Source organism: Carassius auratus, chromosome 49 (assembly GCF_003368295.1).
Source record: "Carassius auratus strain Wakin chromosome 49, ASM336829v1, whole genome shotgun sequence".
Lineage (NCBI taxonomy): Eukaryota > Metazoa > Chordata > Actinopteri > Cypriniformes > Cyprinidae > Carassius > Carassius auratus.
The window spans coordinates 1052275-1196453 of record NC_039291.1 but is presented as its reverse complement, the minus strand read 5'-3'; the positions used below and the strand labels follow the sequence as shown (position 1 = coordinate 1196453).

The 144179-nt window shown below is 37.5% G+C and overlaps 2 protein-coding genes and 1 long non-coding RNA gene across 3 annotated transcripts; 2 read left to right on the top strand and 1 right to left on the bottom strand.

The window, feature by feature from the left end:
• Window positions 1-23439: 23439 nt before the first annotated feature.
• LOC113065892 (dipeptidyl aminopeptidase-like protein 6) lies at window positions 23440-121914 on the top strand. Its single transcript, XM_026237444.1, has 26 exons — window positions 23440-23466; window positions 23561-23675; window positions 31313-31411; window positions 55161-55255; window positions 58578-58652; window positions 62781-62833; window positions 64901-64982; window positions 72998-73118; window positions 91722-91876; window positions 91956-92053; window positions 93003-93126; window positions 93465-93503; window positions 94026-94133; window positions 96636-96727; window positions 98856-98903; window positions 99011-99129; window positions 100826-100873; window positions 104092-104190; window positions 104282-104351; window positions 108447-108641; window positions 108876-108930; window positions 110016-110115; window positions 112193-112251; window positions 112333-112405; window positions 112488-112561; window positions 119774-121914. Exons 1-26 carry the CDS (start codon window positions 23440-23442, stop codon window positions 119921-119923), a joined length of 2373 nt encoding a protein of 790 aa, XP_026093229.1. The 3' UTR covers window positions 119924-121914.
• Window positions 82247-84898, bottom strand: LOC113066002 (uncharacterized). Its single transcript, XR_003279107.1, has 4 exons — window positions 84689-84898; window positions 83797-83858; window positions 83396-83453; window positions 82247-82604 (listed from the first exon to the last, which is right to left on the bottom strand). It is a non-coding gene; the product is annotated as an uncharacterized LOC113066002 (long non-coding RNA).
• A 9342-nt stretch (window positions 121915-131256) lies between the features above and the next one.
• On the top strand, window positions 131257-140479 carry prtfdc1a (phosphoribosyl transferase domain containing 1a). The gene is made up of 9 exons (XM_026237549.1): window positions 131257-131313; window positions 131483-131589; window positions 132050-132233; window positions 134714-134779; window positions 135908-135925; window positions 138360-138442; window positions 138615-138661; window positions 138815-138891; window positions 140267-140479. Exons 1-9 carry the CDS (start codon window positions 131278-131280, stop codon window positions 140312-140314), a joined length of 666 nt encoding a protein of 221 aa, XP_026093334.1. The 5' UTR covers window positions 131257-131277; the 3' UTR covers window positions 140315-140479.
• The last annotated feature ends 3700 nt before the right edge of the window (window positions 140480-144179 follow it).

Below are 144179 nucleotides of genomic sequence, written 5' to 3'. Positions count from 1 at the left end.
CATGTATGTCCCACCAGTGAACACTCATACATTGCTCATCGACAAAGACCTGCTAGAACACTTTGACCCTTTTCTGAACTTCAAACAGCTAAAAGACTTTGCTCAAGTGCGAGAACCTCTTTCTCTCCAGCCACACAGGTTGCTAGAGCCAGACTGTCAGGTCGCAGAGGTCACGGGAACTCCCACAGAGCCAGACGGTCAGGTCACAGAGGTCACGGGAACCCCAGCAGCCAGCCATGAGTACAACGCCCTAACAACAGGCCCAAGTTCAAGCCTTTGTACCTTAGTCAACAAACAGGGTACGGTGGTACCAGCTTACACCAAAGGGGTCGCTGTTCGACTCAACCTGCAAGGTGGTCAAACCTTACACCACACGCTGGGTTTTCTTCCAATCCTCACCTGAATGTGTGGAACTCGGACTCACACTTGCAAACAAGCATGTCAAACACCAACACCTGTTCCAGCAATGTGATAACATCACAAAAACACACAATGTGATCGTGTACTGGAAGAAGGAAAAAGGACACTCAAAGTTACCAAGTCTAGACGAGGACTTTAAAGATCACACTGACACCCTTGCCAAAACTGGCACACTAAACAACATTCTGTGGTCACTCCCAACCCACCCACCCACATTCAAGGTTGAAGTGATTACACACAGCACAAGAACTTTACTAGCTAAACTGCCTACCTCAGAATCGCTTACGCAGGCTCCGTTGTCTACACAGACCAACATAGCGGACATGCAGGCTTCTGAAACCTTGATAATGACTTTGTTTTACCACCTCTCAGACCCCTCCATCCACCCTGGCAACCAGTCAACAGTCACTGACAACCAAAACCCCAGACCACTGCATGATACACAAACCATGCTGCGTGCACAGAACAATATTGTGGGTTGTGCACCGTCTGACATCACAATGCCAGGGCGTGTAATGCCACGGAGCAAAAGGGGGATACTGCCAATATATTTCCATGACGCAGCATGTGCTGCACCACGCAGCACCAGAGCCACTGACACAACACTGAGGCAAGCGTCATGCCAGCAGCAAGATGTGGCAAAACATGGGCGAGGGCGAGCTAAACCCAGTCGCCGCCCACGAAGCAAAGAGACTGTCCTGTCCAACCAAAGACAGGCCTTGTTTGTTTCTTTCTCCCCTTTCTCTCTCTCTCTCCCTATTATCTGTACCAGGATGCTGCTGTGGTTTGCCGTGCTGTGCTGTCAGCCAAAGAGAGGACAGCTGCCACCGAGAAAACCGCTGAGACTCCTGACTACCGATGACAGGGCACACTACCCCAGCACTGTAACCGAATACAGCTGTACAAGGTTCCGATGGAGAGAGGACTCCCTCACTCACACTGAGGCCGATGTCAAACACCTGTTCAGCCAACATGAGAAAGTGACGGTTACACAAATGGAGTTAGGTGGACACCACCACCGCTCCAAACAGTTCCCGGGAGCTTTGCTTAGAGCCGCTGCTGCCGCCAGAATGTTTAACATTGTTATGTCCAGTGTCAATGCAGCGAACCAGACTGTAAACTCCTTGAAACCACTGTTTACTGTCTTCCAGAAGAACTTTACCCAGACTCAGCTGCTTACAGCGTTAACAACAGACATGCTGTGGGAGGTTAGCTCCTCCAATGACAGCCTAACCACGAGTAAAACCCCACCCATACATGATACCCTTAAGCCTCGTGTTAACTGTGTTGTCTTACACCATCACCATGCCAGCTGACCTGCTACGAATGCACCTGGCCAACTCTCTGAATAGCGCCTTCCTACGGCACGTAAACCCCAAACAGAGAGAAGTGAACGTGCTCCTGAACCAACTCATCAGCGAGTCAAGCCAAGTCTACAGACCTAAAGACATTGTCAGTGTCAGGATGTGGAAGAGCAACACCCACACCAAAACACACATTCCAAATGTGGTGGCCTACCACGACAGCAACACACAGCTGTACCTGGCCCCAAACATGCACATGTGTACTTTAACCAAAGACATTCATTATCTCTGCCTTAGCAAACCCTTCCTCAGACACAACTCTGAAGGAATCTGCGAGCTGCAACCCTGGGTCAGCGATACGCGCTGCCCTGCCGAAGCCAAGCCTCGTACACAAGTCACAGAAACGCAAGCAGAGATTGTGGGTAACAGATGGCTCGTCAACACTCCTGTGCGCTCAGCTATGCTGACCTACGACCAGCATGACACCGCCACCCGTGCCTACCTGCTGGACCAAGTACTGAAAGGTACCACCCAACACATTGACATTACTCCTGTCGACACAGCCCTCCAAGCACAGCCTCGACAGCCCGTTCTGAACCAGTCATCTGCGGTCCTAGCCTGGACTGCTGCCGACACTGCACGGGGCATCTCCACTGTCATTGGTCCCGCCCTGACTCTTGGCGTAACCTTCATCCTATACAGGGTACTCAACGAGATGCAAACCTCTACAGCCAAACTCACGACAACTGTGGCTGGAGGTCCCCGATGGAATCCCCGGAAAGGGGGTGCCAAGTCAAAGACAACACCGAACCTCATCAAGGGGAGTCCTCAGCTTCAGGAACCACCTGCCATCATGACCCACCTGCTACATGACCATCACGATTCACCTTTCATCTGCCCATCCTGATGATTGCCGTCCGATGATGTCCACACAGGGACTTCATCTGACGAAAGGGGGAGATGTAACAGATATGCAGGTCAGCGATTCATGGGTTAAATTCTGTTTTATAAATTCAGACTGTTGGTACTAAATGCCAGCCTGGCTGGACTTAAACTATTTACGATGCCCATGCGAGCTTCAAAGAAGAAACGAAAACCCCCAACCCAAATTCTTCCAACACTGGAGACAAAGGAACTTTTCGTATAAGTTCCTTACTTTCATTTTATTATTAATATGTATTTTAATTATGTTTATGGATTGCATAAAATGGTTAATCCTTGTTATGTGAAGAGTATAAGTTGCAAGCTTATACTTTAGGAAATGTCTTTCCTCACTTTAACTTTCTCAAAAGGAAATGTTCTGCAACCCCCACACTCTTTGGTAGCTCGTAAAATTTTACGACTACACAGGACAGGAGAGAAGCCAAGTCACTGGCTTCTTTTGAACAATGCATTCTATGGAATGTATTCATTAACTTTCTGTTTTCATGTTTTATAAATGTATTACGTATTCCCTTTTGGTACATTTAGATGTTTCCCAACATCTGCAGTGTTATCATGTGTTAAACAAATCTTTTAATGTGTAATTCGATCTAAAAATTAGATCTTTGGTCATATATATATTATGTCTAGTCTTGTTCTAATCGTCATGCTTTGACAGACCCATTTATCTAGAGCAAAGTAATGAAAAATGTATTTAATCTGGAATAATGAACTTGCTTTAATATTCCTGATGAAATCGGACAGGCCCTAAATCATCAGGGGGTTGTCTCAACCGAGACAAAGGAACTTTCCCTCCGCTTCAGATCGCGGACATTCATTGGATGCTCCCTCGAAAATGGGCGTGAACTATTTCAAGCTATAAGAATTGACCAAACAAGGTCCACCTTCTCTTCTTGCGCTCTTCTTGCTCTTCTTCCCGTTCTCCGTTCTCGGACACGTCGCTCCGCGCGGCCTCGGGCCGCGCTCAGTTCTCCTCCCCCCTCAGCACACGGACTGAGGAGAGGAAAGCCATTTTAATGGCTCCTTTGGAAGCTTTCGTTTCGTTCGTTTTCTTTTCTTTTCTTTACTAAGTTTATTAAACTATTCGCCTCTCCACGCAAGGAAGACGAATTCTGGAACAATGTTTGTTGAACCTTTCAAATACCGCGCGAGGACAGAACAAAGGACCACGTGCTCCACGCTCACGCCAAGCGCAGCGTGCACGCGCGTCACATGGCCTCCGTTTCATGGCACATGGCTGTTTCAACGCGCAAAGATCACAAGCTCGACGCCGATCTCACGCCACACTCACATGGGACACTTCTGCAAGTATCACTTTCTCTATGGAGATTTAAATGCTGGTTTAAAGTGTTGTTATGATCTGATTTGTTGTTGGTTCCACTAAGGTTTACTGACTGATTTTCATACCTGAGCTCATTCTGTGATCTCTCTCGCTTTCTCCACTTCTCCCTCTCTCTCTCTCTCTCTCTCTCTCTCTCTCTCTCTCTCTCTCTCTCTCTCTCTCTCTTTTATTTGGATTCCGTTATGTCTTGTAAATGTTTATTGTCTGTATTTTCGTACGCATATTTACTCTGTGTGATTTGTAGTTTGATGTATTACTAGTTGAATTATTAAAAACCCATATATAAAATGATTGGCTTTGGACTCCACCCCACTCACATTACGAGTCACTGAGATGTGTCTGATCTTTAGCTACAAGCTCTAAATTTAGAAACTAAATTTATCATAAGGATAGGATAATATTTTCATGGCCAGAGAATACTTTTCCTTGAATTATAAGGCGTGATAACTTTATTGAAAATTGATAGGTCTACAGTGGTGTGCTGGACATACCACGGTTTGATCTGCAGTAATTTACAGTAAGAGATCACAATAATTGATATGAAGAATGTAATATTGACATATTAATGAGTAAATTACAGTGCCCTGTGATTAGTATTAGTATTGGCAATTGAGCTATTTTTCATAATCAATAAAATTAAATGTAACTGTCATCTGAGATATATATTAATCAAATTCTTGATTAATTATTCAAATTCCCTATATATCATTTGAGTTAATTACTATGTAAAACTCATTGTTGTTACACAACCTATAGTTTTTCTGCTTCTCAGTAGTGATCTAATCCAATGCTGGAGAGTAACCAACTAAAGTAAATGACTAAATTAACTACACATTTTAGGATCATGACAGACACTTACTTTCTATCCCCCCAAAATGTTGCTTTTCCAGTAACAAGCTTCTCCTATCATAGTTTTGCCCTTTTGACAAACATTTACTTTGGCTCCACTGCGCATCTGTGTCTATCATGCGTGTGCGTTTATGGTGGGCAAAGGATGTAGTGGGATGTTTTGTGGAAATCCACCTGATCTCCCTTACTGATTCTCTGATAACCTTTAGCTGTGCAGGTCTGTGTCTCGCTGAGATGACAGCATCGCTTGAGGGACAAAACAAGGGTCGTCTGCGAAAGCCTCGGCTTATTTCTAATAAAAAAGAAAGACACAAGCCTTGCAGCAAAGCCCAAAAGGATGCTTTCTTTTCTGCGTGTGTTGCTTATTGGCACATGTGTTTGAGAAGACAGAGGCCTTGAGGTTTTGTCTTAAATTCCACTTCAGGTTCTCTTAAAGATACGGTTTCTTCCTCACAGATGTAAAAACTTCCTAGCAAGAGTGTATTTTTCTCTGTCTTCTGACCAGAGCTCATTAGCTCTCTTTTCCCTGTCTTATCCCTCTTGTGTGCAGGCCTACCTCTCCATCCATCACAGCGGCACACAGCCACCACTATATTCCACCCAATTCCATTCTTTATAAATGCCAACGTCAAGTTGACACAATTTCCACAGTATACATTTTTCAAGTCTCTACAACTTTCTGAAAACAGGCAGCAGGATTCCATCACTCTGCTCCGTGAATATTTTTTGTATTTTTATTTTCCCGCAGCTCACTAAATCCTCATAAAGTGGAATCAACCTTTACGTGTGTCAGAGAAACCGAACGAATGGGGATTTGTAGATGGTGGGTAGATTCTCACAGCGGCCGTCTGTCATCAGTAGTCCTGTTTTTTAGAGAAGACTCCATCAGCCGCCCCTTCTCGGGCTGTGCCATCACTGTGACTAATACCTCCTAGCGCTGTCCGTGACTCACAGACCCATTTTTAAGGCTTTGTTTATTATAGTTGCCTCAATTTCGGTGCTAGGTTTCATTCTCTCCCATGCATCCAATCATCCAGCCTGTTGTTTTGCAGCTTGGCTGATCCTAAAATACATTTCTGGAACCAAAAACTAACCCCATGTCACGGCTGATTTCATTGGTCAACTTACAGAGTCTGTTACCTTTTAAGAAAAGTTAGTAAAAAAATAAAATAAAAATAATAATAATAATAATAATAATAATAATAATAATAATAATAATAATAATAATAATAATAATAATCATGATTTTTATATTGTGAATTTGCTATTATTATTATTATTATTATTATTATTATTATTACTATTACTATTACCAGTTGTCACTTTTTTCATAATTAAAGTCTGTTAAAAACATATTTCAATCCTGACAACTCTCAATATTTTTAGAATGCTGATGCAGAGCAATTGTGACTTGCTACTGTCAAAAGATATGATATTGTGAGCATGCAAGAAACCCTGCTGCTGAATTGTCATACACAAATCCTGTAGTAGATCTAGATAGGTGGAGCTGGGGAAGATGGAGGGCTTCAGATGAACTCAGGTTCTGGCAATCTCATTGACTACAGAATGACCAGAGCCAATCCTGCGCCATCTGGAGTTTCATGACTAAACTTGGTATATATTACTCCAACCAGGGCTGACAGCTGTCTTCTGCTGCTGTGTAGATTCTGAGGTGTTTGTGTGATGATTTATCGATAAATCAACCACTGGTTTATTCGTGTACATTCTGATTTCGTAATGTGCATTAGCGAGAAGTATGATGGTCCTGAGAGGATATATTGCATGATTAATGCATATAAAGTGGATAAAGCAAGTGGCTGAGAGCAATACAATGAAATTTAGCAAACAAAACAAATTAACGCAAAAGGATACATGAAATGGAAAATAGGTGTTTTTGTGTGTAAGACTGTTTTCTGCTCTCCCTTCAAGCACAGGACAGCTACAAGAGTGCTTTTAAGAATGAGATCTTGGAATGTATCATGGCCATGAGCATCATCACCAGAAATGGCAGGGGATCGATAAAACATCATAAAAGCCATGGTGCCTCATTTTTATTTGGAGCCTGTGCTTTGAGTTGTTTGGCTTGGTTTGGTTTTATGGGGCATGTTAATAAAAGACTCAAGCTATTGTTAAATTATAACACCTAAAACATTTGGTCTGCAAGGTCACCATCACTTGGTTGGGTGGCATTAAAGGATTCATGACCTCCTTATTTATTTAGTAAGGCCCAAGAGCAATCATTAAAGAAATTGCTAACCCAAAAATTACATATCTATCATTATTTATGTTGTACAAAACCTGAATGATGTTCTTTTTTTCTGTGGAACACATAAGGAGAAGTTTTCAGTCTGTTCATACAAATATACCATGTGGCTTTATAAGACTCGTTATGTAGCTGTATGTAGTTGTATGGACCACTTTTTGATACTTATGTTTCTTATGTTTATGTTTTTTTTTTTTCTGAAGCTGGACTGTCCCATTTCCTATTCTATGCCACTGCTTGAAAAACATTGATTCTTATAAGTATATGGGTATAGAATGGCAGAATACTTAAATAATGAAGAAAAAAAAAAGGCACAAAATGTGACAAACAACAAATAATGGGTGATTTTTTTACTGTAAATTTACTGTATGACAAAGCAAGGATAATTCTACCAATTAAATTCTGTAATTTTACATAATTTCAAATGCATTATAACGCATAATAATGGGTCAAAGGATAATAAAGGGTGTAATTAAATTTAATTAAATGTAATTGGAGCCAATGAATAAAAAAAAAAAAAAATATATATATATATATATATATATATATATATATATATATATATATATATATATATATATATTATTATTATTAATATTAATATTAATAGCTCCACTATTTTTAAGTCTATGTGTGGGAAACACTGGCTTCTAAACTGCAGCCTCTGAGCTTTTCCATTTCTAAAGAAGACCACGCTGTTGACTTGATTGTATTGTTTCCATGGTAGCCATTTATTTCTCATATGCAATGGCAATCATACAGTTGTGAAAAGAGGAATCTTTTGATATATAACACCAATAGAAAATATACTTAATTCTTAATGTTCCTTGGAGATTAAGCAGCCCAGCATAAATAGCAATAGCATGGTGATTCTTGATTTGCACCTCAGTTGGCTTTATAGAAAGTTATATGTTATAATGTATAATGTTATATAATGTTATATAATGTTAACCAACTTTTGGTTCTACCAAAAAGACTCATAGTGAAGGTGAGTGTTTACATGGTATTTATTCAATAAGATCTAAAAAAATTAAACTATTGCCTAGGATAAAAAGCTAAAATAATCTGTTTTGTTCACTTTATTGCTCTTATGAATATCCTCACGTTCTTATGAATGAATATGCTCTCACCATGTTGAGTCTTTCTATGCCAAGGCATTAAAGGTAACTCTTTACTTTTATAGTGCACTTTAGACATTCTACAAACTACAAAGAACTTTGCAATTAAATGTCAACTGGCAGTAGTTTGAGTATTAATCGACTTTCTGCTTAATATCTCCTATTTTGACGGTGCCCCAAAAACTACTTTGCTAATACATGTCAACTTTTTTTCCTAACCCTAATAGTCTAATAATACTCAAATGAGAGTTACTTGACATGTAATTGCAAATAAATGATCGTTAGTTGATGTAGCTGCACAGTTTTTGGATTGAGCCTTTGAGAAAATTGAATTGCTGGCGATAAATAGTAGTTTGTAGTTTGGCGGTAATATAACACATCAGTAAATAAAGCGTGTTTTTTTAAAGAGTCATCTGAATGGTGTTAACTCACATGATATAAAGACTGTACTCAATAATAGTTTTCTACAAAAAGTGTTAATCGTGTATGGTGCAAGTCACCCTTTTCAGTGTATTTTTAAAGTTAAAATGACGTGGCCACTAAATATTGGAGAGAATCCTCACACTCTTTGGCTGCCACCTCTGTAGATATGTATTTTAGATGTGAAAATGAGTCAGTGGAACACTTATTTGTGTATCTTAGCTGCGCAGATAATGGGAAAATATGTACCTCTATAGGTCTGAATCCAAAGACAGAAAGAATGACAGACAAAATTGATTGTGAACTCGGTACAGCTTATACAGGGTGGAAAGATTTGATGAAGATTTGACACCTTAAACCCATGTTATTTAAACATTTCTGAGGTGATTCATTCAATGTGATTGGTTCTCATACTTGTTGATGGCAAAACACATTTTAATAAGAAAGCTTGTGAAAGCTAGCAACAGTAAGCAACAGGGTGTCACTTAGTGAAGGGTCAGTTCTTCCATTCTTCCCATGTGTAATAAAAGACAGATGTTCGTGCGTATGTGGGTGCCTGGAGGTCACCCTGTCATAGACATGTTATTTACCCGATTTCAGACAGAGTTCAAGCTACTATAGTCTGTCTTCTCTATTGGAGCAGAAACATTTCCATAACAGTTCAGCCAATCCATGCAGAATAAAAGTATGGCAAGAATGATTTAGTGTGTGTGTCATGGACAGATTCTTTTATGCTTATTTTCCTTTTCTTTTTTTTTGAAAACAGACTGTGTTTAGAATCTTTTTTTATTTTTTCTGCTTCTGCTTCTGCTTCCATCGCAGATGCAGAACATGTTTGTTTAGCAGTAAAACCCTACTCAATTTCACCTTAGCTGGAAAACACTAGAGACACGGCAGGCATATTAAGAGAAGAATGAATAAGAAATTTGCATATTAGTCTCTTATCCAGCTTAGTGAAACATGAGCATGTACGCGGTTTGCTAATCAGATCTCAGAAGTGTGTGGCATCAAAAGTGCCATATCTAAACTTGGACCCTCAATCAAACACCTGCAGTCCTAAAAATCCATCCATCCATTTTCCAAACCGCTTATCCTATATAGGGTTGTGGGGATAATGGGGCTGAGATCGAAGGGATAACACACACAGACATACAGTAAACATAAATACTCACACTAACACCTACACACACACTCACTCCTGCAATTTACAGCCTTAAATGTAGCAGTCTCCAGCATCACTTCTCATTAATGAAAATCTGGCTTAGAGTGCACAGCTGACTGCAACATCTGTATGGTCTTGTAAAGCTCTTTATTATCTCCAGAGACTGTCTGTCTTACACACACATTATCCATACCACCTCCATTTAACGCTTCATCACTCTATCCCACACAAAAACAAATCTCATAACCTCCACTATATGCTTTTGATCTCCCAGTCTGTGTTCATGATATTTTTTATTTCATTTACGGGACATTCAATCTCATCTTCTACACACCAGCTAAGCACTATGAAGTATTTCCAGTGGCTAGAGATGAAATAATTGTATAAGTGTTTGAGTGTGTGAATAATAAAAACGTGTAGCAAGTCATATAGACTGTATTATGGTGCTTTTTCACCATTTATAATAGACCCAGTATTGTAGTACTCAAGATTTATATGGTCTTGGTCTTGACATGAACTTGGGGGCATTTGGACTTGGTCTTCAAATTCAAACTCCATAACTAAATAACCAATACCAAAGCCATATAGGTCTATGCAAACTTGCATATATGATCTGGTTTGTGTAGCTGAGTTTCTGGATTGACGTACACTGTGAGTTCACTGCAGAGTTTTTGCGTGAAATCATATTTACACTGTCCTAATTGTTCAGGCCCTCTGTCTCGGATTCCACTGAGGTCACATCCTGGATTTACTAACATGAGCTGGTCTCGACTACAACGCTGCTTGAGAGACCCTGTACATTGTGTGATCACTATACTGAAGTTAACACCTTAAACATTCTGCTTATTCTGACTCTTTTTATGTTCAATAGAAGAATGAAAGTCATATACACCTTCCCCAGCCGTCCCCAGCCCCTCCTTGCAATATTCTTCGATCTATACAACTTTGTATTTCAAGTAGATGCCTTTTTGAATTTAGCTCCAGCCATAGATGTTGAGGTCACTACAGTACTGTATGTCTATGATGTGGGTCACAGGTTCAGAGGTTTCCTGCTGGAGGTGGTGGACTGTCCCTGTATGAATGCAGGCGGGATGCTCTTTTAGACCTCTGCTGTGATCTCTTTGCCCCAGGACTCAACATTTGGTTGTCACCCCAAGCACCCAGCTCTTGCCTGGGGCTCTGTATTGGTCTTTCAATTGAGAACTGAAACCCTGTAACCCTACAGGGCCCTGAAAGGACGGTGGGCTTAGCCTCATGACTTATTCACAAAGACACATATCAGGACATGTTGATCCTTTGGTTCAGGAACTGCAAAGCCAAGTATGTAATACATACTCAGTCCTGACAATACCAGCCTTAACTATTTGAAATTGCAAAGTAGTTGTAATACAATGTAACTATTATTATAATAATTTAACACCAGATGTGGATTTGCACTGCAAGTCGCCAACAGTTAATGAATGTCCCATTCTATTTCTGATGCACCACGTGCATTTGTGTTACTTCCTTGTAACAAAACTAAAGGATTTGGAACATTCTCATGAGATGGAAGCTCTTGTTGTGCAGCCAGGCACAATGTGAAATGCCAGCAGATGCAAAGACATAGTGTAATACTTAAGATGGACATTTCCAAACTCTGCTCTAAGCGCACTTTTCATGATACATACAGGTATTATCCCCCATAATCATGTAGAATATATGAAAAAATTCCAAATGAGACTAGTTATCGTTTAAATTACCAAACGTGGTTGAAGACATGTTTTTGTCCTCAGATAATCAGAGATTACCATTCCCTCATCCTTTATTCGAAATCATGATCTTTTTTGATCATTCTTCATTATCTGAAGCTTTATATTGATTCCTTGTTGGATATCAATCTTGTGTTGTTCATTATATTCTTTGGGATTCTTTCCTAGATTGAACTTGCCACGCCTTACTTATGCTTTGGGCATTATTTTTGTCTGCATTCATTGACCCCTCGGAGCTCAGGTAATTCTCCTTATCATGATTATGATTGTAGATCATAGGGAACCAAAGGTTCTCTCTACTCTTAGTGATGGGTGGAGATGAATGATAAGATATGTTATTTCTTGTCTACTCCTGGGTCTCAGTCAGCTGGAGAAAATTGAGAAGGGCTTGATGAACTGGCTCCCCGCTGTGCATTGATCAATAATGGCATGTTACACTAGCGTTGCTCAGCTCTTTTCATTCAATACTCACTGACGAGGTGGCTGTGTTGCAGGTAATGAGGCTCACTTATGGATTGTCACATTCTCCCCTATCGAACAGAAAGCCTTCATTTCAAAGCCTTGGTCTGCTGGAGAACATGAATATATTGCAATTTGCAACATTAACAACAACCGGTAACAAAGATGGAGGAAAGATGGAGAGTGCTTAATCTCTGTATTAGGGGAGATCGATTTAACTAAAATCTTGTAGCAGTCAATTAATGATATTACTGATTTAAATAAAAAATGTATTTAGCAACATAATACACTACATTACACATTTTAGGTAATACATTGATTTAAATAAGATAATCATATATATATATATATATATATATATATATATATATATATATATATATATATATATATATATATATATATATATATATATTGTCACAGTGTCTGGTCTGTGTATCCCTGGGTGTCCACTAGAGGTCTCACTTCCCCTTATCGTCTTTTTTCATTGTTTTCAGCTGTTTTCACTTACATCGTTTGCACCTGTCTTTAAATACCTGCTTTGTTTCTGTCCTTGTTACGGAGTCCTTGTTTAATGTCTGAGCGTTACATGTCCGTCAACTCTTGTCTTGTCTTGTCTTGTCTTGTCTTGTCTTGTCTTGTCTTGTCTTGTCTTGCCTTGCCTTGCCCTGCCCTGTGTTCGTGTCCTGTTTATGTTCTGTTTTGGATTTACTGGTTTTGACCCTGCTTGGCTTGATTACCCGATTGGATTACCCTTATACTTCATACCTGCATTTGGTTCTCTCGCCTCGTTCCTGCAACGCCGAACATGACAGAAGGTCTCCGTCACACAGAGATCCAGCGGTATGTCGTTTTTCCGTTTCCCAGCCAAGATGGCGGAGAGGCGAGCCAAATATCTGAGGTTAACCGCCCTCCGCCAAGAGGGCATTGAAGTGGGTGCCCTGGCTCAGGTGTTCTGGTCCCATGCAGAGGTCATGGGGTACAACGATATGGCCCTTAAAGATTATTTTAATGGCGGTCTGGATGATCCAGTTTCTCTGGAGGAGATGGTGCAGGTAGAGACACTGGAATTCTGGGAATTCGTGCGCTACTTGCAGCATCGATGTCGGTGGGATGCCCCAGCCACTCCTGTCTCTTCCGGCGGGGTGGTCGTCAGCCCAGCACCACTGCACAAGATGGCCGCCAGCCCAGCGCGACAACACAAGATGGCCGCCAGCCCAGCGCCACAACACAAAATGGACGCCAGCCCAGCGCCACAGCACACGATGGCCGCCAGCTTAGAGCCACATACCAAGATGGTCGCCAGCTTAGAGCCACAGCACAAGATGGCCGACTCAAAGTCTGAGTCGCCAGTCAAGGTGCCCCCGACTCGCCATCGTAGAGGGCGGAGGAAGAGGGGACAGGCTTCTGCCATTCCTCAAAGCCTGGAGAACGTTCCCTTGCGGGCTGCTGCCGTCCAGGAGGACGTTCCCGAGTGGGCCGCTGCCGTCCAGGAGGACGTTTCCGAACGGAGCGCTGCCGTCCCCGAGGCGGTGCCTGAGGTGGTACCCGAGGCTATTCCGGAGGCCGAGGTGGTGCCCGATGCCGAGGCGGTACCCAATGCTGTTCCAGAAGTCGAGGTGGTGCCCGATGCGGTGCCCAATGCTGTTCTGGAGGCCGAGACGGTGAACGATGCTGTTCCAGAGGTCGAGGCAGTGCCCAATGCTGTTCCGGAGGACGAGGAGGTGCTCGATGCTGTTCCAGAGGTCGAGGTGGGGGCCGATGCTGTTTCAGAGACCGAGGTGGTGCCCGATGCCGAGGCGGTGCCCGATGCTGTTCCTGTGATTGAGGCGATGCCCGATGCTGTTCCAGAGGCTGAGGCGGTGCCCGATGCTGTTCCGGAGGTCGAGGCGATGCCCGATGCTCTTCCAGAGGTCAAGGCAGTGCCCGATGCTGTTCTGGAGGTCGAGGTGGTGCCCGAGGCCGAGGCGGTTCCTGAGGGCGTTCCCGATGCAGTGTCCAAGGCCGCTCTTGATGCCTTGACCGAGGCGGTGCCCGAGACCATTCCAGAGACAGTGCCCGAAGCCAAGGCACCTCAGGTCTTCACAGACAGTCCAGAGTCTAGTCCTTTTCCTGTGAACTCTCCAGAGTCAAGTCAGATTCCCTTGGACACTCTGGAGTCGGGTCAGGTTCCGATGGACTCTCCGGAGTCGAGTCAGGTTCCGGTGGAATTTCAGGAGTCGAGTCAGGTGTTTGTGGACCCTCCAGAGCCAGGACCAGTCACCGATGACCCTCCAGAGCCAGTCACCGATTACCCTCCAAAGCCAAGTCAAGTCACTGGGTGGTCTGCTGCTCCATTCTGGGGGACTCCAGCCTCAACCACGGGGGCTTGTTGGTCATCTGCTCCGCCCTGGGGGACTCCGACATTGACCACGAGGACGTGGTGGTCATCTGCTCCGCCCTGGGGGACTCTGACGTTGACCACGAGGACATGGTGGTGGTCGTCCACTCCGCCCTAGAGGACTCTGGCGGCGACCACGTGGACGTGGTGGTCTTCCGCTCCGCCCTGAAGGGCTCTGGCTTTGACCACAAGGCCGTGGTGGTCTTCCACCCTGGAGGGCTCTGGCCTTAACCACGACGATTTGGTGGTCATCTGCTCCGCCCTCGGGGACTCCGACGTTGACCACGAGGACGTGGTGGTCTTCTGCTCCGCCCTGGGGGGCTTCCGCCCTGACCACACAGTTGTGGTGGTCTTCCGCTCCACCCTGGAGGGCTCTGGCTTTGACCAAATGGCTGTGGGGGTCGTCTGCTCCATCCTGGGGGGCTTCCGCCCCGACCACACGGCTGTGGTGGTCCTCTGCTCCGCCCTGGTGGAGTCAACATGCCCTTCATGGACTTCGGTTTGATGTTTTGGTTTCTGTCTGTTCCCCTCAGTTAGTCTGGCCCTCCATCCCTCCCCCTGAACCTCCTCCGGTCCTCTCCCTCCTGGTCTTCCTGTTTTGTGTTTCCACTTCTGGTGTCTGTTCCCCTAGTTTTCTTTTCCGGCCCTCCGTCCCTCCCCCTGTACCTCCTCCAGTCCTCCTCCATCCTGGTCTTTTTTGTCTGTTGGTGTGTCTGAGGAGCATCTGGTAGCTGCTCCTTAGAGGGGGGGTAATGTCACAGTGTCTGGTCTGTGTATCGCTGGGTGTCCACTAGAGGTCTCACTTCCCCTTATCGTCACTGTTTATTGTTTTCAGCTGTTTTCACTTACATCGTTTGCACCTGTCTTTAAATACCTGGGTTGTTTCTGTCCTTGTTACGGAGTCCTTGTTTAATGTCTGAGCGATACATGTCCATCAACTCTTGCCTTGTCTTGCCTTGCCCTGTGTTCGTGTCCTGTTTATGTTCTGTTTTGGATTTACTGGTTTTGACCCTGCTTGGCTTGATTACCCGATTGGATTACCCTTATTAAATTTACTTCATACCTGCATTTGGTTCTCTCGCCTCGTTCCTGCAACGCCGAATGTGACACACACACACACACACACACACACACACACACACACACACACACACACACACACACACACATATATATATATATATATATATATATATATATATTCCATTCATCGCTGATGAAGTGCATTAAATGTAACGTTACATTTTACCAAGGTTTCCAAACTGGGGTTTGTGAAGCAACTGCAGGGGCTTTGTGAGTTTAATGAAAATGTATTAAATCATTAAAAATACGTATATTATTTACATTAAATTGTTAAATACATTTTTAAACAACCACAATCAAAATAAAACACATTTAAAAAGATGAAGTAATAATATTTTTTTTTTTACATCATGTGAACATTAACCAACATTATAGATCATAAAATTGACATTTCGATATTGTTGTGGTCAAATGCTGTTTGGCCTCTCCATAGTATGTGTAATTATATTAATTTGTAATTAATATATTAATAATGTATCAGGCAGAGATGTTAGCTGGTAGAGTAGTAGGGATACTGAACTCTGGCTACGTTTACATACATCATTTTTGAACTGAATTTATTTCGATTGATGAATCTGACTGTAGTGTTTACGTTAAAATTAAATAAACTGATTGGATTGATGTGGGCATTTATATGTCTTAGCTTCAAAACAGAATGATGGTGTTTTTTTTTTTTTTTTACATACTACCAAATATAGAGTTTCTCACTGTTTGCATATAATAAACTCTCTCCTACATGGTTATGGATACATATATATATTGCTATGGACACTGCTCATGTGTATTATAGGGAAAAAAGCCCCTCCCCACGCCCAAAATCAGTTGCCTGTAGATGAGTATCCAAAACAAGGTTGTCCTGCTCCACTTCACAGTTGCCGAGTGAAAGGAGACATACTTTTATACAACACTTTATTCAAAAGGAAGAGACACTCGTTCTGCATGTCATACGTCATTACGTTATTTCTGCATCATTACACATGCCCAGTCCTTTCAGTTTCATGGTTCAGTCCGGTGGAGTGTTTACATGCACTCTCAATCGTATTAGAAGATGAATAAACCACCTCCTTCAATCCAATCAAAATGTCATTCCGATAGAACTCAATCATATCAATTAAGGTGTTTATATTAAGGCTTTTCAGTCAGATTGAGCCATCAATCTGATTACGAACAGATTATTTGGTTGCGTGTAAATGTAGCCACTGTGTTTTACTGTTTGATTGTGCATTTCATTTAACATGCCATCACAGGGCTTCCCACCTTTACTGTTAATCTTCCTTTTAGACCAGCTCCCCAGTTACACATTCTTAACAAGTCCTGCCATTTTCACCTTTAAGGTCATTTGAGAATCATAAAATGTCTTTCAGCTGGCTAAGAAAGAAATAACAGGGAGAGCCCTTAGGCCAATGAGAGGTGAGAGTGGCTGCGTTGAAATTCCTCTTCTTTATATTTGAGATGTGTAATAAGGCATGGATTCTGTCTTTAATGGCACATAAATAGAACCAGGATCTTATTTTCCATTTTAAAGAATAAATGTGTGTTTTTTGAGTCAGACGCAGCAATGATTTTTTTTTAGCAAAGGGTTTCTGATGCCCTCCCAGCCTCCTCCATAAGGTATTGCCAGGCAATTACAACCTGCAGACATCTCTGAACAATGCTTTGAGAGCTAAGAGAGCACAGCAGGAATGCATTTAGAGTTGTGCAGGCTGGGGAATTGGGGCTTCTTCTCTCCTCCTCGTTTTCTTTCTCTCTTTTTTCATTTCTCTTTCTTTTTCTTACTCGCTCTCTGTCGGTCGATGATGAATTCCAAATCAGCCTCTGTGAAGTGTGAAATTTCAGTATTATGTTTCACATACATGGACAATCAAAGCTTGTTTTGTCTGATGCAAGCAACAGCCAGTGTGAAAACCCATTGCTATCACATACAGAAAGACTATCATCTGGCATGTACAGTACATGTCCAAAATAAATAAATAAATAAATAAATCTATCTTCTCAAATGGTTGACAGTGTCTCCATAAAAGCAAATAGCTCATGTTAAATTAATAATTAAATCCTTATTATACTAACTAGGGCTGTCAAAATGACTGAACAAATAAATTTTCTACTTAAATATTATCAAAATTTTAATTATATTCAAATTTAAAAGGCCATTTTAAACCGTAATAATATAACACGACTATCTTTGAAAAAAAAAGTTGCTAATGTTTAAAACGATGTTATAAGCCATATCTAATTAATAAAGTTTCTTAAAAAATTCTAAAAAAAAAAATGCACCATGCATGTAAGGGCCGAAAACCAATCACAAAGTGTAGGCTTTGTTCATTTAAAAACATGAGATACAGTGGGATGGGGGAAAACTGACATAAAGTCTTGAGATATGTTTTTTTAAAGCTGAACTTACATTAATTTTGCATGGTGTTCTAAAACATGGCACTCTCTTGTGCGAAATGCTGATAGATGATGTCATAAATATGCATTCTTTGTTAACAGCTTGGTTTCAGTTTTGACGTAAACAACATCTTCTCCACACTGATTCTCTTGTTTTCCGCAATATGTTGAATGGACAACGTACTGTAGCAGTGCTGCATCTGACGGCAATGGAATTCAATGGCACTTCCATCGTCGTCATATTTCGTGCTTACGCAGACCTTAAAATTCGAATGCGACGTTTTTGCATTCGAACGTGGATTTATTTTCTTGCTTTTTTAACGAATATTTGAAAATCTATTTATTTATTTATATAGTTTTGACAGCCCTAATACTGATGCTAAGTGAATGTAAAAGTTGCCAATATTTGTAAAGCTGATCTGACCCTGCTATACCTTATTCATTCCGACTGCTGTCTCGAACCCGTGACCTTGTTGTTGCTAGCACACTTCTCTACTATTTGAGCTGTTATTTTAATGTAAGAGAATCATCATTTAAAACCCTATTATCCAGTCTAACTCAAGTAATCTCCTATACTTAGAGATTTTCCATCATTCAGAATGTCTCACCGGTGATTCTGCTGTGAGTTATTGTTGACAAAGGCTGTGGAAAAGCCTGATACTGCAGTACCATCAAAGTCATTTGTCTTTCAGAGCAGGTAACCGCAGGAAGTGTTCGACTCAGAGTTAGTCCTGCTGATGAGATTCTTCCAAGTGGAGTAAAAGGTAGAGAAGCATGGGCAGTCTCACATGTACGCCCTCCTTTCACTCAGTGTGATGGAAGAACACTTACCACTGTGCTGTGCTCTCTGCTCTTATGGAGACAAGTACTGTAGAGCCTTTGTGCTTTAAAAATACAAGTGCTTAGTGGGTGTCATACTTCAGGAGTGATAATATCCCACTTAGAAATGTATTATTGCTCTGTGCTATGCCATGTTCTTGTGTATCATGTGACGGCATTAATTGATTCGGTGAAAGGGCTCAGGAATCCACCTTCTGTTGTTTAGACATTTCACAAATGTCACTTCCACTTCCACTGTAGTGTCGAAGCAATCCTTATTAACTGGAAAGATTCACCTCTAAAGTCATGTCTAATTTGACAAACCATGTCGAAAGCTATATAGTATATGAATTGACCAGAGTTGCTTTGATAGACATGTAGCTTGGCAGTTTTTGACAGTTAGATCAATGGACTGTATTACTTAGCATAGACTATTAATTTTTCTTTAGATATTATTCTTTAGATACCAATACCACAATGGTATTTATTTACCTTTAAACATAAATTAATTAATAGTCAACAAAAAATAGTCAACATGGGAGTCACTGTTCAGGATTCTCTGTCTTCAGATATCTCCACCTTCTGTTGTGCCTTACCGATGTTTACAATCGTTTTTTGTCTTTGTCTTCTGCTTTTCTGCTTCTTCGCAGATTATCCCATTGTCTCAGTTGGTAGAGCACAATAGTGTGTGTTCCGTTGCCTAACTTTCACTCTTCACATCACCAGACAACACTACACTACTAGCATATCCATAAGACAGTAGCTAATGAGCGTCTGGAATTTTCCAGAGGATTATGTTATATCAGGGTGGCAAAATACAAAGTATATATATGTGTGTGTGTGTGTGTGTGTGTGTGTGTGTGTGTTTAGTTCAGTGCGTGCCACAAATAAGCAAACAATTTTAATATTGTACATTCAAATCCTTCAGTTCCTGTGTTTTTAAGGCATTGCCAGTTCCCTTGTGCCAATGATAATGTCAAGTTATTGTCACATTTTATGCTCCAGTGACATGTTTATTTATATATGCAAATCTTTTTCATTTATTTCAACCTCCAGGTGTTTAGATACTAGAACTCAAGTATTGGCAAAGTAGTGGTGCAGTATTCACATGTGTAATTCAGGCCACACATTCTGTATCTGTAAAGTAATTTACTAGTGCTATATGTCAAAGACAGAAATGCAGAAATGCAGCTTGTTACATTGAAGTTGTTTTCTTTTCTTTTTTTTTTTTCTTTTTTTTTTTTTTTTTTTTTTTACTTTGTAAGCTGTATTCTCCCCCAATCGGGGAATTAAAGCTGGAGTACTGCGCTCTCTCTGTTGTTATCAACAGATCTGTATTCATTTCACACCTGCCAAAACACTTTCTCTTTTTTTCTCTTTCTCTTTGTGCACACAACATGGCATCTACTGTGTGCGTGTGTGTGTGTGTGTTGTACTTATGAAACATGCTGTAGTTATCATAATTTTTTTATTTATTTTTGTTATTGTTTTGAGTGGCTGGTAAAAAAAAAATAAAACAAACATGATGGTGTTCTGGACTCCGGCCATTATAAAGTATAATAGCTCTCCTGGCAGGACAGTGTGCAGTGGTTTAATGGAAGGCAGAGGGCTTGTCATAAACAGGTTTGTGGTGTGTTCACTAAGCAGCAGCTCTAATGGCGCTGTCATTATGATAATGGCCCAGGATGGATGTCATAGATCTGGGTTGTCCCTTCGTCATTGTTTTTGTCTCATGAGAGGGCAGGTGTGGGCCATTGCTGGACTGTATTGCAATTCTCACACAACCGATTTCTTTGGGCCACACACAGCATTCAGTGAAATAAGAATGGAGAAAATAGTTTTATTTTGCATGTTTTTCTGAAACAGCCAACAAAAAGGGACAATTTAATCAAGTCAAAAAGTGCACAAAAAGTGAACACTATTTTATGTTTTATCATATTTGAAAGTGCAGTTTATTCATGTGACCGGAAAGCTGAGTTTTCAGTAGTTATTACTCCAGTCTTCAGTGACACATGATTTGTCAGAAATCATTCTATTTTGCAGATTTGGTGCTCAGGAAAAAATATTCTTATTATCAGTGTTGTAAAGTTGTGTTGCTTCATAGTTTTGAGTAAACTGATACTCTTTTTTAAAAAAAAATAATCTCTGATATCCATACAGAAGGTAAATCCACAAGAGGAAGGTTTAGCACACGGGAGGACTCATGCTGTGTTCGAAATGCCATGCTATCATACAACTCTTACTAGTTCTGCAGTACCCAGTATGTATGCTGTGCATAGTGTGCAGATTTTCTGTATGCATCAAATACCCGGATAACCTACTATATTTACCAGAATCTGCTAAAAATAACTCAAGTACATTGAAATCAGTACAGAAGCTGTGTTTGCAATGGCAGACTACCATACAACTCCTACTACATTGCAGTATGCTGGTAATCCACACACATCTAATCTCTCTCTTGTGGGTAAACAGCTGTTATTGTCATTCAGAGTGCACATGTGGGGCAGGACAGGGTTAAAGGCTCCACTGGTGGTTAGCCCTGTAATGCTGTGTCAGGTTCAGCAGCTTGGTCTGTATGCAGGAGAGGAATAGAGAAACAGAACAGAGAGAGAGAGAGAGAGAGAGAGAGAGAGAGACAGAGAGAGAGACAGAGAAAGGGACTTTAATGAGTCTCTGTAATGTGTGTCCCAGTAAACAGGCTCTGGCTACTGTTATCTCCAGGCTAATGATGTCTGCCGCACTATTCAATTAGGACATGAACAAGGTCACTAACAGCTCAGGCCTTAAAGAGTTTAATGCCACCCTCACCACAAGACTTCCACTCCATTAGTCTGAGTTGAGTCCAATAAAGACGTCACCTGCGAGAACAGGGCACAGCCACATGCTAATTTCAACTCTATTTGCATGCATTCTGATTTAAGTTCAAATGCTTTGTGTCTACTGGCCGTCTGCTTGTTGTGATTCCTATATTTTGGCAGCATCTGTATGAACAGGAGATGTTCTCTGCTCTGGTTTATTGAGTTTATTGTGGCGTGTTTACACTAAAGATGCCCTGAAACTGCTGAAATGGTTTGCCACATCCTAACATGTCTCTACGGTGGATTTATTAAAGCACACTTTATATATTTCTCTCAACTTGTAGTGCAAAGCATAAGTGCATCAGAAACACGGCATCCATTTACTTTAGCGTTCGCTGTCAGTTACTGAACGACTGATTATAGCTCGATCTGTGTGCTTTTACACATCGTGTTGCACCATTTGTGCCCGTGTTCGATGCTAGTTTACACCAATACTACACCTTCTAGAATAGATAGTGTATCGTTTCCATTGCAGTGACTCTTTACATAAGAGTTCGCTCAGCTTTCTGTAGTGCCGCTGCCGAACTTTTCGTGAAAACAACAGCAAGCGTTTGACACAATGGAGCATGAGATGCTTTTTCTTGTTTAGAATTTTTTTTATTAATGCTTTTTGTTTGCTGGATGGCTGTGGTTGATTTAAATGCCAAATTTCAGAACAGCTTAGGCTATTTAGCGCTCATAAATAAAGCCAAAATTATATTCACATGGCTTTGTTTGCTCCTTAGGAAACTAATGATAATGATATTTCTAGTCCAGTCAAATCGAATATGTAATGGATTTCATGTGGTTTAGAAAAAAATCTCTTCTGCTCGGTAAGGTTGAATATTAGTATTATTATTTAGGGTGGCCATATGCGCCACTCATACGGGACATGGCCAGGATTTTAATATTGCCTAAAACATCCAGAGCAGTTTGACCAATAACATGCAGGTATTGTACATAATCGACCAATCGTGGGGCTGTGTGTAAGAAGGTGAGATCTAGAGGGAACGATCAAAGCGATGCAAATATGCACTTGTGTTTGTCCGTTCGATTGTCTTGAACTTGGCTTGTGCCACAATGCTTCAAATCAAACGAACGAACAAACACGTGAAAGCGATTCGAAAGCATAAGGAGCCGTCTGCTCTGCTCTTTATAGCTCTCATGAATGTTACACAACGATCATCCTGCACAGTTCAAATAGCCAAAACCTGGATATTTTAGGCATTATTAAAATCCTGGCTGGGACGTGTCCCGTATGAACGGCGCATATGGTCACCCGATTATTATTATTATTCATTACTTTTTTCATTTCCCCTAAAAAAGATTGAGAACCACTACTCAACATAGTTTTTGCAACACATGGACCAAATACAAATGATGTATGCATTTTCTGGCCTTTCGAAATTAAAATGCCCTCAGGCTTTGCAGAGCCTTATACTTTTTTTTAAACAAATAAATCTTCCAGAAATGCTGAAAAAAAAAAATGCTGAAAAAAAGAAAGAAAGAAAGAAAGAAAAAACAACACAACCAAAATTTGGGATCAGTAAAATTGTTTTTATTATACTGAAATAAATTAATACTTTTCTTTGGCAAGGATGCATTAAATTGTTTAAAAGTGTAAGTAAAGAAATTTGAAATAAATGCTGTTCTTTTGAGCTTTTTATTCATCAAATAATCCTAAAAAACAACAGCAAAACAACCTTCAACATTGATAATAAAAAGAACAGATTCTTGAGAAATCAACATGTAAAAATATTTCTGAAGGATAATGTGACACTAAAGGCTGGAGTAATAGCTGGTAAAAACAGCTTTTGATTATATTTATTTATGTATTTTTTAAAGGATATTAAAATTTGTAATAATATTTTACATGTAGTTCATATCAAATAAATGCAGCGAGATATGGTTGCAGAAATTGTTTCCCATGAGGTGTTGCTCACTGCCACACGACTGTCCTTGACTAACCTCCCATTTGCATTCATCGATTCATGTTTTCTCTCTCTTTGTCCATCTCTTTCTTTAGGAGCTGGTGGGAAGTAACCCTCCGCAGAGGAACTGGAAGGGAATAGCGATTGCACTGCTTGTTATTCTGGTCATCTGCTCTCTGATCGTCACCTCTGTCATTCTGCTGACTCCAGGTACACAGCCTGCGAGCAAAGGGCCCGGGGCCATGAGCCTCTGGCCACACACACACACACACACGTATAATGCTGTAAACAAACCAGCACGTTTCAAGTGTCACATACAGGTGCACAATCCTTTACAGACACAGCCTCTCATGTCGCCACATCCTGCCAGAACACCTTGAATGATTTCCAGAACATCTTGTCTTGTACTTAGAAATTTCAATTGGTGACACAACCACACAAACAAAATGAACACTTAGAAGGGTTCTAGTGAAGTGTAATAACAGACTTCAAACTGCAACTAAATTGTTTGCAAATGTAACAAAAAATAAATATGTCCCATGTCACTTCAATTTTTTTTTTTTTTTTTTTGAAAACAAAACAATTATTTTTAAATAACAATTACAAAATTATTAATATACTGTTAGTATCAGGCATCCAGTTGCTTGTAATTATGCATAATTTACTGTTTATCTTTATAGTAAATACATGTAACATGCAAAAAAAATAAAAATACGCTGTAAAGTGTTACCAAAATTGCTTCTTAGTTCCACAGCCAAAAATCAGCTAGTTATATTGTGTTTTTTTTCTCTCTCTGCCATCAAAACAGCAGCAAAAGAAGCAATCAGTCTGTGTATAGAACGGGATTCTCTAGAGGAGGATCTAGCATGTTTAACTGCAGTGTGTACGTGGCCAATGAAGCCTGCTACTGGGCAGTATAAATCTCTGTTTTCCCTAGCTCTCTTAAAGCCATTAAAATCTCCCAGCCATGCTTTAATTCATGTGCTGTGAACGCTGGTTTGCCTCCATTAAGCTAGCAAGTTCAGTCTTTGAGAAACTAATTGAGAAGTTTTGTCTGTTTCCATAAATGTAAATGTTTCTCTAATAATAAGCTTAGTGTAAGGTCTTCTAATGGGAGACAGATATTGAGATGTGACACCCTGTTTGATTTGTTTTCTGTCTTCGAGCTTGAGAGCATGTGTGTGTGTGTGTGTGTGTGTGTGTGTGTGTGTAGTTACATCATCTTCTGTCCGTTTCGGGTTGAAAGAGGAAGAGAGAATGAGCACAGGTCATACAGACTGAGCAGGTGGTGTCTCTAGCTTGAGTCCTGACACTTTTCCAAAACTACGGGACAAGGGACAGCATCTGAAACATCTCTGCAGACCTGTAAAACAGGTCACTTATATAAGGGCACCTGATTTACCCAGGAAAGGCATATTGCAAATAATCCTATTCTTGAAGTCAACATGATGTATCATTCGCAATACATTTTACTTCTACAGTGTGACATTTGATAGTGAAACAGGATGTTTAATGAGAAAACATATATGGTGGGATTTATTCAGGACTATTCCTCCTAAAAAATAGCACAAAATAATTTGCCACGTAAAAAGAAATAAGGTAATTATATGTTCATACAGGCAATGATGCAGAGTGGTGCTCTGACACAAATGTGGTACCCTAAAATTCACGGTTATGTACAGTACACACTGAGACAACTCACGCATTACCTGTAAAAAATAAATAAATAAATAAAAAAAAACACAAAAACACTGTAATACTCACATCTTGTCCCACTACATAACGATGTTCATTATATATATTTCAAATAAAAGCAGTGCTTCAAAGTTTCTGTTCATCAAAAGAACCTGAAGGAAAATAAATAAATTCCATACTTCATACTTCCATACTTAAAGTAACACAACCATTTTCCACTTATGATAATAAGAAAGGAATGTAGCAAATCAGCATATCAGAATGATCTCTGAAGCATCAATTGACACTGAAGACTGGCGTATTGGCTACTGAAAATTCAGCTTTGCATCACAGGAATAATATCCTATTTGGAAATATTTTAAAACTACAATTATAAAAAAAACCTGTTGTTTTCAACTGTAATAATATTTCACAATATTGCTTGAAATTTCAATCAAATAAATGCAGCCTTAGTAAGCAAAAGACATTAAAAATATTACAGACAATATTAATGCAATTATTAATTTAGAATATTTATATTTTTAATGTACTTGTTATATAATTATGTATTTATTCTTTTTTATGTTGTGAAAAAAAAACTGCAATTATTACAATTTATAGGCCCTATTCTTTTCAAAAAATAATTTCAACTTCTTGCAAGTCCCAAGAGAAGGTCATAGTAAAAGCACCCATGTCAGTTCACCATCCTCCCTGCTGGCCCACTGATGAAGAGTTCAGCATTATCCACATTGTCAGATACAAAATGCCCCTGACACCCTGTACCACACTCCATCATTGATGTTACTCTACATTCCTTTAGCCCGAGTGTTTTTTTCTCAGTCTCCGCTGTTGGCTCGCTGTGGCATGTCCTCTTATTCATGTAATGGATAGGTTGATATGATCGGGTGCGATTAGTGCTTTGACTGGAAAACTGGGTCAGGTCTTCTTTTATCCCAGCTTTATTATTATGTTTTTTACAGGAAGCATTTCCCACTGAAAACTGACGCTGGACTGACACAATGACAGCTAATTGGACATGTCAGAGGAGCTCATTTTGTGTTTGTGATGGAAAACCCTTTTTCTCTTATTTTGTGAATCTCTTAGGAACCGTTGCACATCACGGCACCATAGCGGGGGGTATGTCAGATAACCTTCCAAACAGTTATTTCCACTTCTCTGTCCTGTTGTTAGAGAAATTGCACTTTCCTTGTGCGCAGAGATCAGCCAAGTCACCGTCGTTCTCTCCAGGAAATTTTCAAAGCAGCTGCCATGGAAAAGAAAGAAGAAGAAGAAAAAGAAAAAAAAAACTTATTTTAAACGCCTTTTAAATATTTTTTCTGATATCTAAGCTGACAGCAGTGAATGGGGTCAGTTATGCCAGACTCTCTCAGGAATACTAACACTGTCAGAGTACATAGACAATCCTGTGTGTACATGTTTTAAAGCACAAGATTCAATGAAAACATTGTCAAGGCATCAAAAACACAGATGGCCTTTAATTATTTTTTCTCCCTTAGCATTCACGTTGCATTTTCACATTGGCAAATGAAAATAGCACTTCTGCTCCACATCAACGAAGCGCCATCTATTAAGAATAATAATGAGTCATTCACCATACTGGAAGGTTTTCATTTCCTCTTAATCGTTTTATTAACTTTGGGCCAAAGGGCTGACTAGTAGGATCCACATGTCTGTCAAACAAAGAGAAGTGCATATGAAATCTTATAGATAATCTTATAGTCTTATAGATAACACTGATCTTCTTAACCTACAAAACTTCCAAAAGACTCTTTGAAATAGAGAGCATCTCACATTTCTGCTGCTTATGAAAGTTCTTGCTGTTCTTTAATTAATGCCTGGGATTGTCCTCATTTTATGCGTTCAGGTTTTCTTGGCAGTGGATATCTGGCAGAGGTTCTTCACCACTCTAATATAACACAAAGACATCCATATGGGAATTTTCACCCATTAACAGCTCATTACACACAAATCTAAAAACATACCATCGACAATGCAGGATGTATGCAAAACAAAAAATGTTTTACACACATGCTATTGCTGCACTACATACCATACATTCACAGTATGCAGGTTTTCTGTATGCATGGAAGTAGTGACAAATATGTGCAGCATAACATGGATTTAAGTCAAATCTGCTTGGTTTTGGGAGAAAGAAAAAAAAAAGGTAACACATTATTATAGGGTCCAATTCACACTAATACGTAGTTGCTTATTAGCATGTCTATTATTAACATATTAGCTGTTTATTAGTGCTTATAAAGTACATATAATGCATGGCATCCATAATCCTACCCAATACCCTCAACTTAACAACTACCTTATAAACTATTAATAAGCAGCAAATAAGGAGTTAATTGAGGCAAAAGTCATAGTTAATTAGAGAACTGGACCCTAAAATAAAGTGTGACCAAAAAAAATTTGCTCAGACAGTCAGAAAATAGGACATTTTTTAACTGATTTAACATCCAATTCGTGTTTTATTTTTTTTTATAAACTTAAAATGCATTTATTTCTAAATGAATTCAAGTATGTACACTAACATTTTTGGGTCTTTTAGTTTTTCTATGTTTTTGAAAGAAGTCTCATGTCTATCAAAAGTGCTTTTAGTTGGTCAAAATACTGTACAGTACAGTACAGTACAGTAAAAAAGTAATGTGAAATATTTATTTATTTATTTATTTTTTTAAGTAATTGATTCCTGTAATGGAAGTTTTGCCAATTTTCAGTTTCACGTGATTCTTCACAAATCATTCTGCTATGTTGAATTGGTGCTTGAACCATTTCTGATTATGTTGAAAACATATATATGATACAGAAATACTATGAATACAGAAATACTCATAACGTTTTTTGAAACTTTGGCCATGTTTAGCATGAGAATCCAACTCTTTAACAGTGTAAATAACTCAACATGCATGAAATAGCATTAGACCTTTCCTTTCAGTCAACAACCTGCATCCCAGTCTGCAGTATTTATGCTATATAGCAAGTATTGTTCCTGTGAGTGCCTTCAAAATCATAGTGTGATGAAAAACAGAGTGGCAGAAATGCTTGAATGTGAAACAGGAAGATTTTAGGCTTCTATTACTCAAAACCCATAAAGGAAGAGTGGGAGTTTCCGGCAACGATTTCATTCATTTCCACTTGCTGGAGTGCTTAATTGTTTTTCTATAATAATAAAGGCCTATTACTGATTTTTGCGCCCTAAATGCTTGCAATTCACTTTGGAAATGGCTGTTTACAGTGAAAATATTAATCTAGCTGCAATGGTGGGCAGCTCAGCTTTAATAGTGCACAGTCCAGGCATCCCAAAGACTCTGTGTATAGCAGGCAGCCAGGCGGAGAAGCTTCCAGCTGGGTTAATTTCTCTTCTTTGCTCCATGCAAGAAAATCAGCCCTCAGCTGTCAGCTCTAACATAGACACAACAGCGAGGCAAAAGACTTGAATACGCTTCCTAGACATTTCTTTTGTTTAAACTCTTTGAAATTCACTTGACTGAGCTCATTGGCAAGGATTATATTATATCTTGTTTGCCTAATGGCTGAATGCTCATGTAATGTGTTGGTTTACCAACTATTCTTTTCTGCTCGCATTTAAATGTTTCCTAGTATGAGTCTCAGGCAGCATTCCCACAGAGCGTTCATAGGCCACCTGATGCATATTACACACAAAAATGGTGGCTGACATCACATGCTACTATCAGACTGCCTAGATTTTGTACAATGTCTGATGCAGTTTTTAACCGCCCACCCATTTATTTTATTTTTTTTCTCCATTATATTAAATGAGACAATGTAGGACCAGTACGAAATTGCAGGGATGGATAATTGGGGCAGGAAATGATTCAATATGAGTCAATGACAAATAAGATACAGAATAGAACACAGGAAAAGAAAACAAATTGTGTTGAGTTCTTTGAGATGTACTCTTTGTAATCTGGCTGATTTCAAATGGTTTTGAAAAACCTTTACACGTTTTACTATGTAAGCTGACAATATCATGAACTAATGATTTAGTTTAAGTTACTGTATTCTCATAATGTTTATGCCAAATGACACATGCCTTATCCTTATCTGGTATTAAAAAACAATCCATGGAAATTTCAATAGTTGAACTGTTGGTCATGTGGAGCCCTGTTAGTAATAAATACAGTAAATGAGAGATACTTGTTCACAACTATGTAATCTGTTCTTAGTTATGTTCAAATGTACATTTATCAATCCCTATATATCATAAATAAAAATATACTGCGGTTGGTAATTTAACATCAGCCCAGACAGCCCTTTATCCAGATTACCTGAAGAATGGACCAGACTGTGGTCCACTAGCCATTGTAAGACTAAATGCTTCTTTATTTTGTCTCAAAAGGTTTTTCTGAGGGTTTCTGATGTTTGCTCTTTTGCAGTCTTCCCATTAAGGCCATACAAAACTGCCCATCCTGACAGCAAAGTGAAACAAATCAGATATTGCTTTTTCTGCATCTTCCAATGCATAAAAAATGAGTTATATGCGAGACGAAAGCACACTGTGATCATATCTGATGTGCAGAATTATGACTTAATAAATCAGGTTAGTGCTGGCACCAGATGTAATGCACAAAGTCCATTTTAATAATGAAACATTCAATTCGTCTAAAGCAGTGCCTGGAGGGATGCCTGATTGTGTTTATCTTCATGTCCTGGCTTTTTGTTTCCTTTTTTTCCGCTCCTCTGCGGCACTGTAGAATTGCACCCGGCCCACGCATGAACCTCGCACATGTACACGAGTCAAAGTGACAGCGTAATATAAGTCGGGCGCGTGAGTTGATAGATTCTTCCCTGCTTTCTCTGTCAAGCACACTGAATACATTCTGGTGTTCATTCTCACCTTACAGGGCTGTCATTTAATGCAAAGCCCTGCCGCCGCCGCATTCCTTCTCATTGCTTGTGATTTAAAATGGTTTTCCTCTACGCCACGTGTTCGGTCTCTCTAGGTATTGATGTGGTGGTGAGTTTGTGCACATGCTGAATGAATGAGTGCTAATGTCAAACAGAATTTGCCTGATGGAGGGGTTCTTTGGGCCCTGAGCACAGCGGTACAGCTGAGATAATGAGCCCAGGCGCTGCTGGAAGCTAGAACAGTCAGAACTTTCCACCACAGCATTAAGAGAGCACTATGCCTTTCACATAAAGCCCGGGAACTGCAGTGGCCATTACCGAAGAGACTATCACTTCTTTTGGAGGAAAAATCTCCAGGCTGGCCTCTAAGAAGAGCCTGTCAGCCAATTTTAGCTCAATGCAGATGCAGTTTGCCTCCCGTGAACCAGAAAAGCTGAAAGTTTTTGACATGCTCTAAAAAGAGGATGGAGGCATGAAGATTTACTCCATGTAAACTTGGCGGTCTCAGTGCTAAAACTAATGATGGAAATTTTTTACGACGTTTTTGTGAAGTTTCAAAACCTTTGCGATTTACTCATTCTGAATCTGATTCAGAGCACTTTTCAAACCGTGAAAGTCACGTGATTTCGGTAAATGAGGCTTTCTAACATCAAATGCAATTTTGAACTACTTTTGTTTCAGAATAAAGGAAACAAAATTGTATATTTGGTTCTAACAGTTAACTATGGAACCGTAACGAGAAGAAAGTTTGCCAAGAACAAACTAATTAACCTAGAAATATTGCAATTAACTAAATTAATCAGGAAATGCTTGGTGGCACATTCACACAGAACATTTTTGCTTTGAAAAACGCAAGGCGCGAGGAATGGAATGGGGTAAAACGCGTTTTACGTCTAGAGATGCATTTTACAATTTTTAGAACGCCGTGTCATGCGTAAGATGCTGCAAAAGACTGCAAGACTCGAGCGCAACAGGTACACGCGTCTATCTAGCACTTGTTTACATAGAAAAACCAATTTAATAGTAAAGTTTCAATAAAACAGTTGCAATTGGTTTGCAATAGGTTTTTGATGCATGGTTGAGCTGAGTTTACATTGCATTTACACCATTCTCACCAGCAGGCTTCACGAGTGTGTGGCTTCTTTTGGATTTGGAGCGAGAGAAACAGTGAATCATTTTGTGAAGAAATTGGTCCAATTAGTTCAAAGTTTCAAAAGCTTTGTTTCTTCCATCACTAGCTAAAAGTGTTTTCTGTTTTGCATTTCTCCCTATAGGTGAGGACGATAGCCTGGCCTTTAAGGGGAAAGTGACAGTGGAAGAAATCTTCAAGAAAGACTTTAAGGTTCACGACCCAAATGCTAAGTGGATCAGCAGTAAGTGCTCTCATCAGCAGACATTTGATTTCTTCTAGTGTGGATCTTCCATTAGCTGCTCAGTATCTGATACGATTGCAGAGATTATCTCAGCATTGAAAACACACTATAATTCTCATTGTGCACATAATCAATTCAGATTAAGTGAAATGAAGGCTTGTGCATTGCTCATTTCCTCTTCATGGTATAACCAAAGTATTGATTACATTTTTTAATTTATTTTTTTCAAACTCATTAATTTCAAATATTTGAGAATCATGATCTTCCTAAAACTTAAGTAAAACCCCAATGACCAAATAGAGAAGTTTCCAATTTTATTTGAAGAAAGCATAAGGATACTTTTCAAACAAAACACTGAAGAAATAGGATTGAAATTATAGATATAGCTTTTAAAATTAGACAAAAATATTGTGACACTTTGTATATATATATATTTCTAACAAAATGGCCATTCAAAGTTGTTTAAGTGGGTCTTAAGGTTCCAAATTTTTATTTATTTTTATTTTACTTTTTTTGGAGCAACTCTACAACGCTGACTTTCTTTGAATCTTTGTGGACACGTGTCTGGATTGTGATGTCTTTTCCTCATGCAGAAGGATGACTTGTGAATGTGAACAGAGGGAGGCGTTTATCAGTGGGTACATTTGTGGGAAGTCGTGGCCAAATGGTTAGAGGGTTGGACTCCCAATCGAAGGGTTGTGGGTTCTAGTCTCGGGCCGGACGGAATTGTGGGTGGGGGGAGTGCATGTACAGTTCTGTCTCCACCTTCAATACCACGACTTAGGTGCCCTTGAGCAAGGCATCGAACCCCCAACTGCTCCCCGGGCGCCGCACCATAAATGGCTGCCCACTGCTCCGGGTGTGTGCTCACAGTGTGTGTGTGTGTGTGTGTTCACTGCTCTGTGTGTGTGCATTTCGGATTGGTTAAATGCAGAGCACAAATTCTGAGTATGGGTCACCATACCTGGCTGAATGTCACTTCACTTAATTAAGCAGTCTGATTTGGTTTGAACTTTATTGAGCTGTCTCCTCTAATCAGCTGCTTTAGGCTGTGGTGATAGGGAAGCTCTCTTCATGCTCTAGTCTCAGCCACAAACGCTTCAGGGACAATCAAATGCATACTGCACACAAACATGGCTAAAAGCTCACTGAAGTTATTTATTTATTAATATTGATTAATTAATCCTTGCTTATTATTGCAGTTTTATCAATTTCAGATTCACTTACCCTTATAGACAGCATGAAATGAAACGAAACTTCACCGTCTAATTTCTAAATGCATGTTATTGATCTTATTGTGAACATTTCATCCATGCATAGGGTATTGATTTTTAATATTTAACATAATGGCATAGTTCACCCCAAAATTAGAATTGTTGTAATTTGTTGTACCAAAACTGCATGGCTTTATTTATTCTGTTTTCATGCCTTTGCCATGCATTTACAATGAACAGGGATTGACAGCTTAATTTATTAATAGGAAGACTATTGTTTACCCACACTGAATCACTGTCACATACGTTCTGCATGAAATATGTTATATGTATATATTTTTATGAGCAAGGGAGAGGTTTTCAATTGTATTTGTGGGTCCACTTTATATTAGGTGTATATTAGTTGTCTTTCACAACTATAGAGAATTTTGACTGAAATGTACAAATCAAATAGCTGATAGACTGATCGTGATGTTGAATTTGTTCTTCACTGTTAAAATAAAATATCTATACTAATATGTTTTAGTTTTTTTTTTTACTTTGATGTTTAAATTATGTATTAGTATGCATAGAATTTACCATTTTTTAAATGGTATAAAATTATTTTCCATTATAGTTCTTGTGCAGACATTGGCATTGTTTTTATTTTATTTAATTTTTTATGCTACCAGTTAAATAGAAACAGGTATAAAAGTAACTGAGGCATAACGGTGTACATTCAACGAGTACCACATTAACCATAAAAAAAAATAAAAAATTGTAAAGCAGAAAAGCAAACATGGAAATAAGAAAGAACAAATTACTGAAGCAGAGAGGTTTCTCATCACCTTTCAGTTCATTCCTTTCTGGCAGATCTGTTTACCTTTACTGGACTGACATGAACGATAACCAGCTAAAATGATGGTGTGAAAAATGGGCAGAGCATCAATCAATAGGAGAGCAGAGACATTGTGCCATAATTTCCAGCTAAATTACTCCACCCGCTTGAACTGCGCTTTGTTATGATATGAATCAAAGCCAGATGAGATGAATGACTGTGAGCGCTGAGTTAATGTTCCTGTGTGAGAGTGATGAGGGTCCGCTGATGCCTCCATATAGCTGCAATGCAGAAATGTGAACAAAATTGTAATGAACCAAATTATCATCACTGTGGTTTAAATGTGTCAAAACATCTACAGAACTTAGCGACATAGCTTTTGTGGACTTAGCAGATTTTGTGAACAGAACATGATTATCCTGCAGCCAATGTTATGCCTGAAGATGATTGTGTCATCATTACGATTCCTAAATGCAAGATTTTGAGTTTGTAGTAATGTAAATTTTGGTTTTAAACGGATGGATGACTTTAAATTGCTGCATTTATGTTTTTTTTTTTTTTTTTTTTTTTTTTTTTTTTTCTGAGATACTTTAATGCTTAATTAATAAATTAAGCTGTTGAATGCAGACTGTGTGGAGAGAACAAACACTTCAGAATAGCACTTAAAATACAAAAAACACCTGCGGCAACATTCTAGAAGAAGAGTCTCTGTCAGCTAACAGAGTAAAAAAAAATAAAAATAAAATGCCTAACATGTTTCTGTATAAAAAAAGCAGTGGTATCATCAAAGGATAAACATGAATGTCTTAATAATGAAGCAGGAAGTCTTTATTGTAAAAAAACGATGAGGTATAAACACCTATATTATTTTTAAACACAAATGCTAGTCTTGCGCTAGCTCAACTTCATGCATTACATAATAACGTTGGAAAGGTCACACTTGACTTAAGCAGCGACTCGGCCATTACAAAGCGAACGTGCAAAGAAAGTCAAATGCCCTTTGCAAAAAAAAAAAAAAAAAAAAAAGGTAAAGCAATGTTGTCGGTCAATTTTGAAGTTGGAGGAGAAAATGAGATGGAGTTTTTTTCTGAACTGGAGTGCACAGATGAAGAGCTAACCGCACTTGACCTTTCCAACTAGATTACGCAATACGTGTAAACGCGCAAGCAGAGCTAAAGCAGAGAAAATGACAGATGGTTTGGCTAGATAAGACCCTTATGGTCCACTATATGGACAAAAATCCTTGAATGTTTTCCTCAAAAACCGTATAATTCTTTTAGGTCTTCCAATGGCAAAATAAATTGGAAAAAATTGACTTCAAATGGGCAAGAAAATAAATTTCCAATTTTGGAATTTCAATTTCCATTTTGGGAACACTGAGAAACCTGACCATTCCTCAACAATAGGAAATGTGGGATATGACTCTGTTTGTCATCATTTTAATATGATTACTTGGCTCCCACCGTGACTCACCTGCAGTGAAATCATAAATGTATGTAAAGACTTTGGCCTTGCCACAGTCAATTAGAGAAAGGAAAGAGCACTGCTCTGACCATCACTGGCTGATTATTTGATCTTCATTAAAGTGTCAAAAGCACTTAGTTGGGCAGATCCACAGAAAACAGGCCCCATAGTTCCTATCTGGAACATTAGCTATTACTTGATTTCCAAGGACAGGCCAGAAATTGAATTTTCGCCAACCAATTTGGTGCTGAATATGTTTTCCCTATTTATTTGGCTCCCAAAACAACTTTCCGCAACTCATCAATCAAAGTCATAACGTCACAGCTGATGCAGCTCATACTGAATTAATCTATAAACGAATCAATGATACAGGTAATTTATTTACACAGGCAAAGCCTTGCTGTCCCTCGGGCTTCTCCGACCATCGACCACTTGCTTCCATCACAGAAATCTAGTGTTTTCAGAAGTGCTCTGGTAGTAAAACTCAGACAAATGAAAACAACTAGAACACTTGGATTTCTTCATTGCCTTCAAGGAAACATGGGTTATTATGGTGAAATAGGATCACATTCAGTTCAGGAAATAAAAGCTAGACTACCCCCTGAAAGGGTGAGTTCACCCAAAAATGAAAATTCTATCAATAACTCGAATGCAAACCCATCTTCAGAATGCAAACTAAGGTATGTTTAATATTCTCTTACCATTTTTTTCCATCCATTAAACAATTATGTAATCAAAGGAAGTTTAAACATATGTGCTTGACACGCGAGAACAAACCTCATTGGTTTCAGTGTGTCAAGCAAGCACATATGAGCTTCCATTGATCATATTTGATGTGCTTTATGTGTGTTTTGATCAATGTTTATAACAATTAATTTAAATAAAATATGTGAATATGTGAATGGAAACCTTAATTAAATTCACTGATCGTTTCTCAGAAATCTCGATTCATATGGATGACTTTTACAATGTCTTTATGAACATTTTGAAGCATGAGTCTTATTGGTATGGAGCGCCACAGGGGGGAGTAAATGATGACAGAATTTTCATTTTTGCGTGAACAAAACCTTTAAGATCAGTCTTGAATAATTTTTGCCATCATGAATCATTTTTTGCCAAACCATTTTACAGTAAGCTGCAGTCATTCAGCGTTCCTCATCCCACTGTTCTGCCCTCTGTCTCCCTTTGGCTGTGAAAGACTCTCTCGGTTTGATTCGGTTTGCATGCTCCCATTATAATTATACTAAAGCAGCTATATAATTGCATAATTAGTGGAGTCCATTGATCTGCCTCTCTAGCTAGGAGTCTAAATCAAACAGATACATCATCAGCATTACTCAACACTCGCAACGAGAAATTAAACTAAACTAATGCCTGCTGTGGCCTAAACCATCTGGTTCCATTTTAATGGCCCACCCCTGTGTCCTTAGCCTAAGCAGCTGCACGGAGCCTTTTATACGCTGAGTGTGTACACCAGATTAGCTGAATGCTGTTAAGCAAACAAGAGTATAAATGTCTTTTAACCTTGATGGAAGTCATTGACTTGCCTCATATGATAATTAGTCGAAGTTCAGGCTCAAGCAGACCAGCAACCCCAGTGTCTAAACTCTCACTGCCGTCAGAGTTCGTTTAGCAAGAAAACCGCCCTGTGCTGAGGGATATGTACAGAATGCTAATTTTGCTGTAGGTTAAATCATTTGCATTAGAGTTGTTTTCTAATCCTCAATTCCTAGCATATTTTTCAACATGACTAAATCGAACCAAGGCTATGGAGTGATGAATTTTATCTGGAGATAAGAGAAGGCATATATAAACTGTTCCAAAAGCTAGTGAGCTGCCTATTCTGAAAGTATTTTATGTAAAAAAAAACGTTCCAAAAGGTGGGATCGCACATATTCTCCACATATTATTCCAAAAATCAAATGAAGCAGGCTCATTGTAAAAAAATCCAATCAATAATTCTGAGTAGTGTTGATTATTTCACTTAGCATTCAAAAAATGGGTCAGTTTACCCAATATATGTGTGTGCTGTAGACTTGTTGTGCTTTTCAGAGTCAGGTTATTAGGTTATCAACATGCTAACATTAATATCTGTTTGAATTAATCTAAAATCTAAATGCTTTTTATGTGAAAAAATAAATAAATTCGATTGATCCATTTAAAGTCAATAATGTTAGAGACTGACCTGTTTGAGCTGCATGTCAATGAATGAACACCCATAAACTGAAGTGCTTTGTTAGCACCTTTATTACTGTTATGTAAAAGGTATTTTCATGAGAAATCTCTTCTTCTCTTTGAATGTTGTCAGTGGGAGGTGACTTCTGCTCTCAATCAGCTCTTAGTTAGATTAGCCCTCACACCTTCTGTTTCAGCTATATCACATGCAGTTGATTCATACACGTCAATGAACAGGTGATTGTTTTAGTTTTTTTATACTTCTGTGCATTAATTACCCTGCTTCAAAAGACGAGCTAGACTGTTATAAAAGATCACTTCAGTAGGCACCTGTCTAATATTTGAGAGTCTTTATGAGACTGCAGAATGATAAACTTGTAAAACATGGATTTTCACACTGTATTGCCTGGATTAGAAATATGGGGGTTGTTAATTGTATCGGTACACAGAGGTTTAGAAAGAAGCCCTAATCAAATACCAATGAGGTTTATGTGTCCTGTAAATCACGGTTGAGTGAAGACCGAAGGGAAATGTGTGTGTGTGTGTGTGTGTGTGTGTGACTTGAAACCAATTATCAGAGAGCTGATCTGTGTAATCATATTTAGTGTATTCAGTAAGATATCTGAACAATATTTGTTTTTGGTACAGTATGCAGGGGCCACAATTAACACAGACACTTTTTTTTTTCGTTGATTAGGATATAAAAAAAATATAAAGGGGAAGCTGTGGCCTAGTGGTTAGAGAGTTTGACTCCTACCCCGAGGGTTGTGGGTTCGAGTCTCGGGCTGGCAATACCTTGACTAAGGTGCTCTTGAGCAAGGCACTGAACCCCCAACTGCTCCCCGGGCGCCGCAGCATAAATGATGAACACTGCTCCGGGTGTGTGTTCACAGTGTGTGTGTGCACTTTGGATGGGTTACATGCAGAGCACGAATTCGAGTATGGGTCACCATACTTGGCTGAATGTCACATCACTTTCATTTACAAACAGTGGGTGGATAGATAGGAGTCTGTGTTGCAAGTGTAGTGTCTGTGTGGATGATCAAGTGTATCTGACCAATGTTTATGTGTGTTTTCAGCTTTATGATGGACAGCCATGGCTATGTATAATAAGGCATCATGTTCTTAATGTAGCTGCTCGGGGCAGGCCTTCTTGTGGCTAACGGGTTCGGGATCTGGGTTCTGACAGCAGGTGGTGAAAAATGAGCCACACGGTCGACCTTGATCAGCATTGCTGATAACTATAAATCTCAGAGAAAACGGCCATTCAAGGCAGGCAGGAGGCATTGGTGGTTCTGTTATATTACATCTGCTTTAGAACGTGGCAGGCCTTCCCCAAGGATACACGTCTCAGATCAGGATATGTGAAGTGAAATTGGTTCAATTCAAGAGGCTGAGGATGTTATTTTCACTGATTCGGTTATGCATAGGGTAATGCCTTAGTGAGGTCAGATGTTAGAGTCATTTCATTTCAGTCTCTTTATTGGTTGTTATTTTACTTAAACATTTGATAAAAAAAATTTAAAAATAAGTAAGTAAATGAATGTCTGCTGTCCATCATTTTCCCAATGCAAAGAGCACTCATGATGCTGATGATAATAAGGAACCATAAAGCACGGCATCTGGACGGGACCCAAAAGTATGTGTTTAAAGCTTGTTTTCCAATGAGGATCAATCTTTACTCCATTGGAACAGATATCTAAAATCATTGGGACAGATTCATGCATCCACTGACTCGACATGTCTTTTTTTTGTTGTTGTTGTTGCTTATTTTTTCATACATTTTAAGTTTCACAAGGTGAAATTGCATCAGAAACAAATTAAAGTATTGATGGGTTTTGTAAAAATAAGGTCTGCATATTTGACAGAGGAAATCATTTTCTTGCTAGTTGCCTTTTTTATTATGAGATAAAATAACAGTTAAAAATAAAAAGAAACAATTAATTATACAGAAGTCACACTATTGTACTAATGCAACCAAACGCAAATAGCACTACTGTAGTTTTACCATGGTAAATGTTCAAAAAGGAATAGCAGTGCTACAGGCTGAAGTTCAGTCAATCGAATGACATCAATCTCAGTTCTGCATGATGTGACACCAGGATCGATGGATCACCTCTACATTGAAAGCATTTTGAATAATTTATTGTTGCATTTCCTTTTATATGTGTCCTGAGCCGGAGGGCTGAGGTTTAAGGTGGATTTACAGCACAGCACATTTCAGTTCTTTTGCAGCTCACTCTATTTTTTCCAGCCCTAGCAGACACCTTTTGCAGCAAATTACCTGAACAAAAAGAAGAAATCAATTTAATCAGGAGCAATTAAGAAGGAGCTGGAGTCGAAAGGAAAAATGTGCTTGTTACATAATTACCAGATTGCTTTCCCTGCTCAGCGTGAAGAATCTTTAAGAGTAACAGTACCAAGTATGTGCTGACGCGCACAGGCATTCTATATGTCAGAATTTATTTGTGTAAGAAATCTCCAACTGAGGGGTTTTCAGTAAAAATGCTGGGTTCTGCAAAGTCAGCACAAACTTTGACATGCAGTCATTTTTCATTAAAGGTGCTGTCAGTGAATGTCAAGAATGGATCCAACTGTGTTTATTTCAAGGGTCTGAGAATGGTTTGCAGATATTTTGGAGCATAACTCATGGACGGTTCAGAAACATTCATGCCAAATCAAAAATAGTTGACTGCAAAGCACACATGTTCTTATATATTTACAATTTAACAAAAATAATACTTGAAATTATACTGTAATTACCATAATAATCTGGTTGTCTGGATTCACCAAAAAAAAAAAAAAAAGAAAGAAATGTATGCATTGATTGTTCACTACCATTTTATTATTATAATTTTTTTTACCTGTCTGAGTACAGTACATATGTACTCAGAGGTTATAATCAAACGAATGCCTCCATTATTTAAGCAGCATCCTTTAACAACACTGCTGCCCACCTGTCCTCTGAGAATAAAACATGCAAGCAAAGAGAAATTATTTACTGTGACTCAGAAGAGTTTGTGATGAGAAGGAAAGAAGGAAATCAGCAATCACAAGCTGAAAGGTGACCATGCTTCACCATCTCTGTAGAATCTCAACAGGGTATCTGTGCAGTGACATCTAAACAACCTTGTGCTCTGCAGCTTCATACAGTTCTTTTCTGAGCTTTGTAAAAAAGTGACAGTCGCATTCTACAAACAAATTTACATCTGAATAATCTAAATTGTGCTGCCTAAACATAAAACCCTGCAGGCACGTGCACAGTTAGGGCTCAACCTGTGCAGAGCACATGCCCTTTTTGCCCTTACACTTCGAAGTGCCCTTTTTTTGGTGGTGTTTTTTTTTTAATCAATGCTATTGGTCACCCTTTACGTCTGTCTGTCTGTTTTACAAATATATAGCAAATGAAAGTTCTTAAAACGAGCTTTTGTAAATCTTATCCGATCCTCAAGCTGTCAGTAAGCTGATAACTCCGCCCCCTCTATATTCATTGAATCAACTGAAGTTCCACAGGGGGGACGTCGCGTGAGAGAGAGGGCTAGCATTTGCCATCTAGTCATAGCCAATATATAGCCAACACTTAAATAGCCTGTGCATACAGTAGCATTTCATCTTTTATAAAATGCGATTTTGGCCAAATGCTTTTAACCACAGGGAAAACTGAGCGCTCCATCTAGAAAAACATAAAATAGTTTGTAACCTGTAGATGAAAATGTAATGTGATCCCGGCAGTGGCAGGCGCCGTCGCCGTTTTAATGATGGACAAAAAAATTCACATTTGCACACATTCGCTGGTCAAAAACTATATATTGATAAGTATTACAACAACATATAATTTGTTTTTACCATCGGAAAATCATAACAGGAGCGCCGCCCGCTGTTTCGTACTGGAACTTACACAAAGCAACGAGTGATCCTCGTCACCTAGATAACATATTTCTAAGAAATTCTTCTTTGATTTATGATTGCTGATAGACTTAATTTATTATTTAGGCTAATCATGTTATGGTATACTCTCTGCTCGTCCTCACATGTATAACATGTAGTAAAACATGGTTTTACTACAGTAATGTAGTAGTAACTAATTTTTTTCTACAGAAGATAACTGTGAAATCTTTATATTTTATCATGCAGAATGTAATTCATGATTCATTCCAAGGCTTCATTTATTTGATCCAAAATACAGCAAAAACAGTAATATTGTGTAATATTTTTACAATTTTAAATAACTGTTTTCTATTTGAATATATTTTAAAATGTAATTTATTTTTGTGATCAAAGCTGAATTTGCAGCATCATTACTCCAGTTCAGTACTCTTCAGTGTCACGTGATCCTTCAGAAATGCTTTTCACTGCAACTGTACATTTCACACTATTTTTATTTATTTTTTCATTGCTGGCTTATTTTAGGGAAAGTGTAGTGAATAAGAGACCTTCAAGAGACCAACATCCCTGGTCCACCACAGTATAAAATTTTTGCCAGGTAGGCGGATACATGTTGGATATGTTATAGTAACGGTATGGCTATAGTCTCTTATAATCTGGAATTGAGTTGGACATAATTACTTAAATTATATTTCAAAAAAGTTTGTCAAAAATACTTGACTCATTGCTCACCTTCCCCTCTTCCCAATGTCATTCATAATCATGTTAACCAAATAATACAAATTAGCTTATAAAACCAAACACAATAGCTAAAAAAGATAATATATATAATTGATATAAAAAAAGGGAGGGGGGTGCCCTTTTTCAGTTTCAGCACATGCCCCTCAAAAGGTCTGTGCACGGCCCTGAAACCCTGTCTGCATTTGTGATCGAAGAAACGACAAACAAATGCTATTGTTACACGGCTCGAATCTCACATTTGAATCATCAGTGTCAAATTCTTTAAACATGTAAACGTACTTACAGACTGTGAGTCAGACATGCCAGACTGTCCATTCAAAGTTGGAATTGCCCCACTTCATAGAACAGACACCGGCATTGTATGCTACTCTCACAGGAAACAATATGTGAGAAAATTGCAAAATGCACTTCGCACATATGAATATTTGGGTTAAACTGTTCTGCAACATTGTTGTAAATGCATCTTAACCACTGATTTCTAGTTGTGTCCTCTTTTGGAAGGCCAAACAAAGTAGCTTTGCTTTCACAACGAAACACTGCGTCTCCACAACATTGCGCTTGCGCCAACAGCAAGAATTAAAGTTCCGCCTTCTTTCTTTGCGTGAACATTTTGGTGGCATTATGCAAATCTTCCCACATCATGACATAGACGTGGGGGCATGTTAGAATGAGCCATTTTAGGTAGGAGTGATTGACTCTTAACTTTTATAAAGACTATCTTTTTGGATTTGAGACTTTAGTCTTTGCAACTTTACAGATTTTCTTTATGCACCAAAGAGCTTGTAACACTCCAAAGAGAAAGGAAAAATTGAAATCGCATCATATGAAACCTTTAAAGTAAAACTGTTCATTTGCACATTCATTTGCAAGTGTACTTAAGTGTGTTAAACAGTTATGAAAATGCATACTTCAAGTACACCTAAGCAGCCTTTTATTTAAATAATATATTATCTATAAAACATTTTATAAGAAAACGTTTAAGATACACTATAAAATGTTCATTCAGTAAAATTAAGCACACTTCACAAGGTTATCCAATTTGTAAATTAGTTTATTAATCAAAATGCAGGTGTTTATTTGAAAAGTATGTGGGCTTATAGATGTTGGAAGCCATAGAAGTGACTTCTTTATTGTATACTCACATGATGATAAGTTGGGGGATTCATGTACACAAATAAATGTGGTTCTCACTTCAAAAACTTTATAGCGTGTACATGGCCAACATGCATCAGGTAGAGAGACAGAAATAAAGACCTGCTGTCAGATGGAGATATGCGGAAGAGTCAGATCAGAGGCAGAAGCTTGTCCTAGAACAAATTGAGACAGAAAGGACAGGTAAAGAAAGAGCAGGGTAAAGAGGGATGAAATGATTCATGCTTAAGAGTGTGTAAGAGAGAACAATAGGGGAAACGAAAGATAGAAAGAATGTCAAGGTGAGTGTGGTATGCCCTGAACAACAAAGAAGCAGAGAGAAGGAGAGTGCTGTGTTTGAGTGAGTGACCCCAGGCTCCACTGCAGGAAGTGCTGTGTGCCAGTTCCTGCTGCTCACCTCCATCAAACACTTAGAGTGCACCAGAGAGACACTGGGTTTGTTGGGGCCAGGAGACTCAGAGCTCACAATTTAAACTGACAGGAATAAGGTGAAGATAAAAATCTTTATAGCAAAACAAACCATAGGTAACAGAGAGCATATGAAATGACATGGAAACCGTCAATGTTAAGGGATGCACTTGTGACGGCTGTTCCAAACAGCAGGCACCAAAATAATGCTGCCATATAATAAGTTACTTTGTTTTTACCCAGAGTAGCTTGTATCCTATTATTTATAAGCCAAAATAAGAAAAAAAGATTAGGGAAAAGTTTCATCCAAGATGACAGACAGAAAAGATCAGTTACTGACTAAATGTGTATTTCCCAAAGGAAATATCAGTGTTAGCTAGGTAGCAAAATAATATTATAGTATAACCTAATCTCCAGCTTCTGGCTTCGCTACTATTCGCTTCTGGCTTCACTACTTTTCGGACACTCTTGCTTATCGCTCCATGCTTTGATCCCTATTTATGTACTTTTCTCATATTTTTCTCATATTTTAACTTAAGCAGATCAGCACAGTGCTCAAACTATATTTTTTTTGGCACAGACACTAAACAAAAAAGGTTTTGGGACTCAAATAATACTATGAAAAAGAAGACTCTTTGCCTCCCACTGCCAGCAGCTTACATTCCAGAGACAGGAAAACACAGCTGCCTATATTGAAAGAGACAATAAAGAAAATGCCTCTTGTGGAATCTACTTGATGTATGAACTGCCACAGACATTTACTAAGGATTGCGGTTCTTGAAACTAGGGCTACAAGATAAATCATGTGTTTTTCATGTGCATCTAGTTAGTAAAGCTGTTTACTGACAAACTGTCAGATCACTGACAAGCTATGCAAACAGCTTTCATAATCGCATGTGATGCATCGCTGGTAATGAACGCAAAATTGTGTAGCTTGTACCGCTCTGTGTATTAAACGCAGCTCCATCTGAAAGCACATGCATGAGATTTACTACTAATCACAGAACCGGCTTTACTAACTAGATGAGCATTATAAATGCATGGGATTTATTGTGCAGTCCTACTTGAAAAAAGTTACTTGCTGGACTTCCAAAACAGGCAGAATACACAGCAGTCTGTCATCATGGACCCCTTAGCATACAGCCGGTGAGTCCTGTGAATATCAACAGTTTATACCAAGTGCAGAGGAACATCCCGAAACTGATCGACAGACTAATTGATGGCACAAACAGGGAGCAAGACCCAAAAGGCACCCGAGACATCAGATTGTCACAAGTATCTTGTATTCCTGCCGTCATACTCACTGACATCATCTACCCCAGATACGGCTATGACAAGGCTTTGCAAACACTGGTATTCTACCACCCACTATACATCTTGAGATGTTTGTGATGAAACCTCAAAAATTATTGAACATGGATCATATCAGCCAGGTGACCCTATTATCAGAAACATCAGTTGCATGATGCTGCTTTCCTCAACCAACCATCTCTGATGGGAACAAGGAACTTTGGAACATTCTAATGAAGCACAAGACTGCAAATCTAACCATCAGCCATGTGGGGAATAATGATATTTGGAAAGAGCAGTCAGAACTCCTTAAGAATGATTTCAGTGTGAACTCTGAAACACATCGAAGGCTTGAAGTTCAGTCGTTCAGCAGTGGACCACTCCCAGCAAGGGGAACCTTGCTTGGGCTGAATACATGGCTACAAAGAACATGCAGTATAAAGCGAGTCAACTTGATCGACAACTTCAGTCTTTTCTGGGGCCATAGCAACTTTTTAAACTGGATGGCCTCAACCCAAACAAACTTGGTGCAAGAGTGCTAAAGGACAATATTTATTTCTCCCTCCATCATCCTTCAGTAGTGTGTGCCAATCCACTCAACTCGAATGACACACACACACACACCTGGACAAAGTATGAGTGATGACAGAACATCATAATAGCTTCCGAGCTGTGTGGTTGATACATCCCACAAGGACACTGATGACGCCACGCAGCCACAACAACCACTGCTCATGGAATCTATCCCGGCAGACCCCTGCCCACAGAACTCATCACAGATACATTGTAACATACTACAACAGCTCCAAGACTCAACACTCTGAGGACGACTTTCTGGAAAACAGCCAGGGAAGCCAGGACAACATATCACAGCCACCAGAAACACCAGAGCCAGAGTCCCGCTCACCAGACACATTATCCTTCATTCTTCAACATCTCCACTTCTAAGCTCAAACCCAAACCCTCCTCCATCTGTTGTAGGTGAACCAAAAACCACTAGCAGCTCTCAGTGATATGTGTTGGGTCCTCGCTATGATAGCAGCAACATTTGCAAATGTTTACAGAACAAGCGGGAAACTAGTATTCCTGAAGCTTTCTCTATTTTTTTTTTTTTTTATGTGATAGAAAGTCTAAGGCCTTCTCAAACTGTACGGCTGATCCATCTTATCTAAACAGAAAGTAATGCCATCGCGTAAGCATTTTTAAACATTCCTTTCCGTTGGAATTATAAGGTTATATCTTAATTTTTTTTTGTCAAAATTGTTATTATTCACATATGTAGTTATACACATATTCTTATTCTGTGTCAACATATTTACATTATGTGATAAATGTTTTAATGTTGTGTACATTATGGGACTTTTTATTTAAAAAAAACAAAAACAATAAGGTTCTATCAACACAGTCGAATGGAACACAAAAACTTCGAGGCTCAATATCTCAAAACTACTTGGAATGCAGATAGAACCTTATAATTCCAAGGGGACAATTTGCTCACTAAAAAATAAATAATTTCTGATCAATGACTTAATAACCACAAACAAACTGGATATTTTTTTGTAAATGCAACATGACTAGAAGACAGCTGCAGGGCAAGCTGCTCTGTTTAAAGATGTCTATCAATGCAAGCAAGTGTCATTTGGTCAATACTTGTCCGTGGAATATCTAGGGATTGTCCTTAAAGGTGGTCCACAAATTATGTTTATCATTATTTACAGGCCTCCAAAATACTCTCCAGCCTTTGTTGAAAAGTTCATAGAAACGGTTATCAATGATTTCTTCTGAGTTTGACTGTTGTACTATTGTAGGGAATTTTAATATTCACAGATAATGCAGAAATCAAAGCTACAAAATAAATAATATATGTAACACTTTTGACCTGATTCAGCAAGAGCATGGACCCACACACAACTGTGGACACTCTCTAGATTTAATCATCAGTAGAGGTCTAAACATTAAAACCATTGTTATTAAGTCAAAGGAATCAATGAGAAGATCAACATCTACAGATTTATGTCTACAGAAACCCTTAGTGTTAAAGATATAGCTTTCATAAATAGCACACTAGTGTTCTCGTTAATACATTGCTTTCTGACAGAGAGAGATATAGATTAAGTGGTAGCAGAGATCAATATATTTAAGAAAATACTGAAGTGATCAGATAGTGCTCTATCCTTAAAAGTTAAGAATGGTATTGATGATATTGCTCCTGTAAAAGTCCGTAAGATTGGCAGACAAAAATCACCTTGGAGAAAATCAACAGCAATACAGAGTAAGAAAAGACAATGCAGAAAAGCTGAGCAGATGTGACAGAAGACAAATCTTGAAATTCACAATAGCATCTATAAAGAGCCTTTATTGTTTCAATGTGAAACTAGCCACAGCTTGACAAACTTTCTTCTCAAACCTCATAAATGGTAACTTTACTTTTTGCTACCATTGAGAGACTGAAAACCCCCACCACAAAGTCAGATTCACAGTGAAATGCTCTCAGTCAGCAAAACAATGACTTTGCTTCCTCCTTTTCTGAGAAGATCAATAATATCAGAAATATGATTGGCACATCATCAAGATACTGTATGCAGAAGTCAGACAGATTCGACCGCAATTTAAAAAATAAGTTACTATAATCTGGTTTTGAAGAATTTGATAGCAAAATGTTGGAAGAAATAGTACAGCACCTTAAATCGTCAACCTGCTATCTTGACACACTTTCCACATCTTTTTTTCCAAAGTATGCTTAGATGTTTAGAAGCAGATCTCTTAGAACACCTCACTTCTTTCTGGGATTTTTCCAATTTTCCTGAAAACTGCAATTGTTAAGCCCCTTCTGAAAAGAGTAATCTTGATAACACTATATTGAGAAACTTTATGTCAATATAAAATCTTCCCTTTATAGGCAAGACTATAGAAAATGCAGGTTTTAATCAGCTGAACAATTACTTGAACTCAAATGGATAACAGGACAATTTTTTAAAAAAATATATCAGTGCTGATACTACTAGATCTTAGTGCTGCGTTTGACACTGTCAATCATAACATACTGGATCAGGCTTTCTGGGATGGAACTCAAATGGTTCAGATCATACTTCAATTCAATTCGATTCGAATGTATTTTTATAGCGCTTTTTACAATACAAATCATTGCAAAGTAGCTTTACAGAGAATTAAGTTTCTAAAATATTTAGTAGTCGCTTATCAGTGGTGACTGTCAGTTTGTGTGCATATGGCAGACATTTTCAGAAAAGAATTTATACAAGACATAGTCAACCAGACGATTAACACTATTAACAGCAATTATTATATGGTGCAATCACACTTGTATCAATATTTGGTAGTTCTGTATGTTGTTTCAGGGTTAGCATCATCTGAGGTCCTCTGAGGGGGTGACATCATCTCTTCTCATGTGTTCTGGATCCTGACTTGAGCTTGTGTGTATATCCTAGTTATTATCCTAGCAAAACAGAGAAACAAACAGATACATAATTAGCATAGCTGCTGTTCCAGCCAAGTAAAATTAATTAGTTTAACCCAAGCTAAAGAATAATAATGTGCATTTGATAAGATACAACTGCAGTCACAAATTATTAGATTCATTATTTTAATGCTTGGTGAAAGAGATATGTTTTTAATCTAGATTTAAACAGAGAGAGTGTGTGAACCCCAAACATTATCAGGAAGGCTATTCCAGAGTTTGGGAGCCAAATACGAAAAAGCTCTACCTCCTTTAGTGGACTCCCTTCCTAGGAACTACCAAAAGTCCAGCGTTTTGTGACCTCAGGGAGCATGATGGATTGTAGCATGGTAGAAGGCTAGTTAAGTACACAGGAGCTAAACCATTTAGGGCCTTATAGGTAAGTAATAATATTTTGTAACTGATACAGAACTTAATAGGTAGCCAGTGCAGAGACTGCAACATTGGGGTAATATGATCATATTTTCTTGACCTGGTAAGGACTAGCCACTGCATTTTGGACTTATGGTTTTCAAAAGACAAGTTGCTGTCTAATATAAAACCCAGATTTTTGACTGTAGAGGAAGTAACAGTAGATCCTTCTAGTTGCAAACTGAAGGAACTTTTTTTTCTTTTTTTGTCCAATAAGTAATGCCTCTGTCTCATCCTAATTTAATAGGAGAAAATTCAGATGGTCATCCAATCTTTTACATTTTTAACACACTGTGTTAGCTTAGATAATTATGAAGTTTCATCTGGTCTCTTTGAGATATGTAGTGGAGTATCATCAGCATAACAGTGGAAACTAATCCCATATTTTCTAATAATATTACCAAGAGCCAACATGTATATTGAAAATAGCAGAGGACCTAGGACAGATCCTTGTGGCACTCCATATTTTACTGGTGAAAAACGAGATTGACTCCCCATTTAAATAAACAAAGTGTTAGCTATCAGACCGGTAGGATCTAAACCATCTTAGAGCCTGTCCTTGAATACCTGTATATTTTTTGTAATCGATCTATGAGTATGTCATGATCTATGGTGTCGAACGCAGATCAAGTAAAACTAGCAATGAGATGCAGCCTGGATCTGATGCAAGAAGCAAGTCATTTGTAGTTTTAACAAGTGCAGATTCTGTGCTATGGTGGGGCCTGAAACCTGACTGGAATTCTTCATACAGATCATTTTTTAGCAGGAAGGAGCACAAATGAGCGGACACAAATGGAAGATTTGAAATAGGCCTATAATTTGCCACTTCTCTAGGATCTAGTTGTGGTTTCTTAATAAGAGGCATACTAACCACCAGCTTCAATAGTTTTGGGACATGACCTAAAGATAACGATGACTTAATAATATTGAGAAGTGTTTTTTTTTTTCTGCTACAGGTAACAACTCTTTCAGTAATTTAGTGGGTACAGCGTCTAATAAACATGTTGTTGGTTTAGATACAGTGATAAGTTTATTTAGCTTTTCCTGTCCTATAGTTCTAAAGCACTGCAGTTTATCTTTGGGTGCGATGAATGAAACTGAAGTATTAGACACTGTAGTATATACATTTGTTATTCTATTTCTGATGTTATCTATTTTATCAGTGAATATAGTAATTGCTATTAAACGTTGATGGAATATTTAAATTGGGTGTCGTCTGATTATGTGTTAATCTAGCCTGATTGTTTTGGTTATTTTCAATGAGTTTGTGAATATGCTCAGCCCTAGCAGTTTTTAGAGGCTGTCTACAGCTGGACATACTGTTTTTCCACGCAATTCTAAAAACTTCCAAGTAAGTTTTACTCCATTTGCGTTCAAGATTACGAGTTTCTTTCTTGGGAGAGTGAGTATAACTGTTATTCCATGGCACAGTATGTTTTTCTCTAACCTTTTTCAGTTTGATGGGGCAACAGCTACTAATGTATTAGATAATATAGTGCCCATGTTGCCAGTCATTTAGTATAGTTCATGCATATTTTGGGGTACACATAGCAGTTGAGATAATTCAGGCAGGTTATTTGCGAATCTGTCTTTGGTGGCTGGAACAATAGTTCTGCCCAGACGGTAACACTGAACGATATTGTTAATATCAGTGATACGCAGCATGCATGATACAAGGAAATGGTCAGAAACATCATCACTTTCTGGGTAGCATTGAGAATATTACTATATTTTGTTCCAACACCTCCCCCACGACCAATCTGACGGGGCTCATGCTTATAAAAGTAGTTTGGTGGAGTAGACTCATTTAGACTAGTATAATCATTTGGTTTTAGCCAGGTTTCATTCAAGCAGAGTACATCAAAACTATTATCTGTGATCATTTCATTTACAATAACTGGTTTGGGTGATTTAATGTTTTTGAGCCCAAACTTTATTTTGTTGTTTTATTTTATTTATTTTGTTGTTTTATTTATTTTGTTTAATATTTTTGTATTTATTAAAATTTTTTCTAGATCCTACATTCAATTTATATTTAGCAGACACAGTCTTAATAGACTGCACAGTGCAAGTACTTCTATCATTTAAGCGGGTAGAACAAAAGTCTTCAGTTTTCTGAGAAATGGCTTACTAGTCATCTGGAGCAAAGTGTCCTGGAGATGTTGTCTGAGAGGAGTTCCACTCCGACTCTGTTGGGGTGCAGGCCATCAGTGTGAAAAAGCCTAGGAATCTCCCAGAAAAGATTCCAATTATTAACAAAGAGCAGTTTCTGTTCTTCACAACATGACAATAACCATCCATTTAAAGCAAAATGTCTACTGAACCTTTTGTGTCCTCGTCGATACGTGGGAAGTGGTCCTGACAGGATGATCATTGCCACGGGCATCATGCTTTACACCATCTTGATCAGGCTCCTGAAGTCCCTCTTCAGTGTCATTAAGCCCGGCGTGAAGCACAACCACTCTGGGGTTCTCATCGGCCTTCAGGATTGCGGGTATCTACACAGAAACATTGAGAACACAAGCACCAGGGAAACAGTGAGAGTGCACTTTATCTTTGGCTAGCGTAGCACGGACATGTTGGATGATGAAAGTGGAGTAGAGAAGTGGTGGGATTGTTGGCAGTGTGCTGTATACTTACCCCACACTTGTAAGCGTTAGCCCGGGACTCTGCCTCACCTCCAGGTCACAAATCTATTTCTCCCCAGCCTCCATCTCGAGCTGCATTCGTGTCCTCGGCTGCTCTCAAAGATAGACAAACATCCGCCATTAAGGGAAATAACAGTGAGTAAAGCAATGCTAGTGTGTGTGAATAGAGTATTAGCAATGAAATTGGGATTAGTGGCAACCATGCTGGCGATGCTAACGAGCTATAAGCTAAATAGCTGACTCGTGAAATCAAAATAAAACTAGTGATAACAAGGCTCTCTGATTGTTTTTGTTGTAGAATACAATAGATTATATATTCACACGTTATAGAAATGAAAATGATCGTGTATGAAATAGATTTTTAAGATAAAGAAGTCGATAAAAAATAATGTGACGGAGCTCAAACTCAATGCACACGGCAGCAACAAACAGGAAGTGAAAGACACAGTAATTATTTAATTAGTAGTAATAAAATTATTTAATTAATAGTAATTTTAATTTTACTTCCTTTTATGTGAGGCACTTTGAATTACCATTGTGTATGAAATGTACTATATAAATAAACTTGCCTTACCTGTATGTAAAAGAAGTCTACTGTGGCAGCCAGGGTTCAAAATTAACACTCACCAAGCACCACATGAAAGTAAAAATGAGAGTAGAAACAGTGTTAACTGCCAGTCTGTTGGTAACTTGTTATATAAACAAAATATAAAATAGTTAAAATAATGTATATTAATTTAATAACAATAATAATACTTTATTTATTATGAAACACGTTATAATTAAGTAGTATTATAATGAAATTTCTTTACTGATTTTATCTAATAAAATAATAATAATAATAATAATAATAATAATAATAATAATAATAATAATAATAATAATAAAATTGCAATTAGATTTTTTTTCCCCCAATGTGTTCTACAGTACATGTTGATAGATATGATACCATCCAACCTAAGGATATCAAGTGTTTGATATTTTGAGGCAATTTTAGAATATATACCCTGTTGTTGTCAGTACAGGGCACACTAATCATGTCTACCCACCCAAGACCCACCAACACTTTTTTCCATGACTCAGAACACTGCCAGCTACTGCAGGCACCTGTACATGATTGTTTTCATCTGTAATGCATATTTTGGCAAAGATGCAGATGTTTCTGTGTGAGTTTGGAACAACATGAATATCTGTGTGTGATCTTCAGTTGTTTAGTATGACGTCCAGTTTTTTTTTTTTTTTTTTTCAAATACATGTCTGATGCTTAGTGTTTTTAATTCAGTTTATATTGTGTGTGTTTGTGTGTAGTATAGTCCAGCCTTTAGATTTGGGAAGGAGAAAATTCACTTTATGTAACATTTGTGTTGTTGGTGTTTTTAATTACAGTATTGAATCATTAATCCATTTTCTTATGCAGTTCTTTTTGTGTGGTTCATGAACTACAGTGATAATTTGAGTTGTCGCGCTACAGTCTTGACACAATACATAATTTAAGGATTGAGTTCTCATTTTGCAAACATTTGACTGCTACAATTTCTTTTTTTATTCAGAGAGATCGTTTTAGTCTTGCTGTAATCAAACAAACTTTTACAATTTAAAAATGTACTTGTAACATTTTTAACTTTGCAAATAAATATAAATACATATGCAATGAATATGCATATAGATGCACTCAATGTAATTAAGGCTTTAAATGAAGATTTATTAATACGTTTTTGTAATTATGACTTTTTTTCTGAAAAAGCTATTTTCAAACATATACTTGTTTGGAAAAGAAGTCCACAATCATACTTTAAAAAGAAAAATAATACACTTTAAAAGAATACACTATATACAAGAATATACATTCAGGAAACTGACTGTTTTTTGAATACTTAATTGCATTTTAATTGCATGATTAAATGAATTTGTATGATAGATTAAATGTAAATTAAAAGGAATTAAATTTTAATTTTAAAGTGCTGCTGTGACCCACTTAAGTGTGACATCTTTATACATAATTTCATAATTACCTCTATTAAAATATTGTTAAAATCTCCTGCTGAATGTACTGACAATAATTTACAAACTAAAATATACTGTATTGTCCTTTAATCTTGAATCCATCTGTCCATACATTTTAAAATAGAGAACTCATGTGCAATTTTTTAATGGTTATTTATTTTATTTTTATTTTTTCATAACAATGACCAAACAATACAGAATCCACAGTATCAATATGACTTAACTTGAACATGACCATGAACATGAACATGGACTCTCATCAACAGCAGTTTAAAATAACAAACCTATACAAGAGACAAAGTACACATGAGGGCTGTATATACAGAAGGAATAACGACTAACCTGAAAGTAATTAAGACAGTGAACCAATGACAAGACAGGACTGATAACCACCTGGCAGGACAACAAACCAAAAAAAAAAAAAAAAACATGATAAAACAGAAAGGTACAGAGTGGTGGCTCAAATGAAGGACCGTTTGTAGTCTAGGATGAGCTTACAGGAGTCCCGGAGAATGAATGATGTGTGGAGAAGTGTGTTTAGAGCACACCTGTCTGAATGTGTGATGGATAGAGTGTAAGAGATCAATGTGAGCAGTGGGGAAGACGCCGCTTGATGAGGTTCTGATCTGAAACGTACGGCCCAACATCAGGTCAGAGGAATAGTGAGAAAGGAGGAATTTCTCAAGATGACAAATGATTTTCCTGGCATCTTATCAGCTTGCCAGTCAATTTCAGGCATGGGAATACCAAAGTGAAGGGCATCTTTGTCCCAACAATCACCATAAAATGAGCAAATTTAACATTCAGAGCATAACAGCAACCATTAAAGAAAAAAAGCTAAACAAAACACTCTTTATCCTATTATTATTCAGCATGCATTAAGCAACTTGTGTTGTATGTTCATATTATTTATTTCAGACTAATTATTATTTTTTTTTTTTTATCTATAGCAAATATATATAAATCGTGTGCCATGTTACCGCATTCATCAGACCCATTAGCAGTGCTTCCAATTCCTTTCACTTTAGCTGTAATGGGTGATTCTCAAACAGAAGGCTACATCCTACCAAGGCTGTGTCCTTTCTAGCTCAGTCCTTCAGAGGCTTGTAAGCTAGAGTCATCCTCAGGCATTGAACACTAGAATGAAACAGTAAGTGTGCATGGATACGTCACGCGTGGTACCGCCCTCACCGCCATGGAACGGAAATACAAATAAATCTTAGTTTTGGAAAAATACTTTGTATTAAAAATCATTATATTTTCTGGAATTCTATTAATGCAATACAATGAATCCCAACCATCTAGTCTCCCAGTGGCTTACATTATTGGCACATTAGCATTTAGTGAGTAATTTACACCAAAACAAAAAATAACATTTATCATTTCATGTCCGAAAACATTATTTTTGTCTTGCATTTCATAAAAAATTCAGACAATCTCAGTACTGAATCGTTTCTCGTCAATGTATTTTCATGAAATGGAATGGGTACGAATAATTGCGGGTGATTGAAGGTCGCGAAGGATACATCCCATGCATCCTTCAAATTCAGCTAAATGAAGGATGTGAAATGAAGGCTGCCTTCCAAGGATCCTTCTGATTTAGACAGCCTTCAGCGACGTTTGATGATGTAGCAGCTGAGATATGCAGCCTTCGGAGGATGCAGCCTTCCATTTGAGAAACACCCAATGTGATTGTGATAGTAATTGTGTCACCTCTTATCACTGATTAGTTATGCAAACAAGATTAAAAATTTAGTTTTTAAACTTTGCATACCACTACCCAATTGAAAGCGGCTGTTTGCACATTTTGCGTTTTTCTCACCGAGGGCTATGTGCTACATTCCAGACCTCTCAAGGAGCTTTTTGCTGATGTCCTTGCCAAAGTCACCGTCACATGTGGAAAACCAAAAATTAAAAGTTTTATCATTCCTTTTCAACTGTCAGCCCCCCGGTACTGCTAGAGAGCATTGAGGGGCACATTCATTACTATAATATTGACAGAGAGTATGAGTCCTCGTTCACTTTTTATCCAACTAACTCTCATCATCTGATTCTCTCTCTTTAGGTAATGAGCTCCTCTATCGTACCCGTGAAGGTGATGTGGTCCGTTTTAACATGGAGACCAACGAGAGTACAATCCTGGTCACAAACAGGAAGTTTGTAAGTGTTTTACTCCAACTCTTTCTTCCCCTAATATTGTTAAGCCCTTCAAAGGAAAATATGAAAATCACCCCTAAATGAAAATTTGCTGCAAATTTACTCTCAGGCCATCCAAGATGTAGATGAGTTTGTTCTTCATCGAAACAGCTTTTGATAAATTTTGTATTACATCACTTTCTTACCACTGGATCCTCTGTAGTGAATGGGTGCCATCAAAATGAGAATCTAAACAGCTGATAAAAACATCACAACATAACTCCAGTCCGCCAGCTGTTTGGACTCTCATTCTTACGGCACCCATTCACAGTAGAGGATCCATGGGTGAGCAAGTGATGCAATGCTAAATTTCTCCAAATCTGTTGCAATACAGAAACAAAATTATCTACATCATGCATGGCCTGATAGTAAATTGTAAGAACATTTTCATTTTCGAGTAAAATATTAATGTAAAAACATTAAAATCAAAACTGTTTATTAAATGTTACTGCTGTTCTTTTCTGAACGGTTCATCTGTTAAAGTGATTCCCAAAAATATTAAATATTAAGTCATCATCATTTTGGGGGATTTTTTGATCTGGTGTTTTGATGATTTTAAGTGGATGTATGAAGTCAGTTCTCCTCAAGTTCACACAGGTGTCCTAGCAGAGAAACCACAGGTGTAGTGAATCACATTAATGAACATGATACACAATATTTGACTAGAAAATGCCACACTTTTAAACAATCATTAATCTTTTGTTTTATTATTTCTAACTTTATTTTGTGAAAGGATTTGTCTGAAAATGCATGTGTGCTTTATTCTTTAGAATAAATGACGCTTGTTTTGATACACTGATTAGACATAAGCCTAACCTGATTTTACCAAGTGAGACATGTTCCTGGGACAACATCGTTGTTGACCCTGGAACAACATTGTGATTAACCAATCAGATTTGAAGAACCAGTTTATAGATTTTGTGAAGTTTATGCTTAAAATCAGTGTTTGGTGCTTGTACATCAGTGTCATTCATCTATCATTTCCTCTGATTTTAGGGATTACTTGGTTAAGGTTAGGTTTAGGTGTAGGGATATGGTTAAGAATATATTTTTGGAGTAAAATGTTGTTCCAGGTTCAACAAAATATGTTGACCTAGGAACACATCGGACTTGGCAAAATCAGGACGTGCTTAGACATAACATTATGACCATAACACTGAATAAAACTGATTATCTCTTCATCACAACACCTGCTAGTGGGTGGGATATATTAGGCAGCAAGTGAACATTTCTTCCTCAAAGTTGATGTATTTAGAAGCAGGAAAAAGGAGCAAGCTACGGTTTTAAGTGAGTTTGACAAGGGTTTGAAAAAGGCCTGATGAATTGCATTTTCCTTTACATCATGTTGATGGCTGGGTGCATGTGTGTTGCTTACATGGGGAAAACCAGGATGCACTATGGGAAGAAGGCAAGCCGGGGGAGGCAGTATGATGCTTTGGGCAATGTCCTTCTGGGAAACCTTGGGTGCTGCCATCTATGTGGATGTTACTTTGACCCATACCACCTACCTAAGCATTGGTGGCTGTAGCCTCTTGCAACAGGATAATGCGCTCTGCCACGATGCAAAAGTGGTTCAGGAATGGTTTGTGGAGCAAAACAACGAGTTTTAGGTGTTATCTTGGCCTCCAAGTTCCCCAAATCTCAATCCAATCGAGCATTTGTGGGATGTGCTGAACAAAATAGTCCTATCCAGGGGGGCCCTACCTCACAACTTACAAGAATGCTAACATCTTAGTGTCAGATACCACAGCACACCTTCAGGGGTTTAGTGGATTCCATGCCTCGACAGGTCAGGGCTGTTTGACAGCAAAAGGGGGACCAGCACAATATTAGGGAGGTGGTTATAATGTAATACCTGATCTGTGTATGTTGTTTATACTTTTTTAAGTACATATATTTGTGGGGTCACCATATTCAACACATTATTATTTTTTTTTATTTTTTTTTTAATAATGTAACTTGTATATAACTTTTGCCATAGTCAAGGCCACACATGTGAGGAAAATAATATTAGATAATATAATATCATACATTTATTGTTAAGGGGTGCAAATAAATGATCCCCTTAACAGGCATTTTAAACATAATAGAAACGAATAGTAAGTTTAAAAAAATATATTTTAAATAATGTACTCAAGAAAAACAAGAAAAAGCTGTTTTTGTGAAAATTAATTGTAAGTAATTGTATTGAATGTGCACTTGTAGTGTGCTTCAAATATTAAAAGTATAAAAAGTATACATACAGTACTGTGTAAATATATATATATTTATAAAATACATGATAATATAATAATAATGAAATGTGTACTTAAGAGTATACTTTCTGGACTATCACACGTAAGTACACTTTCAAGGTTGCACTTTGTAATAATGTCAAATTAAGGTTTCACTTTAAAGTACATTTTACATCATTACAGTTTAATAATCTTCTGTCATGCTTTACAGAAGTACACTTATTTTGATGTGCTGACTAACATACTAAAGCACATAAAATAGTTGATTAAAATGTTATCTTTAGTGTGTTGATATTACATTTAAGTTAACAGATTCTATATGTACTCAATTGTAACTTCATTACAAATATTTCACTGAAACTATAGTTAAATACATTACAAACAATGAAATGGCATTGCTGTTCTTTTAGTTTAGCGTTAAATTCTTGGCTGTACATTCAGCAGTACACTTTAACCATATATCAAAGACAATAGAAGTAATGATGAATTTACATATAAAGATGTACTACTTTATTACATGTATGTGTATGTATATATATATATATATATATATATATATATATATATATATATATATATATATACATGAAAAGTACATGAAAATACAAACAAACAAAATAGTATAATCAAAGGCAATGGCTACATTCAACTTCCACTCTATATAATTTCCTAATGAAAATAGTATGTCGCATTATGAGAGATAAATGCATTGTGAATGTCTATTGTACAGAAGGTGCAAGTAGAGTATAAATGACTTCACTGTCAAACAGCACATCACTGGGCAGACAAGTCTATTGTTAATAATACAGCAAAAGTGTCCATCATTAGAGCAATGTTCGATGTAACTCATTAACAGTCTCAATGGTTAAAGCTGAGCTGATGGGATGCACAAAGCATGATGTTTATTGAGAATCCGAGAGTGGCAGCTCTGATTAATGCTTTGACTCTCCCTGTGTCTGCACACTGTGATCTGCCACAGTCGTTTAAGGAATATGGCAATGGAACTATGCTTTCTAAAAGTTTAATTTACCTTTTCTCTTTTCTTTCTCCAGGAAATGTACAAAGCCAGCAAATATGAGGTTTCCCCAGATATGAAACTCGTTCTGCTTGCCTACAACGTGCAGCCGGTGAGGCCTGTGTTTATGTGGATGTTGTATGTGTGTGTTGAGATGAAAGTAATCATTGCACAATGTGAAAGGGCCGTCGCGCTCCACTGCCTTACCAGAACCAAATACACCCCACTGGAGTGACAGAAACCAAACAAGCAGGGGCACACGCACACACACACACACACACACCTGCCAGTCGAGGGAGAGGAAGAGAGAGGCTGTTTTCACACTTGGTTTCATTGATTGGTCTGAACTCAACTTCTATTCCACCCTCACCCCCATCTCTTTTCATGTCGTGTTATACAGTATGGCTTCAAACCACAGGGTGTCTGCATGATTGTAAGAATTAGTCGCAGGTGTTGCTAGCTTCAGTAGGCAACAATTCAAGAGGAGACGGTACCAAAAATCAGAGTTTCTACACTAAAAGAAACCATGAAAAAATGGCAGGGGATTTAAAGTGATTTCCAGACTTTGAAATTGACATTTTCTGATCCAAAGTATTTCATCAGCTAACAATCACTCAGTCCAATCAGAAGGAAAAGTCATAGTTGAAAGGAAATGTTGTACTTTTTAAGGAATGCATTATACTACTACTACATACAAATTATCATCAATATTCATCAAATTATCGTTTGTGGAGCGGTCAAATTATCGTTTGTGGAGCGGTGAAACTGTAACACACTGAAGAAGACATGGAACCAGGGTGGAGTGGATGGAGGGAGGAGCCAGGGAGGAGCTCGGAGCAGGAGGAGCCAGATGGAGCTCCAGAGACCAGCCAAGATGACCCATAGTGGAGTTGGCAGTGGGAGGAGCCATGGTGTAAGAGTGGCAGATGACACCCTGGGTCCAACTGATGGAGACTGCGCCAGTGGATGAGGAGCCCAGGTTGGAGCCAAGCAGATGGAGAACCAGGGTGAAGCCGAGGATTCGGAGGGCCAAGTCGAAGCAGAAGGCTCAGGCCGCCAAGGCGGAGGCGGGGCCCTGGAAGACCTCTGCGGAGCCGAAGTGACTGAGGAAGGAGGCAGAACCGGAGGGAAGGAGGAGCCTGACAGAGCCGGAGGGATGGAGTGATGAGGCGGAGCCAGAGGAATGGAGTTCTGAAGCAGCGGATGGTCGACGACTGACCACAGTTGAGCCGGAGGGACGAGGGAACCCAGTGGAGCTGGTGGGATGCCGGGCCACGGTGGAGACGAGGGAGCTAACAGGCCAAGGTGGAGCCGCTGGGTTGAAGGACCGAGGTGGAGTTCAGGACTCGGAGGCTGGAGGCGGAGACAGGTAATCCTTACGCCAAGGCGGATCTGGACACTGGAAGTCCCGAGGCTGACCGGAGCGCACAAATGGCTCTGACTGAGGGTGAGCTGCGGGACTAACTGGCACCAGCGGAGATGAGGTTGAGGAACTGGCTGGTCTAGGAGAGGGTGAGAGAGGGAGGCCAGGAGGAAACACAGGAAGATCAGGGCTGGACAGAACCAGCAAAGAAACAGGAGATACTGGGCTGGACTGAACCAGCGGAGGTGGAGCAGAGGAACAGACTGGTATAGGAGGATGTGTGAGAAGGAGGCTGGGAGGGAACACAGGAGGATCAGGGCTGGACGGAACCAGTGGAGAAACGGGAGATTCAGGGCTGGGCGAAACCAGCGGAGAAACAGGAAATTCAAGGCTGGGCAGAACCAGCAGCAAAACAGGAGATACAGGTCTGGGTGGAACCAGCAGAGACACAGGGGATTCAGGAATTACCTCCACAAACCAGTCTATAAGGTTCATTTGAAAAGTGTCCATTAATTCCTCCACATAATTTATAGAAACCAGATGCAGCTCACCCTCAGTGGCGGGAGTGTGGGAGGGAAAAATTCATTTATTTCAGTAATTAACAACCAAGTATTGAGTACATTTACAGTAAATTAACATACTTTACAGGAGGCCAACACATTTTTTTTTATTGGTCTTATGAAGTATTCTAAGCCAAAGACTTAAACCACTTCAGTCTGTGTTCATGGAATTATATGAATACACAAGTTTCACAATTTGAGTTGAATTACTGAAATAAGTAAACTTTTCCACGAGATTCAAATTTATTCAGATGCATCTGTAGTTTGCAATCGTTGTTATTATGCTGTGCTGTAACCCTGCTCCAAACCACAATATTCAAGTTAATACCTTACTGCACACCTATTTTCAGGAAACAACTTGTACCTTAACCAAACAAACCAGACTGCCTTCGTACAGACCACATACCGTACATCTAAAGCTTTAGTGTGAAAACAAATGATGAAAGCACAAACTCTGAAGGATGCTAGACTCGGACACCACAGGTCTGAGCAGCAAGTGACAAGTTAGTTTGATCAGGGCAGCTGTCGTACAGAGCTGAAGAGACGGAGGAGAAGGTGTCATCAGCTCTGTGACAGTGACACCAGAGCACTTCACACACACACACACACACACACACACACACACACACACATGACAAGAAAGAGTGAGAAAAAGAAAAGAGTGTGGGCGCTGCCTCTAGTTTGTTATTCAGTGCCCGTCCCAACATCACCTTGATGGATGACAACCACGTCCCCCAGCTGTCATTGCCTATGCACACACACACACAAACACACACACACACACACATTCATAACAACCCTCATTCTCAAACTCTGTCATGGTGCTGCTTGCCCTTCACAAAGGAGCTCTCCATCTCTCTGCATCTGTAAGACAGAGTGTGTTGGTGAGTACAGGTGTTGAATGTTAATCTTTGATAGAATTAACAGCTCTGATACAGCACACGTGTCAAGCTCATGTCAGCTGTGAGCATATGCTGCGGTCAGCCCTGTGGCTCACGGACAGCTGTTGACACTGTCCTCAGAGTGATACAATAGCGCTCTTTCCTTCTTTATCAACAATGGATTAGGATTTAATAAAATGAGTAAATTCTGCCACTGAAATCTGATTGGACATGCCATATCTGAAGCACACCTGTGACCATACATCAGTTGAATTCAGTATTAATGCACCAAGAAGCAGCCTACAGAGAGGCTAATGTACTATGGAGTGTTTGTGTTTGTTTGTTTTGTTATTAGTTGTATTATTAGTTGACTGTTTGTTGTATTATTATTATTATTATTAGTAGTAGTAGTAGTAGTAGTAGTATTTAATCTTAACTCACAATTTGTAATAATTTGTTTATAATTTTTTGGTAAAAAAAAAAAAAAAATATATATATATATATATATATATATATATATATATATATATATATATATATATATATATATATATATATATATATATGTAACCACCATCATAGTATTCAGTATATTAACGGATAAGGCAAGAAATTCAACAAATATCATAAACTATTAATACTTAACACAATTCCAAAAACATTGTTACATGTAAATTATTTATTGTATGATTATTGGGGTGTATCTTGACATTTTGCAACTTAAACTTAATACATTTAATATGCAGACATAATAACAATCACTTTCTCTGTGCTTATCCTCTCCTCTAGTCGCTTGCTGATCTAGTTAAATATCGTTGACTCTTTGACAAATTGTTTTAGATTCTATTTTAGAATTCGCTTTGGATACAAAATAAACTGCTAAATGTGTAGATGTGAATCTAACTTACCAGTTGTAATTTTAAATCAGAAATAAATAAATTAATAAATGCTAATTAGAACCAATTAATTGAATCCTATTACATGTATTTTTATTTTTTTATTTTTTATTTATAAATTAATCAATCAATCAAAAAAAATGTATTTGTGCCAGTGAGTTTTGCACAGGAAAACAATCATCATATTGCCTACAAATTTTTAGTTTTTACTGTTATTGTACTAATGGTATTCTTAATTAAAAATAGGTGTCTCTTACATTTTTACTTTGTTTTAAAAAAGAAAAAAGCCATTTGATGTGGTGCATTATTGTGATTTTACCATGGTAAAAATCTGTCCTCTTCATATTGTGGTTAACATCACCCTTTAACTTTGGTAAAATTACTGTTATGCATTGCTTTTCAAACGTTTTTGCTAATGGAGGAAATTATAATTGTGTGTGTGTGTGTGTGTGTGTGCTTGTAGTGGCAGTAGCTGCTGTTCTTGCTCAATTTAATTTCTCTTCCTGTCTCTGTTTGTCTTTGTGTTGTTCAAACTCTCAGGTTTACGAGCACTCTTTCACTGCGGACTACATCATTTGCAGTCTGGAAACTCCGTAAGTCACTGAACTCATATAACAGTCGCATTAGTTTACAAAGTCCATTTGTCATTATACAACCAAGGAAAACATCGATGCAGTATTTTGCTGCTCATGTCACATCGAAACCATTCAGAGAACTGAATCTTTCCATACTGCTATCCAGTGGCCCACCAACAAATTTCCAGCCTGTCTGTGCCATGATTAGCACAGGGACTTACAGCTTGTGTTACCTGTTATTTTTGGGCCTGCAGTGCACAGCGTCTTTGTAAATGGCAACAGAATAAAGCATCTATATTTATGAGACGTCAGATGGCACAGATGCTGACACAGTGCTGGGCTGCTGCCCTGGCCGGATTTAACAGCACACCGGGATATACTATCACTGTTAGATTTCCTGCCTCAGGAATTCCCACATGGTGCTTTATTCACAGAGCTGTTGTGTTGGGCTGTGTAGTACACCATGATGGAATCAATATCTGTTGGCACGCTCCACTGCACCACATAGAAAAAGTGTTCGCTGTTAGACCTCTAAAGACATGAATGTTTGACTGTTTGCCTGTCTGTCTGTCTGGGTCAGGATATCAAACTAGTCTGCTTGTCATCCAGTAGCCAACCACAGGTGCATCTCAATAAATTAGAATGTTGTGGAAAAGTTATTTCAGTAATTCAACTCAGATTGTGAAACTGTATTAAATAAATTCAATGCACGCAGACTGAAGTATTTTAAGTCTTTAGTTCTTTTAATTGTGATGATTTTGGCTCACATTTAACAAAAGCCCATCTCAACAAATTAGAATACTTTATAAGACCAAGAAAAAAAAACAAAAAAAAACTTTTTAGTGATTTGTTGGCCTTCTGGAAAGTATGTTCACTTACTGTATATGTACTCAATACTTGGTTGGGGCTCCTTTTGCTTTAATTACTCCCTCAATTAAGCGTGGCATGGAGGCGATCAGTTTGTGTCATTGCTGAGGTGGTATAGAAGCCCTGGTTTCTTTGACAGTGAACTTCAGCTCATCTGCATTGTTTGGTCTCTTGTTTCTCATTTTCCTCTTGGCGATACCCCATAGATTATCTATGGGGTTCAGGTCTGGTGAGTTTGCATGGTCATTTAACCATCTTTTGGTGCTTTTGGCAGTGTGGGCAGGTGCCAAATCCTGCTGGAAAATTAATTCAGCATCTTCAAAAAGCTGGCAGAAGGAAGCATGAAGTGCTCCAAAATTTCTTGGTACACAGAACCGGTTAGTTTTAAAAAAAAGAAACACAATGGACCAACACCAGCCGATGACATTGCATCCCAAATCATCACAGACTGTATAAACTTAACACTGGACTTTAAGCAACTTGGACTATCAGCTTCTCCACCCTTCCTCCAGACTCCAAGGTTTCCAAATGAAATACAAAAATTGCTCTCATCTGAAAAAAGGACTTTGGACCACTGGACAACAGTCAATTTCTTCTTCTCTTTAGCCCAGGTAAGATACCTCTGACATTGTCTGTGGTTCAGAGGTGGCTTAGCCAGAGGAATACGACAACTGTAGACAAATTCCTTGACACGACTGTGCTCTCGGTTGGTTGTGCATCTTTTTCTTCCAGACTTTTTCCTTACACTCAACTTTCTGTTAACATGCTTGGATACAGCACTCTGTGAACAGCCAGCTTTTTTGTCAATGAATGTTTGTGGCTTACCCTCTTTGTGAAGTGTGTCAATGATTGTCTTCTGGACAACTGTCAGATCAGCAGTCTTCCCCATGATTGTGTAGCCTAGTGAACCATATTGAAAGACCATTTTGAAGGCTCGGGAAACCTTTGCAGGTGTTTTGTGTGGATTAGCTGATTGGCATGTCACCATATTTTGATTTGTTGAGAATTGGTGGGTTTTTGTTAAATGTGAGCCCAAATCAGCACAATTAAAAGAGACAAAGACTTAAAATACTTCAGTCTGTGTTCATTTAATTTTATTAATAAACAAGTTTCACAATTTGAGGTGAATTACTGAAATAAATGAACTTTTCCACAACATTCTAATTTATTGAGATGCACCTATAGTTGTTTAGTAATGGCTTTGTTTCTCTTTTACAGGGAAACATGGATCCTGAACCCTCCAGAAGTGCGAAATGCTCATCTGCAGTATGCAGGATGGGGACCACAAGGCCAGCAACTGGTAAAGAAGACATTTACCACACTGTAAACATTAAAAAATGTATACACACAAACAAAATAAATAAATAAATAAACTGGCAGCAGTGAGAAAATACAGTAGGAACATTTTTGGTTTTAAAAATGTAACTAAATTCACAGTATATTTTATTAACATATACAGTATGATTGTCACGTATGGGAACACAGGAGACGGAAGATCCAAGTGCAGTGTGGTTTTATTTAGGGTAATCCAAATCAGGGTCAAAAACAAGCCGGGGTCGTAACCAACATAATCCAAACAGAAACAAACAAACAAACAGAAAGGAACAAGAACAGGAACTCAAGGACTAGGAAACGCAAGGAATCTAGGGGACGGAAAGTAAGGAATCCATGACAAGAACAGAAACAGAACGGTTTAAATAGGCAGGATAATGTCTATGAAAGTGAAGACACCTGAGTGCAATTAACAGGTGTGCAATTACCGTGATGAAGGGACAAGGCTTTGTGGGAATTGTAGTGCCTGCAGTGAGGTGCCTATGGGGAAGTGAGACCACTAGTGGACACCCAGGGAAACAGAGACCAGACAGCGTGACAATGATCTTAATATACCAACCTACCAACGCAAATAAATCTGTTTTGTATCTTTACAATTCACTGATAATTACCCCAAAACACAGGTGGTAATAAGAAAACATGGTAATTCTTTATTTTAAGAAGCAATTCTCAATATTAACTAGCATGCATATTACTAGCATATTGGCTGTTTATTACTACGTATAAAGCACCTTATTCTACGTGAACATATTCTAGATCCCTTAATCATGTCTTAACAACACTTAACAACTAATTAAATATTATTAAGCAGCAAATTAGGAGCTTATTGAGGCAAAAGTTGCAGTTAATAGTTAGTTAATAGTGAGAATTAGGATCTTAAAATAAAGTGTATGCAGGGTCATCGCTAGGAATTTTAATGCCCTGTATGCGGGGTATATTTATGTTCATGATCAAAAACAAAATCACATATGTGCAAGAACAGATATTGCAAGAATGCGCTTTTTCTGATCTTATGATCTAATATTGTGAAATAAGCTTGGACAAAGTACTTTGAAAGTGACAGGAGACGATTGAAAATTATACAGAGAGCAGCAGGTTTAGTTTCTGCTCTGATAGCAGAAATTGACCACATCAAAAACTGTGGGTTTGTAATAGAATCAGGACTGGTAAGAGAACATTGTGTTCTCAGTAGGCAGAGAGGCAGTCATTAGTGGCTGTTTAGATGTCCATGTGGTTGAACACGTTCAAACTTGTTTACAATACGAAAGCAGTTTGGTCAAATGTGTTTTTGACAACCTTTGGAAGGGGTAGAAAGTGGACAAGCTCAAAACATTTCAGACCTCGATAAACCTATAGCACGGTCCACTTGTGATTGGATAGACAAAAATGCACCTTGATACCAGGCCCTAAAGCTGTCCCATTTTGAAGGCTCCTTCAAATGTGGCCTTGAAATGTATCCTGAAATTTGTTTACATGAAATGGATCCTTTGCCACCCTGACCATGGTGACGACAGTTTTTTATTTTTATTTTTTTTTATATATGAGAGAAAATGCAGGATTAAGGTCCATTCACAAGAAGAACAATAACTATAAATATAACAATAAAGATAACGATATTAGTGTCCATAACAGCAAACAATATTTTCTGTTTATTCCAAGCACACGTTAAATTATCGAGCTCATTAAAGCAGGAAGGATTCTGATTGGCTATAAATATTTTTATTGTTCATCAGCTGGGAAAAAAAATAAAAAATATTAAAAGTACTAAAGTACTAAGTAGAAAAATATATGTATCAGTAGTACAAGTGCCGACTCATGAGTATTTGTCATGTGTGATTGACAGCCAGCTGCAGTTGAGCATTTACATGTGTATTTGCATGTGTGTGTTCTGGAAAAATCAGCTACACCTTCTGGTAATGCACCTGCACTTGTAAACTGTCAGATGCATTCCATAGGTAATTTCTTGTCCTGACAAATATTGGTGTAAACACGTTTGGTTTTTTTTTTGTTTTTAGTAAGTGCAAACGTGGTATGAAAACAAATCAGATTTGTGTCATAATGTCAGATTGGTGTACTGTGGAAATGCAGCCTGATAGACCTGCTGTCTGTTATAGTGATATTAATCAAACAACAATATTGACCCAAAAAAGACAATCGCTCACTGCTCTGCATGTATTTCATGTTTGACTGTTTATTTGAATAATTACTTGTTTACTTCATCAAGAAATACTTGAAGGCTTCATATCATTGTTTTAATTACTTTTTCTGTGTGTGTGTATGTGTGTGTGTGTGTGTGTGTGTGTGTGTGTGTGTGTGTATTATTTGTCTTTCAAGACTAAGTTATATAGTTAAAAAAAAAAAATGCTTGGTTATGCTTATTTAAGAGTTATTAGAGAAACCAAACAATTAATAGTATTACAAAGAAAAATAAGTGTACTATAAGTGCACAACAAAGATTTTAAAAAGTAATTATTTAAAATGTACTTAACAGTAAACCTTTTAAATTAACATTATTACAAAGTGTACTTAAAAACAGTCCTGAAATATGTAATTTGTTATATAATCGTTAAGTAGAGTTAATAAGTACACATTCAGTACAATTAAGCACATTTCTTTTCAACAAGGTTCAATTGGTCTGTCAGTCAGTCTTATCTTTCATTAGTTGTGCAAGTTTTAAAAACATAAAATGCCTTAATTTTCATTCAGTTATGCAGAAAACTGGTTAGTTTTGATTACTGTTCTTCACCCATGCCTGAATACATCAGTGTGTGTCATCCAGTGTGCTGTGAAGTGGTTGTGGTGTGTTTAGGAGAGATTACAAATTGATGCTTCTCTCGAGTCAGCCCACTGTCAGTAATCTTTCTGATATGTTATTGACAAGCCTCACATTCAATGCAGTGCATGAACTCTGTGTAAAACATCACATAAAAACAACATCAAGAAGTTCATGATGAAACTGGACCACAAGGACTCTGTGTTTCCCTTGATTTGAGAGGGGTTAGCTTGCAACAGCATATATTTTCACAAACAGGAAGAAAAAATGGATTCATAACACTTAAAATTTTATAGGACATAGACCCTGTTCTACAGCCAATGTTGGGTTTACAAGCTGATGTCAGTGGAATATGTTCAGGAGTATTGACCAGCAGCTGGTCCAGGGGCCAGATTTTCTGGCCACTACAGCCAAATATATTTATTGAGATGTTAATCATAAATCACTGCGTCCTCTAGGGGGCGCTATGGGGAACACTTTGTTGTGACCCGTGTCTGAAGCATACATTGAAAAAACACCAACTTGAGCTAGAGGATGCAGTGTCTCGTTCCCTACTCAGGGAACCATGGTTAAATCCGGAACCTGAGACAGTCCCTTTCAAGGGAACTTCAAACTGCATCCTCTAGGGGACGCTATGGGGAACAGTATACCCACCCCGCCATGCTGAGGGGAGTGCAGGCTAGGATCATGGTGAGCACTAAGTACCAACTTTACCATTTCCATGGGGGTTGCCCCTGGGACGTTTAGACAGCTGTCTGTAACAGTACCCCTGGCCAAGGGTTTAAGCTACATACCCAACTTAATTGTTAGGGCCTTGGCCCGGGGTAGAGCTGAAGGCTTGGAATCAGGAAAGATTCCCTTAAAGGGATACGGCTAAGAACCTAGCATTTTATACCAAGTCTTGGCTGTCACACAGGGGCTACTGCTTGCTTTCACTTAAGCTTGCTGAAGGAACTGTCTCAACAGATCCCTAGTAGCAAAACCCTGTTTAGATAGGTATCCGAGGATACATAGGTGGAGTTGCGCCAAAGTTGAACGGGGCTTTTACCAACTCAAGAAAGGGCACGAAGCAACCGCGTGAGCCCTCACCATATAGGATTTTAGAAAGAACGCAGAATACTAGCGTGCAAACTTACCACAGTGTGGATTTCAGAAAGTGCACAAAGACTTCACGTGCACACTTACCATAGAATGGATTTTCAAATACTGTTCTAAGGAGGGCTCTTGTGGTACTCTGATAGAGCAGATCATAGATTGAAAGCTGCATCTCGAAACAGTATGTTTGAGAGTCATCAACTCAATCTGTGCAAATAATGCTGTAGCGCTCTGGGGAAAAAACAGAGAATTCAGTCTCATATGAGAGGAGAACTCCAAATTCAGAGTAGCGCACTCATAGGTCACCTCCACTTCCCGCTGGATGCGACAGCACAACTTAGCGGCCAGGAGACCCCTCAGGGTGACCTGGCCGGACATCCATGAAACATGTGATCTCAGCCACCTAATACCGGAACATGAAGCGGAATGGCTGGTGCTGATGAGTGTTTAGTAAACACTGTAACTGAGTACTGCAAAGTAAACTCACAGAGTTTATTAGTAGACACTTAACCACCAGCAATTTACAGAAAGGGTTGCATACTCACCCACCCTCCTGTGCTGCAGCCCCGCTCAAGGGGCGCCTCCTTTTAGTCCGGACCATCAGTACGGTGGTTTCTATGAACATAGAACAGCCAAAAACATTAAAGGTCCAGCATAGGAGACTGTTATGCTAGTGGTTTCCACCTAACCTCGATCAGGTAGACAGCTGGTGGTTACAGGACGAGGAGGATAAAAGCAGAAGTTAAAAATCTCCAAAGGGAATGAGCAGATACCTAGGTATCGCTCTGATTCAGACGAGAATACTGCCTTGTCTGGATCACATCCCTTAGGTTCTGCTTACGTCCTTGTGACCCACGATTCCTCTTACCCCTGCCCGGAGCACGAGTCTTAACACCAGCCTTCTTTGCCTGTTTTTGATCCTCAGATCAAGACAGGCCAGGACCCCTACATTGTTCTGGCTCAGAACTTCGTGGAACTTCGTGGAAAGAAGGTACTGAAAGCAGCGGAGCATGCCTACATCTCCTTGAACTTCTCAATCACTGTCTCAACAGAAATACTGAAAAGTTCAGCAGGAGAGGATGAGAGAGGATGTCTCCCCCACAGAAAGAAAGCTCTTTCTACAGGGGGCATCCTCTCATCGCCTCGATGTCGGCACATTTTACTCTAATGCCGAAACCGATGGATGCAAGAAGAAATGGCCTCTTTTATTTCTTTTCGATCTCTTTATGGGGTTCAGGCAGAAATGGAAGACTCACCTGAGCTGGAAGGCTATGGTCAGAAAGATAGCGCTCATCAAGGCGGCCTCATGGCGACACCTTGTTAGCGCACTTTCATGGCAAGTCCAACTTTGCCGTGGCGTGATCCATAACCTCTAACAGCTCTACATACGCAGGGCAGGAGGATTGAGAGGCTCAGCCTCAGCTTCTTTACCATCCTCAAATATCTCCTGCTTTTCCTGATAAAAAAAACCCAGCAGAGCACTAACCTCAGTATCAGAAAAGTGTTAAAAATATAACACCTTCCCCCCGAGGCTCTCTATCTCGTCCACCGTCATTATGAACACAAAAGGAAAAGTCCCTCTTTAAACCATTCAGACAGATCCACCTGAAATTCTCTTGAGCTCATTCTCCTCTGTGCCTCAGCAGCGGCGGGTCCTGAACCATGGGAAGCAGATGGCCACTTTTTTCCCTTTTCTTTCCTCGGAAAGAGAGATGAACGAGAGCGGAGCTTTTTCATTGAAAAAAACGCTCACAATGCACGCAGATTTCCTCCTCAAAGACATTGTGTGCTTGCTCTTCACCCAAACAAATGACACAAAGATCGCGTGTGTCATCAGCTTTAAAATAATGCCGGCATGATCTAAACGCTTGCTAGTAGTCACCATGATAGACAGAGAAAGATTGCTCTTACCGGTCCTTTCAGATGCACGCTTCAAACAGTCATGAATGACGTGTTCTCCCAGTGCCTGTTTATAGTTGTGCTGTCGCCGGCCAACAAGTTGGTGTTTTTTCAATGTATACTTCAGCCCCGGCCACAATGAGGTGTTCCGCATAGTGCCCCCTAGAAGACGCAGTTTGAAGATCCCTTGAAAGGGAACCTTTGCTCACCAACAATATTGTTAATATATTATTACAATTTAAAATATTTGTAAAATAGTCAAGTTAAGGTAGCTAAGTTTAGGTATGGGGAAGAATTAATGGATCTAAAATATTTTCATGCAAAATAATATATGAATAATTGCTTCCCAATATGCTAGTTGTATGTATGCTAATAGTTAATGGTGAAAATTAGTCCCTAAACTAAAGTGCTTCCTAAATCACATTTTTTGTTATTTTAAGTTATAATAATGTTTCACAATAATGTTTTACTGCATTTTTATAAGATAAGATCAGTAGTGTATACAATATTTTTATACCATTAAGGGAATACATGAATTAATTAACAGCAGTACTGGAACCGCCAACAGTTATTTTAATCATAACATTAGCAAAAAGATCTAAATATGTAATGGGGTTGCACCAGGTGGCACAACAAGTAAATTAGATTTAATTACAGTACTCAACGAAAGTCAAAGTAAATGAGGGGGCAGGGAGGGGTACAATACTGCAATCACAGACATTCCTATCTTGGAAAATAAACTGCCGGATTAGCTGAAAAAAAAAATACACTGGGCAATTTGCGCTTTATTTTTTACAGAGGTTGTGCAAGCAAAACACTGGCATGTTTGATTCAGACAGGATTGATATTTCAAAGTATGTGTGAAAGACAAATTTACCTGACTCCTTTAGGGAAAACTAATCCTGTTCGAAAGGAGGAAGATGAAAAAAAAAGAAAAAAGAAAAAAAGAAAGTTGCTAAGAGAGATAGATGTATGAGCTTTTGTTCAGATAATTAATAATTTATTCAGATTCTACATCAATTTTAGTTTGGTTAATTTGGTTAACATATATTGAATTATATTCATATGTTGTAAGTATCTGAAACTTTAAACTGAATGTTTCCATTTTAAGGAAGGTTTTTGATTTAAAAGTCCTATCATCTTCCCACAGGACCTTTTTCTTTTTCAGTCTATCTTAAGCTTAGACTGCGTTCATTTCATTTTTGAGTGCAGAGGTTATTTTTAAAGTTAGCACGGAAGTTGTTTTATAAGTAAAAGACTCCACTGTATGTTTTATGATCTTGGCTTGGATACTGACCCTCACTTCAGCAAATACAAATTGACAGTTTGTGTAAAGGCCTGAGTTAAATAAAATGACTAATTGACATATATGAATTACATTTCACACATGATGATATTAATTGAAAAAAAAAAAAAAAAAAAAAAAAAAAAATCTTATTATTTCAGTCTGATTTCAACTGAATCACCCAAAACTGAAAATGTACAGTTTATGCCAGATGTAGTTTGTTCTTAATCAGAACAGATTTGGAGAAATTCAGCATTACATCACCATTACATCACTTGTTCACCAATAGATCCTCTGTAGTGAATGGGTGCTGTCAGAATGACAGCTGATAAAAACATCACAGCAATCCACAAGTCATCCACACTACACCAGTCCATCATTTAATGTCTTCTATGCAAAAAGGCTGCATGTTTGTAATAAATAATCTCATTATTAAGCTGTTTTTAAACTTCAAACAAGTCCTATATGCATCAAATGTATTTGTCCAATAAAAAAGTAATATTTTCTGAATCAATAAAAAAATATGTACAGATCAAGAACAGCTGGTAAGTTAAAACAGTCCAAAATATTTTAAACAGATATATTGGTGGATTTTAATGTGATAGGGCAACGGGGTGGACCTTTTCCCTGGAGAAAACATTGTGTATTATGGACCATTATGGATTCATTGATTTCTTTTACTCTCAAAAATAAAGGTATAAAAGCTTTGAATGAAGAAATGAAGATTGTTTCCAAGGGTTAGGGAGAGGGTGCAAACAAAAACAACTTACTAATATTATAAATGGACCTCGTAGATGAAAAATGTCAGAAAAAAACTATGATATGACCCTTTTAAAGTTCTCCATGCACACTGTAAATGTCATAACCAGTAAACCCCTCCTGACCTATCCATCAAATTTTGATTGCAATCTGTTTCTGTCCATTTCTCTAGATTTTTATATTTGAGAATAACATCTACTATCGGGCCACTGTGGAGAACCGATCCATCCGTCTTGTTTCTACTGGGAAGGAGGGTGTAATATTCAACGGCCTGAGCGACTGGCTTTATGAAGGTATGAAATATTTGGATAAAAACATGGACAGTTGTTTTCTATGCCTTGCAAACCTGCGGTAAATTAGGTCTTGTCAGGACAATACTGGCAAGAAAAACCTTTATTACTTAGACATGAGATGAACATTCAATAAATCAAAAGTAAATATGCATCTTTAAAGATTATGTACTGTGATTTGCATTGTATCTAACTTAGAAGAGGCAGATTTTGATGGTGATAGATTCTGTCAAAGAATCAAAGAAATAAAAATCAATATCCCAGCATCTTCCAGAAGGCACTACTGCCTTTGAAAAGACTCAGTGGTTGTGGATTTTCATGGTTGTGCTGTGAGTCTCCCATTTAAACTTTAATCTGGGTTCATTTTGCAGAGAGCGACCCTTGCCATGAGTTTATTAAGTGCTGAAGGTCTTAAAATGGACACGTATTATTAATTGAAGCCGATGAATGTATTAAAGAGAGCAGAGACTCATCCTGACGTATCTCTGATGCTCTTGATCTCACAGTCTCTCTGTTTATATGTGTGTATATATAGACACACACACACACACACACACACACACACGTTTAGTTTTCGCATTTATGATAAACTAAAATATACTTTGTACATTAACTTTATTTGCATATGCTTTATTTTGTCAGTCAGCAAATCAAATTTCAACAAAATAATTATTTCTCATACTTTAAAACTTTTCATTTGACTTTGGTACAAAGTGCACTTCTTAATAGTGTATTTAAAGTCTCAGACAATCTATTTAAGTTGCTCATTATATCCAAGTACTCAGAAGCCAATTTATGAAAACTTGAAAATAACGAGTAACCTTTACTAGAGGCAAGAGGTTTGCAAGATATTTTCAAGTAAAGTTATTAAATTGAAATTTACAGGACACAAATGTATATTCAATACAATTAATCACAGTTCATTTTCACAAGATTAGCAGTCACATTTGATACATTATTTATTTCTGAAAAAAAAAAAAAAAAATTACCACTTCTTAATTCTGGCTGATGATAGTATATGGACACATTAATTGATAGCGAGTTCTAGCTGAAATGCTATTGCATTTTTGGCCATGAACAAGTGTTTAATGCTAGTAATAAAGTGCTATCACGCCAATCTCTGTGTGAGACAGGACAAAGCTCTGCCAAATTAAGGGGAGAAAGCACTCTACACTCCAAGGGACTGTAATATAGTAACTTCCTATCTTGATTCTGGACTTAAGATTCGAATAAGTGACATAAGTACCCTTAGCTTTTAAACAGATAGGATATGATTCTAAGGTTAGGATATTTCTATAACAGCTCCAGACCTCAGAAATCCCAGAACTCAGTTTCTCAGTTTTACATTGTGATCCAACTTGTTGTTTCAAGTTTACATGTGCCCCACTGTCCTTGACTTCCAGTCCATTGGCATTAAGTCAGTTATTGTCATGTGAATGGCTCACAGTTATCAAATTCACTGGCAGATCCTCTGAATATGTAATGATTCATCAAGCTTTGTGCAGTTTGAGTTTGTAAAATACAAATCCAGAGTCTGTTCTCTGTTTCGAGGAAAACAGGTGGCCATGCATTCATTGACAATGGAGTTTATGCCTGTCAGACCCTTCTGGATATGGAGTTCCCTGATGTGCTTAGGGAAAGGTTAATATATGGTAATTCAGATTACCCATGGCAACCCAAAAAGACTGAAACAACCGATATTCATCATTCCAAGAACAGTCTAATTCCTCCAGCTCTATGGAGTTGCATTAAAGTCGAACGATCCACAGTGTTCATTTACTTAATGTGATTTCAATGTGGCTAAAAGTTATAGTGAGGGAAGTGTTCTAATCAACCTCACACCTACACATTCTCCTCTCTGTACTTTGAAGATCAAGACTGTGGTTTGTTGCAATGTTGTGAGTATGCTTTCTTAGAGTAGTTCATCACTTTGCAGAGAGCATATTAATTACCTCAATCAGTCTGCATAATCAATGCTGAGTTTTAATTACTCCTGGATAATCAGTGAACTGCATGTAGTTCTTACTGTGGCAGAACACGTATGCTCTCTCTTGCAGTCTTGCGGGGTTTGCTTCTATGCATTTGCAAAAATTGTAGGGTGTTACATTTGCTGTTTTATGATTCAGAAAGGTATAAAATATAATGAAAATAATTATATTAAAATGATTTCTGAAAGATCATGTAACACTGAAGGAGTAATGGCTGATGAAAATTCAGCTTTGCATCACAGGGATAAATTACATTTGAAAACATATTCAAATAATATACATTTCTTTTCAGTTGTAATACTAGTTCACAGTATTAATGCTTTAACAAACTCTTTTACAGTTTGATTTAATAAATGCAGCTTTGATGAACATAGCAGGCTTCTTAAAATAATAATAATAAATAAAATAAAAAATCATACCGACTCTAAACGTTACATCTGTAGTATCTAAGAAATCGTTTGATATTTATTTTTTGTAAATCATTCTCTCAAGATTACAGCATGAATCACATTCTGTAACACTAAATATAATACTAAATACTACAATAAAACTATAAAACACTTTCATTTACCCATGTGATTAAGAGCAGCATTTAACTAAATATTTTGCTGCAAAAAAAGTGATGTAGCATTTGTCTTTGGCTTGTTTCTGGAATATGAACACTAATTTGAAAACAGCTCTTTTTATCATGCTACTGGAAAAAAAAAAAAAAAAAAAAAAAAAAACATGGAGCTAACGTTACAAACAGCTCTGTGTCATACAAAGTGTAAACGAGTATTTGAGAAAAACTTCATAATGATATTTCCCCCTTTTAAACTCTTATTATCCAATGAAAGGATACATTTTTGTGATATATATATTTTTTTTTAATAAAAGACCAAAAGGATTAACAATGCATATGGAAAACAGCCTTCTTTGATAATTTACCAAGGGTGCCGATATTTGGCCACGACACATTTTTACAATATTCTATTGTCCAATTTTGGTCAGCCTGTGTGAACTGTAGCCTCCATTTCCTGTTCTTAGCTAACAAGAGTGGCACCCGGTGTGGTCTTCTGCTGCTGTAGCCCATCTGCTTCAGGGTTCAATGTGTTGTGTGTTCAGAGATGGTATTCTGCATACCTTGGCTGTAGCGAGTGGTTGAGTTACTGTTGCCTTTCTATCATCTCTTAACAAGTTTGCCCATTCTCCTCATACCTCTGAAATCAACACAGTATTTTCATTCACACAACTGCCACTCACTGGATATTTTCTCTTTGTCAGACCATTATCTGGAAAGCCTAGAGATGGTTAATGTGCATTAAAATCACAGCAAATCAGCAGTTTTTTTTTTTTTTTTTTAATACTAACACTAACAACCATTCCATGTTCAAAGTCACTTAAATCCCCTTTCTTCTCCATTCTGGTGCTCGGTTTTAACTTCAACAAGTCGTCTTCACCACATGTAGATGCCTAAATGCATTGAGTTATTGCCATGTGATTGACTGATTAGGAATTTGTGTTACCAAGCAACCTAATAAAGTGGCCTTTCGCCTTCAGAACTGCCTTAATTCTATGAGGCATTGATTCACCAAGTTCTTTAGAAATGTTGGCCTATATTGATAGGATAGCATCTTACAGATTGTGGGATGCACATCCAGGGCACGAAGCTCCTGTTCCACAACATCCCAAAGATGCTCTATTGGGTTGAGATCTGGTGACTTTGGGGCCATTTTAGTAAGGTGAACTCATTGTCATGTTCAAGAAACCAATTTGAAATTCGAGCTTTGTGACATGATGCATTATCCTGCTGAAAGTAGCCATCAGAGAATGGGTACATGGTGGTCATAAAGGGATGGACATGGTCAGAAACAATGCTCAGGTTGGCCCTGGCATTTAAACGATGCCTAATTGGCACTAAGGGGGCTAAAGTGTGCCAAGAAAACATCCCCCACACCATTAGACCACCACCAGCAGCCTGCACAGTGGTAACAAGGCATGATGGATCCATGTTCTCATTCTGTTTACGCCAAATTCTGACTCTACCATCTGAATATCTCAACAGAAATCGAGACTCATCAGACCGGGCAACATTTTTACAGGCTTCAACTGTCCAATTTTGGTGAGCTCGTGCAAATTGTAGCCTCTTTTTCCTATTTGTAGTGGAGATGAGTGGTACCCGGTGGGGTCTTTTGCTGTTGTAGCCCATCCGCCTCAAGGTTGTGACTGTTGTGGCTTCACAAATGCTTTGTTGCACACCTCGGTTGTAACGAGTGGTTATTTCAGTCAAAGTTGCTCTTCTATCAGCTTGAATCCGTCGGCCCATTCTCCTCTGACCTCTAGCATCAACTAGGCATTTTCACCCACAGGACTGCCACATACTGGATGTTTTTTCCCTTTTCACACCATTCTTTGTAAACCATAGAAATGGTTGTGCATGAACAGGGCCGGCGCTAGCCATTTGGGTGCCCTAAGCACACACCCACACACCTACCAACCAAAGAAATAACTACCATTCAGAATTTCTTAGTTAGGTTCTCTTTACTTCCAAAATAACTGCTGCAAAGTTAAAAGTGCAAAAAAAGTTTAGGGCAAATAACAGTATATGTGTTTAAATTTTATGAAGTATGAATTTTAAAGTGCACATTTTAAACAGCAAATAACCACGCATAACTGCAGAGTAGAAATTACTCAACAGAGGGACTACATCTCTATAAAGAGACCATTCTGCTATTCTATAGAACTATATAAAACATTTTCACTAGCATCAGTTGTCAGAGGCCCTACAGAGGCATACGCCTACATTTCGTAGCTGCAATCAGCTATCAGCAGTGTTGGGAACGTTACTTTAAAAAAGTAATTAGTTATAGTTACTCACTACTTGTTCCAAAAAGTTAGTAACTGAATTACTCTATAATAAAAGTAACTCGTTACCAGGGAAAGTAACTATTTGCGTTACTGTAAAAAGAAAAAAGAAAAAAAAAAGTTGCTACATGTCAGATAATTTGTACTTTTTTTTTTTTTTTTTTTTTTTTTTAGCTTTCACAAGTCAGTTGAAATGAGTAGAACAGACAGGTACATAACTTTCAATATTTATTGCACGTCAACAGACAGCAAGAGTTTTATCCTGCACTTCAAGTATTATCTTTGTAAGAAAAGTGTTTTTGGCCACTAGCTTTGTAGATGCGTGTCACACATTACATGTAAACATCACATGCACGTTCTTGCCTTTGACCACAATGAATTTGAAGTAGTGCTTATATCTTCACCTTGACAATGCCAGCTTTTCATCGGATTGCTCCTGACTCGCCATCTCGCCATCTCTGCTGCAAATCTCTGTGTAGCTGTTGCGTGTGTGTGTGTGTGTGTGTGTGTGTGTGTGTGTTTGGCGCCGCTGGCGCTGCAGCGTGTGCCGGCATGTGTGTAAAAACACTGGCTCTGATTGGCTACCATGAAACACATGACTCTGCATTAGCCAATCACAACTGCTTATCTCGTCATTAACCCACCTGGTTTGCTTCGGATTGCATAGTTTATTAAATCAATGCATACATTGATATGCATTGATTTACAATGATATGCAGACAATGCATACGCACCACATTTAACATTCAGTAACGTTTACGACATTGTAACGACGGGAAAAGTAATTGGTTAGATTACCGCGTTACTGAAAAAATAACGTTGTTACCTAACGCCATTCTTTTAAAACGAACATTTTTATTTAAAATATTGTCTTACCTGCAAGCGACGCGCGAGCATCATCTCTTCTTTTTTCTTTTTTCCGCCCCTGACTCTTGGTGCCTTTTCGAGGCCATGTCTGAGGTCGGTGTCTGCCAAATTTGACATTGATTGAGACATAATCGAACAGAGCACTGGGAGGTGGGGAAGGGGTGGCACCAGAGGGAGACTGGCACAGAGATTCACCTTTTTGTCGACTAATTTGGTCTAGGCCTATATTACTTTTGTATTGCTTTTGTATATTAACATGCTTTTAGAAATATTTTATTTGTTATTTATACTAGTAGCCTATTGTGATGATTTTTTCACGACCCAAGCACTTGGTGCCCTATGCGCAGTGCGTGATGTGCGTGCGGGGCGCCGGCCCTGTGCATGAAAATCCTGAGCAGATTGTGAAATACAGTACTCAGACCGGCCAGTCTGGCACCAACAACCATGCCACGCTCAAAATTGCTGAAATCACATTTCTTTCCCATTCTGACATTCAGTTTGGAGTTCAGGAGATTGTCTTGACCAGGACCACACCACTAAATGCATTGAAGCAACTGCCATGTGATTGGTTTATTAGATAATTGCATTAATGAGAAATTGAACAGGTGTTCCAAATAATATATATATATGTGTGTGTGTGTGTGTGTGTGTGTGTGTTTGTGTGTGTTTTAGATTCAGTGTAAAAACTACATAGACATATTGGATTAAATTGAATTGAATTGATGGAGAAATAAGTCAAATAAGTTACTAAATCTAAATCTGAAATAAAAGTAAATTAAAGCTGAATTAAAAAAAAAAACTAAAAACTAAAAATGACAATAAAAAAAACATGACAACAAAATGAAATAAAAAAAGAGCTAATTAAAAATATGAATAAATAATATAATAGTAAAAAAATAATCAGTGTTGGGGAAACTTACTTTTAAAAGTAATGCATTACAATATTGCCTTACTCCCTAAAAAAATACAAAATAAATAAATAAAATAAAAACGAATTACGAATTACTTTAGTGTGTTAGATGAGCTGATCAGACCTCCACAGGCCTTCTCACTCATTGAATTATCTTCTCAATGAACTCCAGCTAATTAAGTTGCTAATGGTTTGTTAGAAGCCTGTTATTACCCTGATCAATCCAATGAAGGTGATGAACAACACTAAAGTCATGTTTGTTAGGGCTCTTTTGAATTTAAATGAGAATATTAGAAATGTGCTGCACACAGAGTTAGGAATACTTGGGCTGACATGTGGAACATGAACAATGGATTTGTTTGATCAATGTAAAGCAGAAATCAGCAGACTTTAAAGAGTTCATGTTGTAACGCATACACTCAAAAAAATAAATCGTTGGTCTAACTTAATATAATTATGACACCTATTTCCACACATTTGAATGGTGTTGTCTCAACTTAATTTAGGCAAATGGAACCCAAGAGCAAAATTCATTTTGAACCAACAAGATCAAATCATTTTCATTTGAATCATATTATCGTATTTATCTATAAACTATTTAATCTTGTTGAGCCAATTAATCTTAATCACTTAATTTAGAAAACCAGAAATATTGTGTCAACTACTATCGTTAAGTTAATTGTACAACTTTATTTACATCAAACAAATGTTTAATTGTTGACATGTCTATCAAAATGTAATTTACTGCACAAATAAAATGTTCTCAAAGTGAATGTCAAAAGTTTCTCTTTATTCTTATTTCAAGGCAAATTTTCAGGTAAAAAAATACAAAAAAATATCATCCAAGATGAACAACATTATATTTCAATGTATATGCACAGCTAATACCTTCTTGAGTCAAGATTTAGTCTTTTGAGAATACACACATAAGGTAACTTACTCCAACATCTTGTTCTTAAGGGCTGGTAACTTTAGTGAAAGTTTTTGTCCATCCAAGATAAAGAACACTTTCTGGATGACCTCAAATGTAGCCTTGAGTTCTTGTGGGTAGCTGAGGTTCAAGGCGTAAGTAAGTCCAAACAGCATGGCCACTGCTACACGTTCTTCAAAGAGCAGAGAACCTCGGTCCCTTCAATCAGGATACCAACGTCCACAGGTTTATCCCCTGGTTGGTGTCTATGAATTGGACTATGTAGATCCCCATTACCATCTGCTCTATGGCTTCTTTAGAATTCATCCAGTCGCAATCCTGGGCAAGACAAATAAAATGTGGTAAAATTGGACTACTGTAAAATAAAAATTAATAAGAACAATTAATAAGAACAAATAATCAAACTACAAGCAACATTACAAATAAATACAATAGAAGATTCAAATAAAATAAACAGTGCTTTTCAGTTTTTTTCAGGTATCTAACAGTAGCTTTTTTTTAGTGAAAGTGAAAAGTGAAGTGACATTCAGCCAAGTATGGTGACCCATACTCAGAATTTGAGCTCTGCATTTAACCCATCCGAAATGCGCACACACACACAGAGCAGTGAACACACACACACACACACTGTGAGCATACACCCAGAGCAGTGTTCATCATTTATGCTGCGGCGCCCGGGGAGCAGTTGGGGGTTCGATGCCTTGCTCAAGGGCACCTAAGTCGTGGTATTGAAGGTGGAGAGAGAACTGTTCATGCACTCCCCCCACCCACAATTCTGTCCGGCCCGAGACTAGAACTCACAACCCTTCGATTGGGAGTCCAACCCTCTAACCATTAGGCCACGACTTCCCCTTAGGTACAGAAAATGGATAATCAAATATAAAACACTGCATATTATCTTTACTGAATAAATTAAAGATTAATCATTATTGAAGTAACATCAGCTATTCAGTCAAGAGCAGTTAGTAATTTCTTTGTCATTTCCTGTGTGATTTAACATTAAAAACACAGGCAGTGAGAATAGTTTTTTTGACGATCCAGTACATACTGTTACACATACAATGTCTTTCTCTTTTAATAAAACTTCACTTAAGACATAACAGACTATGTTTGCTAGGATACTCACCAAGACAGTCATGTTTAGGGATGCACGATAATATCGGCACAATATCGGTATCGGCCGATAAAAGCTTAAAATGACCATTATCGGTATCGGCCGATATGAATATTTCTGCCGATGAGCCAAACTGATATTCTCCAAGTGAAATAATTGACCTGTTTTTCAGATGTGAATGTCTGTCTACATTTGTAAAATAATAAATTTATGGTAGAATCAGTACAGAAGAGATACATGGATTTCTCTTCAGTAAAATTAAAGTTTAAATATATCAGTATATATTTGTATATATATCGATATCGGTATCGGCATCGGCCAAGATTATTTTGAAAATATCGGCATATCGAATATCGGCCAAAATCCAATATCGTGCATCCCTAGTCATGTTGATATAATTTTTGGCCTATGAAGCACAAGACTTGAAAGAGAACTCAGTATTTGCACGTTTTCTGAAAAAAAAAAAAACATGTGGGCGCTTTGGATGAGCACACTCACAAATCATCTCACAGTTCTCTTTTGCGTCTTGCTCTTGAATGTTTAAGTTAGCAAGGCTTAAATGAGTTTTGTTTACACAAAGATAGCAACAGCGTTCATGACTAGACGTTAGAGCAGCATACGGCACTCGCATCATTAGAGGTGGACCGCGGTTCAAGTGCATGCCGAACCGTAAGTAGAGAATGGTACGGTTAGATTTTAATGCAAACATAAAAGTGAAGAAGAGAAAAGCAGTTGCTTACATTGTACTCCTTGAACAGCTGTAGATGGTCCTCCTTTATGTATACACACAGTGCTTTTTGAGGATGCATTCTCTTTCCATGTCTACGCTGTTGTTCTGTAAAAAAAAAAAAACATTGATTATTTGACAATATCATATCGATAACCAAGTATAACAGGACATACAATCTATATGAAAGTTCAACTAATAATAAAAATTATATCATTAATTACTCACCCTCGTGTCATGCTCGAAGACATTCGTTCATCTTTGGATCACAAATAATTTTTTTTTTTTTATGAATTCTGAAAGTTTTCTGTCCCTCCATAAACAGCTATGCAACTGAAACTTTGATACTTCAAAAAGTACATAAAGAGATCATAAAACGAATCCATATAAATTGAGCGCTTTAGTCACATTTCTCTGAAGACTCGCTTTATATTATGAACAGATTTAGATTTGCAATTTATTCACATATAAACATTCATCAACTCGCACATCAGTTGTGGTGAACGGAAGCATAAGCATGTTTGTTTGACATGCGAGAACCAATGAGGTTCATTCTCGTTACACAGCACGTCTGAGCTTCTGTTTTTGGGCATCAATCAGGTTCAGTTGACCTTCCGTTGATGTTTGCTGATCAATGTTTATATGCAAGTAAAAACCTAAATTAAATCTGTTCATCATACTTTCGAACATCGAACTTATTAAAACATCAAAGTCTCAGTTGTGTCGCTGTTCATGAAAGGACAGAAATCTTTCAGAAATCATCAAAAAGATCTTCATTTGTGTTCCAAAGATGAACGAAAGTCTTCCGGATTTGGGACGACATGAGGGTAAGTAATTAATGACATCATTTTCATTTTTGGCTGAACTAACCCTTTAAGAACATCACTAATACAGCTTACCACATGAAAAAGTTTACTAAAACCCAAGCATGGGATGCTGTTTATTGCTCTTGTAAACCTGTAAAATAAAAATAAAAATATAAAAATCATTTTTACATAAATTTGCAGTGTTCTCATCTTTACCTGAACAGAGAAATCTCTGAAGTTAGATTTCAGAGATTTGCTCAGCAGCAGTCGCCTGAATGTAATAGCTAATTTCATAACTGAAACAATATAGTAAAATAACTATCAAATTGTATGAAATCAGAAAATTACATTATCCATTCGTATGTTGGTTATGAAAACATTAGGTATTTCCAAGCACACACTAATAAAACACTTTAAACTTTCCTTTATTTTATTACAGTAATAATGAGCCATTTTTTCTAAACCCATTTAAGAACATACTTAATACAACTTACCATGTGAAAAAGTAGACTATAACCCAAGTATAGGATATCATTTAATGAGCTCTTGTAAAAACCTGTAAAATAAAACAATGTTTACATAAATTTGCAGTGTACTTGTATTTACCTGTACAGATGTTTCACCTATTACATGCTCAGCAACAGTAAAACTATAATATATACAAACACAAAATAATTCTGAAGAAAACGGGCGATCCTGCTCTACCGACGAAACCGAGGCTGATTTTCCCATGCAATATGCATTATAACTGAAATCAATATAAAATGTAAATGCTGCCCGGAAGGGAAGTTTCGATCATTATATTTCATACAAACAAATATCAAATTGTCTTTAAATCATTCTCATTCAATTACAGCAACTGTAACAATAATACAACGTATTACAACGCGTGCACCCTAAATCCTGTGCGATCATAGTCAAACGACACATGCCTAGTACGCATGTGCTCTATACTGTATTCCACGCCGCCTGGCAGCTAGTTGATTAACATCAAGCATATAATTGTATTGACATCATTGTTTGTTAATTCGTTTTTACATTAATTCGCAGTCTTCTCGTCTTTACTTGTACAGAAGCATCACTTAACAGTACGCTCAACAACAGTAGCCCGAGTACATTAACTGAAACAATCTAGTAAAATAACGCTTGCAACAGGAATTAGAACTAAGCAACTACCGCATTAATGTTAAATTATGTACATACATGCAGGCGTTTATATCGATTTACTATGTTTTTATCGAGTATGAACATGTGACTAATAGAGTAATTCAAATAATCCAATAAGCTGTCAAATATCCGCTTAATGTTGAATTCTGACTGATTTAAATAGTTTTACTCTCTATCAGCACAATGCAGACAAAAAAAATAAAGGATTTTTGAACTTACCAATTCTACAGCATTCCACCATGGACTGGACTCCACCACATAATGGCGCCCGCGATAACTGACGAGGTCACGTGGATTTCCTGTCATTAGCGCATGCGCAAAAGTAGTAGTTTGACTTGAATCATTATTTTTTGTTGTTTCGACACAAATGAATTGAGCTCTTTTAAGGTTGTATGGATTTAGTTCAGACTGATTTAAAATAATTGTGTACATCCCTTAAACTGATTAATTTAATTTGATTCAAAATGCTCTATTTATTTTTATCGAACAACACCCAGATTTCATTTTTTTGAGTGTATGTACTCTCTTTGTAGAGTGAATTCAGCTAAACTGTGTGTTCGAGGGGAAAGTACAAGACAACAGCTTTTGCATTCTTATTCATCCAAAATATATACATGCATGTGTTTGTATTTATATATACATAATAAATATACACAGTACACATACATATATTAAGTAAAAAAAAAAAAAAAAAAAAACCCTGGGGCCTGTACCATTACAGGATTAGTCTTGAGTTGACAAAACCAAACCTCTCCAAATGTTGGTACCATGATGCTGTTCATCAACTTTATTTGTCACCTCAGGCTTTGATCCTGAGTTTGTGGAGCACGTGCATATGAATGTGTGACATCACTGACGAACAGCCAATCACGAGCCTTGCAACACAAAGCAAATTTGATTTACTTCTCTCAAGAGACCCAGCGAGATTCGAAACTAAAGGTTAAAGGTTTTGCTAAAGGTTAAGAGATTGAAGAATATGACTAATTTAAACGTCATGTGAAAAATGAAGGAGGACAAATAAAATAAAATATCTTGCTTTATCAGTGCAGTGACAAATGAAACTTGCTAACTTAGTTTATACATTTGAAAATATATAGATCTAAAGACTCGAACATGTAAGGTCAGATTTTTTTTTTTTTCTTTTAAGTAGTGCAATCTTTTGATAATACAGCTTATTTATATGGCATGATCTATATACATTAATATTTATAAATAAATAAAAAACAATTTATAATAACTGTTAAACTGAAATTGCTTGTGTGTAAAAGATAAACAATAATAATATGAATCACAATAATTACAATAAAATGACTCAATAATTATAATTATTATTTTTTTATAATAAATTATTATTATTATTATTATTTTTAAGCATTAGTGACCTTTAATTTGGAGCAAGATAAACTGGAGTGACTTTGTGTCAGACATGTGTCACATCTCTCACATCTGATTGGTCCAACTTCAGTTTGAGATCTCTAACCCAGAACATAACCTGCCCTGAAGCAGGTTAGCCATGGAGTGTAAGATACTATGGCAATGAATGGTGCTAAAAGCCAAGCCACTTACGTAGTACCTAAAACCCAGGATTGATGCAAACTAAACTGAAATTTACCTGGCTAGCCAGCTATTTCTAGCCAGCTAGCCATATTTTTTAAATATAAGTTTTAAGTTAACATAAAATTATGAAAGTCAGAACTGTGTATTTTAAACTCGCAAATAGCAAGATTTAAACTTACAATATATATTTAAAAATATATTGTAAGATATAAACTCTTAATTGCGAGAGATAAGTTCAGATCTGGTGTGGATTCTCAATTCGGAGAAAGTCCAAATTGTGAGATGTAGACCTATTTTGAGAAAAAAAAAAATCAGGATTGCAGGATGTTAACTCGGGTTTGCAAGATATAAACTGAAATGAGAAATAAATGAGTTGTATGTTATAAACTTGTAATTCTGTGGGGTGTGACGGGAGGTACAGAATTAAGTGTGAGAAATAAAGTCAAAACATGTCTCAGCAAGTAAAATTTTGGTCACACTTTATTTTAGGGTCCAATTCTCACTATTAACTAACCATTAACTATGACTTTTGCCTCAATTAACCCCTTATTTGTTGCTTATTAATAGTTCATAAGGTAGTTGTTAAGTTTAGGGTATTGGGTAGGATTATGGATGCCATGCATTATATGTACTTTATAAACACTAATAAACAGCCAATATGTTAATAATAGACATGCTAATAAGAAAGTAGTTATTAGTGTGAATTGGACCCTTTACCAAAGTGTTACCTAAACTTTTACTGGGTTTAGTTGTCATTGTTGTTGTTTTGAATAATTGGGGGAAAATTGATGATGGAAATGCTCGGTCAAAATAGTAAAGTTTTATTGCTTAAACTATCTTGGCTTAACATAAACATTTCCCCTTATTCTACAGTTGTGTCCTCTGATTAAAGAAGGACAAATGTGAGAGGACTGTGTGTGTGTGCTTAGACACAGCTTTACTGTCCCCCAGCTCTTAAAACACACTCCTGTTTCATCCGTCATTCAGCTCTGCCATTAAACCTCCCTGTGTGAGCAATCAACAGCCCAACAAGCTTCCGGGCTCACTACTGAGAGTGTGAGTGTGTGCATAGCAGAAGAAAGGTGCACAGAGAGACAGAAAACAGCTTTGAGAGAGAGATGTTTGCAGGGTTTCTGACATCGTATGCCTAATGAGAGCCATTTTTGCAGTTTTGTACAGAGATGTCTGCAGCAGGCTAGCTTTGGTTCATCCACGGGTCAGCATCTATGTAATGAGCAGATTCACTGAAAAGCTCCCATTAAAGTCACAAGCACTTCCTCTAAAATATCCTCATCATACTCTCTAGGCATTAAAATACGTTATTGAAACTTTCAGCTGCTGATACCGATGCAGTTATTGTCCTCAGTGGAATTAATGAATTAAATGTGAATAAAAATGTTTTCCTAGCTATTGTATATGGACCCCTGACTCAAAATGCGCAGGATTAATGGAGATCATTAGCAGTGAAGGATACATCTAGATACATGCATTCTGGTATTGTCCTCAGTGGCATTAAAGGACTAGTTTGCTCAAAAATGTTTTCAAAGCTATATGGACCCATAAACGGACTGTGGGATAACATTGGCAGCATCTTTTTAGACAAGATGTTAAGCAAAAATGGATCTAGATATTTTGTTGTTATTTCTTACTTATTGAAAAAGGTAAATTTATAAGGTTTTTGTTGAGTTGAGTTTTGTGGCACAAACTTACAGTATGCAATATTAAAACGAATGACATATTTCTCAAATGTCTGCTTCAAATAAAAGGAGTTTGAAAATACACAACTGAAATATATGAACTATATAAATGCGTGTCAAGTACAAAAAGTGCTGCCCACTGCCCACACCGTTATTTCCGGTTAAACACTTTCATTTAAATTGGTAAATATGTAGAAAACACTGTAATTCACACTCTCATCTCTGAAATGATCAGTATTATTATAAATTATATAATATGCATTATTTTATATTAATTCATGTTAATTAATATAAAGTATTAGGGTCGGTAAAATGTTATTATATTTTTGAAGCAAGTTTATTATGCTCAACGTTTGCATTTATTTGATTTAAAAAAAATGAAATATTGTTTCAAAACAAGTGTTTTCGGTTTTGACATATTATTACAATTTAAAATAACTATTTTATATTTGAATATATTTTTATTTTATTTTATGTATTCCTGTGATGCCATTACTCCAGTCTCCAGTGTCACATGAGCCTTTGGAAATCGTTATGATAATTTGATGCTCCATACACACACACACACACACGCTAATCGCTAGATTAATTGTTTAAAAAATAATTTTTTATCCCAGCCCTATTATATATATATACAGTTTGCAGTCAGTTATATATATATTACTGACTGCAAACTGTATATATAATAGGGCTGGGATAAACGATTATTTCACTTTTATAGCGATTATTTTTCCGATGCATCGATTAATCTAACGATAAATTTTTCAGACCGATTTGATTTCGATTATCTCCCCATTAATTGACTGATAACAATTTATACATGTTGATAAATTATCATGATGAATTCCTTAACATTGCAATATATGTTTATTGCTCTAAAAATTACAAAATAAAAGACTGACTAAGAATGCATTACTTTGCACTTGTATAGAGATAGCATTCAAAAGAATCTTGAAGCCTTGAAAACACATAGCCTACTAAAACAAGCTTACTGAACACATAGGGCCTAGCTTACTGAAAAAAAGTTCTTCTTAATAACAACAACTTGATGTCTAGCATTCAATAAAAAAGGTCACCCAAAATACTTGTTTAGAGCAATTGAAAGAATTCTGTAACCAATGTAAGCTAATACAGAGAGTGCTTTTCCGCAAAAAATAAAAATACAAATTGACAGTGGGAGCCAGCAGCCTGTCATGGAGAAAAAAAAAATCTCCAGAAACTTTGGCGTTCCGCCCTTTTTCTATCATGTCTAATGATTTTGGTTAATCTGCACGAGGGAGAGAGAGAGAGAGAGAGAGAGAGAGCAAGACAGTGCTTGTGTAGTTTGAAGACTGTGAGTGCGCGAGCGCACGTGAAACTTTGGTGTTTCGCCCTTTTTCTATCATGTTTAATGATTTTGATTAATATGCACAAGGGAGAGAGAGAGTAAGAAGCGCTCGTGTTGTTTGAAGACTGTGAGTGCGCACGCAGCCGGCTCTCTCTCTCGAATGCACCCTGTCAGGCGCAGCAGTCATTCTATTCTACATCACTCACCGATCAAATAAGGCTTTGACAGCCGCCAAAAAAAGAGAGATCAATGCAGAAAACCCCCTGGATTGGTTATATTGCGTATATTCAGCGCACATAAGGTAAACGCATATGTATATATATATATATATATATATATATATATATATATATATATATATACAGTATTGTTCAAAATAATAGCAGTACAATGTGACTAACCAGAATAATCAAGGTTTTTCGTATATTTTTTTATTGCTACGTGGCAAACAAGTTACCAGTAGGTTCAGTAGATTCTCAGAAAACAAATGAGACCCAGCATTCATGATATGCACGCTCTTAAGGCTGTGCAATTGGGCAATTAGTTGAATTAGTTGAAAGGGGTGTGTTCAAAAAAATAGCAGTGTGGCATTCAATCACTGAGGTCATCAATTTTGTGAAGAAACAGGTGTGAATCAGGTGGCCCCTATTTAAGGATGAAGCCAACACTTGTTGAACATGCATTTGAAAGCTGAGGAAAATGGGTCGTTCAAGACATTGTTCAGAAGAACAGCGTACTTTGATTAAAAAGTTGATTAGAGAGGGGAAAACCTATAAAGAGGTGCAAAAAATGATAGGCTGTTCAGCTAAAATGATCTCCAATGCCTTAAAATGGAGAGCAAAACCAGAGAGACGTGGAAGAAAACGGAAGACAACCATCAAAATGGATAGAAGAATAACCAGAATGGCAAAGGCTCAGCCAATGATCACCTCCAGGATGATCAAAGACAGTCTGGAGTTACCTGTAAGTACTGTGACAGTTAGAAGACGTCTGTGTGAAGCTAATCTATTTTCAAGAATCCCCCGCAAAGTCCCTCTGTTAAAAAAAAGGCATGTGCAGAAGAGGTTACAATTTGCCAAAGAACACATCAACTGGCCTAAAGAGAAATGGAGGAACATTTTGTGGACTGATGAGAGTAAAATTGTTCTTTTTGGGTCCAAGGGCCACAGGCAGTTTGTGAGACGACCCCCAAACTCTGAATTCAAGCCACAGTACACAGTGAAGACAGTGAAGCATGGAGGTGCAAGCATCATGATATGGGCATGTTTCTCCTACTATGGTGTTGGGCCTATTTATCGCATACCAGGGATCATGGATCAGTTTGCATATGTTAAAATACTTGAAGAGGTCATGTTGCCCTATGCTGAAGAGGACATGCCCTTGAAATGGTTGTTTCAACAAGACAATGACCCAAAACACACTAGTAAACGGGCAAAGTCTTGGTTCCAAACCAACAAAATTAATGTTATGGAGTGGCCAGCCCAATCTCCAGACCTTAATCCAATTGAGAACTTGTGGGGTGATATCAAAAATGCTGTTTCTGAAGCAAAACCAAGAAATGTGAATGAATTGTGGAATGTTGTTAAAGAATCATGGAGTGGAATAACAGCTGAGAGGTGCCACAAGTTGGTTGACTCCATGCCACACAGATGTCAAGCAGTTTTAAAAAAACTGTGGTCATACAACTAAATATTAGTTTAGTGATTCACAGGATTGCTAAATCCCAGAAAAAAAAAATGTTTGTACAAAACAGTTTTGAGTTTGTACAGTCAAAGGTAGACACTGCTATTTTTTTGAACACACCCCTTTCAACTAATTGCCCAATTGCACAGCCTTAAGAGCGTGCATATCATGAATGCTGGGTCTTGTTTGTTTTCTGACAATCTACTGAACCTACTGGTAACTTGTTTGCCACGTAGCAATAAAAAAATATACTAAAAACCTTGATTATTCTGGTTAGTCACATTGTACTGCTATTATTTTGAACAATACTGTATATATATATGTATATATTACTGACTGCAAACTGTATATATAACCATAACATATTAATTCAAAATAAATCTGAAAACAAAACAACATAAATGTATAAATGTAGGCTAACAACTATTGATAACTGTCTAAATCCTCAGATGTCAACATAAGCTCTGAGCGCATTCCTTCACTCACTCACTCTCTCTCTCGGTAGATGATGAAGTGAGCAGAACTGTGCTGAACATGCAGCTTCCTGTCCATTTGAGCACAGGAAGAGGGGTCGGACCCTATTTCCGCAGCCTTAGGTGGCATCCAGAAATTGCTTTTTTCTTTGAGATTGTAGAAGAGAAAGGGCACTTGATGGAGAGGGCCGGCACTCACTCTCGCCGGCCCCGCTGAGATTACAGTCCACCCCGTGATTTATGGGCCAGAACCTTCCACGCTGCCTCTGTGTGAAGGAAGCAAAGATTCATACAGAAACAGGTGGTTAAGGAGAAATGCTCTTAACCGCGGCCAGGTGCATCGACTGTGTCCGAATGAAGATGGGAAATCTGAGTGTGTGTGTGGATGTAGCTGGAATGAGACCTGGGAGACGCCGTGTCATGGATGATTACTTTTTACTATCCCTGCAATTATTCGAGTGATTGAACCGCTTTGAAATATGACTGAGAGAAACTCCTGAATCTTTCTTGCACAGCGGAGATCTTTAAGTCCCACATCGCTCACTGGTGGTCTCTGGATGGTGCCAGGCTTGCATATGCGACCATCAACGACACGCTGGTGCCCAAAATGGAGATCCCTATGTTCACAGGCTCCGTCTACCCTACGGCAAGACAATACCATTACCCCAAGGTAAAGATTATTCATGGCAATAAACATGATGTTGGTGCTGAAGATTATTATGTGTTATGTTTGAATGTTTTTCTTCCAGGCAGGAGAGCAAAACCCTGTCATCTCTCTTTATGTGGTGAATCTCAACGGCCCTCTGCACACTGTTGAGATGAGAAGACCGGAGGACCAAAGAATAGGGTAGGCTGGATGTACTCTCATTTTACGCCCCAAATTAATAGGTCTATTATGTGGAAATCAGTTTACATCTGGTAAAAATGTGTTAAATACGGAGGCTCTGGAGGGAGATGGTGATGGTAAAAAATCTGAGACGAGTGTAAAAATTATATTTCAGTGCTTAGCATCCAAGAAACGTACCTTTCACCCATAAATGTTGTATTAGCAATGGTTTTGTGATGAAAATAATATGAGGTGAGAAGAAAACATATATATGTCAGTGCCTTTGCAGGGCAATGCAATACATTTTCAAGAGGAAAAATACTTGTGAGCAAATGCACATTTTCTTGGGGGAACGCAACCCTTTTTGCACGAGAGCTCAAGAGTTTTGCAAACAAATTCAAAAGCATTAAAATAAATATTTTCCTCATAAATTTGTTAATAATATATCCTCTTTGGGCAAAGATTTTTTGTTATGGCAGAGAACCGATAAGTGGATGATAAGTGGATACCTAATGGTAGGTATAAAAAAATAAATAAAATACAATTCATTTGACATTCCAAAGGGGAATTTATGCATCACAACATTATAATCTATAGAATGAAAATGTTTAATTCTTTTAAAAAATTGCTGACGATTAAGTAAATAATTTATTATTATTATTATTTTTAATAAATACTGATTTGCGAGGAGCAAGGTACAATAAAGGTTTTAAATTTGGAAATTGAAATAGACTAGCGTGCGCAAAATATCTAATATCATCCAAAATATCAGCCGGTATGGTACTAAATTATGCATCCCCAGATTAACATATCATCAAATCTGCCAGAAAATTTAATAAACATATAACCATTTTGATGGATGGGCATTTAAAGTCTTTGAAGACATTTTAAAGATTCCGTCCAAACCAAGTGATTGTATATGATGATTATTCCAGAAGACTTTTCTGTTTATTTCTTGTTTATATTACAGTGAATACTATGTGACTATGGTGAAGTGGGCAACAAGCACGAAACTGGCTGTAAACTGGTTGAACCGAGCCCAAAATATCTCCATCCTGACCCTATGCGTGGCCACAACGGGTGTTTGCACCAAGGTACTGTATACTTCGATGTATGAAGTATATTCCGAAGTGCAGTGTAAAGGAAATGGATGCACCCTATATTCTGATGCTTAGCAAAGTGTAATTGTCATGCTTTCAGATCATATAACATATGACTTTATTTTAAATAAAAAAGTGAAAAGCTGTGCTACTTTACAAAGATAAACTTATTTGGTAGAATCATAGATTTCCAAGGTTTACGCAGAGGGTTAAAGCAGAGATTTCATAGATTTCATTACATTGGACTAAATGAGCCCAAAATTCTGCACTCTCATGATGTCATTACTTTTTTCTTTTTTTTATGTGATTTTCTTTTTTGTTTCTCTTTTTAGAAACATGAGGATGAAAGTGAAGGGTGGCTGAACAGACAGGTGAGTATTAACTTCCTCCACCCAAAAAAGTAAATAAAAATAAATAATGAGATCAATGGGAACAGCTTTGAATAGTCGAGGACATTTGATGTTCTTTGTCTTTTCACATCCCCCACAGTACCGTGCTTGAGCTGATATTGTTTTTCCTGATTCGTTTTTCATGTCTGTTTTTCACCAGAGGGAGGATGGGTCGTATGAAATGTTTTGCAATAACATGAATAAAGGATTGTAAAACTCCTGCAGAAATAAGCCTGAGGGCTCAGTCACACTATTACATATGTGCTGCATCATCATAATAATTCACATTCTAATATGTGTTGTTATGGTTTTAATATGTTTGGTGTTGCTTTAAGAAATAAAACTGCTCCGTCCTGTGGACACATTCTGTAATGCTCCTTCAGGTCTTATAATTCAGTAATTCTAAAACTCAGTAGCGGAAACCAAATGACGAAAAACTATCATGGGAGGAGAACATCATGATGATGAAATCAATGATCGTTTAGAGTTACATTTCTCAAACAGAATGAAGAACCGCTGTTCTCTAAAGACGGTCTGAGGCTGTTCTTCACCAGAGCTATCCCACAGGGAGGACGAGGGAAGTTCTTCCACATCTCCATGTCCATCTCACAGGTACATGCTTCAGCATGGTTTTTTTCTTGTTTTTTTTGTTTTTTTGATAAAAGGCAACTGTGTATTTTCTAATATAAAGAAATTGTCATGGGTGGTACATGACAGGAAAGATTAAGATGTATCTTTATAACATAGATACAAAATAAAGACAAGACAAGACGAACACAAAACTTAAACACAGGTCTAAATAAACACATGCTAAACAAGCAATAAACTAGAAATGGGTGAATAAATGACTAACTGTAGAAACTAACGAGAACATGCTTGGAAACAAAAACAGGATTTCAACTCATTAAACAAGCCCACAGAAACTACAGGATGAAAATAACCTTAACAGAAAAGGACTTGAAAAGAAATAACCTAGGCAAAGCATATATATATATATTTTTTTTTATCTTCAAAATATGTCTAATATTCTTAGTTTCAACTGTGTGGTTTTTTTGTTCTACCCACATTTACATTACAGTATTTTAGATGAATAAACCTTGCTTGCCAGTATAAAATACATTTAATTCATAAAAATGATGTACTATTTTAAAACATCTCGGCTACGTATGGTAACACTCGTTCCCTGAAGGAGGGAACGGAGACGTCATGTCAGTGACCGACGAATTGGGATATCAGGTGAATAGACCAATCTACTTCGAATGTACACTAAATGACCCAATGCACATTGTCATGGAATTATTGCATCCAGCTGCCGATGATCACAGCATAAGTATAATAAGGCAGCAGGTGCAATGCATACCAGGTTTTCACTGAGGTGCCGAGTCGGTGACCTGGCCGCTCAGTGGTGGTGCAGCAGCCGTGGTGCAGGATGTGACGTCTCCGTTCCCTCCTTCAGGAAACAAGGATTACCATACATAACCGAAACGTTCCGACAAATTGGGATCCCTACCAAAGCACCATGGGTGCTGGCCCTTCTCGTGCCCTGTTTAAGCCACCTGCGAGCCTATTTGGTGTAGGCCGGGGCTCGGAACAAGTAGTTCCACTCACCATTGTAAAAAAGCACTACCTCACTGAGTGAAATTGGATCACACTGGGAAAACGTACCTGTTCCACTTGGAACAGGGATGCTGCAGAAGCTCCATCCTTCCCGAAGGAGTTTTCAGAAGCAAATGTACATAAAGCATCTGTTTAGGTGTATATGAAGAAATCTGAGGTGATTGTAACCCTCTTGGAAAGACAGAGGTTTGCCAGGGAAACATGGGATCTAAGGCTATACTGTGGACTATACACAGATGAGTACCGCTTAGGTCTCAATATGGAACTCAGCCTTCCACGGTTCTCACGGATTTATCGCGAAGGTCCCCTACACTCTTGATGGAGGCCAGTGCAAGCAGGAGCATAGTTTTCAATGAAAGAAACTTTAGCTCGATTGAATGCAAAGGCACGAATGGGCCTTGCTGTAGTGATTTTAGCACTAGAGACAGGTCCCAAGAGGGTATGGGGGGAGGGAAGGATTTAACCTCCTGGCCCCTCTAAGGAACCTAATGACAAGGTCATGCTTACCCAAAGACTTTCCATTAACGGGGTCATGGTACGCAGAAATAGCAGCAACCTGGACTTTGAGGGTGAAGGGAGACAGCCTTTGCTCCAGCCCTTGCTGCAGAAAGGAAAGCACGACCACAATCAGGCATCCCTGGGGATCTTCTCAGCAAGAAGAACACCATTCGACGGACAGGCAAAAGCTTCCAAGAGTGCGTTGAACTCATAGCTCACTGGAGACAGTTGGATGGAGCAAAACTATGTTGTTTTTGGCTCTGAAGTGAAAAGCTGGTTGCATTGCACCTGTTGCCTTATTATACTCACTCTATGATCATCGGCAGCTGGATGCAATAATTGCATGCCAGTGTGCATTGGCTTTTTAGGTTTAAACTCTCAGTAGATTGGTCTATTGAAGCAATATCCAAATTCATTGGTCCCAACGTGACGTTGAGAGTGACCGACTGAAAGGGTACAAATATGTTGTAATTTTTTAGTGAAATATGAGATGATAATTTAGCTTTTACTTACAACACTAGTTCATAGTGAGATCTACAATGAAATGCAAGATTGTCTATAATGTTAATTAATATAATTTTAATTTAACAGCAATATTTAGATGTAACAGATCTAGCAGTACTCCAAAGTAAAAAGATTCATTTTACTAAAGGATATGATTATAGACAGCCCAATTCAAACAAGTTCCTTCATTTTCCCAAGACAATTTATTTTGTGATAACGAATCACATTTTTACAGCGTTTAATTTATAAGTTTAGTTGATAAGACTTTACTTTATAAATTTCTTTAAACATGCTCTATTTGTAAAATGACACATTCTTATATACAGTATATATATATATATATATATATATATATATATATATATATATATATATATATATATATATATATATATATATATATTAGTTAAACATTATATTGATGATTCTTTTATTCACAATACTGAGTTCCATTTAGTATAATTAATGTCTAATTAATATGTTTTCTTCCTAAAGCCCAACAGCAGCACAGATACTCTGCAGTCCATCACATCAGGAGACTGGGACGTCACGCAGGTTCTTGCGTATGATGAGTACAGCCAGTTAATGTGAGCCAATCCACCACCAACACCACAAAATTAACATCAATGATTAATTTGATGAGAATTGAATTATTTTAATAGCAGTAAGGTCACATAACTTTCAGTCCGTTCTTATAATAATGACATAAAATACAGCTAAATTTTAGCTACTAAACTGTGAACAATTAAAACAATAATGGTGGGTATGTTAGCTGCAGTGGTGGACAGTAACGGAGTAGCTTTACTTCGTTACTGTACTTAAGTCCATTTTTCAAGCATCTGTACTTTACTGGAGTAGTTTTATTTTGAGTAACTTTTACTTCACTACATTCCAAAGAATAAGATTGTACTTTTTACTTCACTACATTTAATAAAATATACCGTTGCTCCTTATAATATATCACATGCCTTGACACACAAGAAGCGGTGTCTGATTCAAGAAAGAAACGTTTTTTTTTTTTCAATGAACCTTTTAAATCCGTTCGCCAGTCACTCTAAATGATTATTTCACAAGTTAGAATGATCCAATTACAGATGTTCTAGAGTCAACAACTCACTGATTCAAATGGACCGTTTAGTGCGAGTCTCCAGTGAACTGAATTCACAAGAACCATAGACTGTAGGGAAGAGCAGGGAGGTCTTGTGAGTGCACGTGTAATTGTTGCTGCTAAATGTAAGTTACGAATATCCAATATACATACACAAAAATATATATACACAAAAAATTGAGTACTTTTGTACCTTCAAAAAACTTGATTAAAATTGAAAAATGAGTACTTTTACTGGAGTAATATTTTATTATACATATCTGTACTTTTACTCAAGTACTTGATTTGTGTACTTCGTCCTCCACTGGTTAGCTGAGTACTAACGTGACTGATGAAAGGATAGTTTGTAAACCAAAATATGGCTACTGTAATGAAGAAAGACGGACAAAGACAATCTGTGTCTTAACTTTTAATCAATGCAGAACAGCTGTATCACAGGAGCAGCAGCCTCACTAATTTGCTCGTCTCTCCCGCATTAACACTATAACTGCAGGTACAGCAATTTCACAATGATTATAAAGTCTGTGTGCTACATTACATTATTAAACAAAGTAATTAGAACTATGTCAGTCTACAATAATCAACACATTCTTAGGAAATAGTGAGTCCATAGCGCATAACCAGAACTACTTGAGTAAGACAGTAATATGATTTAACTGGAAACCTAAAGCTGCACTAAGTAAATCACATATTAGCACAAAAACTTGATATTTTGAGCATTTAATTGAAAACGTACACATAACGTATCAATCGTACTTACAGGTTGTGGTTCGAAGAGCTTGTTAGTCCAAATTAAGAAGATTAGAAGCCAATAAAGATGAAAGCCAAGATTAGAGAAGCATATTATTAAGTTCTCTTAGGGGCCGTTCACATATCGCGTCTTATGCACGCGCAAGTTCGTTATTTCCAATGTAGGCGCGCTCATAATGGAAGTGACGTGGCTCGCCCATTTTTTCCAGGCGCATCCGCACCGCATCGAGCTAAAAACATGTCAACTTTTCAGAATGCCGCAAGCGTACCGCGGGTCATGTGACAAGAACTAACCAATCAGCTTCATCCTTTCCCGTAACAATGTTGAAAACTCAGCCAAGATGAAGGAACAGCTTATCATAGCTGTATATGGATTGCCATTTTGAAATAAATTTAGTAGCAGAGCTACTGCAAGCGATTTTTAGTGCTGAAAATCCATTTATCCTTTGCTGAAATTTACGCGTCTTCATGGAGAGAGCAGGTCATGGTTGCTTAGCAATGGCAGATGCCTCAGGAGCGCAAGAGCCCGAAGGCTTTTGGAAAAAAAATCAGAAAGCGGCGCGCCTAGCGTTTTCAACGCGTTTTTAGGTGAACGGCCACTTATTTTTAAACTCAACACTCAACCACCTGCTTTCCCTCTCATGAAGCACTCAGTTTCTTGATTTTCAGTCAGTACCCTGGACTATGAATGTAAATCTTTTAGTACCATGGTTTATGTTTAACCAAACAGCTGTCGGTTGCCATTGACTTCCATAGTATGTGTTTTGTCTGACACATTCAGTTCTCACTTAAGATTATTAGTAAGTTTATTATTATACATATATATATACATTTTTTTTTTTTTTTTGCATGAACAGATATTTCCTCAGCACTGAGGATGACCCTAAAAGAAGACATCTTTACAGGTACATACAGCACATACATATTTGTGTTTTGTGGCGTGTGAAGTTTGGCTTGTGCCGTCACAGGCTTGTTCTCGCTGACAGTGTTAATGTTCCTGTGGTTGTTCCAGCGCAGACACGGTGGGCACCTTCAACCGCCGCTGTTTGTCCTGTGATTTCACTGACAGCTGTGGGTATGTCAGTGGCTTCTTCAGTCCCGGCATGGACTACTTCCTGCTCAACTGTAAAGGTAGACAACTCTCTGTTTCTGTTTTGTCAAGAAATGAAAAGTCAAGAAATACTTGTGTAAAGTTTTGTTTGGGTGAAAAGTTCAAATGAGTCTCTGAACTCACCATGACCCTGACAAATTTTCAATAAACGCTTGTTAGTTGACACTGTGGCTAATGTCGGTTTAGAGCCCATGAACCTCTACTTTTATATTGTCTCCTAACAAGCTTTATGCATCTTTGATGAGTTCAGTGTTGCGCAAGACAAATTAGAGAAAGGGATGGAGACAGCGAGAGTAGAAGCATTGTCAAAGAGTGTGTTGTTATTGTTCAACAGTAAAGTTTTATTCTGCAAAGTGCATTGATTATTTGGAGGGCTTGTTTCTACAGTGGCTGATGTGTTCTGACGGCTTGAATGCTTGTATTCACTGAACCGTTGTGACAGAACTCCTGGAGAAATGACGATCAGTGCTGTTGTGGCACTCGTTAAATTCAACGCAGACGCTCATTAACTAAAGCTTTCATGCACCTTTTTCAGTTTAGTGGCAGGCTGTCTATAAAATAAACTTTAGAGAACTTGTAAAAAGACTTGATAAACTGGTTTTGAAAAGTGCTAATATGTGCAGCTGAAAAATAAGCTATGACTTAACAATATAACAATAATGCACCATCAATTATGGTTATTAGCTTTGGATATAAGAGCATCTGCTAAAATGCATAAATGTAGTTTTAAAAAATAGTTTTGTTATTTATTGATGTACTGTATGTATGTGTCACGATCATGGACTTTCTGTTCCTTTTGTGTTTCCCTATTTCGGTCATGTTCCGTTCCTCGTTTTGTTAATTGATTAATCCCCACCTGTTTCCATTCCCCTGATTACTTTCCATGCCTTTTTAAACCCTGTCTGTTCTGTTCCCTTTTGTCCGCTATTAATGTGATGTTAAGTTCTTATGTTTTAAGATTTGTGTTGGATGTGCCCTTATTCTCCCGTGAGCATTAAAAGAACTCTTTAGATACATAATCTCCCTGGTGCACTTTATATGCACACCCAGCTCATATTACAGAATGTATGTATTTAGTAAGATAGTTTACGCTATAACTTTATTTTTATTAGTTATCATATTATATTACCTCCGTTTTAGCATAGCAATACCACTTGTTCCAACACTATATGATAAACTGTTATGATCCAAACTAGATTTTTAACAAGAAAATGTGGGTAGGCAGGCAGAAATTGATCATGAAGTGAAACGATTGGTCTGTGCATGAGTTTGATCCTGTTTTATTGTGCTTCAGACTCTTGTGAATATGTTAAGGATTTTTTGCTTGAGGATGTGGATTATAATGTTGAAACTATTTTTCAGTTTCTTGCGCAGATCGATTGTTGCACTTTGCAAGACCTCTATTTATTTTAAGGAGCAACACTGTACTAATTTTGTATTGCTTGTAAATGCTTTTTCGACTCTCAAAGTAACTGTAGCCATGGACTTTTCAGGCAGTTTTATTTCTCAGTATTATGCATGAAGAGTTTATATAAAACATTTGGACAAGAAAGAATCATTCTGTAAGACACAACAAAATAGCTACAACTTCCAGCTGTGAGATTTACCTATTTACAAATAAAAAATAACACCCATACTGTTGCAAAGCATTTGTTCAAACTATGGAAAACAATGACATGTCATTAATTATTGATGATTATGTTGATATGTTGTCAGGTCCTGATGTTCCGTATGTGTCGGTTTTCAGCACCCATAACAGACAGAGTGAGTATCCAGCCTTCCCCCTCTCTGTATCGTTTGTGTGTGTGTGTGTGTGTGTGTGTGTGCTTGAGTTCTGGATGATCTGAAGGGTCTTGCTCCTCTCATTTGACTGCTAAACACAGACTAGAATACAAACACATGCACACACAGGCCAATGTTTTAGGAGTTTCACATTGCCACATTTTTTATTTTCAACTGTGTTTCAACTTCATCCTCTCTCTGTACTGCAATGTACAATATGGGTTTCTTTTTTTTTATCTGACTGAAAACAAGGTATTTAGCCCTATTTTGGCTTCTAGCAGGTCAAGAAGCAATTTTCTTTTTATATAAGTGGACCATGTATCCTATATTTATGGTACAGCCAAAGTGCAAACGAAGGTGGCAAGGCATAAGGAAGTGCTCTGGAAAAAGTGTTCCACAAGGTCACAGTTCATTTTCGGTGAGAAGATGAAATGAGAATGAAGAGTGGGCACAATTCTGTGAAACTAAATGTGGAGAGAGCACCTGGTTTAGAGAACACTGCTCCGGGTGACTGCCTCTATCTATCGCCTACTCCTCTAATATTTTACATATAGTGTTATTTAGCTTTCATGCCACATTATTTTCCATGCATAGGTGTTGACACAAATGTATAATGATAAGTACCCCCAATGAAAATAATTTCTTTGTGTCTGGAACAATGGCTTACAGTATGCCTTTACATCATTTTGTATAGACTGATCCAGAAATATGTTAACTAGTCCCCACCTCCACTCAATCACATCAGCTCAGACCTGTTCCACTTTCACTGTTTAAGTGAAGTAGTAAATGCTACACCATGGCAAGTTGTAATTTTGGATAAATGGTTATCGGAGAGTGAATTCATTCAAATTGTAAATGTATTATAGCCTAGAAAGCATGCAAAGAGTGCATCTCTTATAATCTCTAAACAACCACTCATAGTTCATCTTACAAAGTTATGTTAATAATCAATGAAGTTCTACACTGCACAATTAATCTCAAATTGATATCGCTTCTTCACTTTGTTATAACAAGAGGATTTGTTAATGTGCATAACTCATTACTGGTTTAGAGCGGTGAGTGGATTTTATCTCTGATTGGCAATCACAATCATGAAATCAACAGATAGCTCTGTTTGGCCACATTGTTAAACACTGCAAAAATATGTTGTAAATAGACATCTATAACAAAGTGGAGATACTAAAATGAAATGTCCCACCCTGCAAGTTGAGGATTGGTGGGATTGATTACGTTTTTATGACACTAGGAAACAGGCCTGGTTTCAAACCACATTGCACTTTTTAGGAGTAAAAGTGCAGCAATGGTGTTACATTTGCATATTAACAATATTAAGCATATTAAGAATCCAGACAGACATGCAAACGGCATTAAAAACTTGATTTTCACCACAGCGGGGGCTTTAAATGTAACATTTTGCTTGGAATTAAACGCTCAAAAGAAGAGTGACAAGTTTAGGAAGATGCATTGCCAAACTCTGCGTGACACTGACACAGAAACTTGCACACTGTTCTCATTGCATTACATACCCACAGCATGTCAACTGACGATCAGATCTCTTCCCAGGCCTACCATAGACTGTTTGTGATTAAATAGTTCTACACACACCTGCTTGCACACTGAGAGCACTTACAGATGATTGGATTATTGCCAGACGTGCCATGACTTCTATAAAAATGGGAACTCTCTGTGTTAGAGTCTGGTAATTGTGTTATTATGTATATAATATCCTGTAAGCCCATCGATATCAGAACGAGAGTGTGATTCGGTGCGACAGTACATCACAAAAGTCCTCTTACAGAGCTCACATCTGTGTGTTTGTGTGTGTGTGTGTGTGTGTGTGTGTAGAATGTTCAGAAACGCTGTTTTTGTACATAATCTAAAGTTCTTACTCTGCCTTTTCATTTTTTTTTTTTTTATCCATCCCCTTCTCTGCCAGGTCCATTCAGTAAATGCTAAATTTGACAACAAGGTCAAATTCAGATGACTTGCACAGCGCTCACATGGATCCTTCTCCGTATTGACACAAAAATCGTTGCTGTTTTTCAAATGTGCGGCTATGTCAATAGCATTGGTGCAATGGGAGCAAGTGTGCTTTGTGGGGCTTGAGTCTGAGCAGGCACTGATAAGCCTGTCTTAAAACGAAACCCTCAGCTGCAATGTGCTCTTAATTGTTACGTGCACTTCCAAGACTATCGCTGCTGCTCAGGATGGAAGGTCTCCATGTTTACAGCAGCAGTCATGATATCTGCTCTATTTAGTCGCTTCCTATCAGAAAAGCCAGCTGCTCACCGGTCTCTCACATCCTCGGAACATCTAGAACTGTTAATCCTGCAACTGGCTCTCGTTTATGTCCCAAAGCAATTAGCTACTCTTTTCTGCAGGTCTGAAGAGGTTTTGCTTGTAAATGCTTAGTTTGAGATAAACAATGAATTGTGCCTTGACGTGGTTTATTTCTCCCAAAAATGACATTTCTGTCATTATTTGGTCAATAATGCAATAATTATTCACCCTCGTTCCATACCAGTATTAGCCTCTATAAGGTTTTTCTATAAGGATATGTTTAGCAGAATGTATGTTCTTATTCAAACATACTGTTCACTAACCTGGGATATCTCAGGAAACAACAACAACAACAACTTAAGTTATTATTTTTTTTAACCATTTTTATTAACATTCTGTTAGAACACCAGCTGTAAATTCTTTCTTGTTATTTTTTACAGCCATTTTAAAATGTTGGGCACAATATCATGCCAAAATAGAGACAAATTAGGCATAATAAAAGTTTAACACATGCATAGACAACTATACAACTAACACGGAAACAATGGAATGAAATGCATGTCAAAATAAGATTATTTGAACAAATCTAGTTGTGACATTACTATTGTATTGTGAGTATTTTATATATTAGATAAATTGTCCCCATTGAAAGTGTTTCACTGTAAAACAGATTATTGCAATGCACAAGTCTAAATTCATTTGTGATATTCAACATTATATCACAGGTGATGCATACATAGCTGTTGGTGAAAAGTGTGAAAGAGATTTTGGGAGCTATAGTGGAGGGCAAGATTTTGGAGTGTATGCAGCACTAAGCTAAATAACTTTCAGTTTGTAGTTTGGAACTTTTCATTTGTGGGGTAAACTGATCCGTTCAGGAACTTTTTTTAATGACATGAATGGTTTCTTTCTTTTTGCAGAGGTCCGTGACATCGAGTTGAATCTGAACATGAGGAGAATGGTGAACTCGATGCAGATGCCGAAAGTGGAGTACAGAGAAATAAACATAGAGGATTACAGTATGTCAACTAAATCGTGTTCAAATGCTGGTGTTTAAGAAGGATTGTAATATAATACAGATGCAGATTAATCTCTGACTGTCATACACAGGCCTCAGCATGCAGATCCTGAAACCTGCAGGCTTCATAGACACCTCACACTACCCACTTTTGCTCCTTGTGTGAGTAAATATCAATATCTGCAACATTTTCTTCATTTCCTTACAGGCCCTTTGCCTTTCCACACAACACCACTCATGGCCACAAACAAACTTTATGTTCCCTTTCAGTCGGTCACTCTCTACGTCACGTTGGTGACCGCCGAATTTAGATCCATATTTGTCGGTCACTGACGTGACGTCTCCATTCCCTCCTTCAGGGAACGAGGGTTACCATACATAACCAAGACGTTTTATGCGGAAAAATGAACTCCCCCATGAACCTCCATCTGGGTTTAATCCCTCATTTATTTTATTTTTTATAAATTCATAATTATTTTTTATAAAGTCATAATCTACCATTTTCTTGCATGTTATTGAGTCTTACTTATAATGTTAGTCAAGGTTTCTTGGGCCAAAGCCTATTTTAGTTGTTAATTTACCCTATATTCCACTCTTTCTCACAGTTTTCTTGCAATTATTCTCTCATGATTAGCTAAAAATATTAACTATGATTGATCAGTTAAGATCAGTCTTTATATATATATATATATATATATATATATATATATATATATATATATATATATATATATATATATATATATATATAATTTAGCTAATATTATAAATTTGCAAATATTAATAAATAAATACGTGAAAATAATATTTAAAAAAATACAATTAAATTGTATTGAAATGTTAATGTTTATATTATTATTTGTTTTGTATCTAAAAAAAAAAAAAAAAAAAAAAAACTAAACAAATGATCTCAATAGGTCAATAAAATAAAAACCCATGATGGTCAACAACTAGTGTGAAATTAATTACTTCATGCCAAGCTGCTGAATACCAATGTCATTTAACATGCTCAATGTTGAGACAATTTATACTCATTTGTATAATTAAGTTTGAATAAATGGTCCGGGGAGGAAGCTTTGAATCATGAACTTTAGAGTTTGCCTGTAGAACATTATTATAATTGTATAATGTTGTGATGTTACAATATTATATAATAGAAGTAAATCCTGTTTTCCATGATACTAGTCCTTTAAAGCATTTGTTGCAGGTCATCCTATATATTCCCAAACAGCAGTTCCTCTCCTGCTCTCTGTTCTTGTGCTGTGCTTCAGGTCTCATCAAGAGTAAGAGTGTAACTCTCAAATGGACTTTAGTCAGTGCTATTAATCTTGTCTTTTCAGCCGTACACTTTCAGCCACTGTAATTACACCACAAATGAGTTCACTTGCAGCCCGCCTTCATTTAAGCCACCGCACACATCATACAAACCGCAGCAGACATTCACCTGTGCTCTCTTTCGAGCCGCAGAGCAGTGAGTCTATAATGTGTGTTAGGAATATAGTGATTGTCTCGAAACACAATCAGCTGCTTAACTATATACCCTTGTAAAAAATTGCACTTTACTAAATAATACAAATATCTATAAATAGTATACATAAAATATAATGGTAACACTTTACAATAAGGTTCATTAGTTAACATCATTATATAGTATATTTACATTTACATTTATTCATTTAGCAGACACTTTTATCCAAAGCGACTTACAGATGAGGACAGTGGAAGCAATCAAAAACAACAAAAAGAGCAAGGATATATAAGTGCTATAACAAGTCTCAGTTAGGTTAACACAGTACACATAGCAAGGGCTTTTAAATAATATAATAAATAAAAAGAAAACAGATATAATAAAAAAAGAATAGAGCAAGCTAGTGTTAGAGGTCTTTATACACACACACACACACACACACACACACACAAAATTGCATAATAAATTAAAAGAAAATAGAATACAAAAAGATTAGAAAGGTAGTTAGATTTTTTTTTTTTTTTTTTTTTTAAGAATATAATTAGAATAGTGAGTGTTAAAGTTAGAGGGTCAAATAAAGATGGGAGAGATGTGTTTTCTGCCGATTTTTGAAGATGGCTAAGGACTCAGCTGCTCGGATTGAGTTGAGGAGGTCATTCCACCAGGAGGGAACATTTAATTTAAAAGTCTGTGAAAGTGACTTTGTGCTTCTTTGGGATGGCACAATCAAGCGACGTTCAATTGCAGAACGCAAGCTTCTAGAGGACATATAAGTCTGAAGTAACAAATTTAGGTAAATGGGTGCAGAGCCAGTGGTAGTTTTGTAGGCAAACATCAGTGCCTTGAATTTTGTGCGAGCAGCTATTGGAAGCCAGTGCAAATTGATAAACAGAGGTGTAACGTGTTTTATTTTTGGCTCATTCAAAATTAATCTTGCTGCCACATTCTGAATTAATTGTAAAGGTTTGATAGAACTGTCTGGAAGACCTGCCAAGAGGGCATTGCAATAGTCCAGCCTGGACAGAACAAGAGCTTGAACAAGGAGTTGTGCAGCATGTTCCGAAAGAAAGGGCTTGATCTTCTTGATGTTGAATAAAGCAAATCTGCAGGATCGGACAGTTTTAGCAATGTGGTCTGAGAAAGTCAGCTGATCATCAATTATAACTCCAAGGCTTCTAGCTGTTTTTGAAGGAGTTATGGTTGATGTGCCTAACTTGATGGTGAAATTGTGATGAAACGATGGGTTTGCTGGAATCACAAGCAGTTTTTTGTCTTGACAAGGTTGAGTTGAATGTGGTGGTTCATCATCCAGCAAGAAATGTCTGTTAGACAAGCTGAGATGCGAGTAGTTACCGTCGGATCATCAGGATGGAATGAGAGGTAGAGTTGAGTGTCATCAGCATAGCAGTGATATGAAAAGCCATGTTTCTGAGTGACAGAACCTAATGATGCCATGTAAACAAAGAAGAGAAGTGGTCCAAGAACTGAGCTCTGAGGCACCCCAGTAGTTAGATGTTGTGACTTGGACAGCTCACTTCTCCAAGATACTTTAAAGGACCTATCTGATAGGTAAGACTCAAACCATTGAAGTGTGGTTCCTGAGATGTCTTTTGCCAGAAGGGTGGATAGGATTAGGTTACGTCGAAAGATGACATGCGGAGGGGTAAGTGATGTGTCAAGGACCATGTTGAGGTTAAGAGTGTGGAGGAAGTGATCTGACGTGTGCAGTGGAGTAACAGTCCAGTTGTTTGTGTGATTTGTGAGTAGCAGTAGTTGACACTTGGTTGAGATCAAAAGAGGCAAGCAGAATGTGGAAATCAGCATACAGAGGTTTATCTAGGAGGATGTGGAAATCTCCAAGCATAACTAGGGGAGTACCATCCTCAGGAAAGGTTGAGAGCAACACATCTAATTCATCCAAAAAGTTACCCAGTGGTCCTGGGGGTCGATAGAAAACTACAAAATGTATTTTAAGAGGGTAGGTAATAGTAACTGAATGAGATTCAAAGGAGCTGTTGAATACAATTTAAACTTTTAAAATCAAAAGTTGTGCTTGTAAACATTAGTTAACACAGAGAATTAACATGAATTAACAATGAACAACTTAATTTTAATTAACTAACATTAATAAATATTAATAAATACTGTAATAAATGTACTGTTCATTGTTTGTTCATGTTAGTTAATACATTAACTAATGGAACATTACTGAAAAGTGTTACCAATATATTATACTTTAAAAGAATATATAATATAATTGTTCACACGAAGTGTAAATTTGCTGAAAATTTACTCCCACTCAGGTGTTTGGGAGAAACTGAGCAATACATCAGTTGCTCACTAATGGACATTCTGCAGTGAATGGGGGCCATTAGAATGAGACTCACCTTTTGACGGTGGCACCCATTTACCGAGGATCCATTGGTGAGCAACTAATGTAATGCTAAATTTCTCCAAATCTGTTCTTATAAAGAAACAAACTCATTTGCATCTTGGGTGAACTATTTAAAGTACACTACAAATACTTACCGGTAATATTATTAAGCAGACTTTTTTTTCACAAGGTTAAATAGCATTTTTGGACATCATATGCATCTGATTCTGATAGTCAGACTTGGAACATGCCTGTGATGTCACAGAATGTGGCAGAAAGCTTATTAAATTTAGAGACACACATTATGTCCTAGCAGGACTTAAATGTTTGTTTTCTTAGGAATACTTGTTTTACTACTCTCTCTCTCTCTCTCTCTCTCTCTCTCTCTCTCTCTCTCTCTCTCTCGCTCTCTCAGAGATGGGACTCCAGGCAGACAGTCGGTCTCAGAGCAGTTCAACATTGACTGGACATCAGTGCTGGTCAGCAGTTTTGGGGTGATTGTATTGCGCTTTGATGGTCGTGGAAGTGGCTTCCAGGGGACTAACTTACTCCATAAGGTGCAGCGAAGGCTGGGAATGTTTGAGGAGAAAGACCAGCTGGATGCCCTCAGGTAGTTGAGCAGCCATCTGCGTCCAGCTCACAGTGAACATCCATCAGTGCCAACACACAGCTGCACAGGCAGACACACATGTGCTGCATCTCTTTAACCGCATGGCAGATCCACAGCCATTTAGAATACCACAGTGTGACTTAAAAACTCAATGATATGACTGACACTGATTGTTCTGCATGTGAGAAGGTCAAAGTGCCAGACCGTTTAACACTTTGTCTTTGTGTCTGGCAGTATTATGATGCAGGAGCCTTATATTGACAAGACCAGAATTGGAGCTTTTGGGCAGGTAAATACTTAACTGCATTTTATTGTTAATACTTGTGCAGACAAAATAGCTTTTCATACACACACACACATGCATCTTTTGCGTATTTGAAACCTTTCCAACAATGACTGTATGTTTTTCAGATTCACACCGAGGATAAATGAGAGACTCACATACACAATATGTGTTGATATGTGCCTATAGTTACTAATAGACAGCCAACCTAGTAATATGCATGCTAATATGTAACTAGTTAATAGTGAGAATTGGACCTCAAAATAAAGTGTTATAGTATACATGTATTTTGTTTCAGTTAACTATCATAATGCTGTTTCAGCTTTAATAAACTCTACCAATAGTTACAATGTAAATTGGATTTATGTGACCCTGGACCACAAAACCTTAAGACTTAAGTGTCTTTTTTTTTTTTAAATAGAGATTTACACACCATCTGATAGCTGAATAAATAAGCTTTCCATTGAAAGTTGTCCAAATGAATTCTTAGCAATGTATATTAACTTTTTTTTTTTTTTACAAAATATCTTCATGGAACATGGTCTTTTTAATATTCGAATGATTTTTGGCATAAAAAAAACAATAATTTTGACCCATACAATGATATGTATATATATATATATATATATATATATATATATATATATATATATATATATATATATATATAATTATTATTATTATTATTATATATTTTTTTTTTTTGGCAAAAATGATTTTTCTATGGCATCACTGTGAAAACACTCCCATCCAACAGGATTCAAGATAATGAGAGTCAATAGAGCCTCTCTGTATGTTGGCACGTCAGTTAAAGTCTTCCTCTCTCACTAACTTCAGTCCTGAAGAGGAGTAGAACAAATTGGTTTCATGCAGCAAGAAGCACTTAATTGAGACCATCTATATTTCTGGCTACATGTTCGTTTTTTGCCCGTGCCTATTTCTTAGATTGTCGTTTTTCAAAGGATTAATGAATGCATGTTCAAAGGCTGAATTCCTGCCTCACTTTAATGAGCACAGACCGTATCAGAAACTTCAGTAACTAGTAATGAGGGTTGTGCTATCTCAGAGGTCCAGAGTATTTTGTGTTTCAGGTGTATGGAGGTTACGTCACCAGTCTTCTGCTCAGCTCAGAGGACTCCATGCTTAAGTGTGCTGCAGTGCTCTCGCCCATCACAGATTTTGCGCTATATGGTAGGGTTTGTATAATCTATTATATTATTATTCTATTATTAAGGGATTCATTCATTTATAAAGGAATTCATTAAAGGATTAAGGGAATTAAGAAAGGCGGTGGGGGTTATTTTTTTATTTTTTTATAAAGTTTATTGAATTGGAACGGTGAAGGAAGGTCTAATTCTAGTTGGGAAGTAATCATTATTTGCAAATATTATTTTAAAATATGTAAAATATATTTTATTTGTATGACCAATATGTTGAAAATGCAGAATGTTTCATCATATTCAATGAATGATGCAATGAATGATGTACATGACAATATTTTCAATTGGTAAGCTTTGAGGGGGGAAGGTGAATAGTTTGCATCACTGGATATCACTGTCGGTCGTTTAACATTTTTATCATAAAACAATTGACGGTCACACTTTATTTTAGGGTCCAATCCTCACTATTAACTAATCACAACTATGACTTTTGCCTCAATTAACTCCTTATTTGCTGCTTATTAATAGTTTATAAGAAAGTTGTTAAGTTTAGGGTATTGGGTAGGATTATGGATGTCATGCATTATATGTACTTTATAAGCACTAATAAACAGCCAATATGTTAATAATAGACATGCTAATAAGCAAGTAGTTATTAGTGTGAATTGGACCCTATACTAAAGTGTTACCCAGTTGTCAAATATGAATATTTCATTACTTATATTTTAAATTGCTCTCGTTCAATGTTAAAACTGAAGGTTATTTAAAAAAAAAAAAAAAAAAGTACAGTAGTTTGCATCACAGGATATTAATATTGGTGGTTTAATATTCCTTAGGTAAAACTGTTGTAAAATATTAAATATTTGCTTATTGCATCTTGCTCACTGTTAAAAACTGAAGCATTGTGCTGTAATTCAGTATCTGTTAACAGAAAAGTCCACCTCTTTTTAATTTTTTTTTTATTGGCCATCTCAATAGTTTTATCATTGAAATGTGCTGTAACACTGCTGAGGTGGACCAGCCTAAAAATATAACTCGTCACACTTCTCACTATTAACTACAACTTTTACTTCAATTACCTCCTAATTTGTTGTTTATTAAAAGTTAGTAAGGTAGTTGTTAAGATTAGGTATGGGGCATGATTAAGGGACCTAAAATATGGTCAATCCACAGCTATTAATATGTGCTTTATAACAACCAATCTGTTTGTAATATGCATGCTAATAAGCAACTAGTTAATAGTGAGAATTGGCCCTTAAAATAAAGTGTTTGACTTTAAAACTGTGTCATCCTAACAACAAATAGAGCAGAATCAGTATTCAATATTAGGGCAGACTACAGCTCTGCAGAGAGAAGAACATAGATCTGTTTATGTGGTCCATCTGATCCTAAGATGTAGATATGAATATCTCAGTAAGCACACGACATCTGTTGAAAGGATTTTAGCTTATTATTGTGTGCAAATGAGTATAAAAAGAGCAGATTCACAATCAACACATCTGCTGAATGTCCTTTTAGCATCCAACAGGGAAAATGTTACAAATGTTGTGTGGATGATAAAATACCCCAAAAAATATCGAAATATCATCTTTGTCTGATTGCTTCTCTGTTGTTGTATAACCTCATCGAGGTGACAGATGTGCTATTTTTATGTTGACGCAATATCTTGAAAATATTGCAAGATGCTGAAAAATTAGTGAGATCAGATGTGATGCAAGATGTCACCAATAACTGTACCAATAATAAAAAAAAAAAAATGGCTGGAATGCATCCTGTGTGAACGCCTCAGATGAGGAGGAGTGTCCGATTCATCATCCATAGCTTCCTGTCTGTGCGTGGCAGTGCATCCCATCAGTATTCTGAGAGCGGGCAGGTTGACTGAAGAACTCTGAAGGAACAGAGGGATGAAAAATGAAGCATGCGCGTGTTCATCATAAACAATACTTCACCTCTCACAGTGGCAAAAGCACAGAAATCTGCTCATAAGTCAGTGTGTATTGTGAAATGGCTGTGCAGTGATTTTTATCAAAGGAAATACTCGGAAATTAACTCCTTTCCTGTGACAAATGTCGTTATTGACTGCTACCGTACTTATTTCCTGCTTTCAGCTTCAGCTTTCTCAGAGAGATACCTAGGCCCTCCGAAGCCCGATCGGAGGCCGTACGAGGTACACTAGCTTTTTATAATCTGTATTTTGTATTCACCGTTACTGACAACACTTACAGTATACTATTTAATGTTTCCGCAGACCGCCAACCTTGCATACAGAGCGTCCCAGTTCATTGATAAGAAGTTTTTAATCATTCATCCTACAGCAGATGGTACATTTCCTTTCTGTTTCTTACAGTGTCTTTGTAAAAGACATAATACTGTCAACTAACACGCATCTCCTTTACCTTTTAGAAAAAGTTCATTTTCAGCACACAGCCAAATTCATCTCCAGGTTAATCAGCGAGAGAGCAAATTATACTCTGCAGGTAAGAGATATTAAATGGATCATGAGCTGGCTTTTTATTATTTAATTCTGTTGTCCGAGGTCCATTATAACGTTCTTACATTCAAAAACATCTAAATCAATAAGTAATGGGCTATTTTCTACCCTGTTTGTGAGGCGGGCTCAAGAATCGCTTGGTTTTTATGGGTGCGCCACATTGAAGGCTTGGAAGTAAACACACTGCTATGACTCGATAACAGTTTTACATAGTAAGCTTACTACAAACTAACTTCATAGTTGGAGCCTTCTGTGACTTTGGTTGGACACGTACACATAATCAAGACAGCGATCTCTAACAAAGCAATAGTAACACTCAGTACAAATATGTTTTACTCGCATAAGTGTGCTGCACCATTCCTGTCAGATCCAATACAGACGCACAGCATTGCTTTTTAATCTCAGTCTTTCTGCAAATCCAGCATCGACCTTTGTCTTGTTTACAAAGGGTCCGTGTATCTTTTGGTCATTCGATTTTCTATTTAAAAATAAATAAACATAAATGAGAAACGGTTTGATTTTCGTTTTTTCGTTTTGTTTAAGAAACGGAAAACGAAAATTTAGCTGGATTTTTCGTATTTTTGTTTGTGGGTAAAACATGAGATTATGCTTTATATTTTGTTTGAATGTGTGGGCGGCGCCGAAACGCCCCTTTCATCCGTTTTGTACTGCATGGACAAGCAGCAACCGCCAGCTCAGTTCATTTTCACCAGGAGAGAAGCGGCAGACAGCAGAGTTTATTAATCCTGCCAATTCTTTGCTAGTGGTGCTTGTAAGATAAAATAATAATAATAATAATAATAATAATAATAATAATAATAATAATAATAATAATAATAATAATAATAATAATAAATTAATTAATTAAATTAATAATAAAATAATATAATATTTTTACGGCTGCTGCATGTTATTGACAAAGCAGACTTGACAACTTTATTCATAAAACACCATTTGAATTTTAATTTAGTCTGTGATCTACAACGACATGGAATAAAATATAGGCCTACTACAATTTTTTTGCCTACTTATTTTATCCTAGGCCATTCATAAAAAAAAAAATTATAAACAACCCCACATTTATAATAAAATGTATATTAAAATAAGTTAAGTTTTCCCCGTAATTAGTCTACTTTAAATGTTTTAATTATAGGCTATAGGCTACTTAGAATTATGAACTGAATTCACAAATTCTGTAGATGACCGAATATGGTATTACATCATTACAGATAATGAGTTCAGACTGGAAACACTGCACCTCTGGTTGGTTTCATTTGAATTACATAGGCCAAAATATACAATTATTATTATTATTATTATTCTATTTAAATTGCTTATTTTAAAAGTAGATATGTCCAGCTAGACATGGTTCGTCTGATGCACGAGCCTGGTTCATATCTGACGTTTCAGAAAGAAGTTAATGTAGACCGAGATCTCAGAAAGCAAATCCTGTTGAGTTTTGTAAGGTTTTCATGTTATTCAGGGTGTCTTACGACCCAAACTGACGGAGCTGAAGCTCTTTCCTCTTATTATCGGGATGGAAGCTGTGGATCTGGATCCGCCGATCGGAGAAGTGCATCAGACTACACTCTACAAGATAAAGCTTCAGTTGCTGTTGTTTGTATAGCAAATGAAAACGTGAGGTTTTTCTTAAGCAGGCGTAGAATAAAATTAGAAGGCTAAATAAAATCTGCAAATTTCATGTCATTGTAGATCTTACAGTAAAATTCAAATGTCATTGAATAAATTAATTTCTGTTTGGTAAAAAAAAAAAAAAAAAAAAAAATATATATATATATATATATATATATATATATATATATATATATATATATATATTATAAAAGGATTAATAAACTCTGCTGTCTGCCGCTTCTCTCCTGGTGAAAATGAACTGAGCTGCGGTGGCCTCTTGTCGGTGCAGTACAGAAGGGATGAAAGGGGCGTTTCGGCGCCGCCCACACATTCAAACAAATATTAAAGCATGATCTCATTTTTTACCCACAAACAAAAATACGAAAAATCCAGCTAAATTTTCGTTTTCCGTTTCTTAAACAAAACAAAAAACGAAAATCAAACCGTTTCTCGTTTATCTTTATTTATTTTTAAATAGAAAATCGAATGACCAAAAGATACACGGACCACAAAGGAATCCATGGTGAAATTAAGTGAACAAACGCTCAATGTTTTACTTGCTTGAGCTGAAACGCCATTAAAAAATAAAGTTCAATCACGCATTCCTAATATTTGAATCCAAAGGAAGGTTATGCGGTGACTGTATTCTTTCAAGACTAGGCACTGCACAATATTTTGCGATTATCAGTGGCATGTTTAATGCTTGGTTGTTTCCCTGCTATGTCATGTGTGAATCAGTGGGCGGGACTACAGACTTAGCCATTGATATTCTTCTGTGGAGGCGGTGTCATAGATTCCAGGATCTGGCGTTCACTTAAAAAAATATAAATACTTTTATTGATCATTTAAGCTATGATTAATTTTTATCTGTGTACAATCGGTTGAACCAGCTCCTTTTTTGGTAAGCAGTTTGTTCTCAGTATGCACTATTTTACAGTCAGAAAATGACAGACATTGGCCTACAGCAAGATATAATACCAACGCTATCTCACGACCAATTTGTACTTATTTTACGAGGTGGCTTATTCATACGAATTTGTACGACCTCACTCATACGATTTTATACGATTTGTCTAAACCCCAGTGACGGTTAGGTTTAGGGGCGGGGTTAGGTGTAAGTCATTCGTACAAATTCATACGAATTGTGCAAATCGTAAAATACATACGATTTGGCAACAATCGTATGAATTTGTACGAGTGTGGTCGTACGAATTTGTACAAATAAGCCACCTTGTGAAAAATGTACGAATTGCCGTGAGATCGGTTGATCATTTCACTTACCTGGCCTATCACTTAAAACAAACATCAATTCCTTAAAAGTCTGTGTTAAAAGAGAGCTGCCTGTTGTGCTATTTAATTAAGCCCACTGCTGTAGCCTATATCCAGCTTAGGTGTGTTTCTCCCTTTATTTTTAATTTGTATATATACTGTACAGTTTGAATGAGAGCTTGGCAAATCTGTTGGCAATCAAATATTCAATATGACTACCCATCATAAGTACTTGGTACATTATCAGCACAGCGGGAAACGTTCAAACTAATATTGCGTAATTTACGTCTGTATGATGATTAGTTGATATACCAGAAGGGAGACTAGCCTCCCCTACAAGGTTTTCTCAGCACTGAAAGTGAACGCTCAATGCTGATTGTCAATTTGATTTATTTTTTAGCTCAGCTCTCCCTCCTCCTCCTCTAAAATTAGCGGTTGTAGTTACATCATCAGATTCGGCACATTCGCTTAAGTAACGTTATGGTATTACGGCTGTTAAATCACAAACAACAAATACACATTCTGAGACATGAACTGAAATGAATTGTGAATTTTATTAACATTAAATCGTCCTCCTACCATTTACATCTCAAAATCTGGGGGAACCTGTGCCTCCCCTGCTTCCCCCGACGAACCACCACTGGTTTCAAGTTTGCTTCAAGATTGTGGTTGAGCACTTTTGCCATGAATAACATTGCATGGTAACATCGACTTCTCTAATTGGTGGGATTCTCTTCAGGATTAGGGGTATTGTAGTTCTTCACTGAAAATTAGTTTCTTTCTCTAAACTGATTTGTTGGGGTTTAACTGTACAACCTGTACACCCTGCATCTCAGCCTCTGCGATCATTCAGCAGTGTGAGCGGCTGTTGCCAGCAGTGGGTTTAGACACACTCAGTGCATGCAGCTCATTTAAACAGATTATATGGGCCACTCTCACGAGCCACACGCTGAATAATCCCATTATGTTCCCACGCTAAGAGATTTTCTCTTTGCTTTCTGGTCCCTAATGGGTTTGCCATTAATTGCTGGCTGTTGAGTGACTGTGGAATTAATTAGGGCAGATATTCATCAGGATGTGTGTGATTGACATTGTGTCTAGCTGCTCTTCTCAATTTATTATCTATTAGGAAGGGTCAGGACTGCCACACACACAGTAAGGCTTCTGGACGTTTACACACTTGGTTTGATTCTTTGATCAAACCCATGGCTCGGTACATTTGTACCACAGTTTAACAATGTTTTTAATATATATAAAGTTATATATTAAGTTTATTCAAATCAAGAAGTTCAGAAATGGTTAATTCTCTCTATTGTCAAATTGCTGTACAGAAAAGAAACTGCAAATGGATATAATTAATTAAATAATCAAATTAATGACAATTCATGATCTTGCCGATTATATTTTCTTGCTAAAAATTAAAAAAAATTGGACATGCATCACAAAAAAAAAAAAAATGTGCATGAAAATTGTGATTATATTCTCATTTATAACAGCATCTGAAGTATATTATTGATTTAGTATTGTGGGTTCGAGTCTCGGGCCAACAATACCATGACTTAGGTGCCCTTGAGCAAAGCACTGAACCCCCAACTGCTCCCTGGTCGCCGCAGCATAAATGGCTGCCCACTGCTCCAGGTGTGTTTACAGTGTGTGTGCACTTTGGATGGATTAAATGTAGAGCACGAAATCTGAGTATGGCCAGAGACAATTTATAAGAGACATGCCACTTCCTCAATCCTCAATACAACTATATAAGGAAAACCCGTAACGGCAAAGCAATTGTATGCACATGTCCCGCCCCTCCTGCTGGAAAGCCAATCATCTGCTTTTAACAGTCAAGCTGGGAAACATTTAAGCCTATCGTCTGGTTCCACTGGCCTATGCGCACAGTTGAGGAACCCTTGTGCATGCATAGTAAAAGTATAACCTGTGGGGAAAAAGGCGTTGTCCGCCTGTATCTGACCAGCAGTGCATCCAGGTGCAATAGCCTCTGTTGGTAATCAGTGTATCCGCACTCAGCTGTCAATAGCCATTTTCACACAGTAATACCAGTAAATTGCCGTAAAATTACCGGAACGGCTTTACCGGTAAATTCAAAAATGCACTGTTCACACAGTCAATGACATTCCATCTTTTTTCGGGAAAAGCACCATTCACACATCCATTCTAAAATACCAGTAAATTCTGTGACGTCAATAACCTCTAAACAGCTGCGCTTGTATTTTTAAACATGGGAGGTAATACGTGTTCAGTATTTCTGTTGATGGTTTCATTTTTGTTTTTTAAACTTAAGTATTCATGCAACTACTTTTGTAGAGACATCGTAATAGGTTTAAATAATTATACTCACCATTAATAAAACACCTGATGCTGTAGGGAGTTGACCAATTTAGTGAAAATCGGCTTGAAAGGATTAATAGCACAATGAAGTTGCGATTGTAAATTGCAGTCTGTAAGACGCGCGACATTGCAAAAAAGGTGCGGTCACAAATGTAGCTTATTGATCCAAATTCATATCAAATAGTCAATCAGCGCAGGTAAACAGTTCTGCAATTAAATTGAATTCAAAAGATGTCGCAAAGCACCGGAAAAAGTAATTACCATGAATGTGACGGAGAGAAATAGTAAAAATATATTTGAATGATTTACTAATAAACTAGTGTTTTCTGAGTCTGTGTCCCAAGGATGAAGTTGCCTGACTCATCATCTCCTCATTAGATGCGCCTTCTATACGGATTATGATTGTATTTAGATTTTTTGTTGTTAGTTTTTATTATTTCGTTAAGTAGTAATTTAATTCTTTCTAAAGATATATTTATCATGTCTGTGAGGCATGTATTCGCTGAGTTTCGGTTTATTTTTGTAAGCTCTCCTGTTCAAGACGAGACGGCAGAAAGCATGTTTGTTTTCTTTATTTTATATCATGATCGCGCTGGCACCTATATGTCCCAAAAAAGCGTGCTTTATCTTGCACTCTCCGCACAAAATATTCGATATAGCGCACATGTATATGAGTTTAACGTTAAAACATTGTTACATGCTTGAACTGTTTTATATCTTTTATTTTAGACAATGTGTGATGATTTCAGAAGGCTAAACTGATTAAACATAGGCTATGTAAACTCTCTCTCTGTGCTGGCCACTTTAAAAACAAAACTTATAGGCCTGTTTAACGATCAAAACTGCTCCAAACATACAAAACTGAACTATTTTAATAGCTGAAACAGTAGTATAAGCTGTTTTGGGAGAATTGGGAAAAAAGACGGGATGAACATCCTCAAGTGAGTTGCGGGGCAAACCGAAAGTTGATGCCGAATGTCCAGCACTCTTCTCCACTGCTCCGACTTCTCGTTTGTGCCCTGTGTTTTTCCCTATGTAAAAACTAAAATAAGTTATAAAACTTAAAGTTATTATTATTATTATTATTATTATTATTATTATTATTATTATTGTGTTTGGCATGGTGGTCCGCATGTGATTTCATGATGTGCCGCGGGTTGAGATCCACTGGTTTAGAGCTACAGGATTTGTGGAGTAGCAGGACCCCCAAATAGATTGACAAAAGTCATGATAGGAACAAGAAATATTTCCACTACTACTTCGTTTGTGATGGTCGTTTATTTTTTAGATATTAAGACTCAATGTTTTCAGTTTATTGATGACCTGGCTTTGTCCTGTGAATTGCTCTCGGAGAGCCTTTATTTTATCATACGTTACTACATCTTCTGCATCTACTGTTCACACGTGATCTCTTTACGGCAATTTACCGGTAATTTTCCGGAAAAGTCTGTATCTGTGAAAGGGCTTTATGTGATGCACCAGGAATCTTGATACATCAGACTAGGCCTCCATGGTCCAATCTTGATGATCTCAGGTCCATTTAATGCATTGGAATATACTGTTGTGTTTAAAGGTCAATTTCATGCGTATACACACACACACACACAAATATATACCCATGCACATATATTATTTGAGTAAGTTTTACAAGAAAATAATATATTGTTTTAATTTAAAAAGATTCAAAGTTATTTTATCAAAACAATACACATTTTTGTTTTTGTTTTAATAAACCACTGAGAACCCTGATGCTATTCTCTTCTCGCAAATGCTAAATACAACTAAAAAGGGTAACAAAATTATAGATACTGATGATTTCACCAGTGTTTGATGTCAAACTGACTTGCATCACCCCAGAAGATGACGGGTGAAAGCGGAATCAGTCTGACATGTGATGTTCTGGAGTGCTGTGATAATTGAGCTCAATACCTTGTCTTGTGCCTTTCGTTAGATCTACCCAGACGAAGGACACTTCATTCACAATGAAAGAACGCGGCAACACCTCAGTCAATCGCTGGTCAACTTCTTTGAGGAGTGTTTCCGGCTCACAGACCAAGTGTTCGAGGAGGCGCTAGAAGAGGAGAGCGAAGAGGAGGGTTAGTTCACCCATTCCGTGATGTCCAAGCACAAAGCCAGCTCCTTTTGCCACCTAATATGCAACCCATAGATTTGAACCCTCCAGTTTTCAGTTCCCTCCCGGTGTCGCATGCTGACTCAGAGACCGCCCTGCCTCGTGCTCCTGCCTCGGCTCCCCTTCAGGTGCTCCTCACTATCCATCAACCCTTGACAGACCGCGGCCGTGCAGCGTGGCACAGCAACCGGCTGGCGCCACATCATCTCGCTCTCCCCAGCAGGCCAGTCATGAGCTTCTGAAGGCGTTAGGAGTCTCCGGTCTGTCCATCACGTCAACGAACAAGACGCTGCGATATTAACTGACCGCCAAGCGCGAAGGCCTTTGAATCCCTAAGAGTTGTGAGACTCGCAGCTAGACTGAGGGGTCATTTTGTGTTTGATTCAAACAGGTATTTGGTGTTTCGGGCAAAGGGGGTGGTTGTTGGGAGAACGTATCATTTGTGGTTCAAAAGGTCTTCTTATGTCCAATTGTGCTCGTGTCTGGTGTTGCCATGTAAAAGTCGCACATGAAAACCATTCACTTGGATATCGATAAAACTTGTTTTCAGTGTTCAAGCGTGTCCGAGTCTTGGAAACCGTGTAGCCTCAAGTGTGTATTTAGATGGTGTTTATTCATTGCAGAAACTTCATCAAGCAGAAGGGGAGCTAAAACGATTTTTCTCATTATTCTCAGACCATAACAGTTGTACAAGACTGTTGATCCCACTTCTCAGTGCGCGTATCCTTGAAGTGATGGTCTGTCAGTGCTGAAGAAAGCACTCTATGTTGATTTAATCACTGTGCCTTATTACGGGGGCGAACAATCGTTTTCAAGGAGCCTCCTTGTGAATATCACCAGTCATTCAAGGCTTATGTTGGATCGACTAAAATCCGGTATCTAAAACGCTTTTGTTACATTGTCGGTGACATCACAGAACGCATTATTGTCTGTAATAGCATTACGAAGACATTGTCATTTTCATTTGTGCTTTTGTGAGCCAGTGTTGTTTTACCATCAGCAGAACCAAACTCGCTCACATCCTGCTAATAGCGGTTTCCATCCACTTTAAGGATCGGGTAATGGAGCATGAAATTAAAATGTATGATTTCAACATTACCTCAGTATTAAACTAAAGCCCCTCTGAGGCTTTACAGACACTTTGTAGAACATTTGTTAATCCGTGCCCAAAACAAATCTGTACATAAAAAGTACATTACAGAAAGTAGGGTAGGAAAGACTTCTGTGTTAAAGGGATAGTTCTCTCCAAAACAAAAATACTGACATTTACTCCATTCTTGTGTCTTTCCGAACCTGTATGACTGACATTCTCCTGTAGAAGAAGAAGAAAGAGGTGTTTAGCAGAATGCTAAAGCTGTTCTTTCAATACAGTGAGTGTCGATGGAGTCAATAAATGGAAACAAGCCTTCAGTGTTTAATGGAAGAAAGTACAGTTGGTGATACAGGTTTGCAATGAGCTTGAGTAAATGATGACAGAATACTGTCCCTTTAATGTTCATGACATGCAATACTGTGCAAATGTTTCCCATTACAGAAGTGGCATTTTCACTATTTAAGTCACATATGGCATTGATGTACATTGTGCACAGTACTGTATACAAACAGTCATTGGTTGCAACGTTTGCCAATACAAAGTTCTTGAGGATGAACAATTGTATTTTGTTTGAATGAAATGTTCGATTTTGATGCATTCATAGTGCATGTCGAAAAAGCATTTGCAACTCAAAAACTATTTTTAAAAAATGGTCAAATATCTACACAGTATTTTTAATAGCTTGAATGTTCCGATCTGCATTTCATTTCCAGTAGTTTTGTGAGTGAGTTCTAAGTCTCGTCTGCTTGATGTATAAATGTTACTCAAATATAATTTAAGTCTCTGAATATGTGTCTTTCTTGTACATAAAGCATTTGAAGGTATTTAGTTCTACTATGCCGAGCAGAGCTGTGGAAGTCACAGAAGTCACTGCACTGTAAAAAATTATTTAGCAGTTTAGTTGTTTCAATTAATTTTTTTATGTTGACACAACTTGCAGTTAGTGAATTTGTTCATTCAACTAAAAATTTTAAGTTTTCAGTGTCTCAACTAGTTTGAAAGTTGACTGAACTAGGTTATTTGTCCTCATAACTAAAAAAAATTTGTTGACTCAATTCAATAGCAATATCACGTTCACAACATCACTTATCGCGAGATCTCGTCATTCTCGTGAAGGCTGTTGAAGAGAGAAGAAGGCCGTCAGACATTCTAGTCAGTTTCTCCTCAAAGTTTGGACATTTTACTAGAATACAACTTTGGTAAGTAAAATATTCGTATTCATTGGCTTAATGTGTAAAATTACATTTGTTGTCTCAGAAGAGTAAGTATGGTTTAAAGAGTCTTACATTCTGTATATAAGGTACTGTATGTAAATGTTCGTTTCGCGGCACTCTGAAGCCTCAAAATACAGGCGGTTCCACAGTATTTTCCTTATAAATATTAAAACAGATATTCCCCCATGCGGGACAGCGGAGCTGAACTTATGTGGAGAACAATAAAAATACAGTCTGTATGTATTATTTGAGCCCAGAGCTGCGTTAGAGACCGTTCAAACACAGCGCGCGAGAGCTCATCGGATCACTGTATGGATTAAGAACGGCGGGAATTTAAAAAAAGGAACTGCTCTTAACCTGACAGCGTAAGACATCCGTCAGAATATTCAACGATGAAAAATTAGGAGATAAAAAGAAGATTACTACTCGAACTGTGTCTTTTCTGTATGTTATAAGGGCAACGAATGAGAAGCACAGATGAGCACCTCCCTCAGAGTTCTTCCGGAGCGCGTAACTTAAGCCTAGTGCTGATGATTATTTTACAGTCTACAGTTCAGATGAAGTTCTGAAGGTAGCGTTACAAACTCTTCTTTCAGTTTTCTGAAGTAACGTTAGTCATTCAAGTGCCTCACTAGAACCTAGTACCCAGTGTAATGCTGCGTGAATATCTGTTTTTATACAGTCTATGGTGAATATACGGTCATAAGTAAATTGCATACGTTCAAATCTACATATTTTAGAATAAAATTAATAATAGCATATATCTTGTATAAATAGAGATACAATAACGATCGACACAAATGTGTTAAATTTCCTTTTATTGTGTTATAATTATGTGTTGTGTCATTTAAAAGCATCGTCTGGATGGTATAGTTTGTCTTAATGCATTTAATACAAACTTGACAATACATTTGACTTTCTCTGTAAAGATTTATTTATATGTATGTTTATTATTTTACAGTGTTTTAACATGTTTTTGTATTTTTCATGTTTATGATATTTTGGGATGACTGAAGATTCAGGGCAGAATTCAATAATCCTGTGAATGTACCACAGCGAGTCCTTTTGCAGTTATTCATCAAAATGCTATGCAGACATAATGGAAATGGCATTTACATTGTAGAGCTTGGACAAAGTTGTAAGTAAATTTATTTATTTATAAATGCACATCTATTGGAGTCTATATGCTTTATGATTGTAAGGCCCTGTTTAATGCATCCCTTTGTTTTTATTAAAGCACACAGGCTCTACGCAGGAATTCATCAAGGACATGACTGCTGGGATTACGCTTGTGGATGACCAAACTGAGCACCATCAGTCTGCAGTGATGTGATCCAGGTAAAAGAAGTAGAAGAAATCTGGATGATCTGGGGTTGTAACACGTTGTGGGGTTGTGTACTGTGTTAGACGATCTGGGACTGGGTCTAACAGAAATAAACTAATTCAGGTTTAAAACAACTTGAGGTTTAGTAAATGACAATTTTCTTTCTTTTTCTTTTTTGAGTGAACCCTTTACGAAAATGTAGATATTTGCATTGGAAAACAGCTTCAAATTTTAGAGAACATAATTTGACATTATTTTCCCTTCAGTTTTATTCCGTGAATTTTCTATAATTGGTATTTAAAATGTCTTTATAAAGTGTTTAATTTATTTTCATAAAACCACCAGAAACCCTGTTTTTGGACATAGCCATTCTTTATTATTTTGCTGAATACTGTTTTGAATCCTGAAAAATGTTCAGTGCTAGCATATTGGCCATTAGCAACTTTGCTTAAAGGATTATTTCACCAAGAAATTAAAATTAGGCCATGTTTTACTCATTCTCAAGGCACCCTATGTGTATATGATTTTCTTCTTTCAGACGTATGTTGAATTAAAAATTTTCCTGGCCCTTCCAGGTTATTTAATGGCAGTCGACAGGTGTGTTTTTTTCTCAGCAGTCCAAAAATAGTCAAATAAAATGCACCCATCCATCAATAAAACGTGTCTCACATGGCTCTGGGGAGTGAATAAAGGCTTCCTGTCGCAAATCGATGCGCTTTTTGTAAGAAAAATATCCATATTTAAAAAGTTGTAAACACTTTATTTTCTCTTCCACTGACTATCATACGTGCAAGCCTAATTTTGTGATTTTACTTCGTGATTGGCGTATTGTTGTCTCTCCTCCACTCTTCCGTGTTCGTCACTTATCATCGGTGCATGCATGACCCATATGTCCTATTTTCATCCACCCGGAATGGCTCTCACGAAAGTTAGAGAAAAGGGTTTAAATATGCTTTGAATATCATTTTAAATATGTATATTTTTTTTACAAAAACACATGGATTCGCTACAGGAGGCCCTTATTCACCTCTCAGAGCCATGTGAGGTACTTTTTATTATGAATTGATGCACATTATTTGACTACTTTTGGACTGTTGAGAAAAACACCCACCAATTGCCATAAATATTTTTTTATATAATCCGACTGGATTTGTCTGAAAGAAGAAAGTCATACACACTTACGATGCCATGAGGGTGAGTAAAACATAGATGGGTTAACCAACCCTTTAAGGGTCATGCTTTACTCTGAACATGCAGTCCAACAGACTATTATTTAAAAGGAATACTATATTTTCTGATCATTGTATAAATGGTGTGACAGATTAGACACTTAGAATTGGATTAAGAAAAAAAAAACTGAATATGTTGTATTGGTTTGTCACATTTTATGTCATTCAGAAATCATGTAGAATACCAGTGAAGAAAATAATTTCCCCCCATTTTTAGCATAGTTGGTTCTGGAGGTGTATTTTACACTTATCTTCCCATGGGATTTTAAACTCTTTGTGTTCAGCAGAACAAAGAATTTAGTACAGGCTTTTAACAGTTTAATACAGGAAGTTATTTTGAATGTTTCTAAACGAAACCGTTGAGGAGCACCATTAACAGTTGACTTTCATTTTTGGTTAAATTTTTCAAAATATCTTCCACTTGAAGTTGAATTACAATTTGCATTTATTGGTAGCTGTGCTTTTAATAAAACACACAACTTTAATAGTGTATGTACATATGTGTGTTCATTTGTTATAAATGTATTAAGTAATGTAATATTTTTTTCTTTTCCCAGCCATCCAGTGACATTAAGGATGTTGAGAAAGAAATTGAAGAGGGCATTCTGATTGTAACTGAGGAGCAGCAATGTGATGTGCTTCCCAAGGAATAACCAACATTGGTCTCATTTGGACATCCTGTCATCACTGACATCTCCCATGTCCCCAAGGCATTTGGACTCCTAATGGGTCTGTATGCAGTGAACATCCTCTACCTCCAGCGCATTAAATACACCATTGAGGCTCTGCAAAAACTTGTGAAGACCAGCTGCTCCCACCATGTGCTCGCTACAGCGGCAGGAACTGTAGGTGTGGAGAAGTGAATGTCCAGCGCTCTCTCCACCCTCAACACCACAAATAAGGTGTCCTTGAGCAAGGCACAACTTCTCCCCGGGCGCTGCAGCATAAATGGCTGCCCACTGCTCTGGGTGTGTGTTCACGGTGTGTGTTCACTGCTGTGTGTGTGCACTTTGGATGGGTTAAATGAAGAGCACGAATGTATGTCATGTCACTTTCACTTTTCAGTGTTCATGATGTGTCCATCAGCACTCTTTTTAGAATGTACATTATAGTTTATCATGTCATGACTTGGAATATGCATGTTCTCATGTAAACAAATGTTGTTTCCCCTCTCATTTTCTTAAACAGTATGTACACATTTTCAGTATGTAGCATTATGATGGGGGACGAGTTTGGAAACTTTCAAGATCCTTCTGATGTTAACACTTCTGTCTGGTCATGTTGTGCTATGAAATTTAGAATCTGACGGTTTAGATCTTTGTGCTTCCATGTGCATTCATTCCATTTATATCTTATTATACAGAAGTACAGTACACTCATTTTTTTTAACTAATTGTGATGTTATATACATATATCTTGGTTTCTCATTTTGACCATGACTTGCATTATGGTGGGGGGAGTGCATGTGAACTTGTGCAGGGTTAATATGCAGAGTTCAACCTTCTGATTTTCATATTGAGTTATGAAATTAAAAACAATCCCTGTGGTTTTGATCTGATGAATTGAAATGCAACTATTTGTTTCTCAATCCCATGCCAATGTTATTTATTATACATCACACTTTCAAGTGTCGGTTCAGATCTTTAGACATGTGTTTGTATTTTGCATTTTTTGTTTTGTTTATCAATTATCAGTTGATGTGTTGACAGCAAATTGCTTGTTCAATTTAAATGTGAATGAAAGTGTTGTCTCTTATCATTAAATAAATTACATAAAAAAAAGTGTTTTGTCATCTTTATTTAAACATTTAAGGCAGTGGAGTAACATTTGTTTATGATTATTGATCGAAGTAAAAAAAAAAAAAATCCCTGTTGACACAACATGATTTAGTTGACTGGACTAGAAAATAATAGTCAAGTCAACTTAAAGAAATTTGTTACCTGGACTAACTCCACTCTAATTTGAAGTTGTTTCAACAAGAAATTTTTTGTCAAGATAACAAAAAATTTTTAGGCAGCGGGGTAACAAAATATTTTTAGTTGACTCAACAAATTCTTTTTTACAGTGTGCGATCTGAAATGAGCAGTTAAACATCACATGGGACCAAGAGAATGATGGGATTGCTGTTTACTGACTCAGCAAGAACAAGGCATATTGTGGCACCTCTCAGAATACAACCTATTTTATCATCACCTTTGTTATTTGTTTTCCTCACTTGGAGAAAAGAGGATGAATATGTAAGTAACCAAAATAAACTGAAAGCCTTCGATGTTGATGTCCTGCTTTCTTGTGAATTAAGTAAATGAGTGCATTTACATGCATGACCTTCAGGCGATGACCTCTAAGGTTATGTAAACATTTTAAAAGATGTTTTTATTTTATCTGGGAAAGATCATGAATGGTTTAAATAAAACCCAATGGGAACATTACATTTTTGCCTGTGCTCGGGTCAGCTTTACATACGACTTTTATCACTATATCTATCAGCTTCTTTAATAATACATTTTTAAATTAAAGGGATAGTTCATCTAAACAATTTAATTATGTCATATTTTTTTCACCCACTTGTCATTCCAAACCTTCATGGCTTACTATTCTTTTTGCGCAACATAAAAGAAGATATTTGAAAAATGTTGGTAAGCAAACATTTTTGGTTACCATTGACTTCAATGGAAGATAAAACAAATTTGTGTTGGAGAGAAGAAACAATGTCATACAAGTTTAGAATAATATTAAGGTGACTAAACGATGACAGAATTATTACTTTTGTAGGAACTATACTATTAGAGTGAAAAGCTGTTTTATTATTGGTTTTATTAATTTATATCAAAACCCTTAAAGCAATAAGCCATACATTGCAACAACAGCAATGTGATAGCAATGATTAATACATTGTTATATTGTCCACTAGTAATATTTTATTATGTAGCTGTAAGATGTCACAGTAATTTTGCAACTATCAGTATAAAATAAAAACATGTTGTGATAAAACATTTGTGAGACTGTGAAAAAATAAAAAGTAAGTCTAATTTATGGACTTGAGTTACATGAAATGGATTGAAAATATATCCCATTACATTACTGCCACCTAGTGTTCAGTTTGACAAAGTGGGACCATAATGTTTGGGGTTTCTTGACAGACATCACCATCTAGTGGACATCTGCAGCAGCTATATCAGGTAACTGGACATTTCAGAGAAGAGTTTTGTATCATAGCTTCTACTTCATCCGCAAGCTTGTTAAAGTCTAATGGGCTCAGTAGGCGGCAATAGGTCAGATTACAATAAATAATTTTAATGTGTCAATTTTATAATTGGAATGTATTCAAAAATGACATTCACCTTAAAATGTAAACAAAAATAATTCCAATACGGTACACTTCTGGCTAACTCTCTATCTGCAGAACATCATACTTTTTATAGGATCTCGGAAAGGACTTTCTGAATAGATGTACAAAACATATTTGGCAAACGTAGAGCTCAAACAGTAAGATTTACCTAAAACTGCGTTTATCTGATTAGTTCTCTCACTTTCACATGCGCTCATGTCACAATGTAAACAAACCGCATCAGTAGCTACAGAGAAAGGACGTTTACTCTTCACGTGATTCAATTAAATTCAATTCAAGTTTATTTGTATGGCGCTTTTTAAAATACAAAGCATTACATAGCAACTTTATAGAAAATTACGTTTCTACAATATTTAGCAGTAGCTTATAAGTGGTGACTGTCAGTTTATGCGCGTATGACAGGATTCAGAAAAATTAATACAAGACGTAGTAAGCCAGACGATGGACAGTTTTTTTCAGTCGCTAACAAGCCCAAGCAGTTGTCACATTTTCAAAACTCTAAACACAATTAGCACAGCATCTGTCTATTGTGGCCATACCATTCACACATTTCATGTCGTTTTCACACAATATGGAGTCATTGAACACATTTCCACAATGCTTACATTTTCTGAACAGACCAGCTATACCTCCCAACAAAATTATGGATCGTTTTTGTAGTATTTACAAATGTTAACACACAACATCCCACAATAGCAAAAACAATGTTCCAAACCTTAGATACAGTATAAAAACCTCTGCTTCTGCAAAGATATCAGTTCAAAAACAATATATTTTAGCTGATTTATGTTGTGTAAATTAGGCCAACCACAACTGATTCCAATCTGGCTTAGAATCAATGGCAGGGGCTATTTTTTTCACACAATAAAATGAGGACTTTGAAGAGTGATGTTTTTGGAAACAGAAAGAGACAAACACTGTAATGTATGGACGAGGAAGAGTAAGAGCAAGGGGCCCAGGGCAAAGAGCAGTCCCAGTGAGAGGAGCAGGAGCAGGTGAGAGGAGCAGGAGCAGTGAGAGGAGCGGGAGCAGTGAGAGATGCAGTGAGAGGTGCAGGAGCAGTGAGAGGTGCAGGAGCAGTGAGAGGAGCGGGAGCAGTGAGGGGAGCAGGAGCAGTGAGAGGAGCGGGAGCAGTGAGGGGAGCAGGAGCAGTGAGAGGTGCAGGAGCAGTGAGAGGTGCAGGAGCAGTGAGAGGAGCGGGAGCAGTGAGAGGTGCAGGAGCAGTGAGAGGAGCGGGAGCAGTGAGAGATGCAGTGAGAGGAGCAGGAGCAGTGAGGGGAGCAGGAGCAGTGAGGGGAGCAGGAGCAGTGAGAGGAGCGGGAGCAGTGAGAGGTGCAGGAGCAGTGAGAGGTGCAGGAGCAGTGAGAGGTGCAGGAGCAGTGAGAGGAGCAGGAGCAGTGAGAGGAGCGGGAGCAGTGAGAGATGCAGTGAGGGGAGCAGGAGCAGTGAGGGGAGCAGGAGCAGTGAGAGATGCAGGAGCAGTGAGAGGAGCAGTAGCAGTGAGAGGTGCAGGAGCAGTGAGAGGTGCAGGAGCAGTGAGAGGAGCGGGAGCAGTGAGGGGAGCAGGAGCAGTGAGAGGAGCGGGAGCAGTGAGAGATGCAGTGAGAGGAGCAGGAGCAGTGAGAGGAGCAGTGAGAGGAGCAGTGAGAGGAGCAGTGAGAGGAGCAGGAGCAGTGAGAGGAGCAGTGAGAGGAGCAGGAGCAGTGAGAGGAGCAGGAGCAGTGAGAGATGCAGTGAGAGGAGCAGGAGCAGTGAGAGGAGCAGGAGCAGTGAGAGGAGCAGGAGCAGTGAGAGATTCAGTGAGAGATGCAGGAGCAGTGAGAGGTGCAGGAGCAGTTAGAGATGCAGGAGGAGTGAGAGATGCAGTGAGAGGAGCAGGAGCAGTGAGAGGAGCAGGAACAGTGAGAGGAGCAGGAACAGTGAGATGCAGTGAGAGGAGCAGGAGGAGTGAGAGATGCAGTGAGAGGAGCAGGAGGAGTGAGAGATGCAGTGAGAGGAGCAGGAGCAGTGAGAGGAGCAGGAGCAGTGAGAGGAGCAGGAGCAGTGAGAGATTCAGTGAGAGATGCAGGAGCAGTGAGAGGTGCAGGAGCAGTTAGAGATGCAGGAGGAGTGAGAGATGCAGTGAGAGGAGCAGGAGCAGTGAGAGGAGCAGGAGCAGTGAGAGGAGCAGGAACAGTGAGAGGAGCAGTGAGAGGAGCAGGAGGAGTGAGAGATGCAGTGAGAGGAGCAGGAGGAGTGAGAGATGCAGTGAGAGGAGCAGGAGCAGTTCCAACAAAGTAAAATTAATTAGCAAAAAGACTGAAACAGTACTTTCTTTTAAAACACACTCCAATAATCGGTTTTATTTACATCTTTAAAAAAAAGTTTTTGAAATAAGTATTTTATGCTCATAAAGTCTGCATTTAATTGAACAACAATGCAGTAAAACAGTGATATTATGAAATATATCATTACAATCAAAAATTTAATTCTTGAGTTTGAATATATTTTGAATATTTGTGATTTATTCTTGCGATGGTATGTCTTCATAGTCACATGATATGAATATGATGATCTGATATTCAAAAACAGATTACCAGAATAGAAAGTAGCATTTATTACTCACAAAATGTATTATTTTGAACAATTTCAAAGCATACTTGCCTAATTAAAGTATCAGTTTCCTAAAAAAAAATCAAAAAAAAAAAAATCAAATGGTTAATCTTTAAATGGTAGGGTATATAATTATATATATATATATATATATATATATATATATATATATATATATACTTTTTTTTTTTTTTTTTTTTTTTTTTTTTTACAATTAAATGTCTGATGACTTGATGACTTTTGGGGAAGTTGTGGCCTAGTGTTTAGAGAGTATGATCGCTAACCCTAAGGTTCAAGTCGGGCCGGAGATCACAGTGAGATTAATCTAGATCAATATATATATATACATATGTTTATATTGCCTTTGTATAAAACATGTCTATCAGAAAGGAAAGTTTTTTTATAATGAAAACATTGGAAACACCTCCCCGTCTGTTTCCTCGTGTGAAGGGGTGGGTGCACAGACGTCTGCTTCTCTCTCAGTATCACAGCTTAATTCACTCTTACACATACAAGCACTGAGATGGCAGCTGACCAGAGAAAAGAACCAGGCGTTGTGGTAAATATGCCTAACATACTGGATTTTATTCATTACAATTGCAACAGAGAGCTTTTTAATTTAGCATCCTTACTTAGTGGTTTTATTTTTGCATTGCTTTTTGCATTTCTACTTTTACTAAACTTTATATGGACCATTTTATTTTCTGTTCTGTCTTTGGTTGGTTTAGATTAAAGACAGCTGGTCAGGTTACAGTTTGGAGCTGTTTAATTATCCTGAGCATTATCGGGGTGATCTGGAGTGTGTGTACATCCCTCATGGAGTCATTATGAACAGGTAAACACGCTGCTGGACACAGAGCACCTCCATAGACAATTGCTGTACAGCTTTTCTAAACGTAATAAACGTGTGAGATTCCATGGATCTTTTTGTCAGGAGAACAAAACTGAGGAGCAAAATGTTTATGAAGAATAAGATGTCAATGATAACTCATTGTAAAATTTCTGTTACTTAAATATGCCTGGCATTTTGTATTGAAATGAATACATAAAAAATGCAATATAGAGAGTTTATGTTCTCAAGTATTCATTGTTTAGTCTTGTGCTTTCTTAGCTCCACAATCACATTCCAAAGAATTTTGGGTTGCCTATTAACTTCATGTGACCCTTAAATCTAATTTCTGACATCACATGACCTCCTCACACACACACACACACACACACACACACACACACACACACACACACACACACAGAGAGAGAGAGTTTGTGACATTGTGATCTCATGTGATTTGAAGGATTGAGTGTCTGGCCAGAGACATCCTTGAAGACATCGGACATCATGATCTGATGGTTCTGTGTGTTCTGAAGGGAGGATATAAGTTCTGTTCGGACCTGGTGGAGTCCATTAAAGCTCAGAGCCGCAGCGCCAACAGAAGACTTACCACCAGAGTAGAGTTCATCCGCTTCAAGAGCTATATGGTGAGGAAGCACAGCGATCATAAGCATAATAGCCAAAACTATTTCTGTTTGATAGCAGAGTGCTCAAATCCACAACACATCTGTTAAAAGTGTTCAGAGTTTAGTTCACATAAAAACACACCCCTCAAATCCCCATTAGCTCTTTTTTAAACCCAGAAATGACCAAATAATAATAATAATCATACTCTGCAAACTAATATTTTGTAAACACAAGTGTCAGTGATCGTCTGTGATCAGCAGATGGCGCTCGAATTCTATGTGCATGTTATTCAGAAAAGTATGTGCATGTGCTAAGAATAACATATGGAATACCAGGATGATATATGATGTACTACATTAGCCAAAATCTATAGTAGGCCTTTGGATGTTGGATAGAATTCATTCATTCATTCATTATTAGGAATAGATCAGTGCATCAACATCAGACAAGGTAATAGTGTCTTCTTGATTTATTGTTTGACTGCCAAGATCCAGGCTGCCAATAATTTCCACATGATAAATTAATTTTAAAAAATATATAAATAAAAGTGAGTTAATTTTCATGCAAATTTAAATTTTTAGAGAATGAATGCATGAAAGCTCTGTCCCCTACATAAGGCTGGGTTTGAATCTTTAAGAATAATATATATAATTATTATTTCAGATACAGTAGTGTCTAACTTTATATAGCCTAAAAAATAAATACAAAAACTTAAGTACAATTATTTTTTTTATTTTTTTTTAACAATAACTAATAAAAAATACTAATAAAACACACAACAAAGTTACTGAAAAATGTATAATATCTAAAAAAAAACTTAAAATAGTATCTCAATTATACTAAAATATCACTGGCACAGACAATACCAGATAAATATAATAGTTGATTTTGTTTCAGCATTGTGGAAAGCATTGTAATCTGAAATAATGATCACATGAGATGATCTACCCTCAGTAGAAAACGTTTGAGTGTTTACTTTTTTAAAGTGTTTGGACACAGCCACACTTATTCACACATAAGAGAATAATAAGTGGCACTTGTCAACTAAAATATTTCACAAAATATGCAGATATGCTGTTCAAAATAAAATATTGTGGAAAATATAGTGGAAGTAACAGACTTACATACACGAAAAAACAACTTAAACCCACTAAACAAAAACTGAAAAGACCGACACCAAAAATGCCTCTAATAAATTATATTAGTAATTTCTTTAAACCTAGTCCTTTTTACTTATTCTCTTTTGGTATTTGAATTGGTTCAAAATGACTGACTGGTAAATGAATTATTCATTCTTCATATTTTAGTTAAATGCTATTCATTTATCAACATGTTTCTGTTAATTAAAATTAATTTAAAATGTGTTTTTGGCAGTGATTTCACACACATCGCAGTTTTGCTCCCAATTGTCTCACATTTACAAAACCTTTGCTAATAGCTTGAATCAGTTATTTAAGGACTTTTGAATATGCCATCAGCTAACCTACTATTTAGTCCAAAGAGATGCACTTTGTTTGTGTTTGTGTGTGTGCTCTTGTTTTTGTGACATAACCGGACACAACTTTGTATAATGACATGGGTATGACACAGGTATTACAAGGAGTGGGTGACTTATGAGGTAATAACCCATGTAGGGTTGGCGAAGGGCCATAGAATAGTCAGTTTGTACAGTATAAAAATAATTACGCCTATGGGATGTCCCCTCTTTTCACAAAAACAAACATGTATGTGTGTGTGTGTGTGTGTGTGTGTGTGTGTATACATGGTTTACAAAGACACAAATGTGTATAATGACATCCGTACTACAATGTATACATGATTTACTTACTGTGTAAAAAAAAAAAAAAAAAAAAAAACATAAATTCAAAATCTTTAAAACCTTTTTTTCTACACTAAAAAATGAATAAAGAACTTTTTTATAATAATAATAATAATAAATAAATAAATAAACCTTGGTTACTACACTTTTATTACAATAATATGTTGATTAATTTGCATAAGAGTACCACAGTAGAGAAATCCAAATGTACTGTCCTACTGTAGTAATCACATCTGTCTTTTAGTACATATTATTAAATATGTGTCTACAAATGGAATACACAGACAGAATCCTCTCTGAGAATACAGTAAAGGTCCAATTGTTCTGTCGTGGATGGATGGGTCTTCATAGCCGGCTGTTTTACTCATGGGCTCCTGAGAAGCCTCCATTCCATCAGCCAGGGGCTCCACTTCCTGTCTGAACACAACCAACCCGGAACATTAATATCAAGCACAGAAGAGCCACTTCACCCCTTCACAGAAGATCTACTTGACCCTGAGCAGAGGACGCAACCCAATTGTCTCATCAGACAAAAGCAGCTTCTGTGGGGCGTCTGGCAGTTGCTTGTGTTCGTGGTGCTCTTGTCTATAGAGACTGTATGTGCCCATCATGTGCTGACAGGGTCACAGCAGGGGGCTTTTAACGTCTGTCTCTGTGTTTTCCCCACTGTGTGTTCTACAGAATGACCAGTCCACTGAAGATATGCACATAATTGGACCAGATGACCTCTCTGTGCTGAAAGGCAAGGTATTGTTCCATTATTATTGGTCATAAGAATGCATTAAAATAAAACAGCTGTATAATAATTATAAGGCACTATTGTACATACACAGTTTAGGGTTAGTGATTTGAACAAACCCAGATTGCTAAAAAATGAATGAAACCTCAAATCATATGGTGGCTAGTTGAACAGAGTTGGGATTTCTTTTCCTAGGGTATGTTTACATGACAATTATTGTACTAAAGACAGAAAAGTTCTTTGCATTTTTGAAAAGTTTAATGTACATTCCTATCGGCTAAACACATATGTCTGTGCACGACGTCACAGTTTTCTCACATTCTCTTTTTTGTAGTTTACACAGTGTCAACAAAACAAACGTTTCAGTGCATTAGTGAACTGTCTGAATGAATCAAACAGAATCGCAGACCATGTTTTGCAAACGTATTTGACTGAATAAATCAATAGTGATTCATCCAGTGCTTCTGCTTTCAAACAGAAATCTGCTTTGTTTTTAGAAAGGTGCTTCATCCCTAGTGAAAACTATATATTAAAAAAAAATATTTTAAATACATTTATTTCATGCTAAGTAAACTACAAATACATTTACATATTTATGTGCTTAATATAAATACCCTGTAATTGTGCTTTTAGTATAGTAAACTGGTTAACTTAAAATCTGCTAAATTGGAAAAAAAAACTACTTTTTGCACTTTAATTGTGCTGACGTAGTTCTGAAGCCCAGCTAAAGATGTGCTGAAGTATATTTGATTGTGCTTAATCATTGTATGTAACTTTGGTCACACTTTATTTTAGGGTCCAATTCTCACTATTAACTAACCATTATCTATGACTTTTGCCTCAATTAACTCCTTATTTGCTGCTTAATAGTTTATAAGGTAGTTGTTAAGTTTAGGGTATTGGGTAGGATTATGGATGTCATGCATTATATGTACTTTATAAGCAATAATAAACAGCCAATATGTTAATAATAGACATGCTAATGAGCAATTAGTTATTAGTGTGAATTGGACCCTACTAAAGTGTTACCGTAACTTTTTATTTTGTGTGTGTGTGGGGGGCGGGGGGTAAAATGTTCTGCAATCTCTAAATTCTGACACTTTTTCTATGTGTTTTCCTCCCAACATGCCACACAGAATGTCTTGATTGTGGAGGTAAGTGTGTGTGTGTGTGTGTGTGTAAGGGATCTGCAAGAAATGGGACCCAAATGCAGAATGAGCAGACAAGGGTATTTTATTAACAAGATGAAGACTGGAACAGCTGGGGAATTTGCAGTGAAACAGTTCAAACAGACGGGCAGGGCAGACAATACGGGCAGGAGGGATGACCACTGAGACAGTCCAAGATGACCACGGGCCCAAGCACAGAGTAGGCAGCTCCAGAGGAAGGGCCAGGTAGACACAGGAAACCCGTAGCTTCAAGTGAAACTCCAATGTCACCAGACTAGTCGCCAGGTAGAGACTCACAAGACCAGAGACTTGACTTGAGAGAGGTGAGCTGCTTCCAGGCATTGGGATTCAGTGGCCAGGAAATCTGAGTGGGGCAAGACAGGACAATACACAAAAACAAGACTAGACTCAAATGAAACACAATTTGAAAATAAAGAGTAAACAAAAAGGCAAAATAAACAACATTATCCAAAGAAATAAATCAGAGTTTTAAACAAAAAGCCAAGATCCAAAAAGGAACTGCACCCTCAAACTGAGTAAATGAAACCCTAAATCTAAGGGTAAAAACAAAAACTAGATTAGGATGTGGACAATCAAAAAACAAGAACTAGATAGAACTAAAAGTCAAAAAGTAACCAAGGATATTGATTAACTAGACAAGAGATCAAAAACAACTTGAGCAAGATCAAAAGGATCAATTCTGGCCCAAGAAACCAGTAAACACCAAAAACGAACCAGCAGAGACACAAGGAAAGAAAGCCCAATATATAGTGCAGTACACATGAGGATCAGGTGAAAACAATCAAGCAGACAAGGGCTAAACAAGAGGACGTGACCAGGGGTAACAAGGAGGTGGGACAAGAGGAGCACGTGGCAGACATGAACAAAGACAGAACCATGTGCTTAGACACCAAACAAATAAAGAAACATGGAACAGAGACAAGATGGACAGGGCTGTCAGGGCAGGATCCTGACAGTGTGTGTGTGTGTATGCAGATGCATTCTTTAAATGAACAGAATAATTGCTAATGATATTCTGAAAGCCTGATCATGGAAAAAGAATAAAAAAAATTAAAAAGCCAGCTGAAATAAAAGTACAAGAGAGAAGCAAACAGAGTTATTTTATGAACCATGGCACATGTGCAGGGTAGTCTGGTTTCTTTCTGGAAAACAATAGAGTAGAAAGGTATTTTCCTTTCAGATCAGATTTCACAACAGATATTTTCCAGTCTGAAATCACCCGTGTAGATCACTCCATCACATGTGCTGTTGCATTAAGTACAAACAGTGCTGTTGATCTTTTTTCCCCATAACCCCAGTCTGTTTTGTTAACTTTTATATTCTCTCATTAAAATTTGTGTTTCACTGTTCTTCTATACTGTATGGTTCATTTGTAAGTTAAACACTAATTTTCTCTCACTCTGAAAAATGAGCTCTGTTATAAAAGGCATCATAATATAGCTGCACTGTAGAGATGCTGAGCTGTGTAGAGCTGTCAGAATGCATTGCAGTGAGCTCAGTGAAAACTGAAAGATGGAGGACAAAGTGGAGATGGATGCTTTCAATGTGTGTGTGCATCTAATTATTTATTACTTTATTTATTTGCTTTAATCATTTTGTTTTGCATGGATGGATTCAATTGGACAAAAATGACAGTGAAGACATGTATAATGTTAAAGATTTCTATTTAAAATAAGCTGTTCATCTACATTTTTGGTTTATCAAAGAATCCAAAAAAAAAAAAAAAAAAAAAAAAAGGTATCATGATTTCCAAAATAAAAGAGCAGGACAATTACTTTCAAATGATAACAATAAAAATGTTTCTTGAGCACCAACTCTGCATTTTAGAATGATTTCTGAAAGATCATGAAACACTAAAGAAAACTTTTCTATCACAGAATACATGTAAAATATATTCAAATAGAAACGTTATTAAACTGTAAGAATTAGTACTCTGCATTTATCCCAAACAAAGTGAATATACAGACAAACACAGCATGAACTCCCCCCTCCTACAATCCATGCCGGAACAAGACTCGAACCCACAACCTTTGGGTTATGAGTCCAACTCTCTAACCATAAGGACATTAAGACTTCTTTAACTACTCTTAAACATTAACTACTCTCAGCAACCCCAAATTCTGATATACCGTTTATGCTAACTTGAGTATTGCATGGTTAGCTTCGTAACATCAAACTCTTTTGAAATCATTTCAATTCATGTGAAGAAAGAGATTGTTATGGTTCACAAAATTGCTCTCTATGTATAGTACAAGTAATCATTTATAAGCAAACCCACCTGCAGAACTCCACTGGAAGACAAAATGTAAATAGCCAGCTTATTAGAACAGAGCTTTTGTCTCATGTAGCACCACATATCCATCCCAGTGTAATCTTATATGTATTAATTTCCTCACAGGCAATAGTGGACACAGGAAAGACCATGAGAGCCCTTCTACAGCACGTGGAGACTTTCCAGCCCAAAATGGTTAAAGTTGCAGGGTGAGATCAGAGGAATTACTTTAAACCAATGTAAGAGGATGCGCAGCCTGAGAATGAATCTACAAATCTAGAGGGGCAGATCTTGACATTTTCATTATTTTGAATGAATTCTAATGGAGGTTAGGAGTGTTTTGTCAGCGATGTTAATGTGTTCCTGCGTCTCCTCACTCAGTCTTCTGGTGAAGAGGGTTCCTCACGGGGCGGCGGAGCTCCCAGACTGTGAGTGTTCAAGGGTGCTTTAACACTACTTCTGGCCGGCAGAAATGAGCCGTGATATTGCGTTGAATCACAATAAAACACAGGGAATAGAGTGATTATTTGAACATGACTGTGATTAGAGTGATCTGGTTATTTATGTTTTTTTTTTTGCAGATGTTGGATTTGTCATTCCTAATCGTTTTGTGGTGGGTTACGCTCTAGACTACAACGAGTACTTCAGAGACCTCAATGTAAGATCACGGCTCTATTTTAAATAAATAAAACAGCAACAAAGACAAAAACTGACAAACTGAAGAGAACCACATGGCTAGATATATACAGAGGTAAATGAGGAACTCAACCAGTCACAGGTGAATACAATCAGAAACCATGTAAACATAATTAGTAACTATGGAAACAAACTCAAACATAGGGAGAAAACACAGGCAGACAGAATAGAAACCATGGAACAGAAATATCTTTCAAAGTAGTCTTAAGACCCAGTTTCACCTAGGATGATTGCTTTAATGACAACGAAAACTATAAGGTTTTAATTTTTGTTCTCATTCTATGAGAATAGGGAAGTCCACATCACAGCTATAACAACAACACAGGAATGATGCATTTTAAATGTAAGCATTTAGCAGACACTTTTATCCAAAGTAACTTACAATGCATTCATGCAACAAAAAAAATAAAAAAATACATAAAATGTTCCCTGGGAATTGAATCCACAACCTTTTGTGCTGCTAACGCAATGCTCTACCACTGAGCCACAGGAACATTAATTATGCAATTTGAATCATTTAAAAAGAGCTTGAGAATTTAAAATGACAGTTTACACTTATAATAAACATAATGGTGTGTTGGTGTGGATGCCAATATAATTATCATTGTATTTATTATAGTTACCGTTCTTAGAACGAACAAGCCTTTAAACAGGTATAACATGCCATTTATTTCTGGAGCCACAGAAAAAACACATTGTAATGACAAATCATAACATTAATTTTATTTTATTTTTTTCTTGAGAATTGGTGGCTAATTTGTCTGAATTTGTAAAATTGCATTCATACTTTTTTCTACAATCAGCTTACGGCCCTTCATGCTCACTCCTCCTAAAATAGGTTCAGATGATGTAGATATGCCATTTATCAGTTGAGCCCTTGGAGTAGCCCAACTTAACAACATTGACTGAATTTTGGGCAGGACTACATTCAAATGCATCCAAATATAGCACAACCAGCAAACTATAGCCAGTAACTGTAAAAAAAAGAAAAAAAAGAAAAGAAAAAAGGAATATATATATATATATATATATATATATATATATATATATATATATATATATATTCTCACAGTTATCTTAACCTGCAGCTTGAACGTCATCACTGAGCACTGAGTGGGACTTGGTGAACATCCAGATTAATTCTGGCATACAGCACAGCATTTATCTTTCCTAGAAACTCTAATCAGCCTCACACATCATGAGTAAAAGTCCCTCCTCCAGCTGTAAATATGATGGAAAACATCTTTCTGTCACACAGAAGCAAACATACTTCTACAGCTTTATTTTCTGCTTCATTTATCGCTTGACTCACGTAAACGATTTCTTCCCCTTCACAGCACATCTGCGTCATCAGTGAGACGGGGAAGCAGAAATATAAAGTGTGACAAAACTCCTTTCAAGAGGAATGGACATTTCTATTACCATAACAGATGAAAACCTCGTTGTGACAAAAGATTACTGTAACACATGCTGAATTATGTTTGAAATATAATATAATATGTTTTGCATGTAAGTCACATCGCAATACTAACATGATATGATGTGGAAAACAGACTTACTGTGTGTCATTTTATATGCTGTGTCAGTTTAAGAGCCCAGCTGTTCATTTTTGTCCTCTTAGAAAACATTTGTTTAAGAGAGCATCCATGCCACTGAGGACATCTCACGCTTGTGGGTTTGGTGATAACAACTGTTTTTCCTTCTTTTGGTTTAAAAAAAAAAAAAAAAAAAAAAAAAATTCTGAAATTTCGATAGCTTCTTTAAATACAATATCAGTGCTTTCTTCACAGTTTTTTGCAATGGACATCAGGATGTAGCATCATATTTCATCTGTTGAGGAGACATTGCAGATCAATAGTATAAGTTTTACATCCACCCATTCTTTAAACTGTTTGTCCTTTAAAGGGGTGCATGGATACTTGATTCTATCCCAGAGGTTTGGCATTAAAATGTGCTTATCTAAAAAAAAAAAAAAACAGACAGTTTATACACTAATAATATTAAAACCACTGACATGTAAAGTGAATAACATTGATTATCTCATTACAGGCACACCTGTCACGAGGTGGGATGCATTAGGCAGCAAGTGAACTGTCTGTTCTTGAATTGCATTTGTTAGAAACTCAAAAAAAAAAAAAAAAAACATATTGTGGGGTGTTCCCGATATGCAGTGGTTACTAGTATCTATTAAAAGTGGTGCATGGAAGGAGATCTAACCGGTGTGAGGGTCATGAGTGCTTAAGGCTTATTGATGCACATGGGGAGCGAAGGCAGGCCAGTCCGGTCCATTCACACAGAAGAGCTACTGTACTTCAAACTGTTGAAAAACTTAGTGCTGGCCATAATAAAAATCTCAGAACACACATTGCATTGCAGTTTACTGTGTATGGGGCTGTATAGCCACAGACCGGTCAGAGGGCCCATGATGACCCCTGTTCACCAAAGGAAGTACCTACAATGAGCAAGTGACAAAACTGGACCATGAAGCAGTGGAAAAAGGTTCCATGGTCTGATGGATTACTCTTACTTTTTGATCTGGTGGATGGTCGGGTGCATTGCGTTGTTTGTCTGGGGAAGCGATGGCAGCAGGAAGCATGATGGGACTATGGGAAGGAGGCAGGCAGGCAGACATAGGCAAGTACACCCCTTCATGGCAATGGTCTTCTCTGATGGCAGTGGCCTCTTTCAGCATGATGTACCCAGACACACTGCAAATATTGTTCGGAAATTGTTTCAGGAACATGACGAAGAGTTTAAGGTGTTGCCTTGGCTTCCATATTCCCCAGATCTCAATCTGACGGAGTATCTCTGGGATGTGTTGGACCAACAAATCCGATCCATGGATGCCCCACCTTGCAGCTTACAGGACTTAAAGGGGTCATACAGTATGATGTGATTACATTTTTTCTTTCTCTGTGGATTGTTACAAGATCCTGGTGTAGAAAAAAAAAAAAAAAAAAAGATCTGTAGTTACAAAGACTTAAAGTCTCAAATCCGAAGAGATATTCTTTATAAAAGTTAAATCAACCACTCCTACCTAAAACGGCTCATTCTAACACACCTCCACATGTCTCCACATGAAAATTAGCATAACGTCGCCCCAAATGTTCACGCAAAGAAAGAAGGCGTAACTTTTATTTATTTTATTTTATTTGATAACACACACTGTGCGATTGTCACACATATGAATGAGCACCAATTTGCCTCCAATTTCGGGCATTTGTCTGTGATTTCAACAAAACAGCTAGTGGAAATAATGTAGAGTGTCGCCTTAAACCTAAAAACTGATACATTTCATTGATTGTCTTGCCTTGTTTTCTTTATAACCGAGTCCTGATGTCTTCTACAGAGGACGTACAATAAAATATACAAAAGAATAATGTCAAACAAACAAAAACACATAAATAAATGTATGCCTTCAGCTTGTTCTGTTGGGCTCCAGAAGGATGTATTTGCTCACTATAAAGGGGCACGAAATAAAGAACATCTAAAAAGCCCTAAATAAAGATGATTTAGTACCGTATTTTCCAGACTATAAGTCACACTTTTTTCATAGTTTGGCTGGTCCTGCGACTTATAGTCAGGTGCGACTTGTTTATCAGAATTAATTTAACACGAACCAAGAGAAATGAACTAAGAGAAATGAACCAAGAGAAAACATTACCGTCTCCAGCCGTGAGAGGGCGCTCTATGCTGCTCAGTGCTCCTGTAGTCTACACTGAAAACATAGAGCGCCCTCTCGCGGCTGTAGACGGTAATGTTTTCTCTTGGTTCTTGGTTCTAAATAAATGCAACTTATAGTCCAGTGCGACTTATATATTTTTTTTCCTCATCATGATGTATTTTTGGACTGATGCGACTTATACTCAGGTGCGACTTATAGTCCGAAAAATACGGTATTAGAAATTGCTATTGAAACTTGGATGACACTATTTTCCCAGTGTCTTGCCTGGGGTTTGACCCCTTTGTCAGTGGACAACCAGACAAAACTAATGTGAGGGCTTGATTTACTTTACTACCTGCTGTGGTAATCTCACATCTCAGACAAGCATTGAATTCACTGGAAATTTAGTGCGCTAATACAGAACTCAAAGCTGATGCTCCCTGAGAATTTCTGCTCATCTGCTTTGGATCTGCTGTCTTACAGACAATCCGCTTGAAAAGTCTAGCTCTTGAATTCAAGTAATAAGCAAAAAGGGATGCAAACACCTCCAAGGGCATTAGATAACACAACCAAGGCAACCTTACAATGATTCTTATACAACATCATTCGCAATTATTTGCACTAATCCACTATATCAAGAAATTCGTTTTTTTTTTTTTGAGTCTGGTTATAATATCGTACTGCATGGTTGGTTTAAAGTGTCAAGTGCGAGCTGTTTGTGCCTCACACCGAGCTTTCCATGACTCAGTCTGGGCGCCAGCCGGGTACAAATGCCAACAGTCTCCATCTGCCATCAGTTACTGCACCTCATGGCTGGAGAATGCAGTTCAAACATGATTTCTGAGGATATCAAACTTACACAAATCAAAAATAAATGGGAATATACTTGAAAATATAATGCAATATAGTAAATAAAATGCTTCACTGTATGGGAAATAGTGTTTAATATACACATGCACCATGTATGGATATAGATACATTTAGAAATATATAAAAATGAAGACAAAAAAGAAGCTAATTTTTAATAAAACAAGGAAAAATGTTTTTACTGAAAATAAATTAGACAACTGGAAGTCTTGTTAAAGTCATGGCAACACGGTGAGTATAAAATCACTATAAGATTGTAATTTTTTGTAATTGTGTACAAATAATGCACATACATAGCACATATATTCTCACAAACGTGTGTGTGTGTGTGTGTGTGTTTATAACACAAAAACATTTTATCACATGAACATCTTTATTTTATAAAATGCTTTATTGAATATAAAATTACATACATTACGTATTTTCTCTATGTATTACTTAATATATTTTAATATTTTACACAATATATAATCAGTGTTAGGGAAATTACTTTGGAAACCATGCAGGGATAAGCTTACAGTAGGACACAACATTAATAACTGTCAGACTTTCAAAAAGCTTCATCTCTTGAATTAAGATTATAATAATTTCATTCTGAAGCACAGCCATCACAAAATCAGACTTTAGCAGCTCTTTCTACTTCGAGATCGTTCTGAGGTTTTAAAAACAGGTTTAAAATCTTGACAAGAAATAGTACATGCTAATAAAAGAAGTATCCA

Excerpts from the sequence above, each read along its gene's own strand:
- prtfdc1a (XM_026237549.1), top strand. The coding sequence starts at position 131,278 with ATGGCAGCTGACCAGAGAAAAGAACCAGGCGTTGTG. Across the intron at positions 132,234-134,713 it reads TCCGCTTCAAGAGCTATATG|AATGACCAGTCCACTGAAGA; the intron begins GTGAGGAAGCAC and ends TGTGTTCTACAG. Across the intron at positions 138,892-140,266 it reads AGTACTTCAGAGACCTCAAT|CACATCTGCGTCATCAGTGA; the intron begins GTAAGATCACGG and ends TCCCCTTCACAG.
- LOC113065892 (XM_026237444.1), top strand. The coding sequence starts at position 23,440 with ATGGTTGCAGAAATTGTTTCCCATGAG. Across the intron at positions 108,931-110,015 it reads GAATTGGAGCTTTTGGGCAG|GTGTATGGAGGTTACGTCAC; the intron begins GTAAATACTTAA and ends TTTGTGTTTCAG. Across the intron at positions 112,406-112,487 it reads CATTCATCCTACAGCAGATG|AAAAAGTTCATTTTCAGCAC; the intron begins GTACATTTCCTT and ends TTTACCTTTTAG.